The following is a 144,179-nucleotide window of genomic DNA, read 5'->3' as shown; positions in this document are numbered from 1 at the left end:
GAGGACCCTTAGGTGTCGTGCTGTGATTGTGAGTGCTTTTTCTTTCTTTCTTTCTTTCTTTCTTTTTGCTTGTTTTTTTCTTTTTCTTTTTCTTATTTCCTTTTCTTTCCCCCCTTTTTTTTAAAGAATAATATGAGTACAACCATTGCAATACGTTGAGGCTATCGTGAGGCTATCAGCCTTTCAATTGGATTGGGAAATGTCGAGATTCAAAGGCTGCAAAATTGGATATTACAACGATGATTGTGTCCTAGCCTTGTTACTAGAGGAACAGTTGTTGAGATGGGGAGATACACTAGAGATTTTGCAAAACCTCTTTGTAACGTGCCATGTTGGTACAATTGAGGTAACAGTTGCCGTGAGTGCCATGTGTAGAGTTTGACCCAGAAAGAGAGAGTAGCCACTAATCATACTTTGGACCATGCGATGTGGGCAATCGACAAGGGTGATTTTCGCTTTCAATGGTGTGGATTCGTCATGGCTCTTTGTGAGGTTGGTGGTCTTGCGACGACTTGGGCATTAAACACTTTCCTACAAAGACCTGTGTCGTCTTGCATCCACTTGACACTTTGTGAGAGTATATGCAAGTCACATGCATCAATTATAATGAACAGATGCAACACAAAAAGATATTACTTTATCAAAATCCTATGGTGCACTGCGATGCATATCATTGGTGCTTGTTAAAGACGTGACATGTATTAGTAGTAGGTAAGGGAGGTTTGTACAATTGGAGAGCCTGCCCCTTTAACCAATTAAGGACAAAAAATTATGGCAATATGGCCTTTGTTAAGAAGCCTATACAACATAGGGGCTAGTCTATTTGTATGAGGCGGGGTGAGTTCAATTGGTCGGGTGACTAGGGCTGTGCCAGTGAGGGGCTCCCATCAGGCCAGGTAGAGAAGATATCGGCTGGGACCCAAATCGTGTAATCCCTGGCCACAGCTGTTTCAAGAATGCTTTTAAATAATTCATCAAATTCCCTCTTGTTTCTAGCTGCATTTTCCTCTTTCGAGCACTTGGTGCCTGAGCATCTGGTGAGGGCCTACACGGTCGGTGTCACTACACCCTGGGTGCTCCCTTGAGCCTTTGTCCTCTTGGCTTGGGGATTTTTCGGTCTGCGTCCTGGGCGGTGTCGCTTGGGGCCTCTTTTTGGTGCATACCTCCTAAGGGTAGGCACATAGCGCTTTGGCGGAGGAGCTTATGACATATGCTCCCTTCGACGACGAATAGCTTCCTTGCAGGCCAGCTGCACTGGGTGCTCCATGATGGCTACTATGGGGGAACCTACAAAATGTGAACTAGGGGTTAGGCCTTGAGGCAGAATAGAATTATTCACGTGAAAGGGATTAAACAGTGGATTATCAGGCGCGTATGACGAGGGGTGCGATGAGGCATGCAATGTTTGTTGTAGAGGGAAAGCCCCCGCAATAATGTTCGTCTTGCCTAGGTTGCGGGGCGTATTCCAACCAGTAGCAGATCTTTGCTCACGCCAAGTTACACGGGTTGGTTGTGATGGAATGGGGTAGGGCTCATCCCTGGAAGGATAGATTGAAAATGGGAGGGTGTTGGTCAAGGCTTCCCATGGTCGCAATGAGGATTGCATGCCTTCCACATGGAGGCAAAAACAGTCACACAACTTTTAGACATGTGGTGAGAGGAGGACTTGATGAGCTCAGCCTGTCCAACCCCAAACTTTTATCTCTGTGCTTGACTATCACTGCTTGTGTGTGAGCTCCCTTGGATATTATTTATTTACAGTCACAAAACACATTGTTCATTTATGTACATATTTACGAATCCATGTCACTTCGTGAGGATAAAAACCAATTGTAGAACTCATGATTGTACTGGAGTGTGGCACGCGCATCCAGTACTCGTGGCAGCTTACTCAATAACAATAGATATTTTGCAACATCGAGTAGCATGGTACCTTGTCCGAGTCTACTGGCAACATGTAACTCCTCCTCAGTGAGAACCTTATCAGTCAGAGAGTTCTCTTGGCTAGTTCTGGCTAAGTCCATACCTCGAATGGTAGTTAGTGCTCGAAAGGAGGCGCCACATAGGTTGGGTCTCTTTGAGATTGCCATTTGGCCAATCGCTCCTCTGAGACCGTCATAATTTGGGCTCCCAGTTCGGCTATTGTAATGCGGTTTTCAAACCAATATTTTTCAAATTGACTTGGACCCTCTAATTGTTGCTTTAGTTGCTCTATCTCCAAGAGATTTGGTTGGCAGAGCACATCATTGAATGTCACAGTTAAGCATAGTTCGTCAGCTTACTCGTCAGAGATGAGTCGCATGTGTTCATGCAAGAGCCTGCCATAGTGCTCATCAAGATGTTCTTGCTCTTCCCAAGATAGGGGAAATGGCAAGTATTCTTTTAGCTGCCCCCTAGGGAATGCAGCCATGTCTGTAAGGACGTAGACACATGAGAATACTTTGAGTTTAGCATCCAACTTAGTTAAGCATTCTGTGATACTTCTATGTTCAATGAGGGCTTGCTCGGTTGCTATCTCATGCAAGGTTCTAGGAGTTTCCCTAGGCTTTAGCATAGATGGGGGTTGGGCCTAGACAAGCAAGATTGGTCAATGCTAGGATTGCTTATATTCCCCAAGTTTTCTTGTTTTTCCTGAGGTTTTGCTATTATTGTGTCATGCTTCTCCTCGGATATGGCTGGTATAGTCTTGTCACCCTATTGTGACAGTGTTGTATCCACTCTTGATTGGTCAATGCGAGTTCTGTTGTCAATGGATTGAGTGTTGCAAGCAACCGTTGATGGTAATTGTTGCTTTGATTTTTCAGAGCACACGAATGTGTCTGAGGTTTCACCATTGTTAGGAGAGGTGGCAATGGGCTCATTGGTAGATGGACTCGACACTTTATTCCTCAGCTCATCAGCACTCTTGGTCTCAATCTTCTTGGTGTCTACAGCCACTAGCAACTACCGTTGTTTTCTCCTCTTTTTCTTCGACAATTGTTGTGCATCCTTTAAGGACTAAGGATCCTGAACTAGGTTAATCGTTGATGTGTTTGGTTGGGCCTCAGCATTCTCTTTCTCTAGTGTGTCCTCATGGGGCATGGCTGCGGCCTGCTGAATAGCCTTGCTAGGTTGATTGGTCAGATGCGCCATCTCCTTGGCCACATCTTCATCGGGAGGTTTATCCTCAAGCCTAGGCTTTAGGTGCTTCGACAGTGCTGGAGGTATCAAGGATGTTGGTTGCGACACCTCTTCCACCGGTGAATGGCTAAGGACACATTCCACAAGGGGCATCGTCACGGCCAAAGGTTGTGACTGTTGTGATTCCTAATTGGAAGTAGTAACGGCTAGTTCACTAGACTGGCTACTATTAGTAGATTGTGGTGTCAGGTCCTCAGGCTGATTGGAAGTGGTTGTGTCTTTTGTTGCCCTTTGAGCATTCACTTATGCAGATCGATCTAGTCACATTAGATTGCACAAGCATATCCTTGGGCCGAGAGCTATGGGTGGTGTCATGTCCCACCTCTTGGACATCTGGAAGCTTGGATGGAGATAGAGATTGGGATTGAGCAGCTGCACTTGATGACTGTTGTTGTGCTTCTTGTGTCCGTTTAGGGTGTAGGAGACTTGGGACTCCTAAGTGGTTTTAACACTGGCTAGGAGATTTTCTCGTGGCTGTTAGATGATTCTGCCATTTGCTTTGTTGAGCATTTAACCTTGCCATGAGAAATGTTGTGCCTATGATACTTATTATCCACTTGGAAAATCAAAGGCTCCTTGGGCACTAGTGGCTTTTGCATACCCTCAATGATTACATATGATATCTGCTTGTCTAGCATGCTAGGCTGAGGATCTACCCTTCGAATAGTCCCGTTTGGTTTCTTGATTTCGATCATGAGGGGCTTGGTCACTCCAATGTTTTTGACTCGAAACTTGGTTTTTCGTTCAGATTTCCTCCTGCGCTTCCTTTCTTTTGATACGATTTGGCCTTTACTGACAGAGGTGGTTTAGCCAGGGGCTTTGGTACCCAAATCCATTGGTTACCTACATAATACCCTTGAGCACGTAGCAATGCTTTGGATATCCATCGCGGCATTGTGTTGGCTCTCCATCGATGCTTTCATCTGTAAGGCTTGGGCTTCTTTTGTGGTCTTCTATGATATTTGTAAGTCCAAAGCATGTCTTTAGCATTGTCTCCTGACCTTCTTGTTTCAAGCATGGCCTTGCTCACTGGTTTTCTCTGTTCAACATGTACTCGTATCAACTCTTTCAAAAAGTCCTTGCTCTTGTTACTAGGCTTGCCTAGTATGTCAGAACATTCCTTGTCTTTCCCTCAAGGCTTAATGAGGTCACCCTTGCTAAAGGTTGCGATTATCCTCACACCCGATAGTGTCAAGTGTATCCTCTATACTACATAATCGGCCTCACACTTGGTCGCCCTTTTGAAGGGTCTTCCTAGGAGGGTTTCCTTTCCGCAATTAGCACTATTTGGAGGAACATGAAATAGGATAGGTAAGCTTTCAGCTTCAATTGTCGCAAGGATTTTGCACTTTCCTATAAGTGCTTATGGGTGTCCCCTGTAAGGACTAAGAGTTGCATTAGTCTGTGTGAGCTCTAGTTGGCCTAGTAGGGTCTATGCTTCATAGGTCAAGATATTAAAATTTGCTCCTTCATCAATCAGAGCATTGACAGTGTGCTCTCTTTCCGCGGTGAGTTTGACCCTAAGATAAGCACTGGTACTATGTCTTCATCTTCTGGGTCTTGGCTTATAAATTTAAGCCTTCTGAAAAATGCCCTTGAGTCCCCAACTACACGACCAGATGTGGATTCTCCACTGATGTCTTGGATTGTCTGTGCAGTGCTATTCAAGGTGCATCTATTGTCAAGACTGTCATATCTAGTCATCCTCACAATTGTAGCTTGATGTTGTTGCTTTCCGCTTTAACAGATGCAGTCCGGATGCAACACATACATGTTTTTGCAGTGTGGCCTTTTTGCCCTTGTTGGCTAGATTGGCCCATTGAGGTTCAAATTCGGCCCAACAGGTCCTAATTACAAGGATCGAATGCCCGATTCAACCCATCCGAATGGTCGAGGGCCAAATGAGAAAGGGTCGAATGTCAAATTTGGCCGGTCCGAATGTGGTTGTCCGACAGCCGAGTGGCCGCGATTGGCCGAGGGCCGAGTCAAGTGGGCTCATGGCTAAATGTCAACTTATGCGAGTGGGGTTGGGATAAGTTTGCAGGGCCGAGGACTGAATTTTTCATGTGTCCGAATAAAATGGGCCAAATGGTTGATTCGGCCCCGGGTCGAGGGCCGAATATAGGACAGGGCCGAGTGCCGATACTGGGACTCGACCTAGAATCATCATTACTCGAACGGACCGAGCGTGACACATTTTTCACCGGACTCCACAGAATTCGTCACGCCGAGCGATCAAGGCCTTCCTATTGGTCGAACACCTCCTGATCCAAGCTACTCATCCAGGGAAAGGTGTGGAATTACCTATGGTGTGCAAAGAACTCCTCAATGGCAAGATCGAAGTAGGTCCACGCAATGAAGCTCTCTCTTCAGCTCTCTTGAAACTCTGCAATACAAAATGTGGTCTTCCTTGGCACTCTTGGCCCCTTATCACCCTGCCCAGGCCTGTACTCACCTTAGTCTTGCTCCCCTCACCAATATTTAACCCAAAATTTCTTTCTTTGCCCTTCTTTTCCCTATTTCAGCCTATTATACAGCAATAGAAAACCCTACTGCATACTCCCATATTTGGCTCCTATCCTACCTAAATGCAAGAAAAAATCATAAGGGAAATATCTACACTACTGCAACATGCTTTTCCAAGTCCAAAAACCAAAAACCTACTTGCTAAAGAGATCGAATACCTCTTCAAACTCCCTTGCTTTCTACCTATCTACCTCAAGCACCGGTTTGGAGAAAACCCTACTTCAATGCTCGATTTGAAGCGTGCAAGAACTCAAGGCTTGAATCTGTTTGTCCCGGCAATGGAACCAAAATGTGAGAGCAATCAACTGCCGAGACCCATAGACCACTTATTGTTTCAAGCGTTCCAAGCTGAGCACTAATGGCTACCTCTCACATAACCAATGCGCTATCTTTCCATGCGTATAGTGAGCTCACCTCCATGCTGATTGAGTTATCTCCTCTCCCACGCACTCCGGTAGCTCCACGATCCGAGTGCAAGCTTCAAGCAAGCTCCATCCTCAAGCTCCACGCTCCAAGCTCCATTGTCGCGAGCAAGACGAGAGAAGAGAAGAGAAGAGAAGAAGAGAGGAGAAGATGGAGAGCTTCTCCTCCCCGGTCCCTCACCCTCACACACTCACTCCCTCACACTCTCACACTCCCTCTCTCAAGCACAAGCTTAAGCAAGCAAGAACAAGAAGAAGAAGAAAAAGAGGAGAGTCACTTTTGGCCACGCACAAGAATGAGCTTCTCATTCACTTTTCAACTTTATATACAAAACCCTAAATCCATTTTGGTGGTCATCTTCTTATCCCCTTTTTTACATGGCTGCTGGCCCGCCGGCCATGGCCTAAGTCCTTTTTCCCATTGGCCTCTTATCTTCCTAGCTTCCTTTCTACCACCCATCCACCTTTACAAATTGCACGGGTGAGAGCCGGGTGAGAGCCCAACACTCTTAAAATAAATCATGGTGTGCCTTGTGCTTTTTTACAGCAGTATAGACTCACGCTCTTTCTCATGAGCCTTTTGCCTTGATTTAGGACTTTTTTGCACTTCTTGTGTTTCCAAATTATTCTTGGCATGCCTTCGTCTTCTATTTTACTTTTACGCTGGCCTTGTCTTCTGCTTCAGATATTTCACCTTTTCCACCTTGTTCGTTTGAGGGTTAACACTCATCCCAATCAGGGGATTCAACTCTCACAGAAATAGACGTATCAGATGCTTTATACTCTTTCCCAAGTCCATTCAATGTCACTACAATCATATCATCTTCAAACACTAAAGATCCAATGGTGGCAAGTTTATCCACTATGTTCTTGATCTCTGTAGTGTAGGCCCGATACTTCTGCCATTCCTAGACATATTATTGAACAGTTGCTTGAGTTGAATTTTTCTTGTTTGTGTTACATTTCCATAATTCTTCATGAGTATGTCCCATGCATCCTTTGGGGAACTGCATCCAGTAATCTGTATAACCATAGCATCTGATATACATAAGGAAAACTAATGTAACACCTTGCATGCTCTCTCAGTCCATAGCTTATGAGCCCTTTTCTAATCATTTGTCGGATTCTTCATGCATTTCAAGTTCAGCCTCATCACCTGTACATAAGTCCCAATAACCTCTACTAACCAAAAATTTCTTTATACGAACTTTCCATAAAGCAAAATTTTTGTTGTCCAACTTTTCTCCCACAATTTGAGCGATATTGTCAGTGCCTTGACTATTTTCCATAGTTGCAACTTAGGTATTCAATGATGTATATAACATGTAAGTATCTAACTCCTTTTTCTATAGTTCAGGACCAGTTTCTTGCTATTCAAGATAGTTTCTTGCAATTCATGACAATTTTCCTGACAACCTGCTTGCTATAAACTGTATTCCAACAATGAAGAAACGCCATCAATTGAGCATAACCAAGCTCAAATTAGTTCAAAACATTCTATGGTAGTGGCAAAACATCCCAGCAACAAACTATGTCCATACAAGTATCAATGTTTGTATTGTATACAATAGCAGTACCAAATAGAGCCAGCCCACTGCTATAACCAGCGATATTTACTCAAGTGGTATGATCCAAGCAATGAAGAAACGCCATCAATTGAGCATAACCAAGCCCAAATTAGTTCAAAACATTCTATGGTAGTGGCAAAACATCCCAGCAACAAACTATGTCCATACAAGTATCAATGTTTGTACTGTATACAATAGCAATACCAAATAGAGCCAGCCCACTGCTATAACCAGCAATATTTACTCAAGTGGTATGATCCAAGCATTTGTCACTAGCAAATAAGCATCACATATACTTCAACTATAGGTATATTATTTCCAAATTTAGGACAACAACTAGTTCATTTCCAGCCTGCAAATAAGCTCCAAAACTGAGCATTTAACACTCCAATATCATACTCAAATGCATGATAATAAGGACATATACGGTGTTAGGATGAAAGCCACCAATGCCCTGGAATCACCTGTTGTTTACTGCAATAAACAACTAGTCTCACAGATTTTGAGATATTCATCATACTAACTAAAAGAGACTTACACACATAGGTATGACTAACCAGGGTTAAGTCACTAACTACACCAACTTATTGAATGTCACACACATGTACAGTTGTATCCAGCTAATGTCGATCACACACATAAAGATAGACTGACTGAAGAGTAATGGGAGCTTGATATTCTAACACGAAGAAACACTCACTCATAGTCTTCTTCTTCTTCTTCTTCTTCTTCTTCTTCTTCTTCTTCTTCTTCTTCTTCTTCTTCTTCTTCTTCTTCTTCTTCTTCTTCTTCTTCTTCTTTGAAGCCTTTCTCCTCCTTTGCTTCTTCTTCTCCTTTGAAGCCTTTCTCCTCCTTTTCTTCTTCTTCTCCTTTGCAGTCGTCTCCTTCTTCTTCGCAGATCTCTCTCTCTCTCTCTCTCTCTCTCTCTCTCTCTCTCTCTCTCTCTCTCTTTTCAAACTCATTCACAATTATAAAAAAGATGTGCTTTGCATTTGTCACTTTTTTCTCCATATTGAGGTGTCACTATTTTCGTTATTAGTATCAGCATCCTGCATGTCAAAATAAGCATAAAAAATATTGTCTCTATATAGCGATGCATATAGCAATGGTAATGCCGACGGCTATAGCAATGCTTAAAAAAAAGTGTACTATTGTCCATCATTATGGCCTCATTCCCTTATAGTGATTGTTATGCATCTGTGTGCTAATTTCTTACTAACAATGGTTATGCACTTATCATATACATCATGAATTCAAGCATTCCTTTGCATACAATGAAGCATATCAATTGTTTTCACTTTGGTCAAGTGTCGATGAGGAAGTCCAAGCTACCGTCCATCATTATGGCCTCATTCCCTTATATTGATTGTTATGCATCCGTGTGCTAATGTCTTACTAACAATGGTTATGCACTTATCATATACATCATGAATTCAAGCATTCCTTTGCATATAATGAAGCATAGCAATTGTTTTCACTTTGGTCAAGTGTCAGTGAGGAAGTCCAAGTTATTTTAGGCTCATGGGTTTATTGGGATATAAGCAAGGTTGAGTGGAGTGAAACTAATATGTTCTATGATGAAGACGAGAGCCATGGGTCAGATCTCTAACTAATTAATAACTCCTAAAAAGAGACTATGGCATTCGATCAAAGGTGCCTAAGTAACATTTGTGTGGGGCATTAGATGTTGTTATGTGGGAATACCTCCTACTTGGAGTTTAGAGCTAGGCAGTTAAGAAATGTATTATAACACACTATTTTAGTGAGAGGGTTTTCTAGCATTCTTCCAATCATTCATGGCCATAGGGCCATGAGGAGTTGGACTTTGAGGCCTATTAGTGGACTTAGGGTGCAGGCTACAGGTTAATGCTAAGGTTATCCCGCAATTCTCTCTCTAGAAACCTTAGGATTTTTATTAGCTCTAGCTTGTTGTGGCTAGAAATTGGTAGGTCATGTTAGAAGTTTGGGCTTTGTTTGCATTGTGTGCCATCATGCAAATTGGAACTACATGTAGGGCATTATTTGAGGCATCCACTATCATTCCTTACTTCCCTAGACTACTCACTCTATCAACTGCTCATTTATATGCATTCTCATGTCTAAGAAGAAGGACAAATCAATAGTTGCCAGTATATGTATTCAATATTGGTCATCATCTAGATAGGGTATGGTTGATTCGAGTGCAAGAATAAGACTCAAATGTAAGTATTAAATCTAGATACTAGATTTGTGTAGCTGATTTGATTGTCATGTGGATTTGATCATGGGGTTCAAGCAAGGTGTCTCAAATCACCAAGGGACAACTCCTAAAACACCCAATATAAAAAGTGAGGTAAGACAAGGTATGTACTTCTGAAAAGAAATGAGGCTACAATGTCACTATGCAAATCTAGCTACCACTAGTTACTTAACGGATGGTGCTTGCAATCTTGTGGCCTCCTTGCAATTGTCTATACTTTGAGGTAGCTCTACCCACCTTCCCTTTGAACCTCAGATCTCAAAAAGTACAATGTTTTTTTACCCTATGAATTCCAACCTAAGCAATGCCCATATTTGCCATCTCCTAGAAAACCAGAGTGGTAGGTCAAGATCCATTTCTAGATGTATGATAAGAGTGTAGGAGCAATCATCATATGAGATACAATTAAGGTCTATGTCTTTGGATTTGTAGCCTAGTAGCTCATACAATTGTTAGCATGGCTCTTTAAAGAAGCATCACATCTACTATTAAAAAATTAGAACTAGTTTGCTATCTTACTACGCTCAATTGATCCAAACTATGCTTCCCACAATGCCACAAAGAGCTTGAGTTCAATCCAATAGAGTTCGATCCAATAGAGTTCGATTCAAGGGCAAGGCTGTTGGATTCAAAGCAAGTTTGAAGTCAAAATCACCAAGCATTGTCTTTCATGTTTTCAAAATAGATCACCTCTCTCTAGTTCATTCAAACACATCAAAGGCATCAAATTCGTCCAAAAGAGACACTTTCTATTCCTAAAAAGCATTTCTTGAGATCTATTTAAAAGCATAGAAGCTTTACACATCATCTTTTTCAGTCAAGCTTCTTCAAATTCCATTCTTCTAATGCTTCATTTGATTCCAAGGCTAGACATTTAAAGAGAGTTTGATTCTAGCTAGAAGGGGTCATTTGAATAAAAGTAATTGATTCAAAAAAGTGTTTAATGCATATATCTTATTCAAGAAACAATTGACCTTTTTGGTCACTTGACATGAGATTATCAAAATTTATATATGTGGAACATTCAGATATTCTCAATTCCACTTATCATTTTTCTATTCCAGCTCAAGATCATGCTTTTCTTTCATTTGAAGGCCTCATTAGTTAGCCCAAGAACACATCCAACCATTTCCATACTTGGGATTGATACAACAAGCTGCCATTAAGATCTTAATGGAGTTGTAAGCTCATATAGCATTCTTATTAATGAGCTTCACTTGTTGCTTCTTTACCCTTCAAATGGTCTTTTCTCAAAAGTTGTCACAAAGTGGAGATCTCTCTTTCGATCATATCTTTTTGTTGTGGCAATCAGAGAGCTCTTCATCATAAGTGTGCTTTTTGTCTGCATTTTTCTTCCTTGCTATTATACTAACCTTCACCTTTGCTATCTCTCTCTCGTTCCTCCTTCTCAAGTTTGTTTGATTTATTGTCAAATTCTTTCCCCTTTCGAACATTCATCAATGGTCTTAAGTCATATGTAGTACAAGAAGTTGGTATTCTTTATAAAGGTCAACCAAAATGTAGGATCCTTCTTAAAAGCCTTCGAATAAAGTCCCTAATTTTTTCTTTATCATAGAAAACTATCATAATTCATTTGGCATTTTCAATTTAAAAAAGCTACAATAAGGAAGTGAATTAGAAGGTGTTCAAGAAGGGCCTTGCATTTAGATTAATAATTGTAAAAACTACCAACTTATTCAACCATGTATAACTCTCTCCCAATCTCGTTCACCTCTCTCTCTCTCTCTCTCTCTCTCTCTCTCTCTCTCTCTCTCTCTCTCTCTCTCTCTCTCTCTCTCTCTCTCTCTCTCTCTCTCTCTCTCTCTCTCTCTCTCTCGCTCGCTCTCTCTCTCTCTAGCAACATTTAAGATTTCATTCAAATACAAGCTATCTCCACTCAATGGAATCAAAATATTGAGCCAAATCCATGCACAATACTGGGACAAGTGTGGAGCTCCTATAGTTTGAGGAGTTTGATCATCCAAGGTTGACCAACTCTCACCTACTCACTCACCTATCTCCTTGTTTACCATTGGCTACTCTTATAAACACACAATAGTAACCAACAATTTTGAGATTATAGTAGGTATAGCTCCAACTTGCTTGTCATTATAGTTTTGTTGCAAGCCAATTGTGGTCTCATGATCCTTATGTAAGTGCCTTGTTTCACCGTGCTCTTAATCTGAATATTCAACCCACCTCCAAACTCAAGTCATCATTGCCACATTTAAGGGGAAAAGAGCAATGAAAGTATCAAGTGCTTCATGTCTCATCCCTTGCGTTCTCACTATGTATTGGCTTCCTCACTCCCTCTCCTATATGCTCTTGCTCAACAACAAGCAAGAACCATAACCAATGACCTAAAAGTAGAGAAAGAGAAATCCTTTAAAAGTTGGCACACACTAGCATGAACTTCATTCGCTTTTTCCACTTATTTACATAGGTACTCCTATTACTCTTTTGTCTCATGGATTGGCCCTTCTCCATATGGCTATTATAAGTTGACTATCCAAACAATGAGACTCCTCTTTTCAATCAACAAATTAATATAGCTTGCATGAGAGTCAATTTGGCTCTTGACAAAATTAATTACAATTCATTTGTGTATGGAGACTTCATGAATTCATTTTTTGCTAGGGACCTTAACGCATTTTCTCAAAATCACACTTGTTGCTTTGGCTTTTTGTCTATTGCTGCAATCAGTTAGCAAAGAAAGACAATGAAATTTTAATGCATGAAGTTATCCTTGGCTATGACTAGCAAGCCGCTACCAAAACATGTACTTAGCATCATAGATACTTACTTAAATATAAAAACCACTCTATTGAAGAACTGCATTGGATTTAAAAGCCATCATTAACTTCAACTGATGACTATTTAATACCACACACTATCACATTAATGTTTGATAGCCACATATTTACTACATGCCATAATGTTTCAAGAAAATCCATGGCTACCTTTAGGATATGTTTAGATTTTGTTGAATGGTCCTCTTTTATGTAGTGCACGAGGTAGCACTTGCACTTGATTAGCAACCCATGTAAGTCAAGTGCTATGCATGAGGTAGCACTAGCATTTGACTAGTTGCCCATGTAATTTTGTTTATATTATCAACTAAGGACAATTGCAAATTAACTCCTGGTATTGACTCCTAAGAAATGGTATGATAATTTCTATAAAATAAAGAGTATTTTTATTTATTTATTTTTATGGATTTTCATTAGTCTATTTGTTGCATGATAGTGATTTGTTATACAATATCTATGGCAATGGCTACATTATGCTTGGTAGTAGATGACTTGGAATTAATGTGTTTTGTATTATGGTGAGTAGATAATTAGACAAAGTTATACAAATTAATTATTTTTGGGTGCTTCTTTGAGTGCAAAATTATGTTGGATGCTCTCTAGTACGGTAATATTGTATGTATACACATGTAACTTATTTATTTAGTTGTAACCTCTATGCAAGGCCTAAAGGGTTAAACAATATTTTTGTATAAACCTTAGAATAGTTTATTTAGCTACAAGTTGGAAAATAGAAGGCCAAAAGGCATGGTCATCATGCAAAGAAAGCAATAGCCTAAAAAAGATGCATTTTGAGCACAAAAGATAATGCAAATCCATAAATACTTGCATGGGAGAGGTACTCACCCATGCAAGGGGGCAAGAGAGGGGGGGGGGGGATTATACCCAATGCTTGTGGCCTACTCTCTTGTCTCTATTTCTTTCTTATTTAATTTGTGTTTTTTTCATTTTCCATTAATAATCAATTATTATACAATGAAGGGTGGTCTAAAAATATTTGTTTATTTCTAGATTTAAGGCACATTGGTTCTATCTTTTAGTGGTCTCTACATAAGTGGACAAGAATATTGCTTTAGACGAGTGATTATGGAGCTGAGTGGCCTTGGAATCCTTGTGGGGTTGATGTCCTTCCTAGACTACAAGTTTCAACTCATTTGGTGCAATTTGAGCTAGTGGTACATCTCTAGCATATAGTATCTTTGTATGGCTTGATAAAAAATTGTTTTCATAGGGGTGAAAATAAGTATTCTAAGGGCATACCACTACCGTATTGTGACCATATCTTAGACATGCGTAGAAAATTATTTCCTTGGGCTCCTAGCTGTCAAGAATCGCGTGATGGGGGGACTTGCTCGAGATGCTCCACCGAACACACAGAATGCACAAGGAGAAGCTCACTCAAGAGACAAGAAGAGAGATGGAGGCCAAAACATTTTCTTGCTAGTTTCTTCTTCTTCTTCAACACTCTTTACAATGTACACAAAGTATAGATAAGATACAACATAAAGGAATGTGGCCTACTAAGTCAAACAATGCATAACCGACTACACTAGTCGACTGGCGCTATAACTATGCCAGCTGTAAATAGGTGTAACAACCTGAATATAATAAGTAATGAGTCAGTGGCCATGTGTGAGTCATAATGACCACTGATATGCTAAGTGTAGACATGTGGACCCATCTAACCAGGCGGTCCATCATCAATGTCCGCATGTGTTGAGCTTGTCATCTCAACACTCCCCCTCAAGCTCAACTGCATCTCTGCGACTCCACGTAAGCTTCAAAACTTTTGAAGCTTCTATGTACCCAATGTCTTCATGAAGATGTCAGCTATATGATCCTGTGTGCTGACATACACCAAGTCAATCTCACTTGCTAGTACCTTCTCTCTCACAAAGTGATAGCGTACGTCAATATGTTTTGTCCTGGCATGGAACATAGGGTTCCTAGCCAACTGTATACTGCTCATGTTGTCACAATAAATGACAACTGGACCTTCCATCTGCACATCCAAATCAGCCATTAACTTTTGTAGCCATACTACCTCACATGCTACAACAGTAGCACCTCTATACTCAGCCTCTGTACTTGACAAAGCAACTGTAGATTGCTTTTTGCTGCTCCAAGTAATTGCTGCAGTACAAGGAGAGAACATGTATCCGCTGGTAGATCTTCTATTAAACATACTACCAACCCAATCTGCATCTGTGTATCCAAACACCTGTACATCTGTACCTGCCTCATAGAAAAGTCCATAATGTAATGTGGACTTCACATATCTCAATATGCGTCTGACTACATCCAAATGTGGCTTTCTAGGTACTTGCATAAACTGACTCACAAGACCAACAGCGTAGCTCAAGTCTGGCCTTGTAATGGTTATGTAGATCAAACTCCCCACTATCCTCCTGAACATAGTAGGGTCTTCTATCTCATCCCCAACATCAGCACTCAACTTTACATTCTGCTCCAACGGAACTGAAAGTGGTTTGCATGCTGTCATACCATACTTGGACAACATATCCAAGCCATACTGTCTTTGGAACAACCATATACCATCATCACATCTAATCACCTCAATGCCAAGGAAGTACCTTAGCTCACCTAAATCCTTTATCTCAAGCTTCTTCTTCAAAAAGTCCTTGACTTCAGCAATCCCACTATCACTATCACCTGTAATAATCAAGTCATCCACATAGATGACTATGATGACCAAACCTGCATCTCCCTTTCTCACATAAAGTGAGTGATCAGCATCAGAAACATAAAAGCCAATATTGACAAGATACTCTCTGATCTTGTCAGACCATGCTCTAGGTGCTTGCTTGAGCCCATAAAACGCCTTCTTCAACCTGCACATATACGTGGGATGCTCTAAATCTTCATAACCTACTGGCTGATCCATATACACTTCTTCCTGCAAATCACCATGCAAGAAGGCATTCTTCACATCTATTTGCTACAACCTCCAACCTTTGGCTGCTGCCAAAGCAATCACACATCTGACAGTTGCCATCCTAGCAACTGGACTGAAGGTTTCATCATAATCTATGCCATATGTCTGGGCATAGCCTTTTGCAACCAGCCTAGCTTTGTACTTACTAATAGAACCATCTGCATTGTGCTTAATCTTATAAACCCGTTTACATCCAATAGCTTTCTTGCCCTTCAGCAATGACACTAGATCCCAAGTCTTATTGGCCTCTAATGCAGCCATCGCCTCATCCATTGCTACATCCCAATGAGTATGACCAACAGCATCCTCAAAACAAGTGGGCTCAACATCCTCAACTAGTTTCACCATATAAGCATAATGGTGAGCTGCATAACCTTCAAAACCAAATCTTTTAACAGGGTATCTGACTCTGCTAGATCTGCATACCACCGGATCACTCAATGGAGCCTTTACATTATTATGAGCTCTCTGTACATCTGGTGTCCTCACTGAAGGAATGCCAAGCTCATCATCCAAGCTCTCTGAGCCACTGGAGTCTCCATCAATAACTGCATCAATGCCTTCTGACACTTTACTCTTTCCTTTGTCTTTACCTGTAGTACTACTAGATGCACCTGAAGATGTAGAGCTACTCCTTAGTCTCCCAGGCCAAGGACTACTAGATGATGTCTCTAGTCCACTAAGAGTCCGTGATTCTTGCTTTTCAGCCTGTATATGAGTGCCATGATCATCATCATCATCCAATGCATCACCACTAGATGCATATCAACTGCTCATTTAATCAAAGATGACATCCCTGCTCACTCTGAACTTACATATGATAGGGTTATAATAACGATACCCTTTCTGCTCTAAAGAGTATCCAATAAAGACACACTTTTTAGCCTTTGGATCCAGTTTCTTCCGCAACTCATCTGGCACATGAACATACGCAATGCAGCCAAACACTTTCAAGTGTGAGACATCAGGCTTATTACTTGTAAAACATTCTTCGGGGGTCATACCATGAACTGCCGCTATGGGAGTTCTGTTCATAATATAAACAGCAGTATGAACGGCCTCAGACCAAAAATTCTTAGGCATATTCTTTTCAGCCACATCAAGGCGCGTGCAACTTCTGCAATATGCATGTTTTTCCTTTTTGCAACCCCATTTTGTTGTGGGGTATATCTGCATGTGAACTGTCTCTTTATCCCATGAGACCTCAGAAAATCACTGAACTCATTCGAGAGGTACTCTCCCCCTCCTTGACCTCAAGCACTTTACTTTCAAGCATGTTTCTCTTTCAACTGCAGCCTTGAAAGTTCTAAAGTGCTCAAACGCTTCACTCTTTTCCTTCATAAAATATACCCACAGCTTTCTAGAACAATCATAAATAATAGATGGCACATGTAATACATCTGAAAGACTCTTTGTCTTACCATCATGCAAGGACAAGGGAACTTTTCCAATGTGTAAAATTGGGTGGCATGAATCATCACCCATCTACACATAACCTGCATTTTGCAAATCCTGCATGGCTGGTCATATGATTGGATGCGCTTGAATCAACATACCAAACATCATCATGTGTTCCCTTTCCTGTAACAGCATTCAACATATGCTGCATAACAAACAGACGTTCATTTTTGTCTTCATTCTGTCGTGAAGACGATGCATAGTTTCCTTGCTGCAACTTACCACTGCGGATATCATCTATCTTAGCATAAGATTGGGCTGCAATATGACCTGTTTTGCCACAGTAGTGACACACAATACCAGAGTTGTTAGAACCTCTGTTCTGCCATCCACCTCTTCCTCTAAAGCTCCCCTACCTCTAAAGTTACCACGACCTCCTGAAACCTGCATATCGCCAAATTGCTGATTCAATTTGTTTTGCTGGTTATCACTACCACGTCCTGTACCACGGCCTCTTGAAGAGAACCTACCACATCCCCTTCCTGAACTGGAGTAGAAAGCTTAGACCTGTTCACCACTTTTTTCAGATGTCTCACTCTGCATGTTAATCTCTTCAGTGATCATAAGGGAGACCAACTCATCGAAATCTGGAAATGGCTTTCTAACATATACAGAAGTTACAAAAGACTTCCAAGCCTTTTCATTGTTAAGTCCACCCAAGGTAGACGACACCAAATCATCATCATCGGGCATTGCGTCAAGCTGCCAAGGCATCTGCAATGCTCCTTACCTTCAGTGCATACTCATTGATAGACATCTTCCCTTTCTTCAATGTATTCAACTCTTGCTTGAGTTGAATCTTTCGTGCCTTTGTATTTACAAAAAACATACTTTCAAGTATGATCCAAGCTGCATATGAATTCTCTGCATTTCTAATGTGTCCCAGCATATTATTATCAATTACTGCAGACAACCAATACATGACCTTTTTATCTTTTGCATTCCATTCCTTCCGTGCCTTTGTCTCTTCTGACAGTTGGAGGATCACTCACCTCCGGCTCCTTTTCTTCACCTGAAACAAACTCGTAGAGGCCTTTTCCAATAAGGAAGTTCGTGACACGGAACTTCCATGAAGGGTAGTTGTTCTTGTCGAGCTTCTCAATGATGGGGCTTCCACTATTCTCGGCCATTATCACAAAACTAATACCAAACAACAAGCAAATCTTCTCAATAATACATCAAACAACCTTTTTTCATTGTCTGCTCAACAATACGTGCAATCTGCAACCAGTTTGCACATAAACCTTGTATTTACTCACTGGTAAACACCACACCTTTGAACTTACAGATCTAAAATCTGTAACCTATGCACCCACGTTTGGTCAATACAACCAAAGTCACAGTGTACCCTGAAACTACTGTTCGCAACCTTGCAGCTCTAAAACGGGGCCTGAAACGGTCTCAGATGTCCAAAATAACTGTGGACTAACTCCAAAGGGCTTTTCTGCAGAATACACAACGCTCTTCGCGCACACCAAATTTCACTACAATCTGAGATTTTTTCTCAACCCTGCTTCTGGTGCCTCCACAGGCACTATCCAAGAGAGAGAGTGGAAGAATGGGACAGCTTCTTACCCATGGCTTGCTTGCTCGAACCTTGCTTCTTCTCCTTCGCTTCAACCTTCGAAATCGGCCTCTCTCAGGGGTGCGGCTCTGATACCATGTCAAGAATCGCGTGATGGGGGGACTTGCTCAAGATGTTGCACCGAACACACACAGAATGCACAAGGAGAAGCTCACTCAAGAGACAAGAAGAGAGATGGAGGCCAAAACGTTTTCTTACTGGTTTCTTCTTCTTCTTCCACACTCTTTACAATGTACACAAAGTATAGATAAGATACAACATAAAGGAAAGTGGCCTACTAAGTCAAACAATGCATAACCGACTACACTAGTCAATTAGCGCTATAACTATGCCAGCTGTAAATAGGTGTAACAACCTGAATATAATAAGTAATGAGTCAGTGGCCATGTGTGAGTCATAATGACCACCGACGTGCTAAGTGTAGACGTGTGGACCCATCTAACCAGGCGGTCCATCATCAATGTCCGCATGTGTTGAGCTTGTCATCTCAACACTAGCCTTTCGATGGCAAGTGGTTGCTACCACAGTGAATGCAATCGATGTTGTTTATCATGGGCCTAGGTTTGAGGTTTTCAAATATCCTCATCAACTCTTGTTTTAGGCTTGTTACATCTTGCATTAAGCTTGACTCCATCTTTTTATCATCATCCCTTAGAGGTATGATGTTTTTTGTTTGTGTTTATTTCTTTCTTTCTGTTTAGTTCACCCTCTTTCATTGTCTCTTTGAGCATTGTGTACGAGCCATTTTTGTCAGAGCTAAAATTACCAAATAGAGCTTTGTAAAGCTCTATTCCTTGACCTAGGTTGATGAACATGGTTGCAACAACTTTGTGATTTGGTTATTCAATGGAGAGGATTCTCTTACAAAGACTTTGGATGCTAGCTGAATGGTCCCTTATGACCACTTCTTCTTTCACTTACATTCATAAGCTTGACTATTATGGTGCATACATAGCTAGCTTTTGAGAATTGTTTCATGAATATGTCCTTGAGCAAGTCAAAGTTAGCCTTCTTTGCAATGTTGACGCTTGTAAACCATGTTCACCCCTTCTCAACTAAGTACAACTTGAAAGATTGTGCATTTTTATTGGAAACTCAAAGCTAGTTAGCCTCACAAACTTGCTAAAATGACTCCACAAAGCCATAGAGCCTTTTTCTATATTTATCTAGTTATTTTGTTATCAATGGAAAATTTGATCTTACTTAGGGATTCAACATTGCACCCTGACCATCTAGCAATGTTATTCTTATGGCCACACTAGCATGAACAACTATGGAGTTGTCCCTGAAGCTCTTTAAGAAGCAAGTAAAGTAAGTTGTGAGTTAGAAATCCAAAATATTTTATCATTTCCCTTGCATTATTCATCTCCTTATCTCATCATGTTTTAGCCTCATAATATTGGCTAGGAAAATCTATTAGTCTCTCCACCAAGTTTTGTGTGCCTCTAATAGTAGCTATGGAGTCTCATAACTTCATTTGAGGTCTTTCTCCTAGTTCTAATAAGTTTGTCGATTTTATCATGGATAATAGGGATAGGAGTTTGCTTTCAAATTGCATCCTTTCTAAAAGACACCTTCCAAGTCAATACATGGTTTTGTACAAATGTCAATAATGCACAAGTATACTAAAATTTTGCCTTTTAGTCCTTAATGGCTTGATTAGCCTTTTTTACATATGACTTTTCAAGGGTTCATCTATGAGTATGTGGATCCTTTAAGGCTCCTTGCAAATGTATGCTTTCTCTTTCAAAGCGATGGTAGTTCTCAACCTTAAGTTTGCTTTTCTTACTTTTTAGCTTTTCCAATCTCTATTCTTTGTTTTTTTGGCTCCAATTCAATTCTTTTTCTAGCAAGGCCTTGGTGTTCAGTCCTTTGACAATTCCTTCATAATCCATTGACATTATGTTCAGGTGGCTCTCGATGTGTTTTGCAGATCCATATTGGGTCCTAGTGTCTAATTGCAAGGTGCGTGCACCTTGGTTAGTGTCCTAAGGTTTTCCACTCTTCTTTGGAAGCTCTTCAAAGAAAAATTAAAAAATTTGTATTCAAGGCACAATTTTTGTCAAAGACAAATTGCTTTAATACAAGCCATTGAAGAAGGTAGTTACTTGCAATTTCAAGCCATAAGGTAAGATATGCATGCATGAACTACTCAACTAGACGCTATGGTATTTAGCTTCTCCAATTCAATCAAAGGCCTAATTTGTGTTGTTTTGAGTGTCTCAAAAGTAAATGATCCAAACATTGCACCCTGATGTGATCTACGCTATGTAAATTGGTAGTTCAGGTGATGCAAGATTGTAGTTGAGGTAATTAGCCTAATCAAAAGAAATTGAATGACGTGACTAGTGTGGGTCCTACTTTTGTGATAAGATGACTTAGGGTAGTACAAGGCACAATATAATTTGACTAAGATTAGAAAAGACTCAAGATAGAGAAATGACTCAAAAATTGGAAATTGTTATGTGAGATGGGTCAAAGTTTCACTGCTCACTCCAATGGTCTCTATGATCAATCAAGGTGGCCAAAGAATTGTGCATCCATAAGAATGAGCTCTCTATTCATTTTTACACATCTTTTGGGTGGATTGTGGATGGTTCCTATTCAGCCTATGAGGTAATAATATATGAAGGCATATTATACGTTTTAGTTTCACTCACATGTCTACACAAATTGTATGGGAGTGAGCCTAATGCTTTTTTTAACAAAAATGATTCTCCTCATGTTGCAAATGTTTTACAACTCAACTAAAATATAATGGACTAGTCTCAAGGTGGAAAATGAATGGAGATATAGTTTAAAGATATTCCAGTGCTTGAAATCTTTTTGAAAATTACTTTGCTCTTTTTCTAGGCCCCACCTTAGTCTCTTCTTACTATTTCCAACTACCATCTATTACTTATTATTTTAGCAATTACCTTTTTATGGTAGTTGGTATTTGTAATAACTTGTGACAATGATGCATCTAGTAACTGTTGGTGCTTAGGGTAAATTGTTCATACTTTTTTCTCCAACAACATCTATTTTTCATAACTATTATTTTGAGAGCTTCTATTTTTTAATATCTCCAAATTTAGTTTACATCATAATGCTTTTAGCCACTGATTTTTTTCATTGGTAACACATAACAATGTGTATATTTACCTAATAGTAATGTTTTGTAAGCTTCTCATATGAGTTGATAGTGAACAACTATTGTCTTTCTTACAATTATATAGCGACTGAGCAAATTTCATGGTGAAAACCTTTATTTCTAAGTGTCTTAGTATGTGTAGTAGTTGAAATATGTGTGAAAGTGCACGGCAAAAAGAGGAAAGTGAACATGGAGGGAAGGAGACAAAGAGAGAACGTAGGAGAGAGAGAAGGAACAATGTGACTACAATTGCTAAAGGTACAAGGCTGCAACAATCAACCCCAACACGTAGCTCTACACATCAAGGTAGGTGATAGATGGTAGAGCAAGCGGATGAGAGAATGAGGAGGGTTGGCTAATCACAAAGGATCGATGATGGATAATGGATAATGAGAGTGGGAGGGCAATCTACCTACATATAGGCAAAAAAGAGGCAAAACCCTAAATGTAGTCGAACCCCTAAAAAATTAGCCAAAAAGACATGCACTAATGTGCCCTCCATCTAATGTAAGACACTTAAAATGATAGACAAAGACAAAGTTACAGCTCCTAACATCCTCATCAGACTCAACTCATGGGTAGAGGATGACCACGTGAGACAAACATGACTGCTAACAATATGGTCGTTCAAGTAACTATGGTTTCACCATGTGAATGCAACCGTAGTAATTTGCATGCACGCATTGGCCAATTATGGGAAATAAGGTTATTAGTCTTATTCACCATTAGCAGATTAAGGTTATTAAAAAGAGTACAAATAAGCTTTCAAAACATGGTCTATTAGAAGCATACATGGTTGGTTATTCGAATCCCCATCATCTATATATAAAATATTGGATATGTCTTGATCTTCAAAGAAGAGAACCACTTGGGAGCTTTTTCTACTACTCTAGATTATTAAGTTTTCCAATGAAGCAACATGGATGATTGAGTTAGGGTAGGATGGTTTAGGGATGGAACACATCGGATTTGGTATGGGAAAGTCCATTGATCTACCAGGTTTGTTATCTACATCTAATATAGAACAAGCAAGGGAGTGCTAGATCATCTAGGTCAATTGCACTATCCTATCATTTTGCCAATGTGAACATTGACAACCGGTTGACTCCACCATGGGCATTCCATTTCCACATGTAGAGTAATAATTAGCCTTACTCTCAAAGCAATGAGTTGGCTAGGCCATTTGTATTTGCAAGGGATTGGTGCTAAAGATGTGGACAAGGTAGTCCAATTGCCTGCTTAGGCTTCCTACTTTGCAACTACTACTTTTAAGTAGTGGATACCACTTGCAATTGGATAATCTAGTTTTGGGTGGGCATTATCAATGTTTAATTAGATCAAAATTAGACCAACTTCTCAACTTTGTCTTAAAGAGTCGTGTCCAGATTGGAAGTAAAAGTTTATGACAACTATAAATAATGCAAGAGAATGATTCCCACTCGAAGGAAGAGTTGAGGTCGTGGTAGATGTAGTATGTGAATATCATCCCGAATGTTGAGTAGGGGAATTTTTTGAATTGGGTCCATGTAATATGTCAACTTCATCTCATGAGATTGAGAGTGACGTCTTAGAGTTACTGTGGCACTTATGTGAGCAAGATGCTTCCTATATACCTAGAGAACAATATCCACAAATTGGTGATTGCTAATGGTGGGGCTTTTATAAATGGGTCACAGGCATTCATTGAGTATGCTCAAACTTTTAACCTCTACATTAACAAGGGCTTCCTTCTTTATGTTAAAACGAGTCAATGATTCCAAATAAACATGTCAATGTTTGCCTAAGTGTCATTGTACACATTGATGCCAAATGTTTAGAGTGAAGAGGACTTTGGCGCTTCCAAAAAATCTATGTTATTGGAAGTCATTGCAAAGAGGTGATCTTAAAATGTCCTATTGTTTGAAATTAAGGCATGTAAATGACTTTGGTGCTTCTAAATTATCTATGTTGCTAGAAAGCTATCGCAAATTGGTATGGCTAGTATGATGGAATTAGAGGGATCCATTGACCATTGACCATTGACTTCAAAATTCCATGATGCTTTTCATTCATGAATTAGCTTTCTTGCATTTCATGCCTTCATGGAACAAAATGAATACCTTTCATAGCAAGCAAAGTTCATTGCATGCCTTTATGGAACAAAATGAATACCTTTCATAGCAAGCAAAGATCATTGCACATACAAAGTCCTTTCTCGAGATATCATACTTCATTGACTCCGCACAATGTGACCAAGTACCACAATGAATGGCACATAAGTATATATATTGCTTTGGTTGTAAGGGGGGTTACATGAAAATAGTAGTAAAGGCAAGTCATTTCTACAGGTGAGCAAAGCAACATAATAGATCTGTACATATCCCAAGAATTTATGTGAACTCACCTGGCTTCACTTAAATTATAATAGCCCATAGTTGCTTGTTGCTTAGAGAACATTGGCTATTTGATAGTCTTGTCCCTTCTCCATTATCTCTCAACCATAGCAAACTTGTTGGGTACAAAGGAGAGAAGGGTTAGGACTTGAGCATTGTGTAAATTGCCTCCATGACAATGGGCTAGAAATGGAGCTCCTATTTCTAAAAGGAAAAAGATTCTTTTAATTGCATTTTTCTTTTGGACTATGAGTACTTCTTATAGCTAGAATGATTCTAATGAAATTGTCATACCATAGACACTTATCTAATTGTAATTTGTTTGTAAGCTTGTCGCATGAGTCAATAGCAACCAAGCAAGTCCATAGCAAGCACTCTACTTTTCTAACCAAGACCAATCAAGTCAAGAGTAAGAACTCCCCATATCCAAGTTTGTTAGTGGGTGCAAAAGTCGAAATGTCTGCTTTAGTATTGTAGTTAGTAATGGAGCAGGACTACCTCTCTCACAATTATATTGGCACCGAGCAAGAACTCTCCTTTTCCATTCTAGGACCAAGCAAGTATATCTCCTTTAGAAGACTAGGATAGCGGTAAGAACTCTTGATTTCAAAAGTCTCTTTAGTGCATGGAGGAAGGAGTTGAAAAATATGGCTGCTCAAGTACCCAAAGGTTTTACCATGCAACGCAAAAGCATACAAGTTTTTGCATGCAGGCTATTGGCAATTTATGGGATAAAATAAGATTATTAGTATTTAGTATGTAAATTATGTGAAATGACATTAATTGTATTTTCGTCTCTCTCAGGATTGCACTTCACTACAACACGCGCGGGCGCTCTCCCCCTGTCTCGCCACGATCCATCGGTGATCGCAAAGGCAAAATACAACGACGACCGCATTCGACTCACAGGTATTCCTCCTTCTGCTGCTTTTTCTTCTTCGCCGTCATCTCTCGTCTTCCTGTTTTCATATACAATTTTGTCCTGCGAGCAATCCAGAAACCCTCGCAAGAGTTTCCATTTTCCATTTAGGGCAAGCAAAGCCGTGCCCTTCCGTTCACAGGAGTCGGCCCTTTCTTTCTCCTGCGTGAAGCTCGCGTTTTTTTTTTTTTTTTTTTTTGCCAGCTTTGTGAATTCGGTAAATGATTATGCCATAGCCGATCCTGCAGCTTGTTTTCGAGGATTAGGGATTCTGCTTGCTCCATTGAAATTGCAAAGGTGGCAGCTGTATGTACATCAACATCATGTAGTGTCCTTTCATTGCTCAGTCCCTCAAAAAGTGTAAGGGGACCATCCATGTGCGCAGGCCTTTCAGTAGCATTATTGTCACACATGCATACTGCATTCTTTTGTGCATCGTGAACACGTTCTGATATGTTTTCAGATGTTTCCTGTTTCTGTAGACGTTGAAAGGGACCACATTGCCAGTTCGATTCTGCCATTGCATGCAGTTTAGCCTTTTACAAGGAAGGCCTATTTTGAACAGGGGGTCTTGCCAGGTATGGGTTATGGGAAATATGCCCATGACGACGAGGAAGTGAATGAAGAAGAGGAAGAAGAAGAAGAAGAGGAGGAAGAAGAAGAAGAGGAGGAAGAAGAGGATCCAAAGAGCAGAAAGCGAAAGTACAAGCGGTCTCAGTTCATTGATGATGTGGCAGAAGAGGATGATGAAGAAGATGAAGAAGAGGAAGCTCCTAGGAAGCGTCGGCATAGACGAGCATCAGAATTTATTGATGACATAGCTGCTGATGCAAGCGATGAGGAGGAGGAAGAAGAGGAAGGAGAAGAAGGTAACTCTTTGATAAGTTGCCTTGCACTCTGTATGTTTTGTCAGCATAAGGGTTGTTGTTTATGTTGCAAGGTCTTAAAGAGATATGACATAATTGATTGAGGTTGCAACTATGATTCAACCTGGAATACTTGTCCAGTCATACTTGGAATTGCTGGAAGGACTTGAACTGCTGTTTAAGCACTCTGCTATTCATGTTATGGTTGCACAACAAACTCCATTGAAATGTTGTGTTGTGTTTACACCACAGACTTCATTCATGATGAAGGCGCTGATTTACAAGATGAAGAGGATACACAACGTTTGCATCGCCGTCATTTTTTACCGAGAGATGATCAGGAGGAGCAGGATGTTGAGGAAATGGAGAAGCTCATTCAGCAGAGGTATGGAGCAAGGCAAGACTACCAGGAGTATGATGAAGAAATAACAGATGTCGAGCAGCAAGCATTACTTCCATCAGTGAAGGATCCAAAGCTTTGGATGGTAAATTGCCGGGTATGTTGCTTTACAGTTCATTAATAGATGTCCCTTTTGGCCATGCTCATCTAACTTCCTTTTTGAATGCGATGGCTCTTAATATAGTGCTTTGTTGTTTTGTTGTTTTGTTGTTCAGCTTGGGCATGAAAGAGAAGCTGCAGTCTGCTTGATGCAAAAATTTCTGGACTATCAAGCTCAAGGTCAAGACCTTCAGATAAGATCCGCTGTGGCCCTTGATCATCTGAAGGGCTACTTATATGTAGAGGCTGACAAAGAGGCATATGTGAAGCAGGTTGAGTACTTTATTTCAACGTCTGAAATTCTGTAAGCATGTAGAAATGCTGGCTGTAAAACTGAAATATGTTTATTACAGGCTTGCAAGGGTCTACGGATGATCTACTCTAACAAAGTTACCTTAGTACCTATTAAAGAAATGACAGATGTCTTGTCAGTAGAGAGCAAGTCAGTAGAGCTGGCCAAAGATTCGTGGGTTAGAGTAAAAACGGGCATTTATAAAGGTGACCTTGCGAAGGTAGGTGATAGTAAACTTTTTACAATCTTGAGGATGGTGTTCTATTTTTGTGGCTGACTAATGGTGGATTTTGTCTGTCTGTGTCACAGGTTGTTGATGTTGACCATGTCAGACAACGTGTGACTATCAAGTTAGTTCCTCGAATAGATTTACAGGCTCTTGCTGAAAAGCTGGTATGCTTTCTGTTTTATTCTTTCTGGGACAAGTTTTGGCTGATTATAGAAAGCCTTGTTGTACCTGTGTGTTACAAAATGACTGGATTCTGGTTTAGTGCCTCTTGTGGCATTTGTTGTTTCTGCAGATAAGTTTCTGTTCTGCAAGTAGCAGTCTTTTATGTCTTTTGTTGATATTCTGGAGTACCAAACCATGTTGAGCTCACCTGTTGCAGGAGGGAAAAACAGATAAGAAGAAGAAAGCCTTTGTACCTCCACCCCGCTTTGTTAGCATTGCTGAAGTGAAGTATGCATTTTCTTTCCTTCTGCAACTTGCTTTAAAACATTTATGACTTGCACAGGTTTGTTGGCCCTAGTGATACATATAATTTATAGCTATTTTTGGTTTGGGGGTGTATATCAGAGACATGAGGATTCCTGTAGACCGGAAGAGAGATGCCATCACTGGCGAGGTCTATGACACCTTTGACTCCCTCCTATTCAAGGATGGTTACTTGATCAAATCTGTTTCCACCAAAACAATTACTGCTACAAACATTGAGCCATCATTTGATGAGCTACAAAAGTTTCAAAAGCCTGGTGATGATAAGACTGGTGATGCAGTGGGGCTCGCATCTTTACTTGCGAACCGCAAGAAAGGTCATTTTATGAAGGGGGATGCTGTCATTGTCATTGATGGAGATTTGAAAAATTTGATGGGAATTGTGGAGAAAGTTGATGAGGACAGTGTTTTTGTCAAGCCAAAACATGAAGATTTGAAGGTGTTAAATGGCTTCTCTTTGTTACACTGGTTCTCTTGCAATTAACTTTATGGTACCACCTTGTGGGAAAGGCTGGTATTATGTGCTGCAAGAAATGTAATGTTAGTATTAATTTTCACATTGATGTAGGAAACTCTGACATTCAAAGACAAACAACTATGCAAATTCTTCAAAACTGGTGATCATGTGAAGGTGGTTTCTGGTAAACATGAAGGCTCTACAGGCATGGTGGTGAAGGTGGAGACACACATTCTGGTTATTCTTTCAGATACCACAAAAGAAGATGTGAGCTTCATCCTTCACTTCGTCATATCTGCAGTCATGAAAGCACCTGAAGATGTTGGCAGATAGTATACATTTTACATTTCCTCATCCCTAAGCAGCTCCTATCATTTGTATTTGCAACAATTGTTAACATGCTTACATAACACATGCTTACATAACACATGCTTTTGGAAACCTTTGTGACCTGATTTCCGAACTTTCTTGCAGGTGCGTGTATTTGCAGACCATGTTGTTGAGAGCTCGGAAGTAACATCGGGTCTGACTAAGCTTGGAGATTATGAATTGCATGACTTGGTTTTGCTGGAGTAAGTAGTCTTAAGCACTGGCTGATTTCGAACTTGATTCGCTGAAGTACTTGAGTATGGATTTGGTGTGTTACTTGTTTAGTTAACAAAGAAATTCCAGTATTCTCAGAATCTGAAATGTAATGCTCGAGTCTTCTTGATGCTTTTGCAGTCAAACGAATGTAGGGATTATCATACGTGTGGAAACAGATGGCTGTCAGGCATGTCTATTATTTTCAAGACAGCACTTGTGTGAAAAAATGCTGGTAGATTTTAAATGCCCCTCCTAACTTGTGTAGTTCTTCTAACTGCAGGTCTTGAAGGGTGTTCCAGAAAAGCCAGAAGTGGTTACTGTCAGACTTAGGGATATCCGAAAGAAAGTGATGGACAGAAATCATAGTGCTCAGGATTGTAACATGAATACTGTATCTTTGAAGGACATTGTAAGAGTAATGGAAGGTCACTTCAAGGTAATTTAGGCAACCATTTTTTATTTTGTGAAGTACCAGGAAGCATTCATGGTCTTCCTGTACGAGTGGTTTAACTGAGCTATATACATATTGTGTTACGGCCTTGGCTTCTAGGGAAAACAAGGACCAGTTGAACATATTTTTCGAGGTATCTTGTTTATTCATGATCGTCACCATCTTGAGAACGGTGGATTCATATGTGTACGAGCACGCTCTGTTGGTGCCTTGGGTGGTTCCCGAGGCTCCTCGGTGAGTATATTCTGGTGTTTTCCTTCTTGTGTCAGAAAATTTTTCTTGTTAAGAAACTGTTTAAAATGTGCATGCATGGACATTTTCCCCTGAACTGACATTCTACTCGTTTGCATAGAGTAATCTGCCACCTTTGGCTTCGAGTTTCGGTGCTTTAAAGTTTTCCCAGAGTGGGCTTTATTCTCCCAACAGAAGTCCTGGTCATGGGGGCCGCCCTCCAAGAGATGGTGAGTTTTAATGCTTCATCAGGTGCATCCTTTGAAAAAAAATAAGAAATTGATAGAGTTCATTGTTTGTGTTTCTTGTAGTTCTGCATTGTTGTCACCTTCTCTTTGTTTGCAGTGGGAGCCTTTGGAGGAAGGCATAGAGGTCGTAGGAGAGAGGACACTCTTATTGGAAAGACTGTTAAGATTAGATTGGGCCCTTTTAAGGGCTACCGTGGGCGTGTGGTGGATGTTATTGATGCTTCTGTCAGGATTGAATTGGAGTCTCAAATGAAAGTAGTGACAGGTACAGCCTGGACGCAACTTCTATATGAATCTATTCTGCTGCTTCAAAGCCATATTAATTCAAAACATTGCTCCTGTTTTTAAAACAGTGAAAAGGGATATGCTAAGTGATTCAAATAATGTGTCAACTCCAATGAGGTGTGTGTTGGCCCTCACCAACTTCTATTTCTAGCTGTATGGCCAAAACTCATGTTGTGCATCATGGCGGATTGTTGATATATGTGCTTTCCAACTTGATCTCAGAGATTCACCTGCTTATGGTGCTGGAAGCGAAACTCCTATGCATCCATCATCAAGGACACCTATGCATCCGTATATGACTCCTATGAGAGATTTAACTGGTGAGCTCTTTAACAAGTTTTTATGTGGCATGGCTATTATAAGTCGTTCTTTTAACTGACCAGTCTTTGTGTCTAGCTACACCTTTATATGATGGCATGAGAACACCAATGCGGGATAGAGCATGGAATCCTAATTCGCCTATGACTCCCCTAAGGTACATGTTTTATTTTGGTTGATACAGCAGGTGTCCCATCTCCTCTAATGATGGATTTTTCAACGTGGCCTTTTGATTAAAACGATCATATAATTGGTGCTGTCCAATTATGATGTGTGGACTGTTGCCTTTTAAAAGTTATACTAGAGTGGGTTCTATCATACACACATTGAATTCAAGTGCAATAAACACTTATCCATCTGGCTCAGAATCTTTTGATTCCTATGGTTTGGCAAAAACAGGGTTACAAGTGGTTGGGATGATGCCAATCCAGCAACGTGGGAGACAAGCACTCCCAGTTATCAGGTACTATATATTACATTATGATTTACCATCAATCCTCTGAAGATTCATTCTGCTTTCTCTGACATGGTGGTTGTGGTTCAGCCGGGTACACCTGCAGGGAGGCCTTATGAAGCTCCCACCCCTGGATCTGGATGGGCTAGCAGTCCACGAGCAGGCTTCAGTGAAGCAGGCACTCCTAGGGACAGTCCAGCATATGGTATAGTTGACACCAATTGGTTCCAGCATGAACTGTAAAGATGATTTGCAGTAAGCACTCTAAAAAACATTTCAGTAAATCAAGTGCTTATCTGGATTCTGATTGTGGCTTTCAGCCAATGCTCCAAGTCCTTACCTACCTTCGACTCCTGGAGGCCCTCCAATGACACCAGGCGCACCAACATATTTACCTGGAACTCCTGGTGGCCAGCCTATGACACCTGGGAATGAAGGACTTGATGCAATGTCACCAATTGCAGGTTAGTCTCAATGTGTAGATTGTTCAAACATTGCAGAAACTGTGCAGTTAACATCTCCTAAGTCATTTCTGCTTCTGTGCGTAGGTGGTGTAGAAGCTGAGAGCAAATGGGGCCTCCCAGATGTGGTTGTAATGGTTCACAAGCCTGGAGAGGATGATCAAATTGCGGTTATCAAAGAAGTCTCGACGGTAAGCCTGAGCATGACTCGACACCATTGGAGGATATTGCTTATTGACTCTGGACTAGTTGCATAGTTTGCCTTGTGTATACAAGTTTTTCTGGTGCCTTCTGGGCTGTGGATCACCAAGAACCAGAAATTGGTGAATTAAGCTTAAACGGCCTTTGGGCTTTACTGCTGCATTTGATGGAGTTGTAATAAGCAGTGTGTGATTGTATTCCAGGATGGGAGCTGTAAAGTTGCTCTGGGTCAATCTGGTACTGGAGACATGCTAACAGTAAGCCCATCTGACATGGAGCTGGTGTTGCCAAAGAAGTCAGACAGGATTAAAATTATGCAAGGAGAGCTCCGTAATATGACAGGACTGTTGATGGGAATCGACGGTGCAGATTGTATTGTGAAGATGGATGACACTTACGATATTAAGATTCTTGACATTAGTAAATTGGGGCGTATATGCTGAGAGTTTCCTGGCAATGGAGCATACGTTCCTTTTTGGTTCTATCTGGGTAATGAGTATTCACCAAACTTCAGGTTGTTTTTACTTGCATTGTAAATTATGGTGGATGCTCAATGATTAAGTTAGTCTACATTCCATGTGTCATGGAAGCCAGTTTTGACCACCAAATGTCATGAAAATCAGTTTCTGTTGGCTCCCTAAAATCAGCCAGCAAATTGTAACAATAATTTGTTATCCTATACAAAGAATCTGTAAAATTCATTGCACCTGCTATATTGAGGGTATTGTCTTGTCCGTCAAGTGTATGATGGGTGCATTTTGACTCTGAAGCAAGGTGTAACTAAACATTCAAAGTTGGAGAACTTGTCTAGCTTCAGGCTTGTCGCGAATTTGGCCATTGTCACAAAACGTTTCAAATACTACTATGAACATCTTGAGCAGTCTTGTGTGACACGTGTCTGGTTCTCAAGCCTTAAGGCAGGCATTGAGTGAGTAACAAGTGTTCTGATTGGTGCTCATTAGTATCCAACCATTTTCCAGTTCCTGTAGCTGGTTATTGTTTTCACATCCACATCCATTTCCCAAAGTAACTTGGAGCCTCAGTCCCTTCTGAACTGTGTACGACTACCTATGAGATCTGTCAAGTTTCTGGCAGGGGTGCAAATTCGAATGCAGCATATAAGATCATAATTGATAGGATACTTGAAAGTTTGATTGATGTTTAAAGCCTTCAATACACGAAGCCTTTTCACATGGTGCTTTGGGATTTTGAAGGTTCAAATCAGGTTGAGCTGAATAATACGCAACTCCAAAAGAGAGATCACATGACCGTATAAACAGAATGCATACAAAGGACAACGTGTCTCACGTCCTTAGTCTTTAATTGTCTTGAATTTCAAAACATTGAAAAAGTGACAAGGACAATGTTTCTCACGTCCTTAGTCTTGAATTTGAAAACATTCATGATTGCTTCGGGAGCTTAAATGTTCCAGCAGTGCAGTTTGGGCAATATTCTTTTGCTGAAGGTTGGGCCTAATCGGGTGGCGTCAATGAGGATTGGCTGACTGTACGAACAAATTTACAGTACACTGGAGGGTGGATTGCGAATTGATACTTTGCTACATAAATCTATCATATTTTGTGCGAGACTCGATACATGATATCTACTTTTTGGCTTGATCTTAGTGTTAATCAATTGGGAAATGGGGTTTTCCCACTTGTGTATGTTGTTCAAGTTGGTTCAAATATTTGATAACACCCTTTCAGTTGTTGATTTGACAAAATCCCACTCACATTTGTGAAAATAGGCAAATAGCCCAATCATTCTAGAATATGCACTTTAGAAGAATATCTTACGGGCTTTGATGACTTGCTGATTTGAGATGAACCACTGCCACTTGGGGAGTAGGGTTTGTCCTCAATTATCAAACGACCTTACTCAAAAGTATTCTCAAGAAGCTCAAAAGTAGGACCATCATAAACATGAACATTGTCCAAGTATGTATTATAAACATGAACACTTTGTATGCAAAATATTTGTGAATAAGGTGGTCAATGCAAATAGTGCACTTCGAGAGTTCCTTTTTACGGACATCTTGGATCATTGAGCCCCATTTAGGTGTCCTTGCATGAAACAATATGGTGGTTGAGGGAGACACACACACTTCCTCACTAGGAAGTTAAGATGCATTTCCAAGAATGTTTTGTAGAAACAAGTCCATCTTGTGTTGAATACGGTCTTGCCATTGTGTTTTTTGAAATACTATTTGTTATTTACATATTGAAAGTAATAAAAATTTGAAGTTTCTAAAATTTATTTGAGATTTAAGAATATTATTTTGAATTGAAATAACATTTTTGACATGATAAACTTAATATGTATATTGAAGTAGTGTTTTGGTATTTAATCCTAATAATGAAAATGTGTTTATTTTTTAGAATATAAAATGATAATTTGCATTATATGAGCATTTAATTTCATGAACATATTGTTAAATAAAAGATCGGTATCAATACTAAATGTGGTGATCGATTAACATTTGTTCTATAGATGTTGAACGTAATTTTTTTTTTGAAGATTTCAAAATCTTTTAAAATTTCAAATAGATACATTCAACTTTCAATGACATTTTTCAATTTGCAAACCTAACATATATACATATTGATAATAAAATTTTAGATTGTACAAGTCATTGTAAAATTTAGTATATTGAGATTTATTTTGAAATAGATTACATTTATTAAACGATCATTCAAATGAATGTCATTTTGCTAGGAACTTTTGATCTCTTTATCTAACTTGCTAAATTTAGGCTTCATAGTACTGCACAATTGAAGGAATGTAAGTTTGAAGTCTTGAAAATCCATTTGCTTCAACATTTTTCAAATTGCAAACCTAACATGTATACATATTCATAATAAAAATCTAAATCGTATAAGTCATTGTAAACTTTAGTACATTGAGGTTTAGTTTGAAATAGATTACATCTATTGAATGATAATTCAAATGAATGCCATTTTGCTAGGAAACTTTTGATCTCTTTTTTATCGAACTTACTAAATTCAAGCTTCATAGTACTGCACAACAAAAGAAATGTACTTTTGAAGTCTTCAAAATCCATTCGCTTTAAAATTTGGATCATGCTATTATGATAGTAATAATAGGGTTTGGAGATCTCATTGTTGAAAGTTATGAATATGATGCGGTCTATTAGCTTCCAATGAGTTGCCAATTGTTTGAATATAAGATTTTTAGTGCACCAAGCATCCCATGTGTGTTATAAACATAGATATGAATATTTTAAGCATTGCTTTTGATTTCAACTTCTATCGACCCAAAATCCTCTAGCTTGTTTAATATATCCCATTATGTTATTTGGTAATTCTTCAATCAAAGCTAGATAATCCATAATTGATTATCGTGTTTTGTAATCAAGTATTTGCATTTTTTCTAATCGCTTCAACATGTATAATCCATTCTAGTGTATTGAAATAATTTTGATAACATAAAGAGCATCTTAGTGTCATTATATGAGTTGTTTATTTATGATAGAAAATATTAAATTTATTATTATAAATTATTAAACGATCTGACCAATATGTTGAAATTGAACCTATTTCAATTATGTCTTTGTTTATGTTTGTCCAATAAACTATCTATTGCGTTAAAGTATATAGTCATTTTTTAATGCAATTGATTGAATATTTTATGTTTATTTATTATTGAGTTTAGTATTGGATTATTATTATTTTGTTCAAATGTTATATTAAGATCTCATAATGAAATATCAATTTCAAAATCTTTCGAAAGATAATAATGAAGAACTTAACAAAGTATAGATAAGTTTACATTTGGACACACACACACACACACACACAAAGAATATTTTGTTATTCGAACAATTAAATAAATTAAATTTATATAATATTGATTATAAAATATAATATATTTTATAATTATATTTTTATAACAAATGCTATATCAATATAAATTTTTATAATTATTTTAAAAGACCAAGGTCCAATAGCCTTGCGCGTAACTACGAGAAAACAAGTTGAAGGTGTTATCTAGCTTTCAAATGCTTTTACCTATTTCTGAGGCTACATCAACACATAATTCTAAAATGGATGGTTTGTTATAAGAGAGCCTAAGTTGGGAGGCGTATTTGGTTTTGTGTTAGTGGCTTGGTTCATACGACTAACTAGTTGCATTGAGGCCATGAGCTCAGTGGCTATAGGGATGAGTTAGAGTCAAATTGCATGACAAGAGATGGGTGGGCCTCTTGAGGGTAGACAACAATGTTAGGAGGGCCTTACCACATGATCATTGGCTTTCAATTATGCTAACAGGTGAGGTGATCCCTATGTCTATGTGCACTGGTCCTCTCTACAACTCTCTACCTGACTTTGATGTGCAAGAGAAGTTTTGTAATCAAGATTTGTTTAATGCCCTTGTTGATTGTTGGCTTTCATAATCGTTAAAAATGTAGGAGTCAGAAAAATCTATTTTTTCCTATAGACCAGCTAAGATTTCATATGTTGTAATGGAGCATCTGGATTTTGTTTTCTAGGGTGCTTTCATGACTTGGGTGGTAATCGACATTGTGTGTGGAATATTTGGGTATGAAGTAGTTGTGGCCTCATGGGTTTGGGATGTGATGGTTTAGATAATTGCATCTAAAATTTGCCTTCATAGTAGCCTTGTGCTCTCAATAAATTTTTAGGGAACCACCTAGCTTGTTTTTTCCTGCAATATTGAAATCTTTGTCTTCCTTGACAGGTATCAAATTTATATGGTGGTTGTTCAGCACAAGGTTAGACCTTCATGTCTCAGTACTTTATCTTGGGGATCCACTTTGGTTGAGTTGTGTTTGGCAGAGCAACTGTGTTGACTGGCTTTTGTTGTTTCATTTGTGCTAGGAGCAATTGATTGAGTAGAGTGTTATCCCCTCCTTAGAAATTGTGTCTAGTGAATTCTTGAATGCCAGTGGCTCTTCTTTCATTGAAGAAGCATGTATGCCCTTTGGTAAAAGCTGTGATAATTCACACATTGGGTAATTCCAAGTGAATGTGTTGCATTTCAAATCGATCACACACTTGGTCTACCATTTAAATGGGTGGCCCAATAATGTGTCATTTCCAACTCCCTCCATGTTAGGCAACATGGAGACAATGGCTGGGAAACTTTCACCCTCGATAGTTATCGATACTTGGCACTTTCCTAACAATGTGTGAGGCATGTCTCTATATGGACTCATATTGGCTATAGTTAGAAGGAGTAAGGGTTTCCCTATGGTCCAATTGTTATAGGTCATGATGTTACAATCGACTTCTTTGTCAATGAGGGCATTAACAGTATATTTTGTTTTTTTAAATTAGCTTGATTCTAAGATAGGTAGCGGGTATTGGCTCTTCGTCTTTAGGGTTGAGTTTGGTAATTGTGACAATGCAAATGGCCATTGGTCGTTCATGTAGCGGATTGTTGGTGGATAATATTTTTTGATCTAGCTACCATTCAAAAAGTGTATGTCTTCAACTGTCAAGTGTCTCAAGTTTGACATTGCTAGTTCTACTGTGTATGGACACTCTTTTAAGACACAAAAATTCAAGTTGCCTTTCTCAATATCTCTTTATTTGACATGCTTGTTGAATCAAGCCTTCTATCATGCTTTTTCACAGACTAGAGCATATGTTGCCAGTAATCAAGTTTCGCTATCAGTTGGTTCAAGCTTCTCGACCTTCCCACCTCTCTTGCACAAGTACTTGAAAGCTTGGAACAAAGAATTCAACTGGTATAATCGCATCAATGCCATACATCAACTTAAAGGGGATTTGACCAATCACAATCTTGTAGGCTATTTGGTACGTTTGTTGTGCTACCATGAGTCTATTGTCCTAGTCGTTTCGACAAGTTGAGACTATTTTGATTAGCACATTGATCAAGATTTTATTGGTGGCTTCATATTTTGTCCATTTGCTTGCATGTAGTAGGGAGAAGGTTTTATGTATACAATCATGAATGTGGATAGTAGGTATACGATCATTGTTAACGGACTGCAAGAATTAAGAAGCATGCAATGTGCAAGCAAGCAAAAGGAAGGAGCCTATTTTTTAGATTATTCGCCGCAACATAATGTGCATGAAGCACTTGCACATTTGAACTACCAAAATGATGGTAACAACGGTATTAATTTATCATGAAAATCTGCAAACTAGGCATGATGTCATGTGAATTGTAATGATAGCATAGATTCGTGAGGAAAAACCGCAAATGTTCTAGTTCAGTGAGAAAGTGAGGAGGGACTAAGAGGGTGAAGCTCTTCTCATCTTCTCCCCAAGCACTCCTTCTTGCCATACCCATGCTTCTTTTTTGCATGTAGAGATCATAGAGGGTTGAGAGTCGAAGGAGCACTCACTTGGATCGTGGAGTGTGCAAAGTGCATCCTTCATGGGATTGAAGGAAGGCCATGTCACTCACTACAAATGAATATTCGCATGCATGTGTGAGAGACTATGTGAGAGGTAGTTGTTGATTATTGTGTCTCAAAGCGCTTGAAGGAATAAGAGTGTGTCCAACATCCCAATACATTAGCTCATGTAGCACAACATTTTGGTTTCATTGCTAGGACAAAGGATATGTCGACCATGTGATCGCTTGTTGGGCATTGTTGGGAATAAAGGGCCATCACGTCCTGCACCTACACTGGGTGTGAATGTACCCTTCGAGATTGTACCATAGTCATATATCTATCTGAAAAACCTAAGTGGTACACTATCATTGTACCCACATATTGTGTCTACCTCTCTCTTACTCTACTTGCATCTCCATTGACAGTGACATAGCTTGAAGCTTCATCCATGGATTCGTGTACTTCAAATTGGTATCAAAGCTAGACTAGGAGTTCTGTTTCCCTAGCTTTGTGGGTGCTTTGCAGGACTTCCTTGAGCTTGTGTTGAGCTCAAGACACTGAGCTTTTAGCTCAGCCTATAGGTTAGTTTTCCTTTGGTTTGCAATGGGGGACTTGCTCTAGACTTAGTCTAGGCTTGTCTTAGCCTTCTTATAGCCTTGATTGAGGCTTTTAAGCCATTGCTTGCTACTACCTAAACCTCAAGAACAATAGGCGCAAATTCACACCAACTACCCAGATTCTTTCTCTATCAGATCAATCCTCTCGTGCTTGTACTTTAGCTCAATGGTGGCTTATCCTTCTTGGTTATACCCTTGGTTAGTGACAATGAACCCGGAAATCGACCATTGATACTTGACATTGAGATTGACCACCATATCTTCAGTTCTAGACTATGAAGAATATTCTATAGGCTATGTAAAACTAGTCAACCCCTTGTCTTGATGTTTCATGCTCCTTGGTTATGCTCATTTGATGCCCAAATGGCTATGATTGATGCTTGTTATTTTGGGGATGTTATGCCCATGATGTAGATGTCTCTAGGTTGATTCAAGCACTTCATTTTCTTAGTTTTGACAAAGATTTATGGGCTGTAACACACAAGGGTGAATGCCTTTAACAGAGGTTTATGCTATGCCCAATGCAACCGAGCCATCTCTCGGGTGCTATTGATGTATTCATGTTTACTATGAACGCTAAACATCTGGAGATGACTTTGGGGATGTTTTGAGCTTTGTTTGGAGCTTGCCAATATTGTCTTTGGCTGTGAAAAGTTGTAGGTTGTAGGTACCGTACTTGTAAGAGTTTTTTGGTTGAATTGTATGCTTTTGATGAAGCTCTCTAGTATCGATTTGGTACTAACATAATAGTATGCCAATATTGTCTTTGGCTGTGAAAAGTTGTAGGTTGTAGGTACCGTACTTGTAAGAGTTTTTTGGTTGAATTGTATGCTTTTGATGAAGCTCTCTAGTACTGATTTGGTACTAACATAATAGTATACGCTTGAACAGTGATTGCACATCCTTTGCGCCTCATATTTGGGCTGAAATAAGTTAGTTTATGTAGACATTTTGATGCTATACACTATGAACAACATGTACCATCTACATACAGTTTATGCCTAGAGTTGTCATATGCTATTTGATAATGCATTCAAGCATGCATTAGGGGAGTTTTGAGGTCTCGAATATGCCTTTTAGGATGTGGAGAGAGAGTGCTCTAGACCAATAAGAGCAAAGCCTCCGTAACGGAACTTCTAATTTAAAAAAAATAAAAAATCATTTTACAAAAATATATAAATATGATAATATTACGAATTTGTATTTTTATTATGTATTTTTAGTCTCTTATATTCGTGATTATGACATATTTTGCATTAATGGCATAGAGTCTCGGCTACTTTTATTTAATGATGTTTCTAGATTAATGATAATGACTGATGTAATCGAAATTCAAATTGGTGAAAAGTATGGCGCTCAGTTTTTTCCCTCGTTTCTTTTATTCCTCTATTGTTTTTCCCTCCGTTATGATAGCCTAGTCCTCTCTCTCTCTCTCTCTCTCTCTCTATCTCTCTCTCTCTCTCTCTCTCTCTCTCTCTCTCTCTCTGTGTGTGCATGTATCTCTCTCTTCTACCATGGATACAGAAATTCGACCTTCAACAAGGCGTCCAAGCTCCCAAATCACATCCATATCAGTGTTTAACTCATTCCAAACTGATGGAAGATGGATTCCTACTATCATTAGCAAAGGTAGTTGGATCACCATGCAACAAGCAAAACGTGGAAAAAGGCAAAGACATGAGAGCTCGTTTATCTCTGCTTGGAAGGGCAGAATCCGAGATTTTAAGCTTGGAGCAAATAAGAATAGTATCAAAGAGGTACTAGTGCAACATGTGTTCATGCATAGAGAGCTGTGTTTGAAACCTGGATCTTCAAAGCTTCCAATGCATAGACCAAATTGTAAGAATTTGATTCTTAAAGTTTTTCCTTTCTTAAACATGGTTTAGGTTTTTCCATTATAATATTTGTTTGTCTTGTAGATGTCTATCCCTCTAATCTTGAGGAATGGCAACCAGTGGAATCTATTATTGATGTTATTGATGTTATACATGGTTCAATTGGAGAAGAAATGTATAGAGGTAGAAAGAAGACAGAGCTTGCAGAGAATGGAATATTCTTTTATGACCATTCTTATGTTATTCCTATGCGGTGTTGCCAATGGGGATCAATAAAACTCCTTCCTTTGCCAGATTTTTCAAGCTTTGAGTGGCCTTTGCCAAGTCCAGCTACTAGTGAGGGCTATAGATGTAAGATATTTTCTGAGATCCAGAAAGCACTAAAATCTAATATCTCAAGTAGGCTAAGCAAAGTTACTTTATTTATGCCTATTAATATATTTATTGATTTCTTCTCTAATATGGAGATAAGAATAACAAAAACCATGCTTTCAGTGAAGAGACTAACATATGATCATATCATACAATTTGTTGATGAAGGATGGGATACAAGGACAGAAGGAAAAATTATATGTAAGATAGATCAAGACTCTATAGCTTGTAAATATATGATTGCTACTCAAAATTTTATCCTTAGCTTTTACTATAGTCGATGGCATTTTGTTGGTAGTAGTCTAGTTGCTTTAGACCAGAATCTTAATGATTTCAGCAAGGATCCTATTGTGGATCTTGATATTTGGTTCAACGAGTATATTATTGCAATCTTAAAGATCAGAAAATCATGTACGCTACATCAAGTGAGGATGGATTTACAAAATGAAGACATTGAACTACCATGCTCCTTTGTATTCCAACTTGACAAGAAACGAGTAAGTTTTCACATCATATTATATCTACTTAGATGTATATCAAGATCTCACTTTCTAACTAACAAACATTTGTAATTTATTTTTTGCAGATATCGAAAAGGAGAGAAAATAAAATACACTGCAATGACATTCAAGAGAAGATATCTTTACTATCAATATAAAATACATGTACAAATTTTGTAGCAGATGTCTATCTGCCATCTCTATGAGATATACAAGGGCTGAAGGGCAAATTTCTATATATGAAGGCCTACAAGGCGATATGGCAAAGCTATTTCTTTTTTGGAGAACTATCCTTTCTAGGAGTCCTTTTGCCTTTCTTTGATGTCTTGGGTATAGAAGGTGTTGAAGCTGTGGATTTGCCTTCCGTGGTTATAGGCACCACATCTCCTTCATGGTGCAAATCCCCACCAATCTCTGTTGTTGGTTGTATACAATTGATTATCATATACTTCAAGAGCTTTGCTCTGATGTACCAAATATGCTCAGATGTATAGCAATCCTTCGAAAACTGTCACACATTTATAGAAAAAAGAGTTTTAGTTCATTATTGTTCTTACAATAGACTATATTTTTATCATCAATGGACTATTTTCAATTAATATCTATCTTAAAGTTTAGCATCTTTCATATTACCTTTACATGTTTATCATCATTAAGATAAACAAAGTTAACCATTCTTCTAGCATTTGCAATCACCCTCCAGCCACAAGAATGGCTATCATCCTGATGGGGACACTGCAACCACCAACACAAAGTAAAACTATAAAGAGGACGAATGGTAGTTCATAGAACAAACTCATGTTTCAATTATTTTAATGAATAACTTACTGCAACTTGTCTATATTGCATTGTTGCAAGCAAATCAGATGGCATAGGGGGTCTTTTCTCTAGCTCTTCAATTAATCTTTTGGCACCTCTGTATATAAAATATGTTGAAATTTAGAGTACTTACAAAAAAAAGAATTGAAATATCAAGGAGCCCTTGGATAATATAACTTACAATTTAGCATTTCCATGGCTTCCTTTCATATAGTTGATTAAAAAGCATTGCTTATCCACAAGGTCTATTGCAATCAAGCTCCAATGAGAACTAAAAGCAATCATATCTCAACAAATTAGTAGGATAAAATCTCAAAAACTCTAATAGAATATTGAATCACTTACTTTTCATTATATGGAATTATAAGCAGCTCCAAAGTATCGAAGTCAATCAAATTGAGCCAGTGCTCAATAAAACTTGCATCAAGCTCATTCCTCATAAAGAATGAGATAGATGGATCAAAAACCTCAATTTTTTGTTGTATATCCAAAGGAAACTCATGCATTATACACCTAGAAAAGGCATAGAAATAGTGAGTATAAACAAGAAAAATCTTATTGCTAAAAAAATATCAAAAAGTATAAGTAATTATGGATGGACATACCTTAGGCCAGCAAGAATAAGACTGTCATTTACTTCTCTTCTTTTATCCTTAAGAATCTGAACACATGCAGCATCAAAGGAGATAACCTCAGTTCTTTTGCCTAAGTCACCAGGTAAGAAACAAAACACACTGAATCCTTTTGGATTAGTTGCTTCAAGAAGGGTGGCTAGCTCATTTTCAAAGGACTCTAGTTGCTCTATTTCCCTTTCTTCAACCCTTTGCCTCCTATACTCTCTCCATTTATCTGCTTGTTCCTCTTTAGCCTTCTCCTCTTTTTCATGTTGCCTTGTATCCTTCTCATGGGTGACATCCTCAACCCTGACACCAGAATCATCTTTCTTTCTTCTAGCTGGGGGCACATTAAGGATATTAAATGTCTTCATATCAGTGAGGGGAATTGGCTCAAGGACCTTTGAAAATCTATATCTTAGCCTCCTAAGAATTACCATGTCCTTGTCCATGAGTGTGAGCCTATGAGCATGAGCAGCACAAATGTAGGCATCTTGGAAAAACTCAATTAGAAAATCCTCTGTGGCTTCTTGTATACAATTAAGAGCTGTTCTTGTCCATCTGAAACTATCCAAACTATATCTGTCACAAATTTCCCTGACAAGCCTCTGAAAAGACAACTTTGGAATTGCATTGTCAAGAGCATTTACTGCCTTCCTAATCTTCCTTAGACACCTGACATTTTGAGAAAACCTTCTCCTTGGCTTTGACTTTCTAGAGAGCTTCTGAGGCTTTGAAGACTGATGAATCTTTGATGCTAAATCCCTAGGATCAATCTTCTCTTTTCTTGCTGTTGCCTTAGTCCTAGCCATCTGCCAAAAAAACATATGTTACTTATTCTCCAGCATGTAAAGCAAAACGCAAGTCCCAGACAAGAGTTATCTATGCTGCATGGCGTTTTCTCGTATCAGCTGAATTTTTCTCGAGCTGTCTAGTGAAACGCGAGTGTCAAGCAAGGCGCCTCCTTGCAGCTGCTTCTTTTCGCGTTTCACCGGACTTGTTGTCCATTGTGTCCAGTGAAACGCGAATTTAAGCCAGGAAACCTGCTTGAAGTACCTTATTTTCGCGTTTCACCGGACAGCTCATGAATAGCATAAAAATTGACCAAGGAAAGCTTTTAAGATTACTTAAAATATCCATAGAATTAGGGAGGAAAGAAACAATCACCGAGAGCATGGAATTCTCAGATAAGTAATTATTTACAGCAGCATGGATTTCAGATAGCTCATGCAGATCACAGTAAGATTTTCTTAAATATCCACTATATTAAGGAATGCTTTCACTGTGGAAAAAATTCTTTTGTAGTGGTCATGAGCTAATAATAACATAAAGGATTAAGGAAAAATATCAAAACAATGCATTGAATGGAGCTTGTTATTGAAAAGCAAGATGCAGAAACCATACCTTCTTCTTAGCTTGTTCTTCACAATTTTAGCCTAAAGATGACAATATGCTTGAAGGTTTGCTTTGTTGGGGAAGCAGTGAAATGCTTGGAGATTAGAAGGAAATGCGTGGAGACTGGAAGGAACACCAAAAACAAAGATGGAGTAGCGATGAAATGCGATGAAAGCTGAAGGCGGTGAATTTGCATGGACTCAACGTTCTTCGCAAAGTGTTAATAACACACGTGTGACGTACCCTCGCTTATCGGAATTTTTTATTTACTTGGAAAAGGGTTATTTAACACACGTAAAACGTATTTTTGGAAAAAGAGAATGCGCACGTCTTCTGAGGAGTTTATTACGCTGTGTTAAGTCACACACGTGTATTTCCATTATTACACAAACTTTTTCGTTGGAACTATCACCACATGCTTAACGGTCGATATAAAAGCATTTCAAACCCATTTCTCCGACATTGTCTTCTTCTCTGCCAAAATTTCGTCTCGACTTCCCTTCAAGGTCCTTGCATCCTGTGTGGAGAGCAGTTCAACAATCTTTGATAGGTAACAATTTTTTTTATTACAAGCATTTTAACAAAATAAATTTGATTAATATAGAAAGAATGTTTTATAACACTTAAACAATTAAAGATGTTATGTGCTTTCTATCTTTCAAATGCAGCATATCTTTTCCAAAAATGATTATATCATCAATTTGTGTGTTTCCATAGAATTTATTTATTGTTCATGTTTCTTTTCTTCATTTGCAATTTTTGACAAGTAAAACGCGAGACAATGTCTCTGTTGATGATATTTTTCTTAGTATCGCGTTTCACCGGCCACATTTTAGAATAATTTTTGTCTTCAAGCTAGTGTCTGATGAAACGCGATTCCTTCACAGGCATTTGCCTTACACACTTGAATTTTCGCGTTTCACCGGTCAACTAAAAAAATTCTCCTGTTTTGATTTTTTTGTCTTGGAAAATCAATGTTGGGGCCTCTTTCCATGATATCATCTTGTTTTATTGGATATTGGTTCTTTTCTGCTTTTTTTTTTCAGGGATAAATATTTTTCTGGTCAAAATGACAAAGAGGAAGCTATCTCTGGAAGGAATGGATGCGGAGGAGATAATTGAGACATCTGATGATAGGCTCTTTGATTTTTTACACATCACTGGAAATTCTTCCAAGTTTTGCTATATCAGGGAAATTTTCAATGTTCCTTTTGATTTGAAGGAGTTATTAGAGGATCTTGATGATAAACTTAAGGAGTACAGATGTTTTTATGATAGACATGTGCAAGGTTTGGAAGTCAATGGATTTGTTCATTATAGTGATGTCATGGGAGCCACCAATACATCCAGGTCAACTTTGCTCGGCAGGTTCAACCTCATTGATGAGGAATTCAGAAAGAAAGAAACATGTTGCCCTTTCCACAGGTATCAACACCAATGCCTTCTAATCCACAAGGACGTTGGATTTATTGTGTATCTTCAGTACATGGAAAATTCTTCTCCAGATATAGACCAACAGAGAAAGCTAGAGGATATTGCAAGTATGGATAAGAAGGTCGAAGAGAAGGAGGAGATGTTCCAAGAAGATGTTGAGAATCAACTTGTCCAAGGTTTTGATGTAGGTTTATTCAAGAGTGACAATATCACAATGGTGGAAGAAAAGGAGATTGAGCCAAGTGCACAGGTTGATGAAGAAGGTCCTCTTGCCTGTGTTCCAACATTTCCCACTTATCTTATCAACAAGAAGAGATATGTGTTGCTAAATGATATTCAACATCTTTTTGATCTTAGAGAAGATTATTGCTTAGCAATCCTTGCAGGTTGGGGCAAAAATGACATGAATTTTATAGGTTATGAACAAGAACCACTAGCAAGTCTTGATGTTGAGGGAGAGAATTTCCAAGATAGCTCTATAGCCTTACATACATGTATTAATCAGATCATAGAATACGAAAAGGGGGGGCTACCTACAGAAGAAGAGTTCTTGCAAGTCCAGAAGAAACTTCATATTGATGATGTAGGGTATGAAGAGAGATTGAAGTCACCATCAGATGAGAAGCCCAAGAGTTCAATAAATCTTTATGATGATAGTCTTCTTGAAGAAGATGAACACCCTAAGGTATGAAATATAATTCGAAGTTACCCATTGAGTTTATGTTAGACTTTATTATGCATTATAGATAAATATCTTATATCTTGTACTGTTGTGGTTTGTTCTATAGATTGAGATTGAAGATCTGGACAACTTTCTTGGAAGGGCCAAGGGCTCTAGGCCAATGAAGCTTGGAAAAAATCAAAGCCTTGGCCATTATATTGGAAACTTAAACAATCAAACAATTGTAATATATCATAGTAGATTGTCAAGCTCTCCAAGTCTACCAATGATGGCTTTGAGAGCTATCTCAAAGGTTATTGGATCTCAAGTTTTCAGCAGAGGTTTGGACAAGATCATTTTGGTGGAGAAGGAAGAAGCCATAAGAGTTTTTGGCTTTATGCCTGGATACAGTGGTTCTAGAGCTGGATATTTTGGAGTTCTTGGCTCCTATTTGCTCTCTTATGTAGGAGATAGTAAGAATTTGAAGCTTCTTCCGGGCTATCGAAAACAAGAGTTTTTGAAATACAGAGGTCTTATTGAGTGGGATGAAACAAAAGATTCCTCTAGAGGCCCTGTCGAGCTACCTGAAACCAAGGACTCCACTGAAGGCCCTGTTGAGGTGCCTGAAACTAAGGACTCTTCTGCAACACAATCAGACTAGAAGATGCCAAAGATTAAGGGTTTCTTGAAACCCATCTTTTCCCAACTCTTTGTTTGGTTTGTAACCATTCTGCAAATCTTTGCTTTGCGCAAGAATTTAAATATCTATCTTTTCTTCTTTGGGTAACAATTTGTATAGTCCTTGCTAAAGATGATGTATTGCTTGATGTGGTTGTATCTTTAAGCTTGAATTTATGCCAAATTTGTCGATAGAACCATTGAAAGACCTCTAATAAACTGTTGGCTTTGTGTCTTCCACCTCCATGTCTTGTATGTCTGAAATATTTTGTTCTTGCTTGATAATGTGATTTTTCCATACCTTGGGTTGACCAGATAGATAGAGATCCATATTGTTTAATAAAGTATGGAGCATGGTTGTATAGAATATGCTGCATAGTCAACAAATAAGGAAAGTTATTAAAAAACATTATATGAGTTCGACAATGAAGAAACAAACATATACAAACTTCTTACCATATAGTGAGTAAAGTGTTGATCACCCCAAGCTTCTGTCATCGCCTTTTTGAAAAGGTTCAATTGGTTTTTAAAGTCTTTGAGATCATCGTCATTCCATTCAGTCTTATCACAATAAAAAAACACTTTGTCTAGTGTTTCCCAAACTTTAGCTTTTCTATTTCGAGCTTGTCCATTATCAGTGTGATCCTTAACTGCATTATGTAGGGATTTCCACTGATTAAATTTAATAGTTGAGCCACCATTTCTCGAGTTTATCTTGCCAAGTCTCCCATGAAAGCCTAGAAACCTTCTAGCCTTCACTCCACCAATAGATGGTTTTTTTGGGACACAATTACCATCCTTAGACTTTTGAAGATCTGGTTCAATAACAACATTGCCACCATGCAAACCAATTGCAGAGAGAACTTTTTCAACCTTTGTTATAGCATCTGTTCTAGTTGATAATGGCTTCAACTTCCATGCAAATCCTATATAGAGATGAACAAGCTTTTCGATTATCCTGCAAAGTGCATGAAGTGTACAAATATGGGCATTCGCTAAAGGAATGTCCAAGACTGGTTTAAACTGTGGATCCTTATTGTGCCTAGAGGGAGCTCTATTCCAATTGCTTGAGTTTAACTCTACAGCTGGTGACATGCAGTATAAGCAAGGAGATCTCGAGTTAGCTCCCTTTGATACATTATACATACATTTGAGTGTCTTTAGGTCACCAGCTATGTGCCACTCAATCCTGTAGTTCCCTAATCCTTCAACAAATAGCTCTTCTCCTGCTTGTTGCCTTTGAATAACATTAGGTATTGATGTTTGATGAAAAACCCAATATAGTATATCAAAATTCTCAATATCTACCTCAAATGCTCCTAGCCACCAGATGTTATATTCAGATTGAACACTAAATGATGTTGAGTGATTGCAATGACTTGACGAAAGTGCTCTATTCATCAAGGTGATAGAGATTCTCTCCAATTTTTTACATTTCAGAATCTCACTTTCATCAAGTTTAATCACAAATCTAGCCACTCCCTGTGCCTCAACTACTGACAAGTCATAAAATTTGATCATTAAGCATTGTAGGGTGGGCAAGTCAAGGAAAATATTGTTAAATTCATTGAATGTAACCTCCTTTTTCTTGCCCTTGAAGCTAGCCTTGATATGAAAAGGCTCACCTAGAATCTCCATCACTTTGTTATTAACTCTCTGTCTGATAGTCCTAACCACAAATGGTTTCGGAAGTATGCAATTGTGTACCTGTCCTTGCTTCATATTTGATTGTAAAAGTTGGAAAAGTTGCATATAAGCATCTCGACTGATACCAATACTATCCAGTGTCTTCTGTACTAACTCAGAATCCAAAGAATGATCCTTCACAAATGACTCCAAGCATTGTTTCTTTGCCTTTTTAAATTTCTTCTTCTCCAAAATATCCTTTGAAACCACTGAAGGAAGAAGATGATAATAAAACTGAGCTGCTTTTAAAGAATCTCTTTCACTTGCATTTGGTTGTAGAAGAGATCTAAGCAAAATTAACATCACAAATCAATGCAAGTAGTTTAAATAAAGCCATATTTAAGATTTTTCAAGTGAAAAAAAATATACCTTGCTGCTTGGATTCTTTTACCACAGCCTCCTCCTCCTCGTTTGAGATTCTCAATATTTTTAAGAGCTCTTTGTCGATTTCGAAGGCCTAATAAAGTTTGCTTTTGTTGATAAGCTTTGATACGCTTTTCCAATGAATGAATTTTTTGTTGACAATCCTCTAGCTTCTGCAACAACTCTATATTGTGTTTCATCAAAAGATGATTCTCTAGTCCAAGGATATCCTTTTCTGCAACAAGATTAAGTGTATAACCTAAAAATCCATTGTAGCCATCGCCAATAAACCTCATTAATGACGAGCTATTATAGAAAGGAGGAGTGCTATTTCTGCTAGGATCTTTGGGATATAGCTTTCCATCTAACCAAAGATCAATATTCTTCTTTCCTTCAAACCTCAGTATATGTTTCATAGACTCTGTAACCGTGATAGATTTTGTTCTCTTTCTTATCGGTTCATACTCACTGTCCAACTCAATATGAAGATGATAGAGAGGTCTTTTATGAGAGCTACAGAGATCATTAGATGATTGATCCATAGCTGAGTTACAGAGATCATTGGGTGATTGATCCATAGCTAAGGATATGATTAGAAGCAAGAACGAAAACAAAGAAGAGACTAATAAGGAGGAGAAAAAAAGAAGAGAGAAACGATGGAGAAACGATGGAGGGAGGCAATCGAGTATCCACCAAAATTCAAATTGAATATTACTTTTCACTTTAATGAGGAGAGGTAAGATCTTCATTATGACAACCTTGCCAACTTTATGGCGACCTAGATTTCTAGGTTTGATGTGACCACGAGAATATCACGACAATGACTTATTAACGAATTTTGATATTTTAACTTACCAAAATATAAACCTTTTAAAAATTCTATAAAATGATTTTATTTCGTAAATTGTTTTCTCTCTCTAGGATCTCTTACAGGGCATTTTCGAGACCTCAAAACTCCCCTAATGCTACTGATCTGAAATGTCTTGGCCATGCTAGAATATGATTAGTACTTAGTACTAAATAGCAAAATTTGAAAAAAACTTGCTCGTTGGAGTGTGCATATCTTCTTGGTGAGTTGTGTGACAATTTGGTCTTGTCTTCAATGACATTTCCTATCTTTTTTAGGCTATAATCATGCCTGACAGTAGTGATAGAAGCAACATTCTACATATCAAGAAACTTGAGGGTGCACATAACTTTGCTATATGGTAGAAACAATGCTACAATATCTTGGTGTAGAAGAAACATGTGAAGCCTATTAAGACTTAGGGGATACGATCAATAGACATAGAGCTAGAAGGCTGGGATGATTTGGATGAGCTTGCACACTCTACGATTGAGCTTTTAGTCGTGCAGACTCTTTGTTATTCAACATAGAGAAGTTGGATTCTATCTATGCTATATGGATAAGACTTGAGGAGTTGTATGCTCAAAAAAATGATGCTAGCAAGGTTTACTAGCTAAAGAAGTCAACGGATCTTCGATGAGGAGGCTACACCTATCCCATTGCATGTCATGACCCGTGTATAAAGGAAGCAAGCCAACATATCACTACCAGGTCCTAGTAATCTTGACGCAGCCTCGATAGGAAAGAAGAGCCGTAGGCGAAGGAAGAAGAGACTCGAAGCTAAATTCATGCTCAAAACTGAGAGTGCTATAACGCTACCTGCTGGAAAGAAAGTCATCGATGCTGAGGCAGAGATATCAACCCCAAAGATGGATCAAAAGGGGAGTGCTAAGGTCAGAGAGTACCCAACCCAAAGCGCCAACTAGAGGCCATTGAGAAGGTGAAGAAGTGGGCAAAGGAGGCCCAAGAACACCTAAAGGATGTTGACCCCATCTTAGAAGACGAGATCGAGGATCTCTCCAGCATAAGCACGCCAGTCTCACCCCCTCGACCAAAATCAAGAGATGCGAGTGTGCCACAAGCAGTATCGCTTAGGCAAAGGCTTAACACTACGGGCTAGCAAATCAATCACGGCCATTGGCTAGGACAATCCGAAATAGGAGAAAGTCGAGCAGCCAACGACCTCCTCACCACTCTAGTGACCACCCCTATGACGCTAAGCCTGGGAGATTTGCTTAGGCAGCATCTGACCTTATGGCAAGACTTGAAGGAGTGGGTTGAAGGATCATGAGAGCACGCTGCTATTGCAAACCTACAAGAACATGAGGTAGAGACGCAGATACTGAGTTTGACGTTGCACTCCATGCCTAAGTTCTTACACATTAATGCTTTTTGGGAAGGCACCGAGATGCATGCGGTCTTATTGATCTTAGCCCTAGGCGACAACAAGGAAAGGATTGTAGACACAGGGGTGAGAGTTAGTGTATTGATCCATGCAGTGCTCCAGACTTGGGGTAACACACCTATCAAGACTGCTAGGTTCAATGCCACATTAGCTAATGGAATGAAAGTGAAGCAATTTGGGGTGCTAAAAAATTGGCCAATGAAAATCGTAGGAGTCCAATTCTCAGTTGACTTTATAGTCATAAAGAGAGTGGACTACGATATCCTATTGGGCCGACCTTGGATGCGCAATGCCAAAGTGATCGAAGATTGGGGGAATGGTCTCATCTTCCTAGGCAATAGAACAAAAGCTATAAGGATAGAAATGGACTCTTGGAAGACTACACCAGTCGACCTCGATGCCATTTTCATGATGCTTAAGGGTGATGCTCAGATCAAGAAATCCTAAAGGCCCTCGACTAACCCATAGTCATTGTAATGAAGAAAAATGGAAATATTAGAGTGTGCATCAATTACAAGAAGGTGCATGCTGCCACTAAGAGGGACAACTACCCATTGCCGTATACCAAGCACATGCTCGAGAGAGTGGTGGGCAAAGAGGCCTACAGTTTTCTAGACGGCTTCTCTAGATACAATTAGGTGCAAGTGCATCTTGACGATAGGCATAAGACTGAGTGGGATATCTTTGCTTACATAGTCATGCCCTTTGGATTGACTAATGCTCCAGCCACCTTTCAATTCCTTATGTGCACTATATTTAAAGACATGCTTAGGAAAGAGTTAGAAGTCTTTGTAGATGACTTGTGTGTTCACTCGACCTAGAGAGAACACTTAGACAAACTCCAAGCACTCTTTGAACAGTGTCACCTATATCGTCTCTCTCTCAATTCCTTAAAGTGACAGTTTTGGGTAAAGTACGAATGCATCCTAGGGCACGTGGTATCGAAGAACGGCATTGCCACAGACTTTTTGAAAGTTAGGGTCATTGTTGATCTTCCACCCCCAACCAACTATAAGGGATTTCAATGCTTCTTGGGTCATACGAGGTATTATCGACGGTTTGTGTTGAATTATGCATTGATTGCTAGACCTCTGTACAAACTGTTGATTATATTCGAATGGACTAAAGAATGCCAACGCGCATATGCGGAATTGAAAAAGGCTCTAACAACATCACCGATTCTACGAGCCCCATATTGGACCATTACCTTCCACGTGCATATTGATGCTTCAAAATTTGCTGTGGGGGAAGTGTTGTGCCAACATGGCGAACATAATCTTGACTATCCAGTGAGCTTTGCTAGCAGACAACTCACTGAGACCGACATGAACTACTCGATGATAGAAAGAGAAGGTCTTGCCATGGTATTTTTCGTGAAGAAATTTCAGCATTACTTATTAGCCATGCCTTTCACTTTCTTTGTGGACCATCAAGCCTTTCTATATTTAGTAAACAAACCTTATGCTACATGAATCATAGCTCCATGGCTCCTTTTGCTTTTAGAATTTGACTTCTCCATGGTTGTACGAAAAGGAAAGCAGCACTACATGGCCGACCACATGTCATGCATCCCCATAGGAGAGGCCACTAGACAAGGCATTGTCGATGAGTTGCCAGATGTGTACTTGTTTAGCCTATCTAGCGAGAGAGATTTATTTCAAGTCGACTTGATGCCATATTAGGCAAACAACATAGTCCAAGTGCTTGAGCATGGACTACTTGAATGATCAATAGAGAAAGCCCGACTTAGGCGACTTATCCTCAAGATCCAACCCTATCAGTTGATAGCATGCCAGCTATATAGGCTAGGGCAAGATGGATTGTTGCATAGATGCATATGCGAGCATGAGATGCACGATGCACTCTTAGAGACACATAGCGGAATTGCTAGAGGATACTCTAGCGCAGATATGTTAGCCCATTAGTCCTGCGACACATTACTCGCAAGCCAAGTACTTCATTGTAGCCATTGATTATCTAACGAAATGGGCAGAAGCAAGAGCTACGAGAAAGAATGACGCTAGAATGACTGCCAAGTTCCTATGGGAGTAGGTAATCTCACGATTTGGCTGCCTCATCGAACTGGTTAGTGACCAGGGCACACACTTCATTAATGAAGTGATTGTGCATCTTCTATCCACCTTTTTAATTATCAATCGAAAATCCTCGCCATACTACCCTCAGAAAACGGCCAAGCAGAATCCACGAATAAAATTCTAGCAAATGTCTTGACCGAGGTAGTCTCTGCTTTGCACAGTGACTGGGATAACACGTTGATGGCAGCCTTGTGGGCTTACTGCACAGCCTATAAAACGACTGTAGGCAAGATGCCTTTTAGGTTGACCTATGGAACCAAAGCAATTCTACTTGTAGAGTTCTTCGTTCCTAGCCCGAGGATCGCACCACGAATGATGGGAAGGGAAGGAGACATGGACGGAACGTCTAGTTAAACTCGAACGCCTCTCGGAAACTCGACTTCTAACTACCCATACGGTCATATGCGAGAAAGCACGACGCAAAAGCTAGTTTGACAAGCATGTTAAGTAGTGCGACTTTGAATGGGAGACTTAGTGCTCTTGTACTCCATTAAGGGGCATAAACAAAAAATGAAGTTTAAAGGTCTAGGGCCTTTTAAGGTTCGTACCATCAACCGAATTGGTAATGTTGAACTCGAGACTTTGGAAGGCAAGGGTATAGGCTTCTTCAATGGTAGTCAAATCAAGAAGTAATACCCTCCCACGCATCCTCTGCATGAACCACCAATGTTAGAACCCCCTGTCAAGGTACGAGTAGCGACAATCATAGAGATTGACGATGAAAATGAGGAAACCATAGAACCTACTTACCTCTACATCACGATCACTACCAAGCAAACATGCACTTTCACTGCCTTGATTGATGAGGGAGTAGACTTCAATGTCTTAACCCACGATCATTGGACCCACATTGGCAAACCACAATTATAGCCCACTACCGCCAAACTAAGCCCATGTGGGGGACCGACCATACACACTCCTAGTGAAGTGCAGGGCCGTAGTTTCTATCAAGTCTGAGAGCATACTAATGATCTTTTATGTGTTGCCAAACACTAAAGATGCAAACAGGGAGTCGCTACTAGGTCGAATCTTTTAAAAGCAAGCTCACTACAATGTCGATTATGAGTCACAGCGTATCCACCTAGCCATTGGCAATGTCTGCATAGTAACAGCTTTCAGTAAGGGCTGCACGAGTCCTACAAGATTCGCAAAGCCACCGATAGAAACACCTACATCCAAGTCTAAGGAGGGGGGTTGTGACTTGTTACAACCCACCAAGCCTCTATGCCAGCAACCCGCTAAGGCCAAAGGCAATGCCCATGAATCCTAGTTCAAATGTGTACCTAAGTATCATAGCATGTCACCGAGGAGCATTCGGTCACACCTTTGTAAGGCTAAGAACACAACTTGAAAACCTAGGAGGCCAAGACAAAGCTACAGACAATGACGTACGATCAAGTCATGATGGGTTCCTAAGACCCTATTGCAAGCGCAAGGCTATTATGAGGGTAATGCCTGGATATATCTAGCCATACAACATGTCAAGGCCTAAAGCCGCATAAGCCTCAAGACACCAAGCCCATAGACTCGCAACTGATTATGCCCATGAAGACTGACCAAGTTTATTGGAAATCTCAGCCTACTACTTCCAAACCCATACCACGTAACTCTACCAAGACTCAGGAAGCCACATTCGCAAGTAGCAATGCCCCATTAGCAGTCTAGTCCCAGCCTGTTGTGCAAGGGACCCAACCGCAATCTCAAGAACAATCGAAACTGCAACTATCTGTTGCCAAACTCCCTAGTTCTATCAAATCCCAACCACCCACATGCCTTAGACCCTCCTATGAGTGGAAATCATTCTTGACACTGGCTGCAGATCTAGCCCAAGGCACATGGGATGACATGATTACTTACCTTAGATGCTTAGATACCACATTCATGTCATTGGCTTTGAGCTATGACCGCTTGGACTTGGACCTGTTGCAAGAGCCCTTAGCAATCGAAGTTTGTATGATGCCTTGTTCATGGGACACATTCGAATTTGCATTCGTCAAAGCACCCCACTCAGCTCTGCAGAGTTACTCAGCATTGAGATATCTAGAGAGCAAGCCATCAAACAGTGTCTCATTACGTCATATGATAAGCGAGCTACTTCTGCTATCACTGACCAAGAAATCAAGGAGCTGAAATAGCTTGCTGAAATCGAATCCCCGTTCTTACGAAATTGGTACGCTCTTCGCTTGCAACGGAAACTCGAAGGATTCCAAATAATGACCAACACTAAGCAGCAATGCGCAATCAAGACATCGGACTATGACCCAACCTATGTCGCTCCAACCTCATATAGGGTGTTAACAACTATTTGTGGCCGACCCACGAGCACATCAAAGGACAGATCGCCTCCTGACCGAGGAAGTGTTACATATTGCTAGCCTTATCAATTCTAATGACTTCCTAATGGATGTCCTTACTTACATCACACACGTAGGCAACCGACCCTTCGATTTGGACCGCGAGGCTCAGTTGGAGTATAGTCCAGATTTTGGAGTGTCCACAACCTTGAGGAGGTGGTAGCCAAGGAGGAGGTTGCAAGAAGAGTGGTGGAATAGCGTAACCTCTCGAAGTACGTAGAGAAGTTTGCGCAGGAGTCTAACCACAAAAAGTGTGTGGAATTTCTAAGAACGTATAACCTCGATCAAGAATGCGAAACAGTGATTGTGGGAGGAGGGGAGAACCTTGATCAAGAATGCGAAACGGTGATTGTGGAAGAAGGGGAGAATGCTAAATAGGTGTAGGTGCCAAAAAGATGAAGAAAGAGGAGGAAACAAGAAAAGGCGAAATTGCAAAAGGCTCATAGGGAGTCCAAAAAGGTCCAGGAGGAAAGAAGAAGAAAGCATGAAGAGGAGGAGGAGTTGAGAAAAAAGGAGGAGGAAGACATGGCCCTCACCACATGAAGTCCATTGAGCAACAGTCCAGGTTGGACGAGCCGGAACCCGTGAACCCAATCAGAGACAAAGGGCCAAGCTCAAGCGCCCATGTGCTAGAGTTCATGCGACCTGCGGTATAGAACAATAAAGTTGACTCGATGACCTAGGGGCTTTAAGTCCACCCAGGGATGAGGGACATGGCTCAAGTACTCATGTACCCGAAGTCATACCGCATGTGGTCATCGAAGGCAAGGGCAAGGCTCCCATCCATCCCATCCCGCCCCTCTTGGTGCCCACTAGCGAAGCAACCAGTCTCACTCCAAGTATCCTGGCCAACGTCGATGTAAACAGTTTTGTGGCATGGATGCAGTATTTCATTAATAAGGAACTAGACCAAGGAAAAACTGTGGAGACTACGACCACTAGGCAGAATAGACCGGCCACAAATGCCGAGTCTAGGTAGGATCGGAAACACCAAAAGGTGGAAGCTTTGACCACTCCAATCCCTACTACTATAACGCCACCAAAAAACTATGATAAATATATTGTTGAACTACTCTCTTAGCCAAAGAAGGCAAAGGAGGAAATAAAAAAGGCGGTGGCTGAGTTGGAAGCAGAAAAGGAGTCGGTGGCAACCTTCCAGCTTGAAAAGACGATTAAAATAGCTATCCAACAAAAGGAGATCTTTGATCTAAAACAAGAACTAAAGGCCAAAGATGACAAGGAGGAAAGCTGGCGGCAACGGCTTTAATAAGAAAATCAAGAGCTAATGGAAATGCAAAGAGAATATAAACTTTTAATCATGCAACATGAAGATTTGGCAGCAAAAACAAAACGGATCGTATGAGGCATGGAAGAGTTTGCCACAAGGGAAGAAAAAAGGAAGTAAGAAGAGGAGCAACACCACAGAGAGATGGAAACCATGACCGAAAAGTTAAGCCTTGAAAGAAAAGAGCAAAAGAGAATGAGCAGGGAATTGGAAGTCCAGGAGCAGAGACTCATGGCCTTGGTTCAAAGACAAGGAGAAAGCATGGAGGAGATGAAAAAGAGAGCCAAAGAGTGGGTATGCCAAAATGAATAAAGAGTGAAGACCTTGGCGTGTCGCCTAACTCTCGTGGAAAAAGAGGAAGTCCTAGTAGAAAGCAGAGCAAAGACAACCCAAGTGGGCTTCAATACTCAACAACGAGCTTTCTTGAATACTTTGATGGATGCCACTCACACGAAATAAGGGAAGTCCCTTGAGGTGGTAAACAAGAAGCTGAGCATAGCATGTAGAGCTTTGCAAGTAGGGCTACACATGCCACCACAACCCGTTGTAGTTAGGTTGAGCCTTGATGAACAACACAAGTACATGTTGTTGACCGGCATGACCCCCAAAGATTGTTGCACTGGGGTTTGTAGAGGAGGTACATCAAGAAGATCGCCAAAGGGGTGAAGCTGAACTGCAATTTGACATAGGCATATTCGAAGAAGAAGTGATCCCACAACCCCCTTCACCCCACTCTAAAGAATAGCAGCAGTTAACAGACACATTCGTGGAAAGAAAAATTGTCCTGAGGGAAAAGAGAAAGAAAATGGTGGAAGAAGCAAGACAGAGATTGAGGGCCAAACCTATGGCACAGCCGTCCGCACCTCTTCCACCATGCCCACGTGACCTACCGGCCAGCTTCCATACATAACTCGTAGTCTAGGAGAGACAAAAAAAAGAGAAATAGCCTTTTAACTTCAGCTTCCTCCTCCCCAATGGCCTATGTAGAGTCCTTCCCCTTAAAGTAGTGGAAGAGGTGATCGGCGTTGGAAGCCGGCTAGGCAACCAATGGCTGGAAGAAAGAGAGAATAATCCCACCCTCTAGGGCACCAAGGATGCAGAGTTTTGACAAAATAAGGTTTTTGAAGTGCCTCAGTCTGTGCCCAGATATGAGTGCCAACCACTTTGCCGGAGATGCATTTGCGATGACAATGTGTTCTTTTGGATGGCTTATTGTAATACCCTCCCCTCTGAGAGAAACAACCCCAACTTCATGGCATATCCTCATAGGGTAGGAGTAGATTTTGATACAAACATCCATGGTTGGTACAATGTCCCCATCATATATAACCCTTGTACTACTACCTTAGCACAAGCCCTCACTTTTACCTTAGACAGCCTAGCTGCTACCATGACCCACTTCATTGCTGACTTCCCTCCTGTCTCGATCCCGCCTTCATTACCATACGCAACTACCTTAGGCTATTAAAATCTTACTTAAGCAAGATCCCACCTCGACAGAACGTGGTCTCTCCCCACTCTTTTTTGATCCTAACGCCATAGATAGGTGCGTAATGACCCGCTTAATGATGCGAGCCAGGCTTCTATCTTCCTTATGTGTAGCTATTCTTGAGGATATGAGTGACAACCAATTCACCCATTGTAACCACCCATTCCGCTCCACCACCTCTCTCCATGTCCGCTTGAATCTTAAGGGTTACATACAAAGCTGTAAATTTTTGAGTCACTCCATTAAATCCCCTTCCCCACCACATTCTAATGATGATAACTAGCAATTAGCTACTGTCCAAATCATGTAACTCATCATGAAAAAAAAAGAGAGAAGAAAAGAAAAGCAAAGAAAAGAAAAGAGAAGGCCAAACACAAAGATAACAAATAAATAACAATGAAAGGAGCACCCGACACATCCAAATACTATTCGCGACACATAGCTCACAATCATTGCACCTAGGGGTCCTCAAGCTAGGCATGTCCGGTGGCCTTGATCGGTTGGCTCTGTTCCTAACCCCCTAGTCATTTTGGACTCCTCACTTCATGCTTAGGGCACCTCAAGGGTAGGACATACCTAGGGAGGTAACACTCGCCTATGGTTAGACCTGTGACCCTAAGCTACACACACCGCACCTCCCTTCACATAAATGAGTTCCTCAAGTGTGGGACATCACTCAAACTTGCCTTGTGGTTAGTTGCTTGTGGTTAGACCCAGCTTTCCGTCTCACCAGTATGAGCACAAAGCATTGCACAGTGAGGTAAACACTCCCCTTAGGTAGAACATTTTCTCCTTTCAAGTACAACAAGATATTGCAAACCACCAACTTCGGAGGCCCCCATCATCCACTCGACATACCTTGGGTTCTCCATCCAAATCATTACCAAAGCTTCCTAATCAATGGAGTCCACATGTGGCCCTATCATTACCCCACCCTTCCACAACAAAGAGCTCGAAGTGCCATGGGACTAGCACCCATCTTGGAGGGGGGTAATGTTAACCTCAATTCGAGATAGCGGAAATATGAAGCAAAGAGTGGAAAAATGACAAAAAAAGAGCAAAGACGCAGAGGCGACCCTTAAAGCTAAGCTAAGGCAAAAAGCGCAATTTTAAATGGAAGGCACATAAAAAAAACTCTAAAAACTCTTGTAAAAGAGCGTCAAGCTCCCTCCTGTGCCATTTATAAAAGAATAGACGGGTGTGGGCTTAATGCATGAGGCAAGAAGAGGGAAATAGGAAAAATGACCTTGCCAGAACGGCCAGTCATGTAAGAAGGGATGAGTGCCCATCGGATTTTAGGGCTTGTATCTAAAGGTCAAAAAGTGAATGGAAGCTCATTCTTTAGTGTGTGGCTAACAGGAGCCATCTCTTCTTCTCTTCACCTTGCTTGTGTGTGTGCTCTTGAGAGAGGGAGTGTGAGGGAGTGAGTGTGTGGGAGTGAGGGATCAAGAGGGTGAAGCTCTTCACCATCTCCTCTTCTCTTATTCTTTTCTCTTCTCTTCTCTTCTCTTCTCTTCTCTTTTCTCGCGCGCACGCACCTATGGTGGATGGAGCTCGATGGAGGAGGCTTGAGGATGCTTGAGCTAGCATCTAGGATTGTGGAGCTACCGGTGTGTGCGAGGGAGGAGGCAACTCATTTTGGCATTGAGGTAAGCTCACTACATTCATAGGTTCAAAGGCGTGTTGATGAAAAAATCCTTATCCACAAAATAGTGTTGATGAAGCGTTGGCTTGAATTTGTAGGTAGTAGAGAACCATCAAGTGAACTTATCCTCCCCTAAGACCTGACCCATAAAATAGAAGTAGACATCAACAATCAAATAAAGGGAAAACTGTTGCTTAAGCCTTGCTAGGGAGACGACTGCTAATGCCTTAAAAGGTTTTCCACTTGGGCCCCAATGACTCCTCCCTCTTTAGATTATGAACTCGTAGGCTCTCTTAGAGGTCCTTCTCCACTCTTTGCATGCCCAGGAGGTTACCTCAAACCATAGATACAAACTCAAAAACCATGGGATCAACCACCATCTTTTGTGCCTTTCCTCCAATATTGTTTTCCCTTCCACATAGCAAGTTGCACGAAACCATATTTGTTTGCATGTCTTTTAAAGCGATGGCAATTGCATGGCCAAAGGTTAAAATGGTGGATACGATACCCACGGTCCTGGAATCTGTCTCGGAGTGTCCGGCTTGCATGTTGTTTGAGCTTTCCCATGGCGGAGAAACATTTTCCCACCTCTAACACTCCCGCGGGCGAAACAGAAGACAAGGAGCTAAGGAAGTCGGTAAGCTTCACGGTACGTCAAACGAGGACACACGAACAGGAAACCGCACGTAGAGAAGGAGAGGCCCAGGAGACAGAGCCTCAAGAAATAGAGACTCCGAGAGAGACTCCGAGCGTTGTTCTGCTCATCGAAGGCGGTACGGAACCGGCTGGACCCCAGGAGACAAAGGAAGAAGTGGATGGCTACAAGACAGCAGAGAATATAAGCATCACAGAAGATAAGGAAGCGCTTGAGTTGCAGGAGGCAAACGAAGAAGAGGATGTCGACAAGACGGCAAGTAATATAAACATCACAGAAGATAAGGAAGCGCTTGAGTTGCAGGAGGCAAATGAAGAAGAGCATGGCGACAAGAGAGCAAGTAATAGAAGTATCAAAGAAGACAAGGAAGCGCCTGAGTTGCGGGAGACAAATGCAGACAAGGATGACCACAAGGTGGAGCAGAACAGGAAGAGGAAGCATTCAGCAATAGCAGATGGCGATCAGCACAAGAAGGCGGATGAAGACGCTAAACACAGGAAAAAACATCGATTCGTTTATGGAAACTATTATCACTACTACGGCTACCGGGTAAATAAAAGTTGATGGTTATGTCGCAACTTAAGAATGCCCTTGCTTTGGACTGTCATTGTTACCTCCATCAACATGCAGATGCTGAAGGGCTCAACCGAAGATCCACGATTGCACTTCTTCCACAAAGACTGGTTTGAAGGGAAGGACTGCCTCGACATTGGTTGCAATGCAGGAAACCTGACCATTGCCATCGGTAGGCTCATCATGGATTTCAGTTCACTAATTTTCTTACTGAACCACAGCCATGGTTCTGATGCCAACACATGCATTGCGGACAAATTCAAAACTAAACCACGTAGAACCATTGAGTAGATATCTCAGAAGTAACATATTCCTTACCTAGGGCTATTGGGTGCAACTTTCTACATGTTTCTTTGCTCAATTCAAGTACACTTTCATAACCACCAACCCTTTATTGGTAGGGTTAGGTGTGTAGAGTGTTGAGGTTCGGCTTCCGTGCAGTGCATTAGAAGCTTGAATAAGCACGTATTTCCAAAATTTAGTTGTCCTTAGTATGAATGCCTCATGTTTTCTTTCTAAAATTACACCCTCGAGTCCAGAAAATGCTTCACATGTGGCCATATGCCAATTTCACTCATTTGATTGGCTTACATGACTTCTAGAATTGATCACTTGGTATTGAAATGCCACTTGCTTCTTACTTCTAACAAGGACAGTGAGAGAATTGGCCTTTTCCATAGTTGAAGGTCAAATTGTGATGTCCCCTACGTTGTTGACGATAAAATTGTTGGAAATCTTGAGCTTGGGCTAGCTTGAAAGAAAGAATAAGAATGATCTTTTGCCATATAGTTATCATTTGAATTTAGAATATATTGTTGCAATGCCTTCTAATTGAGTGGAGGTTGTGTTAGCATTTGAGTCATCCCCTGGACAGGCTGTATTAGGGTTTCTGCACAGTTAGGGTTTGGTATAGTAGACAGATTACAGAGGACACGTCAGCAGTCGGACAACAGACAGAGTACAGTGCCATGTCAACGGCCAACTACATCAGCAGACTGCGCAGGTGCCACGTGGCAGCCTACAGTGAAGTCGGACAGTTTTCTAGGCATTATTTTATTGCAGCCGGTTGCATTAAATGCAGTCGACTTGTTTATTTTATGCCTTTTATTTCTGCTTTATATAGCAGTCCTCCAACACATTGTTGGTATATTATTCAGTGATTTCAGATTTTGATCTTGAGATCTGTTGGTTGAGACAGACTGTGCTCGGGTTGATGGAGATCGAGGTCATAAAGTCGGAGACCTACGTAGATATTTCCTCTGCTCCCTTGTGTATTTCTGCACTCTTATACATCATACTACACCGCATATTTTGTGCGTTTACACCGTTTCCTTTTCTCTCTCTGTGTTCACTCTCCCTTAGTCTTTGTTCTACGCTTCCGTATTGCTGCACTCTGACATGGTATCAGAGTGGTGAAGATGGATTGACTGAGGGCTGAACCTATCTGAAGAGGAGATTTCAGCGTGACACAAGGTTGTGTTTCCAGGATTTGAGGGCGAGCTGGAGGGCTGCGCACGGGATCAAGGCTGAAGCGAGAGTGGGCGTGTGGGAAAGGAGTCTAATCGGTGAATTTGCTACAGGTTATTGTTTTTTCGAAGAGGAGAAAGGCTGTGTTTGAGGCCTTCCATTGCAAATTTTACCTTTTCATCGCCTCTGGTGGGTGAAGAAGGTTTGGGTAGCAGAGGAACCAGTCCTAGGAGGCTGTGTTTTCATAGTCAGAGGGGGCTGCTTTTGCGTTTGTGCAGGCATTGCAGGTTAACATGTCTACAGAGGCTGATTTGGAGTTTCAGACAATCATGGACAAGAAGGTGCTTATCCTACCGGCTCTTCAATGGATCAAAAGCTTGATGGTGACAATTACGCATCTGGCGGGTGATGATGTTGGCCATTTTAGAGTCTTATGATTTGGCAGAACTGGTGATGGAGGAGATTAACAGGCCCTTGGTGAGGGATGAGTCCAAACTCTCTTCCAATGTTTGTGCGGAGTTGACCAAGGCTCAGTCTCATTGAGACAAACTGAATGCCAGGATTCAATCTTTTCTGTTTCTGTCTTGCACCATAGCCGTGATAGCTCACATCGAGCGCTTGACGGTGGCTCGTGAGATACGGTTGGAGCTCGACCAGATGTTCAACTGGATGACTCTGATGAAGAGGGTTTCTTTGGAGGTGCAGATGCGGACTTTGTTCGTGAATAAGTCTTCCTTGCTTCGGGAACACATCAACAAGCTTCGGCAGCTTTAGATGCAGGTTCAAAATACGGGGAAGCCTATTTTCTCCGAAGACATGGCGATTACTTTACTATCCCAGTTGCCGCCACGATTCGGTACTTTTTATTTCGCTCTTATTGCTTCAGGGCGGGAGTCGACTCTTCGGTGGGAAGAGTTGGCTCTTATGGTCTTGGACCAGGAGGAATAATTGAAGGGACAGAATGCTTCTAAATTGGAGGCATTGGTTGGTCAAGCCTCTCAAAAGAAGGGGAAGGACCAAAAGAAGGAGGAGGAGGACAACAAATCCAAGAAGGACAAGGAGAAGCAATCGATTTGCCATATTTGTGGAAAGACCGGTCACTGGAAGGAGGATTGCTCCGACAAAGACAAGAAGGATACCAAGAAGAAGGACAGAAGGACTTTGGAGCGGTGGCTGCACCCTCATCAGCTGCTTTTCTACACTTACTAGTCATTGAGGACTCTACCAACAACTTTTGATGCTGTGATGACAGCTCCCCAGGCTCGAGAGTGGATTGTGGACATTGGTGTCTCACGGCACATGACTCCTTCTTCCGTTGGTATTGCCCATTTGTGACCTTCGCGTGGGCAGATTTTCATTGGAGATAGCTCTTCTGTGTCTATTGCTGCACGGGGTGAGATGCAACTTATTCTAGATGGACGTGGTGGTACCCACACCTCTGAGGTGTTGCATGTGCCAGGATTGGGATATCATTTACTTTCGGTTCATAAGATTTGTGCTCTTGGTCTCTTGGTGGAATTTGATAGTGATACTATTCGAGTCCTTGATCGTGGATCGAGGAAGGTTTTCTCTGCAGGGTATGAGGAGAATGGAGTCTACAAATTGAAGTCTTCTTCAGCTCTTACTTCTCAAACACAGTCCGAGCTATGGCATGCTCGGTTTGGCTACCTGAACTACGAGTATTTTCGGAAGGCGTCGCGAGGGTCGTTTGTTTGAGGCTTGCCGGCCATAGTGGTGAGCCATCAGCCATGTGTCTCTTGCATTCGTGGGAAACTGCATTGGGATACGATTCCCGATAAAGCTTCTAGGAGATCTACTTTACCCATGGAGCTTGTATCTACGGATCTTTGTGGCCCGATGAGGACTGAGCCTCTGAAAGGGAGCTTGTACTTCATGTTGATCGTAGATGACTATAGCAGGATGACTTGGGCCTATTTCTTGACTTTGAAGTTGGAGGCTTTTTCTCATTTCAAGGATTGACTTCTCTTTGAGGAGAACCGTTCTGGCTGGCGACTGAAGACCTTGCGTTCAGACAAGGGAGGTGAATTTATGTCTAATGTTTTCATATGTCTTACAAGTCCATTCTCTGGCAATGAATTGCGAAATTGCTGATTTCATGCTGCAAGAAAATTTGGGTGTTGAGAACATTCCCCAAGAGAATGGCATTTTGGAGCGGAAGAACCAAAGTGTGATCGAGATGGCATGCACCATGGTGGAGCACTGACAGACACCTCAGTTTCTGTGGGCCGAGGCAGTGGCTACCACAGCTCACATCCTTAATCGATCTCCCACTTCGGCCGTTGACATGATGACACCTTTTGAGGCTTTACTTCGGGACTAAGCTTGATGTCTCTTATTTCAGGATCTTTGGGTGTGACGCTTATGTGCACATTTCGACGACGCAGCGTGATAAGTTCGAGGCAACTTCCCAATGGCAGGGTTTTGTTGGCTATAGCTCCCAATCCCAAGGTTATCGTTTGATTGATCCCGTCAAGCGGGATGTCTACACGAGTCCGGATGTGCGGTTTGTGGAAGTATTGGCCCCATAGAGGGGTGTGAGGAGCTCTCTGTCCTTGGAGATCTAGGGGAGAGTTGGGCTCCCGAGACAGTTTCTTTGGAGCCAGAGCCTCTTGATGGAGATTCTTCTTCGGATTCAGAGTCTTCTCTTCTACCGGCCACCCCTGAGGAGCTTCCGCCAGTGGATGTTCCTGAGTCTTCAGCTGATGGAGAGCGACGGGGAGAGGTTTATCCTCCTCGTTGGGCCCATGACACCCTTCGAGATTCAAGGATCGAGGGGTTCCCTAAGGAGTGGGAACCGCAGGATGAACCGCGGAGGTCATGGAGAAACCAGGCACATTCTTCAAAGCTTGTCTGCTCCAACTATTGTTTACTGACCCGTGTTATGCAGGATTGAGAGCCCACTTCAGTGAAGGAGGCTTTGCAGTTTGATCATTGGCAGAAGGCCATGGAAGCCGAGTTGGAGGCTATTGAGAGGAATGGCACTTGGTCTCTTGTGCCTCGTCCCTCTCACAAGAAGGTGATTGGTGTCAAGTGGGTCTTCAAGGCCAAGTATCTTAGCGATGGTTGTTTGGACCATCACAAGGCTCGTCTTGTTGCTAAAGGTTTTGCTCAGTGTCCCGGTATTGATTTCTGTGTACTTTTGCCCCCATTGCTTGTATGGCGACTATTCGAGCTGTTCTTGCCTTGGCTGGCCATAGGAGATGACCTGTTTATCAGTTGGATGTGAAGTCGGTCTTTCTGAATGGTGATTTGCAGGAGGAGATCTATGTTGAGTAGCCTCTTGGCTTTGGATCCTCGGATGGGAAAGTTTACAGGTTGAAGAAGGCCTTGTATGGTCTCAAGCAGGCTCCACGTGCATGGAACGAGAAAATTGACTCGTTGCTTCAGTCGAAGTTGGGATATCGGCGCTCCAAGGTATCCGCAGCTTTATGTGCACACTTCCGAGGTTGGTCGTGTGTTGTTTGTGTTATATGTTGATGATTTGATTTTGACAGGGTATCATGCACAGAAGGTCCAAGAGACCAAGACAGCTTTACATCAGGCATTTGAGATGACGGATTTGGGGCTTCATTTCTTCTTGGGTCACGAGATTTATCAGTCTCAGAGGGGGATTTTCATCTCTTAGCAGAGGTACATTTAGGAGCTCTTGGTGACTTTTGAGATGGAGACTTGGCGGCCCATTACTACTCCTATGGATCCAAATTGGAAGGCCACTTCACACTCAGATTCTCCCTGATGGATACTTCACGCTACCGTCAGTTGATTGGATCCTTGATTTGGCTTCTCAACACTTGTGTTGATCTTTGTTTTGCTGTGGGTCTTTTGGCAGGTTCATGACAGAACCCAAACAGGTGCATTGGCAGGCTGCCCTAAGGATTCTTCGGTATTTGAGGGGGACCTCTGACTTAGGGATTTCTTATCCCGCAGGTATAGATGCTTTAGATCTGGTTCTTGCAGGTTGGAGTGACTCAGATTGGGTTGGCGATGTGGACCACTGACGGTCTACTACAGGCTACTGTTTTATCTTGGGTATAGGTATTCTCTCTTTGAGTAGCAAGAAGCAGCCCACGGTAGTCCTTTCTTCCACTGAGGCGGAGTATCGGGCTGCATCTTCCACTACATGTGAGGTTGTGTGGCTTTGGAGATTGTTGGAGGAGCTTGGCTACCCCAGACTCGTCCTACTCTTCTGCGGTGCGACAATGAGAGTTGCATTGCCTTGGTACGGAATCCCGTATTCCATGCCCGGACAAAGCACATTGGGAGAAGCTTCTAGATGGGACCATTGATGTGGAGTATTGCAAGACGGAGGATAATCTTGTAGATTTGTTGACAAAGGCGCTTCCCTAGGCTCTTCTTCGGCAGCATTCCAGATCCCTCAGTTTGATGCCTCGTCCAGGATCTGAGAGGGGGTGTTAGCATTTGAGTCATCCCCTGGACAGGCTGTGTTAGGGTTTCTGCACAGTTAGGGTTTGGTACAGTAGACAGATTACAGAGGACACGTCAACAATCGCACAACAGACAGAGTACAGTGCCACATCAGCAGACACGTCAACAGTCGCACAACAGACAGAGTACAGTGCCACGTCAGCAGCCAGCCACAACAGCGGACTGCGCAGGTGCCACATGGCAGCCTGCAGTGCAGTCAGACAGTTTTTTAGGCATTATTTTATTGCAGTCGGCTGCATTTAATGCAGCCGACCTGTTTATTTTATGCCTTTTATTTCTGCTTTTTATAGCAGTCCTCCAGCACATTGTTGGTATATTATTCAGTGATTTCAGATTCTAATCTCGAGATCTATTGTTTGAGACAGGCTGTGCTCGGGTTGACAGAGATCGAGATCATCAAGTTGGAGACATACGCAGATATTTCCTCTGCCCCCTTGTGTATTTCTGCACTCTTATACAGCATACTACATTGCAGATTTTCTGCGTTTACACTGTCTCCTTTTCTCTCTCTCTCTCTCTCTCTCTCTCTCCTCTCTGTGTGTTCACTCTCTCTCGGTCTTTATCCTACGCTTCCGCATCGCTGCACTCTGACAGGTTGTTGGTATATTGATGAAGGTTTTCTTTAATTGGCGGTCTTGCTATCAAGATTGACTTGCCCTTGAAGCGAAAGTTTCCTTGATATCTAATGAACTTTGTAATATACAAGATGCTCTTAAAAGCTTATTTATTGTAGTGTTTTAGAAATCATACTGTTATTTATGAATTTGCTTAGTTCCTTCCTATGCGGTGTTAGGACTTAATTCTCGGATATCCAATATGGCACTTGTAGCATTTAACCTTGGGCCATTTAGTGACTAGGGGTGAACATATGTGCTTAGATTAGGGTGTTTAAGTAGCTCTGTAATGGCTCAATTGTACCTTTATCTTGTGTGATCGGCACACTTGGACTCTAGGCCAATAGGATGTCATGTCCTTACATAGAAATGATGCGGGTTGGTGATGTGGAATGGTGAGCTTTATGATGCAAGCATGGCTAATCATACTAGTTTTAGGCATGGTAGTAAACCTATTTGGCTTTATAGTGGGGAGTTGAGCTTGATATCCATGCCTCTTATGTTTTCTCTCTATGTGAGAATAGTTGCAATGTGTCTTGAGTACAGGTTGAATATAGGTGGGACTTCCATATGTAGGTTTGATCTAGATTGGTGTTTTATAATTCATTGATATCAAAGTAACAATGTGCTTTGTAGCATGTGATTCAATGACATGCAAGGAAACCACTAAAAGCTCTTGGACGCACAAGCATGCCCCATTCTTTAGGGGTCCACCCTTCCTTGAAATGGGGTGATATGGGATGCTTCTAGTGAGAAAGGTGGATGTGGGGACACATGCAAGCAGATGATGGGTACAATGAAGAAATTCTTACTTTTGGAATGGTTGGTATTTGATATTGGTTAATGGCAATGGAGAGGATAATGCAAAATCTCCTCTCTTTGTTTTGTTGGTGAAATGGACCCAACAAAGTTGCAATTAGCAAGCTTGCATCTAAGCACATTAATGGAGAATGCGTGGGATTGGAGTTTCAACTACTGCCAAGTTATCCTTTGTCTTATAACACACCACATGAATAGTCTCATCCAAGAGCTTTTCCCAAATGAAATGGTATTGTATCTCAATGTGCTTTGTCCTAGTATGAAATATAGGATTTTGTGCCAAAGCAATGAAACTCTCATTGTCGCTATGAATTGTAGTAGGACTTGTTTGTGGATAGCCAAGCTCTCCCAGCAACCCTTGAAGCCACATTGTCTCACATGTATTAGAAGACATTGCTCTTTGCTCTATACTGTACCATGTAGATGATAGGGCAATTGTGGGTTGCTTCTTACTACTCCAAGAGATAGAGTAAAGCAATAGCCTTTGTTGACCTCTTGTGGTCAACATCTCCTAGGTCGGGGATCCCCTTGTGAAGATATGCTAGGGTTTGCACTGAGGAAACACAACATGTACACCAAGATTGAAACACAAAGACTCGAACAGAGATAAACAAAACTCAAACCCTAAATGCAAAACACAAAATGCAAAAACTCTCAACTTAAACACAAAGAGGAGAAACTCTGAAGTGAATGAATGCTGTAAATGAATGTGAGAGTGTACAGAATGCCGAAGGGTAGAGCAATGCAGTATTGGAGAGTGACGTCCATTGGAGATGGATCCCAAGTGTTGTGACCACTGGTGGGAGTGTTGGAGTGCTGGAAACACCAAACATTGATCACCAAAGTGTTAGGGAATTGAGGCGACAAGAAGAGAGGTGTTTGCTAATGTAGATGGCCTACTGGACAGCAAAAACGTAGGTACTGTAGTAGTCGCCTGGTGGGGGAGATGGCAATAGCTTGTCGCTTGGCACTAGATATTGTGAAAACACAGGTTGATTAGGTGCTATGATGAGACGGTAGATGGAGACCTTCAAAGGCACATCTAGGCAATCATTTCTATGTGTTGGGCAATGTGAGAGGAGTCTTCTCTACTTCTCTTCTTGGTTGGATATTTGTGTTTACAACAGCCAATCCTCTTCGCCTAGCAATGTGTGTTTCCTTTGTAATCGGATACTCCTTGTTTGTATGGTGGCTTGATGGACCCTGATTATTTGGAGGACACCTCTTATTTTTTGTTTTCCTTCCAGTAGTAGCATCTTCTTTGTTTTTTTGTAGGTATTTCTTGAAGGATATATATGGCTGGCATGTATGCTTTGGGGGATCGCATGATTTGGGATGATTTAGACAAACCACTATCCTATCTCCCTTTCTTGCTATATTCTTCTAAGGTTTCTAGTTCCCGATTTGCATTGATGGCATCTCTTGATTCGGTGCTAGTCCTATCCTCTCTTCTCGCATTCGACAAGCTAGATGGGACGAACTATCCTCTTTGGTTGTGCTGTCCAACCAGCTTGTCCGACTTGCTGCCATGTGTAACCTATTGTTTGACCTGCCACGTGTCATTTGTACTGACTGCTCCTAATGCTTCTGATGCTCCTGCGTGTCTAGGGAATGACCAATTGTCTAGCTCTAACACCCCCTCTTAGATTTTGGACATGGCAGAAGGCTAAGGGATCTAGAGTGTTGTTGGAGTAAAGCTTGAGGAAGCGCCTTTGGTAAACAAATTTGCAAGATTGTCCTCTGTCTTGCAGCAGACTAGGGAAATTGTGAGAGTGCGCAACGGAAGAACACGAACACAGAGGAGGAGAGAGAGAGAGCAGAAAATGAAGGAAGAAAATCTGCACTGACTGAAATGAATGCTGAATACACTGAAATGGATGATCAGTCCCTGCACGCAGCCCAAAGCGTCAGTGAGGGCACCAGATCAGGCTGATGATGACAGCAGCACTGAAGACGGAGGAAGATGACGGAGTCGGAGTGTGCACCTGCCAAAGGAGGAGGGAAGATGATAATACAATTGACTGCCAAGTGGGAAATGGCTATAAATAGCCAAAAAACCCAAAAACTGGCCGACCTGAAATTTGAGGCCATAAATATGTCGGACCAGCATTTAATGCTGGTAAAAATGCCAGGAATGCTCAGAAAAATCCCGGAAAGGGTGGACAATGTCCGGCAGGTGAGGCAAGCTAAAGAATGCAGAAACTGCCCCGGGAAATGCACATAAAATCCCGATTGGAGGAGAAAATGCACTAAAATGCAATAAACTGTGTGCTCTAGAATGAGCTATCTCCTCCGTCAAAACAAGTGATAGACAAGTCAGAGCTCCTAAAGTCCTCATCTGACTCAGACTGAGGCTCACAGGCAGGAGATGACAAGGCATGACAAACATGACTGCTAACACCCCCTCTCAGATCCTGGATGTGGCAGAAGGCCAAGGGAGAAACGGATCCTGGGGTGGCAAGAGGAATGCCAAGGTCGATGAAGTCCGTCGATGTAGACTGCTGCTGAAGGAGCTCCTCACGATCCTGGGAATCCCCCTCTAAAACACTAGGGGCCAGGGAATCCACAGCTGCATCACCGAGATCGTCCCCCTCTGAAAGGGATGGGGGGTACGAGGGAACCACCGGAGGAGAGGGTGGGGGATGGGAAGGAACCTGTGGAATAGAAGGTGCACAAGCGGGAACGGGTGTAGCAATATACTGCCTCGGAGGACCCTGCATCAAAGAAGGGGAATGGAGCCTGTAAAGCCCGCTCTCCTGCCAACCTGTAGATAAGACAGCTCCTGCAAGAGAATCCTCAATAACAACGGCATGCTCGGTGAAGATCACTCGTATGCCAAGCCTCGTAAGACCATAAACTGAGAGGAGGGGAAGGCCCAAATCCGGAACATGTAGGGCCTGTGAAAAGGAGCTCGAAGGTCATCCCGCACTAATAGGCACCGATAAAATGTCACCAACAGTGACTGAACCCTGTGATGGACGGAGATCTTGTAACAAATCACCTCGGGGAGTCATATGACTCGAAGCACCACTGTCCACTAACCAAGGCTGCGCAGAAGACACTGCAGCCACGGAAGAAGGATCCTCCTCCAAAGCATGGATATGAAGGAACATTGACTCATGGGTAACAACTGGTGTAGAGGTAGAAGAAGGCTCCGATGTAGATCCATCCTTCGCTCCCGGACGAAGGTGAGGGTACTTCTTCCAGCATTTCTCCTCGGGATGTGTCCCTTTCCCACAGTGTGGGCACTTCGGTCTCTCTGAATCTGAGTCAGAGCCTGAAGCACTGTCCTTCTTCTTAGCCTTTGACTTCTTCTTCTTCTTCTGTCCTCCTGAACCTGCAACAAAGGCTCTGGTGGAGTCGGATCCACTAGCACTGACCTCTCTGAGTCGCTCGTCATGCTCCAAGACAAGCGGGGATAGCTCCTTCCATAGAAGCTTCTCACGGGTCCTCGATGTAAGAAGGCTGGTGTAGAAGACATCAAACCGAGGCGATGGCAGCTGAGTCAAAAGAATCATAGCCATGTCTTCAGAAGATATCGTCCGACCGAGGGATGCAAGCTCATCCCTCATATCCTGTAATCTCTTGATGTGGTCCTTCATGAAAGGACTATCATCAATAGCGAGCATCCGCAACTTCTTTTCAAGAGATATCCAGTGGGCAAACGTCTTCTGTTGATAGAGAGACGCGAGCTTTCTCCACACGTCTGCTGGAGTCTTCAACCTGTGAACATGAACAAGGACAGAATCTTGCAAACTCAGAAAGAGGAAAGATCTGGCTCTTGAACTGAGCCGATCCCATAATGCTGCACGATCCATAGATGTCCCATCTGTGGGATCCACCTTAGGCCGGGGAATAGGAACAGAAACAAGCTCCCAAAGATCGAAGGAGTCCAAGATACACTCCACCTTGCAGGACCATAGGGAAAAGTTGGAGCCATCCAACCAGTCCTCTTTGGGCAGCTAAGGAAGTACGGGTACCTGTATAGGGGGTACCAAAGGCTGCATCTTCGGCCCACTGGAAGGGGCTCGCCAAGATACATGAATAGAAGGGGGACGGGAAAGAGGAATAGACTCCGGACGATGGTCCTCGTGATAGAAATCACGCCTCCGTTCAGATGAGTGTCGAGACAAAAGCTCGTCATCTGAGTCATCAAAGCCTGTAAACTGATGAGACATCTTCCAATCTGCAAAACACCAAAAAAAGTTGTGCCGATGTCGAAATATGACCAGCAATGTGGTCACCAACCACCAAGACGCAGGCTGAGAATGACTACAAACACCTGTATCTGCAAAACGCAAAGATAACTGATGACGATCACCAGAAAAGAGACCACCAGCACCAGGAAACAGCCAGGAAAGGAGTCGCCAGCAGGAAATGTGCCGCCTGGAGTGGAAGCGACCAGCAGAACAGCAAAACGCAGCCTGTAGATGAGTCGCCCAGCAGAAGGAGGGACAGCCTGGTGGAAAACGCAGGGTTGTTGCGTCGCTGGATGACGTGGCAGCCTCTGTAGACAGCGTGGACAGAAAACGCAGGCTGAAAAGCCTCCAGAAGAAGTTGCCTGGCAGTTGTTGATCAGATGGCAGCAGCAGTAAGGTATCTCACTCCTGAGGGTATGTCCTCCGTGCTCTCAATCAGGCTCTGATACCATGTGAGAGTGCGCAACGGAAGAAGAACACGAACATAGAGGAGGAGGAGAGAGAGAGCAGAAAATGAAGGAAGAAAATCTGCACTGACTGAAATGAATGCTGAATACACTGAAATGGACTGATCAGTCCCTGCACGCAGCCCAAAGCGTCAGTGAGGGCACCAGATCAGGCTGATGATGACAGCAGCACCGAAGACGGAGGAAGATGACGGAGTTGGAGTGTGCACCTGCCAAAGGAGGAGGGAAGATGATAATACAACTGACTGCCAAGTGGGAAATGGCTATAAATAGCCAAAAAACCCAAAAACTGGCCGACCTGAAATTTGAGGCCATAAATATGTCCGACCAGCATTTAATGCTGATCCGACCAGCATTTAATGCTGGTAAAAATGCCGGGAATGCTCAGAAAAATCTCGGAAACGGTGGACAATGTCCGGCAGGTGAGGTAGGGTAGAGAATGCAGAAACTGCCCCGGGAAATGCACATAAAATCCCGACTGGAGGAGAAAATGCACTAAAATGCAATAAATTGTGTGCTCTAGAATGAGCTACCTCCTCCGTCAAAACAAGTGATAGACAAGTCAGAGCTCCTAAAGTCCTCATCTGACTCAGACTGAGGCTCACAGGCAGGAGATGACAAGGCATGACAAACATGACTGCTAACAGAAATAGTCTCATCCAAAATCTTCTTTCGAATGAAATGGTATTGAATCTCAATATGCTTTGTTCGAGCATGAAACATAGTATTCTTGACCAATGTAATGCAACTCGTTGTCGCATTGAAGAACAGTAGGACCTGTCAGTGGGCAACCAAGCTTCTCTAGGAGCCTGTGAAGTCACATTGTATCACATATAGTAGAAGATGCCGCTCGATACTCTACCTCAGTCAAAGATAGAACAACCATGGAGATTGCTTCTTGCTGCTTAATGAAACATCACCAACACCCAAGGTAAAGCAATAACTTGTCGTGGACCTCCGATGATCCACATCACCAACCCAATCTGAATCACTCCATCCTATAAGTACCAAGTCCGTAGTACCTGTGTCAGCGGGATAATAGATCCCAAGATTAGTAGTTCCCCATAGGAACCACAAAATCCTTTGAGCAGCCTACCAATGCACCATCTTGGGTTCACTCATGAACTCTGCCAGCACACCTACAACATAACATAAGTCAACACGAGTATTAAGAAGCTAGATCAAGGAACCAACCAACTGCCTATAACGGGTAGCATCCGCCAAAGGAGAATTTGAATGAGCTGTAGCTTTTCAATTCGGGTCCATAGGAGGTGTAAGAGACTTGCATCTCTTCGTCTCACATGTAGTCAAGAGCTTCTATACATACCGTCGTTGGGAAATAAAGATCCTCTCTAGTCTAATAGACCTAGAAAGAAGTGTCCCATATCCATCATCTCAAACTTTTCATGATTGGTGCCTTCGTTTGCTCGACCATCTAAGTATGGTTACATGTCACAATTAACTCATCCACATAAAGGACAAACAACACACGACCTCCACCTGAGGTGTGTACATACAACTGGGGGTCGGCTTTGGAACATCGATACTTCAATTTCTCTTGGAGGAACGAGTCAATCTTCTCATTCCAAGCACGGGGAGCTTACTTAAGGCCACAGAGAGCCTTCCGCAACCTGTACACCTTACCATCAGAATGCTCAACATAGATCTCCTCCTTCAACTCCCCATTTAAGAAGGAAGACTTAACATCCAGTTAATAGACGAGCCATCGCCTATGGCTAGCCAAAGTATGATGGAAATCAATAGACCGGCCATCGTCTATGGCTAGCCAAAGTAGCCATCCGAGCTGTAGGAGCAAAAGTATCATGGAAATCAATGCGTGGGTGCTGTGCAAAACCTTTAGTAACAAGGCGAGCCTTGTGCTTGTTCAATGTGCCATCATTGCGGTACTTGGTTTTGAAGACCCATTTGACTCCAATAATCTTCTTATGAGGAGGCTTCAGCACAAGATACCAAGTGCCATTTCTCTCAATCGACTCCAGCTCCTACTCCATTGCTTTCCACCAATGATCATGCTGTAAAGTCTTCTTCACAGAGGTGGGCTCCGATCTTGCATGATACGAGTCATCAAATAGTAATTAGTGTAAACAAGCTTGGTGGTGTGTGCTTGGTTCCTCTAAGAACGCCGCAGGCCATCTTGCAGCTGCCACTCCTTAGGTATCCCTCAATCCTTGCATCACGAAGAGTGTCACGAGCCCAACAAGGAGGAGGTCAGGTCTCACCTTGTCGCTCTCCATTTGCTGAAGTTTTTGGAAGGGCCATTGATGGCAGGGGAGCAATCGGTGAATTTGGTGGCTAAGAACTAAGATCGTCATTGGAAGCAGAGTCCTCAAGAGGCACAGGTGTGAGAGGAACAATTGCTAGCGCGTAGCTATCACTAGGATCTCCAAGAATAGGGTGTTTCTCACCCCCCTCTAAGGTTGGAACTTCCACGAACCTAACATCACAGCTCGTGGAGACATCCTTGAAGGGAGGTGAGCCTTGAAGTGGAAGCATGAGCGGGAGCAAGAGCTATGGTGAAAGGAGAGAGAGAGAGAGAGAGAGAGAGAGAGAGAGAGAGTCTGATCAAAGATCAACAATGGTTAGTTAACAAAGCCAATGCTTTATGGGGTTTGCGAAAGCCCCGGTCTTGGTGGAGGGCAACTGTGATGGAAGGCTGGTTGAACAAGACCCCCTTCAAATGTAAAGTCTTTCTTTGGAGAGTGATGATTGGTGGTCTTCCGCTTGCGTCAGCTCTTTCCAAGCGACGAATCTCCAATGGCAACTGCTTCTTTTGCACCACTGCTGTGGAATCAGCCCGCCACAGATTTATTTCTTGTTCCGTCGCAAAAAAAGTCTGGTCCTTTTTGTCGGCTATTTGGCAAGGAGCGGTTGGATTCACCCTGCGCCCATTTGATTGGGTTTTCGGACAGCCCAAATACCCCACTCCTGCACAGCCACATATGAAACTCATGTATCATTTTCTCCGATATTGGGGCTGTTGGCATAACTGGACCATTAGGAATGCTTTTCTCTTTGACTCCGCCTATAATGTTCAGCGACATATTGCAAGGCTTAAGGGCCTTTTGTATTGGCAGTTCGATCTTCTCCGACATTCTGATTTGCTCTCTAGGGAGGACTTCCGTACCTGGCTTATGGCAATTTCATCTGCCCCCTTGCCATAACTTTGTAACTCGTAGCAATTAGCCCCTTTTCACATGATGGCCTGGAATTGGCGTCATGTTTCTTGTAATCAAGTTATCTTGTACTTTTTTTCGTAATTAATACAATTACCTTTTACGAAAAAAAAAAGAGAGAGAGAGAGAGAGAGAGAGAGACTCTCTAGATGTGGGAACTCCAACAGCCACAATGTGTGACCGGTCTTCCCTTTATTCAAATGTCACTGAAAGAATAAAGAATGAAGTGATAGTGATGGGCGCTCACCGCCTGCAATGTGCAAGCACGTGCAAGTACTGTCATAGTGTAGGTAGAGAACCTTCCGCGTAAAGGCGAATTTGTCTTAGTGAGGAGTGAAAAGAAAAAAGGAAAAGAAGATAATACAACATATACATAGATACAACATGATGAGTCTTGAGGAAAGATGTCGTCTCATCCAATGCCCATCAACCTCCTTAGGAAGGCAAAGCTCTTTGTAGAGAGGCTTTTTGTAGGTGCCTGCTTCAAGCCATAAAGACTCTTCCTCAATTTGCATACTAGGTGATTCTTGCCATGCTTTGCAAAGCCCTTAGGCTGCTTCATGTATATCTCATCATGCAAGTCCCCATGTAAGAAAGCCGTCTTTACATCCAACTGATACAAGGTATTCCTTGCCATGCTTTGCAAAGCTCTTAGGTTGCTCCATGTATATCTCATTATGCAAGTCCCCATGTAAGAAAGCCATCTTGACATCCAACTAATATAAGTCCAAGTCAAGTTGTGTAGCCAAAGCTAAGACTAAGTGTAGCGTGGTCATTTTAACCGCAGGAGAGACCTCATCAAAGTCAACACCATGCTCTTGCTTAAAACCCTTTGCTACCAATCTGGCCTTGTATGCCAGCCTAGGGTGTCCAAGAGTTTCATTTTGTACACCCACTTGCAAGGCAAAGCCCTATTGCCACTTGGCAAGGAAACCAAATGCCATGTATGATTCTTATGCAATGAGTCAATCTTAGATTGCATAGCCCTCTCCTAGGAGTGACTGTCATCCTTGCGCATAGCCTCATCATAGGTGAGAGGCTCTCTTGCATTTGTAACCAATACATAATTTATGGAGGGCTCATAATGGTCAGGAGGTCGTCTATCTCTAGTAGAATGCCTCAATGCAGGCTGTGTTGCTTGTCCAAGATCCTATTTAACATTGTGGCCATGAGCATCAACTATTATTACAGGTTGTCCAGCTGGCTATACAGGAGTAGGTGGCTCCTTTTGAAAAATAACCTTGCGGATCTGAACAACTTTCTTAGACTGCTTGTGCATTTTGTCCTCATGAAACACAACATCATGGCTGCGGATCCCAAATATGATATCCCATCTCACCTGCATCTTCATAGCCAAGGAAAATGCATTTCACACTTCTAGGATCCAACTTATTGCATTTGTTCTTCGGCACATGACAGAATGCCTCACATCCAAAGATATGCAAATGAACATAAGAGGGAGGCTTTCCTGTTCATACCTCCTCTGCAACTTGGAAGTCAATACCACTGCAAGGCGACCGATTAATGATATGTATAGCAGTAGTAACTGCCTTAGTCCAAAAATATTATGGTAAGCTAATCTAGCGAAGCGTGCTACGGATCCTCTCTTGGATAGTCCTATTCATGTGCTCAACCATGCCATTCTGGGGAGCGGTATAAGGGGCGGTCAATTGATGCTTAATACCCTGCTCATCACAAAAATGCTCAAAGGCACGTGAGATGTACTCACCCCCATTATTGGTCTTTAGGCATTTCAGCCTATGGCCAGATTGATTCTTTGCGAGAGTACGCCAATGCTGAAAGACGGCCAAGACATCAGATTTCTGCTTTATGGGATAAGCCCAAACCTTGACAAAGTACTTCGCACCCCTTAATGACAGACAAGGCATGAGTTCACACATCTGAATGCACAAGAGCCAAAGGCTCACCCATGCGTGGAATACCAGACTTTTTATGCGAATTCCTAGTCAGCTTGCCATATAAACAGTGATGACACGACTCAAAATGCAAGTAGCCAAAAGGTGGGAGATATTGCAAAGCACTGAGCATTTTCATTACCTTAAGCGACATGTGCCTAAGATGAGCATATTTGAGAGATACATGTGGGACAGAACCCACTGATGCAACATGGTCAATAGTACCAGATACAACCAAGGGGTAGAGGTTGCCAGTCTTGGCACCTCTTGCAAGAACAAGCCTGCCATGAGTTATCTTCCATGCAGAATCACCAAAGCATATATGATAACCTGCATTATCAAGCTACCCAGCAGACACAAGGCTTTTAGTTATTGCAGGTACATGATGTACATTATGCAAAACAAAAGTGCTACCAGAGGGAAATTGTAGAGTGACATCACCAATGCCAACAATAGCAAGAGATTGATCATCGCCTAAGCGCACATAACCAGATACACTAGGATAGGTATGAAACCACTCACAGTAGGGGGTCACATGAAAAGACTCACCCAAATCCAAGAGCCAACACTGTGCATGCATAGACAGAGCCTTGGTCAACTGAGAGGCATCACATGAAGAGGCTGCTAATATGTAGTCACCATCATACTTCTTAGGCTACATGACATTTATCTTCTCAATCTTTACACTAGACTTTGCAGGTATAATACTGCGATCATTGGATTTCTCTTGCACGTTCTCTTTTCCCTTTTCTTTGCCCTTGTCATCGTGCAACTTATGGCATTGCAGCCGTACGTGTCTTGCTTTCCCACAATAATGACGTGTAAGATTAGACTTACGTCCATGGGACTTGCTGCATCCACGTGACTTAGACCGGGACTTTTGAGAGTCCTTTCCATGATGATCATTATTTTTCTTGCCACTTCTGCCACCTCTAACGGATAAAGCATGTGAACTGGTGGAAGCATAATTGCTTTTCTTGTTAATTTTCTCAGTCAAAAGAGCACTCTCTACATCTTTCAATTTTAGGCCATCAAGTTTGTTGGTACAGATCGTAGTACGAAATACATCCCAAGACTTAGATAAAGTACTAAGCAGAAACAAAGGATGCAGATAATCTTGAAACTCAATGCCCATGCCCTATTGAAGTAGATTCTTCATGATAGAATGAAATTAGGTAAAGTGAGTAGACAATGGGATCCCCTCCTTCATGCAGAGATCCATCAAGTGTTTAAGCCAATACATCTGCGAAGTAGGGCTCTGCTTTGCATAAAGTTCCTGAATCTTTTCCCATGGTTTCCATGCATGTTGATCTTCATCTTCATTATTGTGGAGCTCTTTAGATAATGATAAAATGATAGTGGACTTGCATAGTGTATTTAAATCAGCCCAGTCATCATCATCCATGTTCTCGGGTTTAATACCATTGTTTCTTAATGGCTTAATTTGCAATTTCCGCACCAAAACCTACCATATTTGAAACTTCCGGTAGCCATAGTTGGTGCCATCCAACTTGTCAATGTTAAACAAAGCCGTATCTTTGAGATGACCAGCCATAATGAGTCGAACAGAGGCAGACTATGCAGAAAATAGCCTGCTGTAATTAGCACTAAACAGGCCAAAACCATTGCCAAAACAAGCTGAAAATTAGAGAAACTGCTAAAATGACTAGCTGTCCACTAAATAGTACCAAAAGTACATCAAAATGACACGATTAAGCTCAATAAATACATCACAGTCCTCATAAAACAGCTTGTTGTAATAAATCACAATAGTGAGAAAAAAAGAGCAAACAATGAGCTAATAGTGATCGAAAGTCAAGTATGACTGCCAGCTCAGATCTTGCATCAAGCGGGAATGTAACAAACATTGTAGCAGCCAAGAACCATGAGCCAAACATCCAAATGTGTCAGAGCAATCGATGTTGGTAGAAGGATACAACCCTTGTAAAGAACTCTTGAGATTAAGCCAAGCTGGGTGTATGCCTAACTGACAGGACTTGACAAAGGTTGTGTATGCTCAAAGAGAAGACGGATCAAATCAGTCCAAAAGCATCCAATTGCAAACAAGTATCTATCAAGAGCATAGACATGTAAGGGATCCCAGTCTCATGTACTCAAGAAGCTCAACTGCATAACCCACAAGCTCTGCAATATCTAGAGATAGCATGAAGCTCCCACTGGCAGAAAGATCGATGTCAATCGAGTAACCAAGCTCAAAGATAGCATGTGAATACATAAGACATCATGGAGCCAAGACCGTGTCTTAACGAAGCATCCAGAGCAGGGGATCGATCAAGCATCACCTATAGTATCTAGTACATCATGTAACAATCAATGTCAAATCTCTAACAACCCAAATAAGTATCCAAGAGCTCCAAAGTATGCAAATGAAAGCCCAATTGAAGCTCCAAGTGGCAATCGAACACAGACAATGTAAGGAGCATGCTTTTTTGACATATGGTTCAAAGCATGTACCAAAGGGTCAAGCATAGACCATAGGTATAATAATTGTCACAAAGCATGCCATTGTATACCAATGTCAATCAAATGCCAACCAAGACGGAGCTTGATCGAAGCTCAAAAGGCATTTCGGAGCAATACAAGACATGTGCCGACCTCCGTATACATCTGTGTAGTCATATGAAGCACTTGGGAAGCACCCGTAACCAATAGGCAAAGCCTGAAGTGACCAAATTAGCTTCAGCCCTGGCGTATTACAGCAGTAAAATCACTACTAAACTGAGATAAAATAGGGCCAAAATCAGCTCCAAATCATTTCCATAACATATGCATAGCATTCCTTGACATATGGGCATCAATTTGGTACCAAATGGCATCAACAACTAGTGCCAACCAAGCATAAATATCAAATGCTAATGTAACACTGCCTGTGGACTGTTATAACTGATCGAAGCCTTCAATGCCAAGCTCTAGGCATGTTTCCAAATCATTTCCATAACACATGCATAGCATTCCTTGACATGTGGGCATCAATCGGGTACCAAATGGCATCAACAACTAGTGCCAACCAAGCATAAACATCAAATGCTAATGTAACACTGCCTATGGGCTGCTATAACAATCCTGGAATTGATGTATATCAGTCCAAACCCAATGCCAATGATTGAAGCCTTCAATGCCAAGCTCTAGGCATGTTTCCAAATCATTTCCATAACATATGCATAGCATTCCTTGACATGTGGACATCAATCGGGTACCAAATGGCATCAACAACTAGTGCCAACCAAGCATAAACATCAAATTCTAATGTAACACTTCATGTGGACTGTTATAACAATCTTGGAACTGATGTATATCAGTCCAAACCCAATGCCAATGATTGAAGCCTTCAATGCCAAGCTCTAGGCATGTTTGTATGCATTAGATGAACCCTTTTCAAGTGCCCAAGGCTTGGGAGAGCTGCTCTAGACCAAGGTGAAGCTGAAACGTGACTTGTGAGCAGCCATGCTGATGATGCCTTCAGTCCTGGAGGGGCTGGCGAGCTGCAACAAAGCTTTGGGTAGGTGTGGGGGGTTGCCAAGGACCCAGGGAAGCTCCCTCTCGAAGGGTAAATGCAATGGGAAGGTGTATGCTTCACAAGAAGCAAAGAGGCATGGCTGCCCTGTTGTTCGTACCCTGTGAATTGAATTACTCAACAAAGAAGAGCTCCAATACCTTCAAATGAATGCCTTGAGGGTGCCCAAGATGCCCCAATGTGAGCCCAAGAAAGATGAGACCAATCGGAAGCTCGAAGGTGTGGCTATGGCTGCCAAGAGTGAAGATCAAGCTGTAGGTATTTGAATGAATGTTGAATGTGTGCCCAACCAAGCTCAAGAGCACGATGAAGAAGGCTTTGATACCAATTGAAGGGAGGTGAGCCTTGAAGTGGAAGGATGAGCAAGAACAAGAGCTATGGTGGAAGGAGCAAGAGCAAGAGAGAGAGAGACTTCAAATGTGGGAACTCCAACAATCACAATGTGTGACCATCATTTTCTTTATTCAAATGTCACTGAAAGAAAAAAGAATGAAGTGACAGTGATGGGTGCCCATTGCGTAAAATGTGCAGACGCGGGTATTGTCAGTGTAGTAATACATGGGCGGCTAGGCAAAGGCTCCTTTACCCCCAACAATTCCGCTTAACAAGATCATACAATTGATAGCCTTGACACTATGAGCTATAGTCCACAAATACTTGTCTTTTGGAAGTCACTTTAAATTTATCATGCCGTATCTTCGGGATGTGAACATAGGCATCACACCCAAAAACCCTAAAATAAGAAACATTTGGCTTAGACCCAAAGTACGCCTCATATGGATTCATATCAACAACAACGGAAGTAGGGGAACGATTAAGGATGTGAATTGTAGTAGCCACAACCTCAGCCCATAGACATTGAGGTGTCTGATGATGCTTCATCATGGTACGGGCCATCTCGATCACACTATGATTCTTCCGCTCCAAGATGCCATTCTCTTGAGGGGTGTTTGTATTGGCATGCTCTAGTGAATACCACGATCTGCACAAAAACAAGCAAGCTCATTGGAAACAAATTCTTTGTCCTTAGTCAATTGTAAGGTCTTTAGTTTTTGGCTCGATCGGTTCTCCTCAAAGAGCAACCAATCCTTAAAGTTGGAGAAAGCCTCTGACTTCAGCTTCAGGAAATAAGACCATGTCATCTTGCTATAATCATCCACAATGAGCATGAAATACAAGCTCCCTCTAAGGGACTCTGTCCTCATCGGTCCATAAAGATTGGGAGAAACAAGCTCCAAGGGTGCTAAAGACCGCCTTGAAGCCTTGCTAGAAACAGCATCACGAGTCTACTTCCCATGGATACAGTATACACAAGGTTGTTGGCTCACCACAATATCCGGCAAATCTCGAACAAGTTGTCCCTTGGACGCCTTTCGAAGGTAATTATAATTGAGGTGGCCAAATCAAGCATGCCAAAGCTTAGATTGAGTTTGTGAGGTAAGAAGAAGAGAAGCTAAGGCAAAAGAAGATCGCAACTTGTAGACTCCATTCTCCTCATAACCTAAAGAAAGAACTTGTCTCGATCCGCGATCAAGAATTCAAAAAGAATCCTCATTAAATTCCACCAAAAGACTGAGGGCACAAATCTTGTGCACAGAAAGGAGATGGTGCCCAAAGGCCGACACATAAAGCACCTCGGATGTATGAGCACCACCTTGTCCATCTGGAATAAGATGTATGTCTCCCCGTCCTTGTATAGGAATAGATGAAGTGTCACCAGTGAAAATTTGGCCATGCGAAGGCTGCAAATGAGCAATACTTGCCGAAAAAGGTGTCATGTGCAATGAGGCACCATTGTTAACAATCCACTTCCGAGTATATGGGGCCATCATTGAGCATTAGAAGCTGTCAGAGGCGAATCCTCAATCACATCCAAGTGGAGGAAAGTAGCTGTTGAGGGAGCAGCCACCACTCCAGAATTCGTCGAAGATTTCTCCTTCTTCTCCTTTTTCTTCTCCTTGTTGAGGCAATCCTTCTTCCAGTGACTTGTTTTTCCACAGATGTGACAAGTAGACTCCTTGTCTTTGTCCTTAGATTTGTCCTCCTTTTGGTCCTCGCCTTCTTTTGAGAGGACTGTCCAACCAAGGCCTTAGATTTAGAAGCATTGGTCCCTTTCAATTGCTTCTCTTGGTCCAAGACCATAGGAATCAACTCTTCCCATCAAAGAGTATCAGACCGTCTTGAAGCAATCAAGGTGGAATAAAAACCATTGAAATGGGGCGGTAACCGTGACATAAAAAAACGATTAAGTACTTTATTGGTGTACTTTTCTTGTGAGAAAAACAAGAGCTGCTGCTCTATTTCTCGTTACACGCATGCCCAAAATGTGTTCAGGATGCTTGTGCCAGAACTCCATGTGTGACTGCACTTTAGCAATTGCAACAAACTTTCCAAGGAGTACCTTGCAGTAGAGATAATATAGGGTTTTTCTTTTTCCACCTCTAGTGCCTAGCATAGACCCTTTCCGTATCTTCCACATTCCACCACCAAAGGTAGTGAAGTAACCTCTACTGTCTAGTTGCCCAACAGAAAGCAAGCTCTTCTTAATGCCAGGTACATACCTAATATCATGAAGAATCAATTCTTGACCATTTTCAAGAGCCAGGTGTATGGTGCCCATTCGTGCAATATCACATGCATGTTTGTTGCCTAGATAGACTTTCCCAAGATTACCTTTTGCAAAGAAGAAAAACACTCCATCTTAAGAAAAACACTCCAAAGATGGAGTTACATGAAATGAAGCACCGCTGTCAACAATCCACGATTGTGACAAACCATCATGAGTTGACAACAAGGTATCTATCACATCCCTTTTAGTGATATACATGTCTTCCATTGCCATAGTATGTGGATCTGAAGATGCAATCAGCAAATCAACATCTTTATCTTCTTCTATCTCTTCAATAACAACATTAGATACCACATTTTCCTTTTTTGTTTCTTTAGGGGTAGAGTTGCCACCATTTTCATTCTTTTTGCCTTTTGCATTGGCCCACTTATTGCGTTCTTGCTCCTTTTTATAGTACCTGCAATCAGGCTTTTTATGCCCTTCGCGTCCACATTGATAACAAGTGATATCTTGTTGTTTTTCTTTGCTTTTGTTGCGATTTTTGTTCTTATTTGCAGCATTTGCCATTTTTTCAGTTCTTCCTCTTACATTGTAGGTTGATCCACTGCTTTCCCTACTTGTCTTGCGTCCAATCTATTCATTGAGAATAGAACAACACACACCATCAAATGTCAAGTTGGGGTTGTTGCTCAATGACACAACCAGTGCTTCCCATGAATTGGGCAAAGTTACGAGCAAACAAGATAGCCCTCAATTTAGGATCAAAGCTGGCAAGCCTGCATTCTATAACTGACTTAAAATACTAGTGAAAGCATTAAATGCTTTGAGGTAGGCTTAGACTCATCAAGCTTCAAGTTGACTAACTTTCGCATGAGATGTACTTGATTAATAGGAGTTGTATTCGCATATGTAGCCTTGAGTTTCTCCCAAACTGCACAAGTAGTAGTAAGTCCCTTGATATCAACTAAGATATCATCTATGACAGCTATTTTAATGTAAGTAATGACCTTTTTTATTCATTTTAGCCTAATCCTCATGTGACAAAGCAACATGCTTATGTTCTACCAAAGCATCATCACAATCCTTCAGAAAATGTATACCTTGCATACGATCTTTCAAAGATCAAAGCCATTGCCATCAAATTTATGAATCTCAAAGAGATTCTTTGTGTCAGATGTAGATACATTGCCAGCAATCTTCAGCAATAAAAGGCTGCAATAAAATGCTGAATACTTTCAGTCAACACAAGGTTGCTGAATATAACAGCAAATACACACACTTATACTTCCAAAGGTGTCCAAGAAGCAGATGTTTTGCTGCAATTTCAGTCTCAAGTATTGATTACAGCATGTACATAAATCAAGTTTGATACATTTGCATAAATGACAATTCCCACTTTAGTAATACATCACCATAATGCCCAAGTGCAATAACCCAAGTGCTGTATATACTAGTGTTTCACTGCATAATGAGCATTCAGCAATACATGTTCAAGGAGAAGCTACCCTTTTATAACATTTGAAATATCCCAAGTCCAAATATCTCTCACTCAATAGTGAATCTGCTGCAATTTCGCTGTCTAAGCTCAAATCGGCTCAAAATGCATCATTGATGTGAAAAGCCCCAAAATTTTTGTAGTAAATCTTCCACAATTGCATCAATACATCATCCGGAGTGTCAAATATGGGCAAATGTTGCACAAATTTCACAAATTCTGCAAAATCCCCGAAATTCAGGGTCCAAATGTGCACAAGTTATAATAAAATTGTCTCAATTGAGCAAAATTTCACTTGTACATGAAAAACCCCAAAATTTCTGGGGCAAATGTGCACAATGTTTGCAATTTTCAGGTTAGATTGTCTCGTTTAGCATCACGGTTTCCAACTTCGAGAAAAGCCCAAAATTTTTAGGCCAAGTTGGCACATCGCGCGTCGTCGTCTGTTGGACATGCCCACTAGCTGTGGCCACCAGTTGCACCTGATGTTGGCAGCTTAGTCGCGTTTGTTGCAAATGTTGTCACAATTGCCGCATGTCTTGCCCGACAATTGACTTGTGCACAAAGCCTGCTGCACTTGGTTACGATTGCCAATGACCGCGTGTTCACGATTGTTGGTCAGACATACAATGATTGCTTGTTCCATTCCTTGAGCACACAAACACGTTTTCCAATGCTTTGATAAGAGAGTGCGAGAAGAAGCACTCAGGAAATGCGCATGTGAATCTAGGCGTGTGCAACCATTGAGTGAGTAGTGAGTGAGAGTGAAGAGTCGAGAGATAGGTGTGTATCAGTGTGGTACACACAAAGAATAAAAGAATGTATTTATACTTAGGATATGATACACTTATACCCGCAAGGGTGTGTCCACATGTGTAAAGTAATATATACACGGGAGTAGCGTAAGGGCCTTTACACCCAACACTCGTTTCATAACGGTCATTCGATTGTACATCTGATCAAGCTTCAACCATATCTCCTGGGCTATCGTTAAATGCTCAATATGAGAGATAACAACTGTAGTACATGAGAGAAATAAAAATGGGCGAATGCGAGTATTGAGTTTATCCCAATGTGCCTGAGCCTTTGTCAACTCCACCTTATCATTGGAAGAGAGTCTGGACTTGGTCTCGCGAAGAAGGATGATGAAAAGCCTTCGTAACAAGCTCCGCCAAATCATAGGACTCCAAAATGGCAAGCATCATGACCCGCCAAATGCGGTAATTCTTGCCATCAAGCTTTTGATATGATGGAAGAGCTATAAAGACGGCGGGCACCTTCCGGTCTATGATCGCTTGAAACTCTGTCTCAATCTCAGAAGAATTCTTCATCTACAATGCTTGCACAAAACACAAAAAGCAGCCCCCTCTAATTGTGAGAATACAGCTTGCTAGGGCTCTTGTCCGCTTGTCCCACTCCGTCACTCACCGGAGGTGATGAAAAGGTAAAAATGTGCAATTGAAGGCCCAAAACACTGCCTTCTTCCTTCTCTAACAGTAAAAGCCAGCAGTAGCTTCAGAAAATCTTATCCTTTCTTGCACTCCCACGCTCGCCTCAGCCTTGTTCTGGTATACAGCCCTCCTGCTCACTCTCAAATGCTAAAGATGCAGCCTTGTGTTGCGTTGAAATCTCCTCTTTAGATGGGTCCTTCAATGCTCTGATACCGTATCAGAGTGAAGCAATGCGGAAGTGAATGACCAAGACAAAGAGTGAACAGAGAGAGAAGAGAGAGAGAGAGAAAGAGAGTGAAACATAGAAAATCTGCAGTGAATAATGCTACATAAGAACACAGAAATATACATGGGTGTAGAGAGAATGTTTGCCTATGTCTCCACCTTGAAGATCTCAGTCTCCGTCAGCCTCGAGGGCAATCTCCACGGTCTACAGTCTGAAATCTATGACAACAACTGTGAAAGATTAGTGAGATCAAGGCCAATAAATAAGGAGTAGGAAATCATAAAAAAGACTAGGTCGATTGCATTAAATGTGTTGGGATAAAGGCTTGTTTGATCTTCGTATATAGTACATGCACATCATTTAGCTGTACATGTGAATGTACCCTTACGTGTCCTAAGTATAAATGCATTTTATTATTTGTGTACCAAGAGATTGTTGGTATACTCATATTGCATCATACTTTCACTTTGCTCACTCTCTCTCTCCAGCCGTCACACTCTCACTCTCACTCCTTCTCGAACTACTATTACATCCAATTGAGCTTCAACAATTGGTATCGGAGCATAAAGTGCACGCTTCTTGAGATCAAAGGCAGCTCGCAAATAGCTCGAGGCAGAAGGTCAGTCGAGCACTAGTTGGGGCGCTTAGCAGGCAACTAATCGGCAGCTGTTGAGTGTGTGACTGTTGGGCAACATGTGCTGAGTGTGTTGGGTACAGTTAGGAGCAATTAGTCCAAGCACTGAGCGTGTTAGGCGACAAGCAGACGCAGCAATGTGGACCAATTGGGTGTTCAGTGGCGGGCAACATGTGTGGCATGTAGGCGATTGGTTGCGTGGTGATGGGCAGTAGCAGACGCAACGACCAATCATGGCGGACTTGTGACCAGTGGGGATCAGCAGGCCGGCAGTGACAGGTGTCGCCAGTCTCGCGATGTGACGCCTGACAAGTCAACCGACCCTCTTCCTCCCCTCGAAAAAAAAAGAAGAAATTTGTTTAATTTTCGAATTTCCCCTTGTTTTAAGGGGAGTTTGCGCATTGGAAGCACAATCAGCAATTCTATTCAAATTTGAGTCCGAAAATTTGGGGCTTTTTCCAGATTTGACATCATTTATGCTTGGCAGTGATATTGAAGTTAGAAATTGGGTGTGGTGACCTCAATTAAATTGGGGATTTGGCCAAATTTGTCAGAAGTTTACTCTTTTGAGTAAAATTTCTTGACATTAAAACCCAGAAAATTGGAGCCAATACATATATTGATAAAATTTTGCTCAGCTGGGTCAGATTGGTTGACACTTATTCAATTTTAGACATGAAATTTTGGTGGTTTGTGCAGAATTTTGTGAATTTCTGCATTTTTGTCCGTGTGGTGGCTGGTTCATATACAAATAGTAGAGATTTATTTCTGGTTGAGGAAGAACAACAGTGTGTTTGTTGATTCGGCTTGTGCTTTTGTAGTCTGGGGGCATTGACTCTTGTGTTAATGATAAAATGACTGCAACATCTTCCAGTCCAGACATCAGGAGTTTGATGGAAATCAAATGGTTTGATGGTCATGACTTTGACCTTTGAAAAGACCGTATGCAGGGCATTTTTAAAAAAAAAGGATTGTAAGGATGCTTTGCAGGAAGATAAACCCGCACTAATATCTGATGCAGATTGGGCCAGAGTTAACAAAAAGATTGTGGCTTACAATAAGATGGGTGTCACTGATGACATCTTGACAGACATTCAGGGTTTAGATACAGGTTATGTGATATGGGATAAGTTGAAAACTACCTATGAGATCACCACACATGTTAATTAGGTGCATTTAATGTGCAAGTTGGTGAATATGCGATTGGATGAGTCAAAGCTTGTAGCTGAGCACTTAAGTGTATTTATAGGTATTTTAAATCAGCTCAAGGATGCAAATTTAGACTTTGATGATAAGTTGAGAGAGATCTTTTTGATCTTGATACTACCTGACTCTTGGCGGACCTTGATAGTTTCTCTCAGCAATAACCCCAATCTCTCATATGATGGGGTGAGGGGTTCAATCTTGAATGAAGAAATTAGACGTATGTCTAGTGGAGAAGGCAACAACTGAGCTTATAATGTAAGAGGCAGGGCTGAAAAGAAAAATACAAATATAGAACAGAGAAACAAGAGCAAGAGCAAAGGAAATGAAAAGAGTAACATTACTCACTATCAGTGTGGTCGAAAGGGCCATAAGAAACCTATTGTAGGTATTATAAGAAGAAACAAGAGAAAAAGAATAATGTGAAAGATAAAAAGGAGGAGAATAAGATGGATGCATCTGAGGCAGCCAAAGACAAGGAAAAGACCAATGTTGATGCCAGGAGACATATTCCACGGTGGATTTCGTAAGGTTTTTCGATGGATTCCGTAAAACTATTTATTTGCCGGGGCTTGTACACAAGGTGGATTTCTTGTCTTGTCCTTTTCGGGCTTCGGATTAATTTAATATGCACGTGGGTGATTCCATAGCGAGTGATTCCGTAAAATACATATTAAATTAATGGATGTTTACAAATTTAGAGTGTATTCGAATTAAATTAAGCTTAGGATAGAGTTCTAACCTATTTAATTATTTTATAGCTGAAGACTGCTAGGTATTTACTTTTGTTAAGTGGTCATAAAGTTAGTGTCTAGAATAGTTTCAGGTTCAAGGATTTCAGTTTTTTCTTCTAACAGAGGAGGGTTTTCATAGACAAGGTGGACATGTAATTGACTAAATAATAAATTGTCAATGCGTATCCAAACATAATTACCAACATTGAAACTCACGGCTTGTTTTTTCTCATTAGCTTATTTAGTGTATAATTGTTGGACGTTTGCAATCATATCTTTAACTCGAGTAAAAATAGTAGCATATATATTGGCAATATTATCAGTAGCTTTAACTTTATTCGACAATGATGTAATAGGTATAGGCAATCTGCGTCCATAAATTATTTCAAAAGGTGCTTTATGAGTAGTTGTGTGTGGTGTATTATTGTATTCAAATTGAAATAGATGTAAATGTGTGTCCTATGTTTGTGATTTTGAAATTGTGTATGCACGCAAAAGATTTAGAATTATACTATTAGTAGCTTTTATTTGCCTATTGGTTTCGGGATGGAATGTAGATGATAAATCAATCTTAATACCCAAATTGACAAACAAAGTAGTTTAAAAATTATTACAAAATCTAGAATCATGATTAGAAATAATAACTTTTGGCAAACTATGATTAGTGAAAACAATCTCAAAAAACAATTGTATAGCTTAAGATGCAATTAATGTTTTCTTACATGGTAGAAAATATGTTTATTTATTGAATTGATCTACTATAGTTCAAATCATATCATGATTAGCTTGTGTATTAGACAAACCGGTTATAAAATCCATTGAAATATGTTTCCATGGACGGTCAGGAATGGGTAAAGGCATTAACAAACTATATTGCTTACTATGGCGTCGCTTGACTCTTTGGCAAAATAAATATTCAGAAACAAAGTTAGAAATATTAGATTTCATTTGCGGCTAGTAAAAATATTCAACCAATGTTCTTGAAGTGCAAATAATACCTCTATGACCTTGATATGGAGGACAATGAATTTCGTGCAACAACACAAATGATCTAAATAGAACAGTGACACACAATCTTTTCTCATAAAACATAAATCCATCAGAATAAGACAAAGAATCAATTGGAATCCACTTATTAGCAACTAATTTGTTTCAATCAACTTGAAAATTGGATTCATGGTCGTAGGTATCATTCATAAGAGTAAGGGAATGAAAGGATAGAACGTAAATATTATGGATACTTGGTCTTCTACTCAATGCATTGACAATAACATTTTTTCTTCCTGGTTGAAATGAATAAGTGGATGAAAACTTTGAATAAAAGCAGTCCATTTAATATGGCGGTTAGAAATTTGTGGCTGACTAAAGAAATGTTTGATACTTTGCCGATTAGTTTTAATCATAAATTTGGATTCCATGAGATAGTGTTTCCATTGACGTAAAGCTTAAACTATAGCTAACAATTCTTTATTATAGGTGGAATACATCAACTCAGAAGGTTTAAGTTTGCAACTAGAATAGGCTATGGGATGTGAGTCTTGTATTCATAAAAGTAAGGGTATCACAAGACTGTGACAACTATTACATTTTTGTTGATTTCTTTATTACATATTTTATTTGGTTTTTCTTTTTGGAAGGATCCCTCTTGAAATCTAAACGCCTGAGTTGCATGGCCAGTATGTGAAACAGACAGGAATGTCTAGTGAGTCAAGACTGGACAGTTAAGGTCAAGTATAAGTCTGGAAGAGACTGATGGCACTGTAGATTGACAAGCCTGAAAGAGACTTGTGAAAGTGTATATGGACAAGTGTGTTGAAGAACTAGCCTGGAAGAGACTAGTTCAAAGTGAAGATGGACAAATTTTTAAGAGATTAGTCCATGTGGGGTCAGTGGAAATTTACTTTGAGTTGAGCTACATTACAAATTTGGACGAAGCCATAGTCTACAAAGATGGTCAGAAGACTAGTGGGGATGCAATGGAAGCGACTCCTAAAATTTAGGGAGTTACTATTTTTGGACCCTAGAATCTGTTCGCGTCATTATCTTCGTTTTTGTACGAGGATTAATCCTCTGGTCTGTGTCGAGGTCAAATTTTGAACCAAGGATGGAGAATTTTAGACCGAAAGGTTTAAACAGGAACATTGTTACATGTATGCCATGTGTCACAATTTGGACAAATTCCCAAAAGAGAGAGAGAGGGCAGCATAAAAACGAGTTTCAATGCATGGGAGGCTCATTTTTGTGAAAGGGAGATAGATTGCTACAGATGGAGAGCTCTTGAGAGCTGGTCTTCCTTGTCAATGATGCACAGAGGGCTGAGCTTGCTTCCTACTCTCTCTCTTTCTCCCTGACAGTACGATTATGCTGCAGAATCAAGGGCCTTTCTTCTGATTCAGGTACAGCTGTGTGGAATATGTTGTTTTTGCATGAGGCAAGAGCCTCTTTTCTTCAGGAACAGGAGCAGTTGTTTGCAGTTCCCAGAGGGACAGGTGAGGGTGTTAACCTTACCAAGCAAATGTCTGAAGCAACACTAAACCAGAACTGATTCTGGACTATTCAGAGGCTATTTTAGAGCCCAATTGATGCAAGACAGTGCAGGGAATAGTATGAGCTGAAAACAGGTTTCAGAACAGGTCTGAACCAGTAATTATTGTGGGCTGAACAGTACAGGGAATAGTATGAGTTGTAAACAGGTCTCAGAACAGGTCTGAACCAGTAATTAGAGTAGACTGAAATGGTCAATTCGGCACTCCAACCAGAAGATTCAGACTTGGACAGAGTTTCCCCTCTTGGTCAACTTGATTTGGGTTAGTAATTGTACTGTTATGTTGTCAAATTTCACCCAGAATAGGTGAAAGACAGCCCATTGTACTTTCTCTCTTTAAAAATAAAGAAATACCGCAAGGGGCGCCTGACTTAGGGGCCAACAGGATGTGTGTTGCAACAGGAGCATTCTAGCTTCCTGTATTTCTTCTTGATTCTGTGTCTTTAACTTCAGATAAAGTGGACGACTGTAAATTGGGTGAAAGCATTTATATATTTTAGTTGTACACTACCGCCCTTTCTAGTGAACAGGCCGGTTACAAAGGGAATCAAAGGATAAAATGAAAATATTATGGATACTTGGTCTTCTACTCAGTGCATCGACAACAACATTTTTTCTTCCTGGTTGATAATGAATTAGTGGATGAAAACTTTGAATGAAAGGAGCCCATTTAATATGGCGGTTAAAAATTTGTGGCTGACTAAAGAAATGTTTGATACTTGCCGATCAGTTTTAATCATAAATTCGGATTTCATCAGATAGTGTTTTCATTGACGTAAGGCTTAAACTATAGCTAACAATTCTTTATCATAGGTGGAATACATCAACTCAGAAGGTTTGAGTTTGTAACTAGAATAGGCTATGGGATGTGAGTCTTGCATGAGGACAGCTCCTATTTATGATTTGCTACCATCAGTGACTACTAGAAAAAATGATAAATTAAAATCAGGTAAGTGCAAGGCAACTACATGTGTTAAAGCATATGTTTCAACAAATTAAAAGACCTTTGTTAGTTGTCAGACTAACAATACACAATACCTTTCTTTAACAATTTTGTTAAAGGCAATGCAAGCAATGAAAATTTTCTTACAAATTTTCTATAAAAGTTGGCAAGGCCTAAAGAAAAACGTAACTTATGTACATTTTTAGGGATTGACCAATTTAAAATTACCTCTTATCTTTTAGGATCAACACAAATATCATTAGAAAAAACAATGTGACTTAAGTATTCACTTTGGGTTTGGAAAAATTCACTCTTGTAGAGTTAGCATAGAATTGATTTTTTTTAAACAATTTAAAAACTAAAGATAGATGTTTAGAATGCTCATTCTCATCCTTATTGAAAATCAATATATCATTAAAGAAAACAATTACACAATTTTGATATTTCAAAAATATACGATTCATCATACGACTGAATGTAGTTGGTGCATTGGTCAAACCGAAAGGTATAACAAGAAATTTATAATGATCAAACTGAGTTCTAAATGCAGTCTTATAAATGTTAGGTGTATCCAAATGTACTTGATGATACCTAGATTTGAGATCTATCTTGCTAAAAACAGTGGCTCCTTGTAGTTCATCCATGAGGTCGTCTATCCTAGGGATCGGATATCCATTTTTAACAATGATTTTGTTTAGGGTACAATAGTTAATGCATATCCTATAGGTAATATTTTTCTTATTAACTAATAGGACATGTGTACCAAAATGAGAATTACTAGGTTTAACGAGTGCTTGGTTCAACAGTTTCTCAACTTGTGCTTGGATTTCTTTTTGTTCAATTTGATTGTGTCTATAAGGTGCTTTACATGGTGGTTAAGAACGTGGGATTAAATCTATCTTATGGTCTTTAGGACGTGTAGGTGGTAAACCAGGTGGTAAACTAGGTGGGATTAAATCTATCTTATGGTCTTTAGGATGTGTAAGTGGTAAACCAGGTGGTAAATCAGCAGCAAAAGAATATTTAAATTGTAAAAGAAATTGTGTATGCCTAAGATGCAACTGATTTTCCTTAGCTTCAATTTCATTTACCTATACTAAATATGATTTACTACTTTTTCTCAATGCACGTTTAGCCTGTGTGTGACTAAGCTGTGAAAAATTATCAAAGGTGTATAATCGAGGTAATATGATTTGGTTTCCGTTAAAACGATTTTTCATGGAATGTGTAGAATAATCTATGTCAGGGTTATATTTGTGATGCCAAGGCATTACTAAAATAATATCACTAGCTTGCAAAGGCATAACCAAGAAATTTTTACACTCAATATAATCATCGATCTTAATATCTAAATCATGTATTTATTATGTATCATTGTATCTAGTACCTAAGAATATAGACTTTATGCCATAATGAGTTTGAATAGTAGATAAATTCAATTCTTTTATCAACTTTACGGAAATAAAATCATGTGTGTTTTCATCATTTTGGAAAACAATCTTTTCTTGACCATGTACAAAATATTTTATTATTAATAATGAATGAGGATGAGAATTTGACATACTTGATAAAGTATGTGACGCATCGTTAATATCATTATCATTTTGAGTGAAGTCTGACATATCTTCATGGTCCTCGTCATCAATTGCTTCCAAGTGATTGATTTGAACAGCTTGCTTCTTGGATTGACAGTTCGCTACTAAGTGTTCAGGCTGTTGACACTTGTAGCAAACCATAGGCTTTGCTTTGAAGACATTATTGATAAGGATTGGAAGTTTGGGTATATTGGGATTTGGTTAAAGGGAAGGCTTAGGGTTTGAATTTATATTTGATGGTACGGCAATAGGTCGAGTCCGGGGTTACGGAAAGAAGAAGGAGCAAAGCGATTTTGATTGAATTTCGGAAGTTAGAATTGAATTGCTTTGTACCAAAGTTACCATCAATTGAAAGTTGCTGTAGATGCTTTTCTCGTCTACGAATTTTATTCTCAACATCATGTGCTAAAGAAATCACATCCTCCAAAGCCTTTAGCTTGAACATATTCACTTTTGCATAGAAGTAACCGAGTAAGTGGGTCGCCTCAAGAACATCTTCAAGCATTCGAAGTTGAAGTAAAGCACTTAAAAAATGCTCAATGTATTGCGGGATTGATTTACGATCTTTTTGTTGCAGGAGATTTCACTGTTTAATAGCTTTCTCATGGAATTGAGGCAGAAAGAAATTGGGGAAAAATTTATTTTGAAAGGCTTCACAAAGTAGAGGGACAATCAAGACTCTCGCGGACAACAGTCCATCATAATGATGCTCTGTCTGCTAGATGATTAGTGATGCATTTAAGTATATCTTTTTCAGCATATTGCTCTTCATAAAATAGTTATCAAATTGACTAATGAAAGCAAGAGCAATTTTGCCATCACATTGCTCATTAAAAGTACAGAAGTTAAAATTTCTTTTACTTATATCGGTCTTTTTCCTAAGAGCATGTGTATCGAGCGTTGCATCAATAGTACGTCAAATGACATCTTCTGGTTACGCTCTGTCTTGCTCGATGGATTGTTGAAGTGTAGCCAATTATACTTGCAAGTTTTAACGTTCCCTAAGCTCTTATTGAAGTTGTATCATGATAAGATCTAATTTTTGTTTCATAGTCGGCTCTGACAAATCACTTTCGTCAATAAAATCATTCATGTTATGATCCGACATCCTGGTTTTGATTGAAGATCCGCTGCTCGTCCTCTAGTCACATGTGAATAAGATCACTACGAAATTGCTTTTCTGGCATACGGTAATTAAAAATAGTATTCTTTCAAGTAAAATAGTCTTCCACATAGACTGCGCGTAACAGTCTACTTGCTGAATATCCGTTCAGCTAAGTTGCAGGTGGGAACATGGGCTTAGTGAAGCTTCAAAACCGGCTCGGATATAGCATAGTATGAACATTTGCTATATAAAAGATTGATAATTAAACTTTAAGCTTTAGATTAAGCTTAATAGCTGAAAGCTTTTAAAGAGCTTAAGTAAATTGACAAATTTGACGCAGGATAAGAGTATAGGTTTGAGAGAATCGCCGCCAACGAGTACATGTACTTGTTTGAGGAATTAGAGCTTAAGCTCTTTCTAAGGTTAAACATTAAACTTAGCAATTCTCATTAATATCAATTACTTTCTCTGTGATAAAACAACTTGTAGAGGAGACGATTTGCCAAAGTCGACTATGGAACAGAAATTAGATCCAATCATGATGCAACTTCAAGAAGAGCGAAGGGAATATTAAAACTTGTAAGCACAATTGGCTATACTTCAGTAATTAACTATCAAGTAAGACAGAGCGCAACTTGAACATGTCATTCGATGTACTATTGATGCGACGCTCGATGCACATGCTCTTAGGAAAGAGGCCAAGATAAGAAAAAAAAATAAATTATGTATTTTTAATAGGCAATGTGATGGCAAAATTGATCTTGTTTTCATTAGTAAGTCTGATGACTATTTTATAAAGAGCAATATGTTGAAAAAGATAAACTTAAATGCGTCACTAATCATCTAGCAGACATAGCATCATTATTGTGGACTGTTGTCCGGAAGAGTCTTGATTATCTCTCTACTTTGGGCCTTCCAAAAGAAAATTTTCCTGAATTTTCTTCTGTCTCAATTCTATGAGAAAGCTATCAAACAGTGGGATCTCTTGCAACAAAAAGATCGTAAATCAATCCCGCAATACACCGAGTATTTTTGAAGTGCTTTACTTCAACTTGGAATGCTTGAAGATGTTCTTGAGGGGATCCACAAGCGCAAGTACATGTCCGGTTTGCTTGGTCACTTCTATGCGGAAGTGAATATGTTCAAGTCAAAGACTTTGGAGGATGCGATACCTCGATGTACCGTGGATCCTCATGATAGTGTGACCCCGGATTTGGTAGCTTCATGAGATCGGTTGAATGTCAGAGCCTACTCTTTTTTCTTTTGGAGTTGTATAAATTTTATGCTTGTGCATACTCAACGTATCTGCACCGTTGCAGAGATTTGGAGGAGATTGGCATCTCTCTTTCGGATATAGACATTTGGGCATTGATTATCTCTTGAGTTGAAGCTGTGATAGCTTTTTGTTGCAGATTTCCCTACGATGAGGGATCACATCCAGAGAATGGAGGAGATTTGGGATGAGCTTTTATCCCTTGGTTTGGACATTTCTTCAGAGGACCTTGCTATGATACTTCTGTTATATCTTCGGTTGCCGACATATGATGTGTTTCACACCAGTCTTTCCACTTTTCCTAGCTAGGAGACTCTAACTTGGGAGGAGTTAGTCCCATTGGTGCTTGAGTAGGATGCACATCACAGTGAGTCAGATTCTTTTTCCCACTTCTGCTAGCTAGGAGACTCTAACTTGGGAGGAGTTAGTCCCATTGGTGCTTGAGTAGGAGGCGCATCACAATGAGTTAGATTCTTGTGGAGCTTGTGTACATTGCGGCGCTTATGTTGCCTTATGTCTAGGTACGGGATAAGCCAAGGAGAAGAAAGCATAGAAACAGGGAATGGCCGTTTCAGCCTATAGGAATGGTTTAACGCGTTCCAAATCCTTGGAGGAGGTGAAACAACCAGGAAATGTTCTCTGCCGTTCCCCGCCGTTCCCTACCGTTCCCTGTTTGAAACGGCCGTTGCAAGTCTATTGACAAAAAATTTACATTTTTTCACGCTTTTTCTTTTTGCTTGTATTGCACTCCTTCTATCACATGTTTACCCATCTCCATTGCCTAATGTGCACATACTAATCTGTCTCTTTCTCTCTCATTGAATATTCAAAGTGTCAAGACAACCCACAAGCCAATCAGGAGTCGATGCAAAGTTCAAATTCGATGCATTATGAACTCTTGCAAATCACAATCAAATTTCAGACTATTCTCAATTCCAAGGTAATCATTCATTTATATTGTCTAATTTCAAGGAAAACTAGAATAATTGGGGCAATTTAGAGCAATTGGAGCTATGGGGGTAATCGAGTCAATTTTGGGACATTCGGGTCAATTTGGAGCATTGAAGGGTATTGGGGCAATTAGAGGGACATTCTTTGGGGCAACTTGGTCATGCAGGGCATATTTGGGGCACTTAAGACAAGTGTCGTCCCCCCCGTTCTCGTTCCCCTACCTTGGACGTTCCCCCCGTTCCAGGGGTCCCGTTCTCGTTTTCGTTCCCCGTTCCAGGTAACTATGAAAGAAAGGGAAGAGAAAGAAGTTGGAGTCATCTTTCGACTTTGATACGTCTTCATTGTGGGAAGGCCTCACACCCTGAGAAGTATTAGAGGAAATACCCTCACCTTTGTTTGGGAGCAAAGGGTGGATCTACATCAGAGCCTCTGTCTACTGCTATTTTATCACCCGCTGTTACCATTGAGTTAGTGTTTCTACACATTTATCAAGTGGAGGAGCCTTGTACGACTGTCTAATATTTTGAGCAGCCTTGTTCATTGATAGTGATGCATCGAGTCATGTGACTCCCTGAGGTGATTTGTTATAAGATCTTCATTCATTAGAGGGTATCATTACTAGTAGTGACTTCTCTTTGGTGCCTATTAGTGGTGTTGGCACCTTGTCTCTATTGTTTGACCGTCCATCCAACCCCGTTTGTGAGCCCCTACATGTTCTGGACCTGGGTTTCCCTCTTCTCTGAGTTTATGGCCTTCTTGGACTTTGGATTCGTGTTGTCTTCACTGAGTCCGTTGTCTTTGTTGAGGATTCTTCTACATGAGTCACTTTTGTGATTGGTCGGTAGGAGAGGGAGCTATCCATGCTCCATTCCCCTTTCTTTTTGCAAGGCCCTCCAAGGTAGCTTTCTCTAGCCGTTGCACCCGTTACCAATTGTGTACCATTTATTCCACAGGTTTCATCCTGTCCCCCACCATCTCCTCTAGTGGTTCCCTCGTACCTCCCATTCATTTCAGAGGGGGATGATATCGGTGATGTGGTTGTGAATTTCTTGGCCCTATGTGTTATAGAGGTGGCTTCCCAAGATTGTGAGGAGTTTCTTTAGGGTTTCTAGCCTACTTTGGGCCTTCCCTTTTTGTAGCAACCTCTTTTCTTCGTCATCCTCTTGCCGCTTGGCCCTTGGTCCTTGTTGATTCTATGTAGCTTATGGTGCTTTCAATAGTTCCTTGCTATCATCTCATAGTTGGGCATTTTTCATTGACGGACTTCATTGGCATTAGCACTCTTCGGGCGACCCTCAAATCCATATCTCCTTTGGCCTTTCGCCACATCTAGGATTTGAGAGGGGGTGTTAGTAGTCATGTCTATCTTGTGTGGTCATGTCCTGCTTGTGAGCCTCAGTTTGACTCAAATGAGGACATTAGGAGCTTTAACATTATCTTTGTCTGTCATTTTATGTGTTTTAGACACTTTAGATGGAGGGCACATTAGTGCATTTTTGTTTGGGTACTTTTGACCATTTTTAGGGTTTTGACCCTATTTAGTGTTTTGCTACTTTTGCCTATATATAGGCGGCCAATCCTCCCATTCTCATTATCCATCATTGATCCTTTGTGATCTGCCGACCCTCCTCATTCTCTCATCCCCTTGCTATCGTTTGGTGCCCACTGTCACGAGGACGTGAAAATTTGATGCTTTGCTTATGTTTAATTGACATCTGATTAAAGGATTAATCAAATGTGCAATTAAAAGATGCACATGTGTTGCACATGTGAGGTGCAAGCTACTTTTTCATAGTTGAAGGCCGAAGGACCCTATGAAAAAGATGGGTGTCAAAGGCGAAAGTTGTAACAAGTTACACTTGTTAGATTCTAGGTGAATTTTGGTGTTAGTTTGCCCCTAGGATTATTAATTGGCCATTAAGTGTCAGGGGTGACACTAGGGACTAGGCATTAATTAATAGATTAATGCTTGTCAAGGGTCAATTAATGCATGGGACCACTTTGGATTGCAAATGGCCTAGCCAGTTAATTTTTGGATGGGCAAGGTTAATTTTCTGGACATGGATTAAGGGCTGAATTAATTTTGAAAATTAATTAAATGACTGGAAATTGCTGAAAATGGATTAAGAAAGTTGCCACTTGGCAAAACTTTCCCATGCAAGTAGGGGAAAGGCTAAATAGGGCTGAAGGGAGAGGGAAATCTCGTTTTTTCATTTTGGAGCTGTTGGAAAGAGGTGTTGGACTGTTGCTGCCAGCTTTTGGGGCCATTTCCCAGCCATTGGAGACCATTTTGATGATGGAGATTGCATATTCTTGACCTTGGGAAGCTGGCAATTACTGCTGATGCACTTTCTCCTGAAGATCACAGTCTCTGATGCTCCTATTGTTGTTGGTGCATCCATTTGGGGCTGGTACAGCAGGGCAGCAGCTGATTTTGATTAGTTCTTCACGACAAATCTCAAAAATTTCTCTCTTTACAGCATTCTCTTATCTCCTTCAGCCTATGCCCAGCCATTCTCAGCAATTCTCCTCCATTCGGAGGAGATTTCAGCCATTTTTGGTGGGCTGATCTGTGATTTCTGCAGTAAACCCTAATTTACAGCAGAAATTAGGGTTTAGCAGCCACCTTGGGATCCCTGTCAGAGATTGAAAGCTCAAGGGACTGAAATCAACAGCTGATAATTGAAGATTATCAAGGGATTTCAGGAGCCAGCCCATCCCAAATTGATTTGGGGTAGCATTTGGCCAGCCAAGGGTCAAATTGGAGTAGTAGTCTTGGGTGAATCAAGGGGCAAATGACCCAAAAGGCTTGCTGGTCATTTATGACAGCAAGAGCAATTGGTTAGTAGGAGGAGATTGAAGAATCTCAAGTTGTAACTCCTTCCAATTGAATGAAAGCTAAAGAAATACCTCAAGGGGCGCCAGTTTTGGGGCCAACAGGGAGTCTATTGTCCAAGAATGTTATGGTAAAGTGTGTATTAATTTTATATGCACTTATTTATTGCTGTAATTAACTCTTAAATCAGGTTATCACCACCCATTCCAAGAAGGAAGGCTGGTTTCACCCACACTGATGCGTACAATTGCATGTTGGGGCTGACTCTTGCACCCTTCTACTTGCGGTCATTGCGGTCACATTGTTTCTTCTCTCTCTTGTGGTCTCTCTTTGTGTTCACTTTCCTCTTTCCATTGTGCATTCTCACAGTTCTTCCCATTGAGTTTTTGATCTTGTGGAAGAGCTAGTAACATGGGGACCTTATGGTCCATAACAGCTTGGAACTTTAGATCGGCCTTGGAAGACATTGTCACTTGAATAACTTGCACCAAAACAAAGGCAGCCCCCTTTGACTTCGAAAACATGGCCTGCTTGGGCTTGCTCCACTCATTTTAGACATTTTTTAACCACCGGACGCGATGAAAAATCAAAAACTGCACCAAAAGGCCCAAAAAGCAGCCTTTTTTCCTTCATGAACAACAAGAACCTGCAAAAAATCAGCAACTTTACTCCTTTCCCATGCTTCTCTACTTGCTTTAGCCTTGTGTTGATGTGCAGCACTCCTGCTCACTCTCACCCTCAAATGCTGAAAAGACAGCCTTGGTGTCGTGCTGAAATTTCCTCTTCAGGTCTGGTCACGATCAATCAACCCTTCAAGGCTGCTTTGATACCATGTTATAGTGCAGCGAATGCAAAAGTGTATGACTAGACTGAAAGAAAGAATGAACATGGAGAGAAGAGAGACAGAGAAAGAGAGAAAAACACAGAGAACTGCAGTGAATGAAGGCTGAATGTAAGGGGGAAATATGTACAAGGGGCTGTGAGAATATGTCAGCCAGTCTCAACTTGTGCTGTTACCCTGGGCTGGGCAGAATATATAGGCAGTAAGAAAAAGAATAAAATAATCAGGTCTGTCAGCTTGAAACTGGTCAACAGACTGCAGGCTGGTCTGTGTGACCAAAAGATAATAAAATTGCTGCGATTGCTGCCTCCATGCCACGTGGCATGTGTCCAATTGCCCAGATTGCTCTGGCACTGCCTGACCTGCCCAGAAATGTTGTGAAAATATGGGTGACTGCCTGTATGTTGTCTGACCTGCTTAGAAATGCATGGATCTGCCCTAAAACTATTGTACAGTGCCTATGCCTGTCCAAGGGATGACCAAAGGTACTTGAGCATCTTTTTAATGTACCACCTTTCATTCTTCTATATATGATGGTTTAACATTTTATTGGTGGATTACTGGACTGGTATGCAAGATGGTGGTGGTTCCTAGGGGCTTGTGTGTTCATCATTATCTATTTTATTGCAGTGATCACCCATGATTCGAAAGAGGGTGTTAGTGGTGTACATTTTATTGGTGTTAGGCACATTGATTTGGCTTTATTTGGGTGACTGTATGGGCAGATCTCAGTTAGGGTTGATCCATTGTCTCAGGCTCATCCTATAGTGTATTTACTCCATTCTTCCTCCATTCGTATTGTATCTAATCACATCCATCTGGAGAGGAGACTGGAGGTACTTCTGGTCATGTCTTGTCTTATAGATTCCATTGCCTGTTGTTCATTCTATGAGTTTTTGTGTTCTCCTCAGTGTTCGGTACTTGCTTTTCTCAGTGTACAATACTTGTTCTTCTGTCTTTTCTGCTCATTCTCACTCTATAGTTGTGGTGGGAGACTTGGTTCCTCCAAATATTTAGTGCTTGCACTGGGGAGATTTTGTACATTGATGGGCTCAGGGGGTTTGGGATTGTGTACAAAGTTGGATATTCTCTACCCCCTTGAATGCAAGTGCAATTTTTTCATATTGTTTAAGAAGCTATGAACCTGATTTTCATAAATCTACCTATGGGTGACATAGGTCATATGTTATGTTTTGTATTCAATGAAGATCCTCTGTATCATGACCTTCAGGCTGTTAGGCTAGGAAGCTAATTATTTTGGGACTACCTATGGGTGAGAGAGGTTGCACGGTAGGCTTTGTATTCAACGAAGATGCTCATTGAGATTTTTACTTTGAGAAATGTAATTTTATAGCGTTGCTATTGCTCATCCTTTTTGCTCCATCTTCAGTTAATGGATGGGCAAGAAGATACGTATGCTGCAACCCACACCTGTGTTTTTCCCACTCCACCATTTTTGGCCTAAAACAAAACATTGCTCCACACTTAAACTCAGATCTCCATGTTAATGCTCAAATAAGATTGATCTCCATGTCCCTTTTGGGTATAGATGTAGTATAAATCAAATATTTTAAATAAAGTCAATCCAAATATTGGCAGCAATTTTACACAGCTTTTAATATTCCTAGTTTGCTGTTACACATGATTCTATCATCTTTTTCCTCACACAGTCTCCCAAGTTATTCAAGTGTATAGAGGTTCCAACTCTAAAGTCACTACTTTTTTAATTGCAATTATGCATTTCTTTTTGGAGTTTTCTGCGTATGTATTTTCAAGTTCTTTTAGAGTTTTCTGTAGAGTTCTCTCCACTTCGTTAAGTGAGAGTGTACTCTCCATCACATTGGGACTTAATGAGTTTTTTGATCATCTGCAGCAAGAAAGTTTGGATGCAAAACAGTGCAAGGCATAGATATTGATCAAGGTAATTTCTGAAGCTGAAAAAGCAACTTGTAATACAACTTAATTTGAGTGCTGTTTCAAAGAGCTGAATATTTATGGACAGGGTTATGTGGATTATAGTCTATGCTTCCTACACTCACTCAGGTTGCATTAATAAAGCAACAAATTTAAAGACCTGTGCTGAGCCAACATAGATTCTCCTTACTGACTTAACTGAGCTTAGCTCCTTTAGCTAGCATCTGATGGACTCTTATTCCTAGTTGAATCTTTCAAAAAATGACTTCTTTGCTAGCGGGTGAGGGTACTTCTTCCAGCTCTTTTTCTTTGGATGAGTGGTCTTCCCCGAGTGTGGGCACTTGGGATGGCACTCCAGACTTCTCGTCCTTGTCTTTATTGGTCTGCTCCTTTGCTTTCTTCCCTTGTTTTGACTTTTGTCCATTCCTTGGCGTGCTAGCCGGAAAGACACAGCTAATTGATATTTCTCTTGCTGATCCTGCCTCCGTATGTCCCACATCTTGCTCAAGAACCATAGGGACTAACTTCTCCTAGGTGATAGTGTCCCAAATATGAGAGGGTGTGAGGAGATTGGTGTAGAAGACATCCTATTTGGAGTATTGTAATTTGTAACTATAACAACAATGTCATAACCATGTCATTTGGAGCCACCTTCTTGCCAATGGGTGTAAGCTCATCCCAAATGTCCTTCATCTTGGTGATGTGGCCTTTCATGGTTGGGGAGTCTGTGACAGAGATGTTGTAGCTTCATCTTGAGGCTTATCTTGCATGCAAAGGTCTTAACGTGATAGCGAGAAGACAATTCAGCCTAGACCTTAGCGGCATTGCAAACAGGGTGTAAATGGACAAGAACTGAATAATGGCAGCTCATGCAGAGGAAGGAATGAGCCTCAGAGTTGAGCTGGTCCCATAGGCTGTTGAATCTGCTATAGAGTCAATCTATGGATCCACAATGGGACGAGAAGCAGGAGTGGTGACAAAGTCCCAGAGATGGAATGTATGAAGGATGCGCTTGATCCTGCAAAACCAAATGGCCCAACTTGAGCTTTCCAGCTTGTCTTCTCTGGGAGTTGGGGAGGATGGACACCTATACAGGGGCTGCCATGATGGCCATATGTGGAATAGAGGATGTAGAAGGTGAAGGGGGAAAGGAAAGGTGAGAGGATGGAGGATGAGAGGGTGGCAGTCACAACCTGCACTCTATTTGTTGCACAATTTCCTTGGTCTTTGTGTTCATCCTCATGATCCACACGATCAGGATCATCTTCGCACAAATGTGTGATGCAGGACATGGCGAGTATAAGGTTCTAAGATATGTGATGCATTCAAACTGAGGAGCAGAGTGCTTTTTGCCTAACTCCTCTGCCATCATGAGTTGGTTTGAGCACATGCACCCTGATTTCCTTATCCCTCTCACTAGTGCTAGGAGGAGATTGAGTTTACTCGTGTTGCTTATTTCCTTATTCCCTCATGCACCCTGATCCCCTTATTTCCTCATGGTCATGGTGGTCAGAATGCTAGTCTTCCTGGTCTTTTTCATTTTTTTGTCTACGATCCTCACTGTCTCAGTTATATTCCCTATCCACCTGATCTTCCTATTTGTACCAGCCTGCCATGTGTACCCTTCAAAAACCTGCAAAAAATCAAAGACAGCTGCAATGCATCGTCTGCTGCCTTCTTCTAGTGAAAAGTTCTCCATCCAACCAAACAGGATGAGGACAGGGCTGAAGAGGGAGAAAATGCGGCAAAAAAGAGAAAACACATCTGCTGGTATGGTGCTCCATGTGTAGTGTTTGGTGACGATACCATGTGGGAGTTGCAAAAGCAAAAGAACGTGGAGACAAGAGAAGAAGGTATGAGAGAAGATGAAACACAGAAGAAGTCTGAAGGCATACCACTCTGAGCTGAATGCAAATGCAGGCTAAAAACAGTCAGTCCCTGCACGTGTGTATGCTGCATTGGTGAGGATGCTGGATTGATTGCAAATGATGAGGATAATGATGTGATAGCTGTGATGAAAGGCTGCTGGATATGGAGGACTGCTAGTGGCTGCCTTATATCAGCAGGAGCTCAAGAAACAGACTGATCTGCTGCCATAAGTGCCAGCCGGGTTGCTGCAGCCATAAATTCTGGCTGACCTGATGATAATGAAGCTGGCAAAGGTAGAAAGCTGGCTGCCTGTTGTGATCTCATGAGAGAGAGTACTATATCATATATGATGATGTAGTCCCCCTCCCTTTGAGGCATCTCTGCATCATTTGTCTATGGCATAACTGGAGGTATCAGGTTCACACAACAGTTTACATGACCTTCATTTTTGTCACTTGTAGTGGACCTTATATCAGCAAGAGTTCAAGAAACAGACTGATCTGCTCCCATAAGTGCCAGCCGGCTTGCTGCAGCTATAAATTCTGGCTGACCTGATGATAATGAAGCTGGCAAAGGTAGAAAGCTGGCTGCCTGTTGTGATCTCATGAGAGAGAGTACTATATCATATATGATGATGTAGTCCCCTCCCTTTGAGGCATCTCTGCATCATTTGTCTATGGCATAACTGGAGGTATCAGATTCACACAACAGTTTACATGACCTTGGTCTTTGTCACTTGTAGTGGACCTTTGGGTCTCTACTCACGATGTTGATCCTCTGTTGGAGCTCTCTTTTGAAATGGAACAGTGCCTGATCCTCTGGCCACACATACTCTCCATATTGACCCATGGTACCGTAGCAACACATGTAAACTCAATCTCCTCCTAGTCTTAGTGAGAGGGAATAAGGAAATCAAGGTGCATGAGCTCAAACCAACTCTTCATGATGATGGAGAAGTGGGCCAACAAGTGCTTACCTCCTCAATTTGAATGCATCACATATCTTAGAATCTATATCTCCTCAGTTTGTGCCCATGTTGGGTGCACACAAGTTCCTATTTAAGAAGCAAGAAACTAGCCCATGGTTTTTTGTAAGTAGGCCATTTAAGGGGCCATTGACTCAACAAGCAATGTGACTGTCAAGCCATACATCAAATACGTGCGATCGGGTTTACGCCAATTATGGCAGGTCGAGTGTTTGCATAGTTTATGATAGACTGAAACAAGGATTGGAGGTGAATATGCAACTATACACACATTGCTCTTGTGATCTCACCTTGTAAGGCACTAGTCTCTCAAATGCACAACTCATAAAAAGATAAGAGGATTCAAAGCAAACATAATTCTCTTATCCAATCTTGCAATCTCACATGCTCTAAATTCTTGAAACCCAATCTATGATAGTGTTAGGAGTCATGTTTGTCATGCAGGGTCATCTCTTGTGTGTGAGCCTCAATTTGAGCTGGATGAGGGCATTAGGAGCTCTGACATTTAGTTTGTTGTGTTTTGATGGAGGAGGCTGTTAGTAGTTTTGTCAATTCATGAGTGAGTCTAGCTATGTAGTTTAGTGGGCCAAGCATTGTTGTGATTTTTAAAAAAACGTGTCATTATTATGGTGATTTTGGCATTTATAATTGGTCAATGAGCTTTTAATGCTGTTTGACTTGATCATATTTATGGCAACATTTTTGAGCTATATATCTAGGTGTCATGAGGACATGTATTTTTGAAACCTCACTTAACATGTAGATTAATTTTTAATCACATGGTTAAGTAAATGTTACACACGTGAGGTGTAACTGGGATTAAAGTAAATTTACGAGCCTGAGACCCAAGGAAATTACGGAATGTCAAAGACAAAAGTTGCTATAAGTTATGCCACACAGGTACTTAGCGGCATTTGATGCCAGTTGTTGGCCTAGATCATTCATTTGGCCATAAGTGTCAGTTGGTGAATTTACAGAAGTGGCGCTTAATGGTACCTAACGCTAATCTGATGGTCAAAGATGACGCAGAGACACTTGGAAATGGAAGTTGTGTAGCCAATTTAAACAAAATTAATATTTAATTATGGATAATGTTGAAAAAATCATTTGGAAAGGCTGTCACTTGTCAAAAATGTCCAAGCAAGATTGAAAAACGTCTTTAGAGCTTAGAGAGAGACAGTTTTAGTATATTCAGCCTGTAAGAGAGAGGGAGGAGATGTTGCTGGTCTGATTTGCAGTCATTGGAGGACTTTCCGAGGTAGTCAAGGCAGGAGAAGACCAATCGGCAGTAAGTGACAACATCTACAAGTTGTTGAGACAGGGCAGTAGTAGTAAATGATTAATTTTCTTTAGTTCTTTGCATCGACAAGCTGTTGAGACAGAGCAACAGCAGTAAATGACATATTTTCTTTAGTTCTTCACAAAGAAAGTCTGAATTTTCTCTCTCCTCAGCATTCTCTTTGATATCCCAGCCTTTCTACACCCTTGCTCCAAAGATTGCAGCATTGAGATTATCAAAGGCTGAGAAATTTCGGATTTCTCTGCTGTAAATCCTAATCTGCAGCAGAAATTAGGGTTTAGCAGTAGCCTCGGGAAGCGTGCCAGAAATTGGAAGCTCCAAGACTTGGGTTCAACAGGGCTGAATGTGTTTTTAGCCTATTCAAGTGGAGGGACCAGCAAATAATTGAATTTGGGGCATTTTCCATTTTCATCAAAGTGGGTCTCCTCAGCACACTCTCTCATATCCTAGCCTTTCTACACCCTTGCTCCAAAGATTGTAGCATTGAGATCACCAAAGGCCGAGAAATTTCGGATTTCTTTGTTGTAAATCCTAATCTGCAACAGAAATTAGGGTTTAGTAGTAGCCTCGGGAAGCGTGCAAGAAATTGGAAGCTCCAAGACTTGGGTTCAACAGGGTTGAAGCTGTTTTTAGCCTATTCAAGTGGAGAGACCAACAAATAATTGAATTTGGGGCATTTTCCATTTTCATCAAAGTGGGTGAAGTTTAATTGATTGCCCGAATCAAGGGGCAAATTAGATTAAAGACTTGCTGGAGTTAAATAAAATACGAAAGGGGTCTTAGTTTTGGGGTCAACAGGGTGTCCAATGTCCAAGATTATATGATAAAGTGTGCATTTCAGTTTTGTGAATTTGTTAATTGCTGTAAATAGTGCTTAATCATGTTATTTACCAACCTCTATTTGAGGAGGAGAGGAGGAAGGCTGGTTACATGGTTCCGTTGCCGAGACTTGAACTCGGGTCGCTCGGGTGAGAGCCAAGTATCCTCTCTGAATAGGTTGCATCAAACTGCTGAATGATAGTCAAAGCTTTCAGTCCATCTTGTACACCACTAAAGGACTCAAACTTCATTGCTTTTCCACCCTTATCATAGTCTTTTACTGTCCCTTTGGGTGTCAAGTTGTCATACACTGGCTGTTGCAATGCTAAATTTACATAAAAACCAACGCCAAACGGAGCATTTGCATAACCAACATTCGTTCCTTGAGGCCCGTAAGCATTTAGGGGTGCAAATGTAGTACCAAACATGCTACTTTGTGCCCTAGGCATCAAGCCAATGTTGCTATACATATTGTTTTGTATATTTCTAGCTATACTTGAATACATTGGACCTTGCACACCATGCATTGGTTGCTGCATATCATAGGGATTTGTGCCATATATTCGCGTGTGCGGTCTTTGTCCAACCATAGCATAAAAAATAGTGCCTCCACCAAAATATCCTGGTTGCCCCATCATAGCATGCATGCTCGGTTGTCCAAAATCCGTTGGATTAGCACTTCTGTGATGGCCTTGCATTTGCATTTCTTGCCCCGTAGGTACCAACTGTTTTTTTTTTTTTTTCATTAGCATCTTTGGGAACTTCAAATGAAAGGTTAGGCATTATCTTTGGTGCATCTTGCTGTCTCGAAGGTGTAGAAGATGTCTTCTTATTCTTGCCTTTGTTCTTCTTCTTTGGAGCATTCGAAAATCGGGTAAATTGAGGATCCTTTGCCAATTCAGCAAAGAGGTTTGCTGCTGTCCTTATCCGATTCTTGAATTGGTCATCAAATTCCTCTTCACTTTGCTGGTCATCAGCCTCCTTATGCCTTGAAGGCCGTGCATCTTGCCCACAACAACATTTTCAGCTTGCTATCCATGGTTAGAGCCTTGTCCAAGGTCAGACATTGCATTTTCTTCAAACCCTTGTGAACATTCATACTGAGAGGCATCATCATTGCTTGAGGCCATCTCACTGTATGAAGACATATTGCTGTAATTTCTCAGCTGAGAGTAAAAATCAGCAATAGCACAAAGCTTTGACTTGCAATCAGGTGCCTCGGGCCCACCAAATCAAGGGATTGAGTGGTATCCCGGCAATGGAACCATGAGACCAAGAACCATGTAACTAGCCTTTCTCCTCGGATAAGGTGGTAAATAACTTGATTAAGCACTACTAACAGCAATTAACAAATTCACAAAACTGAAAAGTTCACTTTACCATATAACTACTCTTGGACATTGTGTTCAATGAATTGCGTGAACATAGGCTCGTTATCAGTGACAGAAAAGTGAATTCTTCTTGCATGAAATCCACTTTTTGGGGCATATTGTATTGGCTGATGGTATTCGCATGGGCCTTGCAAAGGTTGAGGCAATACGATCATGGCCACCTTTGAAGAATGTGTACGAGATCCGTATCTTCTTGGATTTATGTTCTTGCTATAGGAAGTATGTACGCGGGTTTGTTGAAATTGCATTTCCATTGCATACTTTGCAAAAGAAGGATGTGCCATTTAGATGGACAGCAGTGGAAATTTCAGCATTTGAAAAGTTGAAGGAAAAGATGACTTCAGATCTTGTGCTTGTGTTGTCCAATCTAAGAAAGTCATTTATAGTTCAATTTGATGCATGTGGTAACAACATTGGGATTCTTCTTATGCAGGATGACCGAGTTGTGGCTTATGAGAGCGGAATTCTCCATGATACAGAAAAGAATTTGCAAGTCTATGAGAAAGAGCTCTTGGTTGTAATTCATGCAGTCTACGTGGGAACATTATTTGTTGAGGGTTGATTTTACAGTGCAGACGGACTTTTTGACGCAAACAAAGTTGTCAGAGAAGCATATGAGATGGGAAAATTTTCTCTCTATGTTTCATTTTTAGATTGTACATATTGATGGTAAAAAGAATGTTGTGGCTTATGCACTGTTACATAAGCCATAAATTTCAGCCGTCAGCATGGTTTATCACACTGAGTTGGATATCATGAAAGAGCAATATGTTGCTGATTTGGACTTTGCTAATGTTTATGATCAGCTTTGCAATGGGCAAAGGCATGGACACTTTGTGCTAAGAGATGGATTTCTGATGATGCATGGACGATTGTGTCACAAAGCAGTTAAGGCCTAGAGTTATCACTGAAAGTCATGCTCTTTCGTATACAGGACACAGAGGTATTGATGCCATGCTTAAGGCAGTGGAGCATTTTTTTAATTGGCTAGCTTTGAGGCATGATGTAGAACAGTTTGTTAAGATATGCATCGTATGCTAGAAGGTAAAGCATGATAGGCAAAAGATGTAGGGTTTGTTGTAGCCCTTGTCTATTCTAGATAGACCTTGGCAAAGCATTGGAATGGACTTTATTTTTGAGCTTTCTAAGACACCTACATGGAATGATGGGATATGGACTATCATTTGCAGGTTTAGCAAACAAGCCATTTCATTCCGGTGAGGAAGAAAATAAAGGCTGATTATATGGTATGATTGTTTTTGCAGCACATATTTAAGTATCATGGTATGCCAGAGTCAATCATTAGTGATCGAGACCCTCGGATGACCAATTTATTTTGGAAGGGGTTGTTTGAGAATATGGGTACCACACTGAAATTCTCATCATCCTTTCATCCGTAGACAGATGGTTAGTTTGAGAAAGCAAATTCGAGTGTTAGATCTTGAGGTGCTATGTTTCAGACCACAAGACATAGTGGGAGCAATATTAGCCCTTGGTTGAGTTTGCTTACAACAACACAATGCATAGTTCTATGGGCAAAGCTCCATTTGAGGTGTTTGAGGGTGGCAAGAAGGTACCACCTATTCTACAAACTAAAGATAAGATCTTTGAGGTTGATTGTTATGTGGAAAACTTGGATGTAGCCTATGCAAAGATAAAATATGCACTTCAGAGATCGCAAGAAAAGCAAAAGAGGGAAGCTGATCGCCACAGACGTGCTTTGCAGTTTGCAGAGGGTGATTTTTTATTGTTGCGTTTTGAAAAGGCAAGGTTGAAAAAGATAAAAGGAAGAGAAAGATTGTATCCAAAGTTGAGTATGAGATACTATGGGCCCTTCCAGGTGTTGGAGAAGATCAGCGATGTGGCATATCGACTGAAATTACCTCCACATTGACAGATACACAATTCCTTTCATGTCAATTTGTTGAGGCCTTTTCATGTTGATATGCTAGAGGATATGTCTGCTGAAATTCAGCCTGAGGTTGAGAAGTTGGATGAGATTTGGGTATCTGAGCAAATTTTTGCACATAAGGAAAGAAAGGTCAAATGTAAAGTTTCCAAGAGATACTTGGTGAAATTTTAGAATTATTTACCGATGGATGCCAAATGGATGGAAGAGGATGACTTAGCAGTCCATTCTCAGTTGTTGCAGCTTTACCTAGATACCTTTCTGTTAGAGCCGGACTTCGTTAGGTTTAGCAAAGCAAAGGTCTGGAGTATTTCGTGATACTCAAGGGGGAGGTAGCACTTTCACTTCTCCAGTTATGGATAACTCTCGTACGTAGTGGATCTCGGATGGATTCAGTATGCATCCAAGGTACTTCGCTGATAGTATGTTTGCCATGAGGTCACTACTTAGTGTACTAGTCACTGTAAGATGTATGTAGATGAGTATGAGCTTCACCCGGGCACTAGAATTATACTTTCACATAAGCTTATAATCAATTTGGCATGAATTTTGCCTCAATTTTGAAACAAAAATTATGATCAGTTTCAGCTTAGATTTTGATCAGCTTGAGAACTTGTATAGTCACTTTTTGGATCAATTTTTGCATTGATTGTTGGTCAGTTTTTGCAATGAGTTTGTGATCAGTTTTTACATCTAGTTCCATGGACAACAGCATATGTAATGATGCCATTGATGTTTTAGCCATGGTTTATGCTTGGTTATGCTATACTATGGTTTGGTTTTGCCAGATGAGTTGAGCTAATGAGAAATAGACATATCACATGATAATCTAGTAATGTTTTTTAATAAGATTATTTGTAAGTCTTATGGTATGTTATGATTGGCTAGTAATTTTGAGCATGTGTTGGGCATATGGAATGGTTAAGCAACAGTGCACAATGTTGTGCTAACTATGACGCCTTGTGGAAATTCCAATCTACTATTTTGCTTTTGATGCATTTGACAGTGCAATTGTGGATGATTGCAAGGATTTTAAGGGGGAGGGATGTCATGAGGACATGTATTTTTGAAACCTCACTTAACATGTGGATTAATTTTTAATCACATGGTTAAGTAAATGTTGCACATGTGAGGTGTAACTGGGATTAGAGTAAATTTACGAGCTCGGGACCCAAGAAAATCACTGGATGTCAAAGGCAAAAGTTGCTATAAGTTGTGCCGCGCAAGTACGTGGTAGTATTTGGTGCAAGTTGTTGGCGTAGGTCATTCATTTGGCCATAAGTGTCAATCGGTGACACTAGAGAAGCGACGTTTAATGGTACCTAATACCAATCTGATAGTCAAAGATGACGTAGAGACACTCAATAATTGAAGTTTCCTAGCCAATTTAATTATTGGTTAGTCAGATTATTTTTGAGGGCATTGAAATAATTATTAGATTAATTTTCAGTATTTAAAGATTAAAAATTAATATTTAATTATGGACAATGCTGGAAAAACCATTTGGGAAGGTTGTCGCTTATCAAAAATGCCCATGCAAGACTGAAAAACGTCTTTAGAGGCTGGAGAGGCATTTTTAGTGTATTTAGCCTACAAGAGAGAGGGAGGAGATGCTGCTGGTTTGATTTGGAGCTAATTGGAGGACCTTTTGAGGTAGTCAAGGGCAAGAGAAGATCAGACAACAGTAGGTGGCAATATCTACAAGATGTTGAGACAATGATTGATTTTCTTCGGTTCTTTGCATCTAGAAGCTATTGAGATAGGGCATTAGTAGTAAATGACAGATTTACACAGACAAGTTCCACTTTGTTGCACGTGGATAACCAAAGTGCCTTAGCTCTGGCAAAGAACCCCGTGTTTCATGCTCGCATGAAGTACATTGAGGTTCAATACCATTATGTAAGGAAGTGGATCATGGATTCCAAGTTAGTAGTGGTCTATTGTCCTATGGCGGACAATGTGGCAGATCTCTTCACGAAGCCTTTGCCCAAGGCTTCTATGCTTCATCACATGCAATTGTTCGGTCTTTAGACTCTCCTAGGATATGAGAGGGGATGTTAGCTTGCCTTATTTTGTTAGTTTGTCATCTCTTGGTAGTGAGGCCTAGTTAGAGTCTGACATGGATATCTAGAGCTCCGATTGTGTTTTCTTTCCAGCTTTGTGTGTTTGTCTAGCACTTGTGCTGCCCCAAATAGCTGTTTTGTCCCCAAATAGCTGTAATCTGCCATGTCAACATTTTCAGTGCAGTCGCCAGCATTTTTTGCTGCCATGTCAGCATTCTATGCAGGTTGGCCAGCATTTATGGCCTCATTTATTGTTTGTCGTCAAGTTTTCTGCATATTTGGCTATATATAGCCATACCTAGCTAGTTGGTCGTTCATTCTCTATCTTCAGCAGGTGGTCCATTAGGCGGTTGCAGTCTTTTCTGTCTCCATTGCAGACAACAGGTTGCACACTGTTTGTCTTAGTCACTATCATCGTTTCCATCACGGTCACAGTTGTCGTCGTCATTATTCAGCTTGATCCGGTGCCCTCACTGATGCCTTGGGATGCATGCAGGGACTGATCAGTCCTCATTGTATTTACCTTTCCTTCATCGTTGAGTGTAGATTTTTTCTCTTTTTGGGCTCTCTCTTCTCCTTTCCTTTTCTCTCCGTATTCGTGATTCTCTTTCATTGTGCTCTCTCAGAGGCTCTACCTTCAGGCTAATACTTGTAGGTTCCTTACGATATGTTAGGCCAGTACATTCTTAGGCTAGTCTAGCACCATTTCTTAGTTCCTTAGGACTATTTTAAGTCGGGCCCGTAGGCTAATGTGTCCTTTAGGCTACATATCTTTGGGACTCTATTAACTCTTGTTGCATTTAGTCACCCATTCTGTTGTTCCATTGCATTTTACTTGGGCTTTAACTTTGCTTTGCTTTGCATAGCACCAAAGCATCTCACTTTGAAGCATTGTTATGCAAGTTTTGGTCTCTTCTAGTACTTACATGTTTCTCTCGGTTGAGCCCTTGTTTCTTCGATTGGCATGGAGGCTTCCCCTCTTGAGGCTGAGCTTTAGGCATCTCTTTGATGCTACTATGGTGGTTGCTTTTGCAACACAAATCCTCAAGGTGAGACGTTTTCTACATCCGTGTCTTCATTAGGTTCTTAGCACCACCAGTCGACATTAGCTCTTGCTCTAGCAGCTGATATCCATGGTCTGAGAGGGGGTTGCCTTCCCCATGCAGTACAAATAGGTTTTGGCATCGTCCTTTGACATGATTATCCCTTTCCTGTTGTATCTGCCTTTTGTATAGTATCTTGCATTTTATTATATTATTCACTCTTGTAAACGGGCCTTGGCCAAGTGAACAATTTCCCTAGTATGGCGCTATTAAAGTGGCACCTTGTTGCATGAGCATGCCCTGTATACATGACTCCTTTGCATTTAGGATTGTGTGTATGTTGGGCCCTTGGAGGGGATGAAGACTTAAGAGAGTAAGCATCCTTCCAAGCTCAAAACCCATGCATTGTGTAGCATGATTTCCTTTTACCTCATGGAGTGAAGCATACATTAGCACATTTCTCACCCAAGATGTTGAGCAGCTACCACACACATCTATAGCTAACAAAACCCTTGATTGTGGTTGCGCATTATTGCATCTTACTTTTATGTGAACTAGGAAGCCTTTTTTAAAAAGGAACACAAAAAGAAGAAGAAAAAAACACTTGGGTGACTCCAAAGAAGATATCCATTGCTTGTGTGAAGTTGGTGAGTCCTTTGTTAGTCCAGAGTGACGCTCTTGGCCTGATGCCTTGGTCTCTTTGGGGTTGGGACCAATTGGGTCAGAACTGACATGTCTTATCACTCTCCTTGGTCTCTTTTTTTGGGCATGAGGAGTTGCTGAGCTACCAAACCTGCCTCTTAATTATCATACTTTTTTTTTTCTAGCAAATTTCTGCTCACTAAACAGCCCTGAAAAGCCATTTTTGCCATTTTGCATGGGTCAGATTTCTGGCTCCAAAGTCCTGCATTGTTTTTCTTTGCCAGGTAAGTCCGTAGCAGCGTTATTTTTCTTAGCTGTTCGTTCTGTCCTCATATGCCATATTTTGCACAACCCTGTAATGTATACTCCTTTAGCTTTTGGTGGCCATCTTGTTTCCACCAATGAAGGTCTTATCTAATTTGTTGAGATGGATAATCCATGTTATTGACATCCCTTTGTCTGTTTGATGCGATCACTAAATCTAACAGAGCTTCACTGCTGTGAAGCCTCAAGCATGGCAGACTTCTTATAAATCACCCAGTTTTGAGTATCATTTTGTCTTGCTGTTTCCTGATTGTTGTAAACACTGTTGATGTAAGACTATCAGAGCATGTGTTAGTATCGACTTTAGATCTGCATACAATTTTGTCTTGTACTCCTTAAATGTACTTTTTAGTGTTGGAATCATTTATTGTGAGTTGCCTGTTTTGTTTTCTTATTTGGAATGGGAAATAAGACTTCTATAAAGCTTGATAGTTGTAAAATTGAAGTGAATCCATGTGTCTGCCAGAGCTGGTGCGCCGTGCATATCAACTACTGCATAAAACTGCAACAAAGAGTCAGAATGTGGCAGAAGTCGCAGAAAATACAAGTGATAAACTCAGAAGATGCAGGGACAAAGAGGCAACCATGGAAGGCCTTTCATCAAACAGACTTTCGGCTGAATTGAGCAATGAGGAGCTCTTGAGAAGAGTAACATTCAAGACAGAAAACTTCATCGAACATATGGAAACGTGTGCAAGATACGACACCGTGTTATGGTTATATTCTCATTAAAGCGTTAGCATCTGCTATGCATAGACCCATTGCTGGAAATTATAATTTTTAAATTCTCATTAAAGCTTTAGCATCTGCTATGCATAGACCCATTACTGGAAATTATAATTTTTAACTTCTTTGTAACGTCAATGCATAAATGTTTTGAGCATAACAGAATCGATCTTTGATTTTGACAGTTTGAGTCTAACCAAATGGATTCATCTGAATTGGGGAGATGTTGGTCTTATTCGTCTGTTTGCAAAGATCAGAAATTTGCTGCGGCCTGTAAGGGACTTGTTGTTTTATATCCTAAGACAAAATGTAGGTTTTGAAGGTTACACTCAGCATACTTGTGACCTAACTGATAGCCCTTAATCAAAATGAAGGGTGGCATTTTGGTGCTTGAACCTCAGCCGTGGGAGTCATATAAGAGCAAGCGTCTTGTCTCCGAAGTAAGTTCCTTTCTTAGATCCACTAGTTAAAAAATCAATGCCTGTGGCTCGCTGATTGAGCCACAGGCATTGATTTTGCGGTTCCGTGTACTTGAATATTAGAGAGTCGATTTTTCTTCATGACTGTATGCGTGGCTGTGTTTGAGGAAGGTTACTCGAAATAATTTCAAGGAGATCAAACTGCAACCGGAGGATTTCCGAGAGCTGCTTCTGGACAAGGTAGATGATATTTGTCGTACATCCAAATAAAGCCACTAAGCTGAATTGATTGCTGTATAACGAGCAGTACGATTTTGTTTTTCTGCTTATGAGCATTGCAGATCGGCTTTCACTCGATGGAACAACTTACGCCAACAGTCAGTGGCGCTGAAGGTTTCAGCCGGCCCATGTATCTTGTAAGGACATGATAAAACGAGATCACTTGGCTGTTGTCGAATGCCCTGTGGCAAGGACATCCTGGTTGGGAACATTAGCACACCTGATGTCATGGGGAGGGTGGCCATCCAGGTTAACACAGTCAGTATGTGTGTATCGCTAGCATTGTATGTGGATGAAGGTGTTGTACTTAACAAAGCTAACACCCCCAATGCAAACCTGCAGCTGCTGAACCTTATCAGGTGCTCATGGAACGCCCAACCTTCTTGCGCTGCTGCTGCAGGCTTCAATGTAAATGGGGTATATAGCTGGGGGATCTCATTATTCAAAACAGATTAGCTAATAACCTCATTGCACTTTTTTTGGTCTATCTGGGGATTGCAACGCTCAATGGTGGCCGTGTGTTACATGCATTGAATATATATTTGACGGTGAAATGCAAGCCACCGATCTCAATATCATTAGTTTTGACAACATTATACTATATACCTATTTAAGCCAGCAAAGCTACACAAATTGGACACTCTTGGTTGTTGGTCCCGTTGTGACAATCAGATTAGTTTCTATAGGATATCTATATTGTGGAACTCGCATGCATGCTGCAACAACTTTATCTCGAGTGGCTGTAATTCAACCCTTCAGGAGTACGATGATTGATAAAGTGAAATATGGAACGATCGATAAAGCAAGATGGAAAGCATCGTTGGACCAAAAGATGCAAATGGTTCAAGTGCTAAGCTAGATGAGAATCTAAACTAACATTACAAGGTCATGAACCATCACTTAAAATGTGCATACTTATAAGCCATAATAGATTCGTAGAAAGAAGTGGAACAATTTGTGGTGAGAAGTGTATCTCAAGGAGATGGGGGATTAATGTTTTACACCCATATTTGGTGAAAAGGCCAACCTCTAGCCATTTAGGTGGTACTACTTTTTGTTGAGCGAGTTAGGGCATACGCTTTTACTTTGATATGATGGCATACCAAGTTTTGTGAATAATTACTCCTAGAGAGAATGCAGCCCTTGCTTTTGCAATAGGGAGAAAAAGGGGCCATTTCTTTTGGGAATAGAGAGAAAAAGTAGCCATTGCTTTGGGAAATGAAAGTTTTGGCAAAACAAATGGGCATTGACAGGTGTGGAGTAAAAGATGGTATGGTAAGTTTGATTGCCTAGCATTGACAAGCATGATATTAGCTCAGCCTCTTTTTTAAATCCGTATTTCTCTAAGTCTAATGAAATCTTGTATTACATTTAGAGCATGGTTATTATAATAAAAATAAATGGATGGATGTGAAAGATTTGCAACAATAGAAGCCAAAGATAAAACTAATCCTTTTGCATGAGAAGGTTTACTATATGGCTCCAAGTTTATTTAAACCTTGTAATTACATTTAGGCATATGGTTATTTTAGCAAAATATGACAGATGGTTTACAATATTGGCAATCACTTCATGGACTATAGGTTCCATAATTCATAGCATGTCTATTTGGAGGATGGTAGGTTTTGAAGTAAAGATCTATGACCGTAGAACTATAGAAATGCAAGACAAGTAATTAGTCTCTTGTTATGGCTTAAACTCACATTTAGACACTTATTATCTTTCAAGGATAACATTTGTGCAAATGCGTCTTTTAACAAATGATCTCATAAACACTATGTTACTTATCAAGCATCTCGCAATAAGTGGAAAGACCATATTGCCCATTCAATGAATTAAAACGACTTATGGTGTACAAATTGTGAAGAACTCGAAGGGGTTAAATAGGCCCTTATTCATGTTATATGGGTAATATTAAAATAAGAACATGTGCTATGTTAATGACTCTATTGATCTCTCCCTTAGTGATCGAAACATTGGTAAGTGAACAAATTTCAAATGGTTAGCAACAAAACATGATTTAGACAAGCTAAGTTTTTCGATATCTAAATAGTACATTGTATTCACATTTATGTCTATGCTTTTTTTTTTTTTTGGAATGTACTAAACTTGGCAAAAGAGAAACTTTAGTCTACATGGTAATGGACACATCATGAATCTTTTTCAATTCTCTTTTCTTTACTTTTCACTACCTTTATTATAGATTTTTTTTCTCTCGATTCTCTTTTTTCCATCTTGTATGTGCGCCACATCCAATTGAGTGCAAGTTAATTTTATGCAGGTGTTTCTCTTCATTATGGGATAGTTCAATTGGTGTAACTATGGCCATTGCTCTTAAACTATTGTGTAATCAATCAAATAAGTTACCCAAACGAGTATGTGGGGGCAAAAAGCAAATTGAGAGAGAGAGAGAGAGAGAGAGAGAGAGAGAGAGAGAGAGAGAGAGAGAGAGAAATGAAATGATATATTAACGTCTACAAAAGGTCAAAATGACCCATGAGACCATGAGTTACAATCATGTGTATGATGGTATAACTGTTCGGGCAAAATATGTATGTAGCACAAAGCAAAATAAGAAAGGAAACTAACTATGGCTATGTGTAAAACATAGAGCTCTATCTAGTAGCAATGAGCTCCAAATAGTACAATCTCATGTGGGTATGGAGGACCTAGCTCTAGTCCGAGCAATAATCCCTTGTATCCGCCTATGAAGGTGTTTTTGGTGTTTGTGTCGATGTTTAGGACGTCTGGATCGGCAAAGTTGAATGGCTCGACCAATTAGTACTCCTTGTGTGTCGGTGTTTGTGTCGAGGTCTAGGACGTCTGGATCGGCTAAGTCAAATGGCTTGACCAATTAGTACTCGTTTGCATGTGGATAGTGGCGGTGAGAGAGGCTCTTGTGTGGATTGTGGTTGTAACTGTATTAAAGTCTTCTAAGTCTCCTTTGCAAAGAAATTTGTGAGTTGCCTCTATGAAGGGTCTCGATGTCTTGGAGCAACTGTACTCTTGAGGCGCATGTCACGAAGTCGTCATATCTTAAGAAGAAAGAGGCCAAGGCATTGTTGATCGGTAAAATCCATGACTTTGGATAGTGGTCCAAATCCGTCTCTAAAGAGATGGTGGAAATGACCACGGATCTCATAATATGTTGGGCAACGGTAGATATAATGCTCCTCTGTCTCTGGCTCTTATTGATATATTTGTCATATGCACTTCTCTGGTGGGATGGATCTATATCTGCCAGTCTCAATCTCTAGCTGATGTGAGGAGGTGTGCAACTAGCCCATAATATATTTGATCCCCGTGGGAAAGGTGGGTGTCCATGTATCTCGGGCGAACAATAAATTCATCATCTGTAGTATGAAGAAAATGCTCACAGTAGAAAGCCATCTTTGTCTCTAGCTCTTGCCTTGGCATCAACCATATCCGCATGATATCCAACTGGGTAAGATCCATCCCGATGATCTTGTGGATCTCTAACTTGCTCAGATCAAGAGATGGTGCATCAAGGGAGTATTGGAAGGGTAAGATCCATCCCGATGATCTTGTGGATCTCTAACTTGCTCATGATATCCAACTGGGTAAGATCCATCCCGATGATCTTGTGGATCTCTAACTTGTCCATGCTAAAGCTATGCAACTCAAACCAGGCCGACATCTGTGCATACCAACATGAAGTATCACCCTCTCCGGCAAGTTGCTTGGAGGACTCAAGGGCCAATCGTGCATATCTGTGTCTGGGTAAGTCCCATAGGCTATGTACGCATGCGACTGATCGGGTGAGAGTCTCTACCACAATCAGTGTAGCTGCTAGCTCGACTTTGATGATCTCATGTGACACTGAGGCCTTACATCTGATCATCCTGGATATCATGGACACTAGGGGTTTCTCCATTGACCTCCATCCGTCATAAGTGTGCCCTAATTTGCTAAGGTGGCCAAGACCGGGCCCCCATACATGTACTCCATAAAGTAGTGTGGATGTGACCAGTGTATCGAAGAGCCATAGCTTGGTGTGGGGTTCTTGGAATTGCACTTGTGAGCACATCCTCTCCAAACCACCTAGTGCTTTGTATTCGTCAGTCAGTCTAGTGCCTGCTATCTCTCGCATAGAAAATGTGGGCCTTGTGAATAAGACTCCTAGATATGTATAAGAATCCACATACTCCAGCTCCTCAGATCCATATGTGAATTTAGGTGTTGATCTCTTGACCCATTATGGTGTAGTATTAAATACCATCACCTTGGTTTTACCAAGGTTCATTGAAAGCGCAATGTCCAAAGCATAGGAGTGTAAGGCATCCAAGAGTCTTTGTAGACCCTCTAGAGAGTCAGCTATCAATACAATGTTATCTGCATATAATAGGAGAGGTATCCAAGTGCCAACTAGTGGAGCTCCTCTATCTCCTTCCTATGAAATGTAATCAGCAATCCCATCAATGTACAGGCCAAATAATGTCAGAGAGAGGGGGCATCCCTGCTTCACCCCAATGGTGGAGTAAATAGGTGTCGATAGGCCCTTGGGTGTCCGGACTCTACCTAGAACTCTCTCATACAATGCCAAAATACCCCAACTGAGCTCTTTCGGTACTCCCATGGCATGCAATCTATTTATTAGCCTGTCTATCGATACTGTGTCCAAGGCTTTGCGGAAGTCCACAAAGCAACAATAGGTCTGTCGGCCATGGGCCCTTCCCTCCTCAATGATTGCTCTGAGTGTGAGGATGTGATCTAACGTGGAGAAGCCTCTTCTAAAGCCAGCCTGTCCCTGTGCTCTAAGACTCCAAATCTCTGCCCACCTGCTTAACTCATGCTCAAGGATGGAAGCATATAACTTAGCCAATGTATGCCCAACCATGATAGTCCGATAGTTATTGGGTAGAGTAGGGTCCTTGACTTGAGGATAGACACAATAGAGAGAGGATTTAAACAACTTTATTTTACATGCGCTCTATTGATCCATCCTTGTGTGGGTCCTAAGTGCAAAGCATGCACTAGGCTATATTTAGTTAAGCTCCACAAGTACAAGTAGTGGATAGAAGGTATACAAGAGTCTCATTAAAAACTATGTGATTATGGAAAAAATATATGGTCTTAAGGCATTGGTGAAAATATTTGCAACATATATAAAATCAATGTTATTTACCAACACTTGCTCTTCGATGAAATGGTAATGAATCTCAATGTGTTTCGTGCATGCATGAGAAATCGGGTTTCTTACTAGTTGTATATTGCTCATGTTGTCACAATAAATAATAACTCTTATGTCTATTTGTATCCCAAAATCATCAAGTAGCTTCTGCATCCAAGCTACCTCATATGCTATATAACAACAACCTTGTACTTTACCTTTATACTCGATACTGTAATAGTGGGCTATTTCTTATTGCTCCAAGTCATAGCTTCACGTTCAAATGAAAATACATAGCCATTAGTGAGCTTTCTATCGTTAGACATTGCATGCCCAATTTGTATCAGTATAACCAAAGAATTGTATCATCAAGTCATCCTAATAAAAGATATCATAATCCAATGTGGCTTTAAGATACTACGAGATACAACTTATACTATCCAAATAAGGCTTATGAAGCACTTTCATAAAGTGACTCTTCAAGCAAATTGTATAGGTGCAATTTGGTCTAGTGGTAGTGGTGAAGAGCAAAATTTCCATCTTCTTATACATTGTGGGATCCTCTAGTATCTCACTCACATTAGTATTTAGCTTCACATTTTGATCCAATGGTACTGAGATTGGCTTACAGTTAGTGATATCATGCTTTGTCAACATATATAAGATGTACTCCCTTAGTGAGAACCATATCCCCTTAGATGTTATTATCACCTCAGTGCCAAGAAAGTACTTCAGCTCTTTGAAATCTTTCATGTCAAATTTTTGCTTAAGAAGACTCTTCACATGCTTCACCTCTTGTACATTACTTCCAACTATTAAATTATCTGCATACAAGGTAAACAATGCCCTTATTACTTTGATGCTTATAAAGTGAGTTATTTACATTTTCAACATGAAAAATCAATAGAGACAAGATATTGTACCATCTTATCCTGTCATGCTCTTGGTCCTTGTTTCAGCATGTACATAGCTTTACCTAGCCTACACACATAATTAGGGTGAAGCCTGCTCTCATAATCCTATGGTTGCTCCATGTATACTTCTTGCAACTCATCATGCAAAAATTCATTTTTTACATCCATTTAATGCAAGACCCAACCTTTTGATGTAGCTATTGCAAATGATAGCTCTTACAATTGCCATTTTTGCAACTAGTCTTGCTTTATATTGGCTCACACTTCCATTTGCATGATTTTTACTTTGCAAATCCACTTGCAAACTATAGCTTTTTTTTCCCTCAAGTAGTGGCACAAAATCCCAAGTTTAATTTACATCTAATGCAACCATTTTTTCATCAATGGATTTTTTCTAGTGCACATGATCAATAACTTTCTTAAAACAAGTGGCCTCAACTGATTTTATAACTTTACCATGTATACATAATGGTAAGCAATATAACCATCATATGTCAATTTGTTTACAGGATACCTTACTCTTGTTGATTTGTATACTTGTAGAGCACTTTGTGATCCCTTTGTATCAGCCTTGTTTTTTAAAAAAGCTTGGTGTATGAATAACTGGAATGTTGAACCCCTCATCCATAGTTTGATCTAAACCATTAAACTCATCGTCTACATGTGAAAAGCATATAAAAACATTTGGCACACTAAGTGACTCAACCACTTTTTCTTCTCCCTTTTGTGATGCATTTCTTGCACTTTGTAAGGGTTCTATTCGCATAGTCTACCATGCTATGGTCTCTCAGTAGACCTACTAGAAGAGGACTCTTTTGGCCCACTTAATATATTTGATTATGGACCAATATTTCTTTCAATAACTATTTCTTTTACATAATTTGCAACAATTAATTTTTTAACAATATAATAAATCACTCCCATAAGTGGTAGGCCATGGATAGGAGTCATCATACAATAGGGAGACATGCACAGATCATAGTTGTTGTTCAAGCCAAGTAGCATTGTTAGTCAAAGAGGAGCTCTAATAGATAATCCAAGTAGTTTGCAAGGATGAACATGCCAAGTATATGAGGGTGAGAGTGCAAGGTGAAGAGCGTACCCTCTCCATTGCCATATGCTGCTTAACCCTATGACATCTCGATACACCCACCCAAGGGGCAACGACCATAGATAGCCATGGATAAGGATTTATGAGAGTTCTTAAGGAAGAGAGATATTCTTCTACGAGGGGACTTTAATGCTAGGATAGCCTTCGATCGAGTTTCTTTCTTTGATGCATTTGAGGAGATGTTACAAGAGCAAGATGTGTCAAACCTATAGATGGAAAGGACCTCCTTGGAGAATTCATAGAGTATGGGAGGTGTCTTGTTGAGGTGGGCACAACAAATGGACTAGCCATACTCAATGGCTTAGTTAGATATCACCTATTAAGTGCCTTCACATGTCAATGAGATGGTGCTAGCATGGAAGATTATGTACTTGCAAGGCCTTCCAATGCTTTATATCTCATATTCGGGATTTCTTAGTCTTGCCATGCCTCATCGAAGTTACAATGGATCATGCTTATTTTTCACTCATTACAGACCTCTACTTTACCCATGGGCACCATCATGCAATCAACTTTTAACCAAGATACTACTTAGAGAGACATAGGATATTTACGTGGCATCTTCAAACTATCATACGATGCAAATCCTCCCAGTCAATCAGGTTATTACTGACATGGTGCATGAGAGGCCCTTCAGGGGACCTAGAAGAATGCAATCAAGATGCCTCCTTGAGAAAATGTTTATCCACAACAGCAAGCTATCCAAATGGGAGCATGCCATTATTGTGGAGGTTAGGGACATTTTGTTAGACCAAATTGTGAACTTTGGGCAAGGTATAGGACTAAGAGAGGAATGCTAGTAGTAGGCAAGGACCTGCAATCACGAAAGACCTGGAGGAGCACCTTATCTACATCATCCACTTGCCCTAGTTGCAACAGTCCTTATAGAATTGCTTGACCAATATGATCAAAGGCAATTTCATGGTGGTACAGGTGATGTTGGCTATGAACAAATTTAGCAAGATTAGGTTCAAGAAGATAGTGAGGAGGTGTCAAGTAATTTGAATATTGCAAGTATGTATGTTGAATGTGATTATTCTAATTGTATTAAAGTTGAGGATTGTCTGGATGAACCTATGGTATTACTATTACCAGAAGTCAAGTAGGTACGAAGCTTGATTGGTAGGAACAAGAGAAGACAAGAAAAAAGGCAACAAAGCAAGTTAGGAAGTATCAAAAACTTGCTGACAAACCACAATTTGATCAACTTGATGATGTAGGGGATTCATGTATTTAGAAGCTTGAATTGCACGAGCATCTTCATGAGCAATAGGGGCAATTTCTTGAACAGCAGAATCCGTTCTTTGATCAATAGAAACAATTCCTTAATAGTGCAGTTTGTGAAAAGTTATAGCAAGGAGGTTCAAAAGAGCTATCTCAAGATCTAGCAAAGTACTCTCTACAGTTAACCTTGGAGCATATCTTGGATTTAATACCAAGATTTGAGGAAAAGTTGCTCCTGAAAATGATGCAAAAGCAACATGAAGTCCTTGAATGTATAGCATTTCAGGATCAAGCAGTTCTTCATGACTACTAGGTAGTTATATTGACCCAACAAGAAGTTGTGGATTATCAAATGCCTACCATTCAAGTTGAGTATGCATGAAGAAAGCATGATGATGTCTTACTGGATGGGGGTTCACGAGTTAACATACTTCTTGAACACACATTTTTGGCAATCAAGCAAGAGGAGCTACTACTAGTCCCATTTTTGGTCACGATGGCAGATCAGAGGAGGTTACAGCCCTTGGGTAACCACCGCCACCACCACCAGCGTCGCCGCCATCGTCGCCTCCATTGCCGCTATCACTACCACCTCCTACCATCGCCTCCATCATCACTATCACTACCACCTCCATTGCTTCCACCACCACTGTCCCCACCCATGTTTCTCTCCCCCATGGTAATTAGGTCTCTCTCTCTCTCTCTCTCTCCCCCTCCCCCTCTCTCTATCTCTATCTCTAGCTATCTATCTATCTCTCCCAGTCCCATGTAGCAATCTCTCTCTCCTTGTCACTCACAAAGACAAACACACATACATACACACACTCTCCCTCTCTCCTTTCTTCCTCTCTCTCTCTCTCTCACAAATAGAACTCCTCTCTTTCTCCCCCTTTCCTTTTCTCCTCCTCACACACACACACACACACACACACACTCTCTCTCTCTCTCTCTCTCTCTCTCTCTCTCTCTCAAAAATAGCAACTTTTCACTTTCTCCCTCTCTTACACTCACCCTCTCTCTCGCTTGCTCTCTCTCTCTCTCTCTCTCTCTCTCTCTCTCTCTCTCTCTCTCTCTCTCTCTCTCTCTCTCTCTCTCTCTCTCTCTCTCTCTCTCTCTCTCTCTCTCTCTCTCTCTCTCTCTCTCTCTCTCTCTCTCTCCCCCTTGTGTCGCTCACAAAGACACACACATACACATATACTCTCAATTAGCAACTTCTCTCTCTCTCCCCCTTTTAATTTTGCAAGGATTATCCATCCGTTTTTCACAACCCTCTTAATTTTGCAAGGGTCAAGGGTTTGCATGAGGTCCATTATCTTAGACACTTTTAGTTGTTGATATTAGAATGAAAAGAATATCGCATTGTTACTCCCACATGCATATATACATTCACATACCTCTCAATTTTATGTGCGTGATTTGCTATTACATTGTGATATATCACTTCCCTTGCGCACACATAAGTGAAACTACATCACACATGTTTTCGCTACTTTCAATTGAGCTTTATTGTGCGAACTTACTACAAGAGGATACGATATCAAACAATTTGTTGTACTTGTTGCAATAACGTCCTACTATTTTTCACATTGTTCAAATAGTTAATATTGAGACAACAATATTACCTCATTGTTACTCAATCCACTATGCACGTATACATTCATATGCATACATGTATCTACCCTTCACCCTTCCTTAGATATTTCACATGTGCTTTATTTACACATTTTATAGTACTATAGTTGAGCGAATGTCTATACACAATCTCCTTCACTTGCATATTCCTCTCTCTTTCTCCTCTTTTCTCTCATCCTCATTTCATTGCGCTTGTTAATGAACACAATTAAATAATTTTGAAATTACATATTCATCATGCACATCAAATATCAATCGAGTTCCATTATTGGAGGGTGGAATGGGCAATCCCTAACAAAGTCTAGGGCTGGACCATGGAAGCACGCTAGCTCGGTTAAGTAGGGAAGTCTGTGCTCTAGGAGGACTATGTCCATGGGGTTTCCCTCAAATGGAGGTGGGCATATAAAGGCGTTGGATGGGTTCCTCTATATCTTCTCCATGCTATTATCCACAAATAGTGTCATTGTTGGCGACCAATTCTAACCAATTGGAGTAGCTCACTTAAGTTGTCTTCCTTCATAGAGCTCCAAATGGCAATGCCAAACAATGTGGATATTTCCTTCAAAAACCTTGTAAGCCCTAGCCACAAAATCACCCACTACCTGTCCACTTTCGGGAGCTTCACTGGTAATGATCCCTTTTGCTTTGGTCGCCTATGTAGAAGCACCCCATTCACCGAAGGAGATGCAATGGTTGTGGAGAAGGAGAAGAGGAAGATGCGGGAGAGAAAAGCACACACAATGTAGGTGTTGTCAAGAATGATATGACATCCTTATTGCACTATCTCATGTATATGAATAAAGAATAAGAACAGTCATTGTACACGGGCAGGCCCAAGGGCCTTTTACCCTAACAACCTCCCATTGAAAGGCCAATGGGCCAGGGAGTGAAAAAAAAGAAAAAAAAAGAGACAACGTGAGGAATCATGACATCTCACCCAATTCCCAATTGGAAAGCGAGCTGTGCAATAAGTGGGAACCTTTGCTAAAGAAGAGTCAAGCATCCTTGAGTCCATGACATCCAGGAGACAAGTGATCATGTAGCTCCATACAACAGAGCAATCCAAGAATGCTTCTCATGAAGCAAGCACAACTCATGAGTGCAAGGTTGTAATGCATAAGCATCAGAGTAGCGCATAGCATCAGCGTGGCGCATAGGAGACAACTGAGAGCAAATAGACTCTTCAAAGTCAATCATAGAAGAAGGGCTAACATATCAGACACATGTTAGATGGGGTCTCAAGAGAGTATGTGGCCTTAGTGAAGCGAAAGACTGACATACGGCTATAGCATCAACCATAAAGCGCACTGAACGTGCATCAAGAGGCTTGAGAGATATTTGCATCTCATAAAGGATAGCACGACAACTGTGTATAACCTGCTGGGCATCTGAATCCCATAACTTGTAAGCCTGAAAGTCACCATCTCCATAACCAAGAATAATACATCTGCGTGACATAGGCATATTTGGCATACATACAAATGCATGGCATCCAAACATTATGAAGTAATCATAGGATGGTCTCATGCCATTCCATGCCTCGTGTGGTGTAATACTATCCAGACACGATGTCCTATTAAGTAAGTAGACCGCCGTCATAAGGGCCTCAATCCAAAATCCATAAGATAACCTGGCTGTGGTAAGCATAGAAGCAACCTTTGCCTGTAGAGTCAAGCACATGCCATGAGCAATCCCGTAATACCGTGGGCATAGGAAATCAATGCCAGACTGTTGACAATAGGATTGAAAGCTGGGAGAGATAGCATGACTCTCATAATCCATTTGCAAGCACCTAGGCCTGCAACTAGCAGAATCCATAAACCTGTCAAGCATAACTGGCATCCTCAATCTGTACCAAGGGAAAAGCCCAAACACGGTGGGTAGCATGATCCACGAAGGTCATAAAGTACGATGCTCCACCAAGTGATTGGGAAGGTATAGGTCCATATACTGCACAATGAACAAGATATAGAGGATCATGCCTCTCACGATTGCCATGAGCCAAAGGGGTTTTGCAAGGACCATAAGTACAATTAGGGCAAGCATCAAGATCTGCATGTGACATAGGAGGTAGCAAGGATCCCATACAAGATAATAGCTCCATCTCTCTATGGTGCATATGGCCTAGGTGATAATGCCATAACAATGCATGTGGTATTTGGATAACTGCAACCATAGAATCTCCCACATGAGAGACATGCACTGGGTAATGAGAACCATCTCTAGAACCTTTGGCCAAAACCAAGCAACCGTGACAGATCTTCCATGACCTATCTTCGTGAAGAGAAACAATATATCCTGCATTATGCAACTGGTTGACAGAAATCAAGCTCTTATTGAGTATGAAAATATGTAAAACATCCCTAAGAATAAGAGAAGTCCCATTAGGCAAAGCTAGGTGTATATCCCTTGTACCAACAATAGCATAAGACTGCTCAAGGCCCAAATCAATACATATGTCAACCTTCGTGTAAGAAGAGAACCATGCTCTATGAGGGGTAACATGACAAGATGCCATAGAGTCCAAAAGCCAATCAAATGCATAGGCATGATCACTGAACAAGTAAGCTGTAGGAAAACACGATGACATGAGTACATGCTCAATTGCATCATCATGGGTAACTGCATGTACCTCACCACTAGTAAGAGTGGTAACACCTACTGCATCTACTGTATCTCTAACTCTGCTCATCTAATCTGTCTAAAGAAATTTCTTTGAACATGCCCAAGCTTCCCACAATGGAAGCAGACAACATCTGAAGTAGAAGAACCTATAGAAGACGACAAGGAATCCAAGTCATCATGAATAGGGCTATCCACATCCAAGGAACTCAAAGAGTATAAGGCTGTCACAACATAGGAAACCTACTCATCAAGACAACTGTCAGTAGAAGCACAAGTAGTAGAAGCATGCTGTTGCAAGTACTCTTCCATCCTCACTATTGGAGAGCAAAGCACAGAAGCATCAACCAGGGATGCAGAAGCTCCCACATGAAAAAAACTTGTAGCTAAGTGCATGACATAACCAATCACAATAGTATAAAAGCTAAGACATGTGTCAAAAGAGCATACGGTATTCAACCATGAAATCTGCCCATAACCATAATGGAAAATATGACTTTGCAGTACATCAGACCACATAGTAGGATCCAAGTCAATGCAAGACTAGTAAGTGGCATAAGATCCTACAATGGTCAGCTCCAGGAGAAGCCCAAGTATCTGTGCAACAATGTCCAAATAAGTGGCTATGTAAAGTACATGACAATAGACAAAGTGCATAGCCGGGTAAGCATCTAGAGCAACTGCTCTATGACCTGTATGGGCAAAAGCAACCCAACTAGCATAGAAGCTAGGCAACACAGAAGCAATAAAGCCATAATTGCTAAACCCAAGCACTGTCAAGAAGTCCATTGATCAGGGAGTAACCCGCAAAGAACCAAGCATCAATGAGCAATGAAAGCTCAATAACCAACTGCTAAGACAATGGAGCAAGTACTACTCAAACATATATTTGCATCCAAGTAAATCTAAGATTCATAATCTGAGCATTAAGGGCCAAATAGCATCCAAGCTGCATAAGTGATAAGCCGACCAAATGCAAACTACTCCACAAAATTCTCAAATGCAAGAAGATTCAAGTCCAAACATCTATCATACTGCAACTGAACGAACCCAAAAGTATCCACATTAGACATAATTCCCATAATGGGTAGCATGGTGCATAAACCTTGTTAAGTGAAATGCCAGTTGCAAAGAAAATGACAGTGAAACAAAAATTCGAGCTCTATCCTTTACTCAAGAAGCATCCAGGAGCATAAACATCAAGGTGGCATCATCCAAATACATTAGCATATCATCTCGAGTAGTCGAGAGCATCCGTAGACCATAGGCATAACTAAACTAGAGGTAAAATAGCATGACAACCAAGGTAGTATAAATCGTAACCAACAATGAAACAAACACCCGAATGTCAATAACGAGCATTATGCATAAGCCGTCCCTGATAAAACCTTGATGCCCAAACAATGTAGAGCAGTAAATCCCTACATAAATCAAGCCATGGAAGCTCAAACCAAGTCCTAAAGCATCTCAAAACGTTGGGCAAACATCCCCAACGAATTAGGGTATCAAATACCAACCCTCGGGAGTATCACATAAGCTAAGAGCATGACATTTTCTTGTTGTAAATCAACTTAGATCTGTTGTAGAATTTTTTTTTTTTGATTAGAATTTGGTAGATCTGACATTGCCAATGCATGCGGTGAGTGTCAAAACCCCAATATAGACTCTTACCTTGCCTAAATTGGGTTTCGGATGCCCGAGATATGAGAAAAAATGGGAATTTTGAGTTAGATTTTGAAACAAACACAAAAAAACGTGAGTTGCTATAGTGGGGTTTGCTAGTTATCATGAGGATAACAGGGCAAATGGGGGCATACAAGGTGCCCAATGAAGCCAAGGAACACCTGCAAAGAGCCTATGAGGGCCCGGGAGAGGCGGGAGATGAAATCTTACCTCGAGGGGAAGAAGCCATTGCTGGCATTGAAGCTCCAAGATCTAGGTCTTCAATCTAGGCTGAAGTAATGCCGGGCCAAGCTTCACGATCAAGCTCTGATCCAAATCTCTGAGACCAATTGAAGGGGATGCAATGGCAGTGGAGAAGGAGAAGAGAAAGATGCGAGAGAGAAGAGCACACACAATGTAGGTGCTGTCAAGAATGATATGATAGCCTTATTGCACTATCTCATATATATGAATAAAGAAAATGGGCGGTCACTATACACGGGCAGGCCCAAGGGCCTTTTACCCCAATATTTACATCGAGCACAATTAATTTTTGGGCTATGGGAGGTAGCTGTGCATGTACGTGGAAAGGTGACCACCCATGTATTGGTATAATGAAAAAGAGTATTGCATTACTGTTGGAGGTAAAGACACCTGTGCCTAGCCACCCGTGTATTACTACATTGATAGTACATGCACCTGCACAATGCATGCAACGAGTGCCCCCATCAATGTCACTTTAATTTTTATTCTTTTAGTGACATTTGAATAAAGGGAAGGCCAGTCACACATTGTGATTGTTGGAGTTTCCATATCTTCACACACACACACACACACACACACACACTCTCTCTCTCTCTCTCTCTCTCTCTCTCTCTCTCTCTCTCTCTTGCTTCATTCTCCATAGCTCACATGTCTCTTGCTTTCACTTGCTCATGCTTTCACTTGGGCTTCTTCCTTTTCTTTGTGAGCTTGAGCTCAATCCGACATTGCTTCAGCTCTCATTCGAGTTACCTACAACAAGGTTTCACCATTGGGTGGCAACCATAGCTCCATCTCTTGAGGTTCATATTGAGCTCTCATTGCTCTAGGACTTCTTAGGACCTATTGGGGCTATCTTAGGGAAATCTTGAGCCTACATTGAGCTTATTTCAGGGATTATTTAGCTTAATATTTAGGGATGGAAATACAAACACGTTTTTTCAGCAGTGGCCACTTTCAAGCACTTGTGCTTGCTTAACCACTCCTCGACATTAGACAAAGTCTTTGGCATTGTTTACCACTCCTCTCGGCATTGACCATTAATATTAAGAATTGGCTTGGAGTCATTGAGCTTTAGCTATTAACTGTGCAAACAGGGCAATATGCTATCATAAAACAAGGACATCCATACCTTCAAAGCTTGGAGCCCATATATGCTTCTCGGGATGCTCATATATCTATGTTTTGTTGATGGATGCTTGGGGGATCATATGTCATTGGTTTGAGATGCTATTGGACTAATTTGAGCATTGTTTTACCTCAAATTTCTCATAGATATCTGTGCTATCATAACATGACTGAATGTTATTTATTTAGGAAATGTCATGCTCTTGGCTTATGTGATGCTCTCGGGATGCTCATTTGACGTTGGACATGGAAAATGCTTGGCCAATGTATTGTTGGAATGCTTTTGTACTAATTTAAGCCCATATTTGGCTCAATTTTATTATAATTATTAATGATGTAATAAGCAGAGATGAAGATTATTTTATCAATGAAAGCATATGCCTATTACTTGTTGATGCTTCCCAGTTGCTTGGGATGATACATTGATGTCTATGGTTGATGCCACATGCTTGGCCGTCTCTCGGAATGCTTTTGGGCTTCGATTGAGCTCACTTTTACTCAATCTTGACTATTATTTTACTATTGTACATATAGTGGACAACAAGCTTTTAATACGGATAATCCATAACTAATGCTCTTTCATACTATTTAGGCATCCTATCGGATGTATTGATGCATGAAATTGAAGCTCTATGCTTGGTTATGCTATTGAATGCATTTGAGCTTTGATTTGAGCTTAGGACATTTGACATTGGTTATCAGTTACTTCATTGGATGCTTTAGAGGTCCATTACCTTATGGGCTCGAAGCTTTTATTGGGTCTTATGCTTTCGGCTATGTACTTGATGTATTTTGGATGCTTGGATGCCACTCACATGAGGATTTGAGCTTTGTTTGCTCATTCGGTATCCGACTTTTGTTCTAGTGGAAGCCGCTTACTTGACACTTGGATGTTACATTGAGCCTTGGATTTTATTTGCAATGAGCTTGAGTATGTTGTACCTCATTTTCAGCATGTTCTAAATGTAGATTGTTGTATTAGTTATGAGAGCAGTCTCCTCCATTTGATGTTTTTTTGGTCATAGTTTGTGGACAACTCATTATTTGGTATGTCCCTCTTGTTCTCAGCTTGTTGTGACAGTGGTTTTGGGGATATTTTGTTGTAGGTATTACATCAACCTGTTTGGTTTGTAATGTGCCTCTTTTTCTTGCATTATGGCTGGTCATTCAAATGACAGTGCCATCTTCAACATTGAAAAGTTGGATGGTAGTAATTATAGCTATTGAAAGACCTAAATTTGACACGTTTTGGTGTAGAAATCTCAGATTAGGCCAATTAAATGTAAAAGCATTAAGCCTAAAGCTTAAGATCAAGATGTATGGGATGACTTAGATGAGCTTTGCAGGTCCACAATTATCCTATCCCTCAACAAGTAGATTTATTATAATGTTGTTACATATGGGTAGTTTGCATGGGATCTTTGGGAGAAAATCCGTAATCTCTATGATAAGTAGGGCCTTGCTTTTGAGATTTATTGGCTAAAGTGGCTTATGGACCTTCGTATGAAGGAAGGGACTAGTGTTTCTCAACATTTGAGTAAGTTTCATGCTATCATTGGCTAGTTGTCATTGCAAGGTATTGACTTTAAGGACAATCTTTCAACTTTGTTCTTCTTGGCCACATTGCGTGAGTCTTGGGACACATTTTCGTATTGGTATGTGTGAAAATATGCCCGAGAATGGGCTGAAACTGTCTGATATAGAGGGTGCACTCCTGACAGAGGAGATCAATAGGAAGAATGTGGATGCTTCTGATACTTCTCATGCTTTGACTTTTCGGGGTCGCCATGATGGCAAGAATGGGAATGACTGCCATGGTAGAGACTCACAAAAGTCTTATTCTAAGTCCCATGGATAGTCTTGCAGTAAGTCCTGTGGCTGATTATTTGACATGCCATTATTGTGGGAAAGCAGGGCATATCAAGCCATAGTGCCATAAAATGCGCAATGACAAGCACAAGGAAAATGACAAAGGGAAAGTGTAGGACATGTCTGATGATTGTAACATTGTCCTTGCTAAGTCTAGTGTTAAGATTGAAGAGATCAATGTAGTGCAACAACTGACTTTGATGACGATTACATACTTGTAGCTTCTTCTTTGGATAAGTCACAATTGTGTCTAATGCCTTGCCTGGTTTTACTTAGTGCTGGTTGATGGATTCAGGGGCTTCCTTTCATGTGACACCTCATAGAGAGTGGTTCCACTCCTATCGCAGTAGTATGATTGGATCTGTCTGTTTAGGGAATGTCTTGGCATTACAGATAGTTGGTATTGGTGATATTCTTGGTTCAGGTAGTATGTTTACTTTACATAATGCTTGACATGTACTGGCTCTCATGAAGAGTCTTATCTCTATTGGCACATTGGATGATAAGGGTTACTTTGTTTCCTTTGGGGATTCGTCTTGGAAGATCACTCGGTGGGAACCTTGTTTTGGCATGTGGTGCTAAGTCTGGCACTTTATATCCCTTGGTTGTATCTGTATCCATATATCATGTTTTGCCAGTGGCTATAGTTCCACATATATCTCTTTGGCATCGTTGCCTTGGGCACATGTCCTTAAAGGGAATGAAAATGCTTACTCGTTTGTAGTATCTTTTGCCCCTTGACTATAAGTGTTTTGAGTCATGTGATCATTGTTTGTATGGCAAGCAGGCACATAGTATGCATAAGAAGTCTAGCACTCTACACATGGATGAGCCTTTGGCTATTGTTCATTTTGATATTTGTGGACCTATGCCCTGTCAGTCATTAGGAGATATAAAGTACTTTGTCACATTCATTGATGATTACTCACATAAGGTCCGGGCATATCCCATAAAGTTGAAATATGATGTTTTGGCTATCTTTTAGCGTTGTCTTGCATTGGTTGAGAACTAGTCTTTGTATAGATTGAAATGCTTACAGTCAGATAATGAGGGTGAGTATGTCTCTAAAGCCTTTGAGAAGTTTTGCAATGAGAGGTATTAAGCATTAGCACAGTTGATTGCCCCGTACACCCCACCCTAGAACGATATGGCTGAGCACATGAATAGGACAATACAAGAAAGGGTCCATAGTATGCTTAGCCTGTTGGGGATAATGGTGCATCCACCTAGCTGCCCATGTATTACTACACTGATAGTACTCGTGCTTGCAAACTGCAGGCAACGGGTGCTTGTCATCGTCACTTTATTCTTTATTCTTTTAGTGATAGATGAATGAAGGGAAGGCTGGTCACACATTGTGAGTGTTGGAGTTTCCACATTCTGGGTCTCTCTCTCTTTTGCTCTTGCTCTCTTGCCATAGCTCTCTTGTGCAAGCTTCGATCCTTTTCACCTTTCAACTGGTATCAGAGCATGGTTGTTTGAGCATTCAAGCTTGGTCCGTGACTCCTTTAGCATTCATTTTGAATCCCTACACCATTGGTTCTCACTCTTGGCAGCCATATCCGACTCCTTCGAGCTTCCCGAGCACCTATCCGGCCCATTTGGACACCCTCAAGGCATTCCTTCGGAGGTATTGGAGCCCTCTTTTATTATTTCACTTCAGTGTTTTGTGAAGTAGGGCAGCCATGTCCTCTTTCTTCTTGTGATATATACACTCTACCTATGACTTTGCTCTTTAAGAGGGAGCTCCTAGGGATCCTTGACTACCCCTCCCAACCTTGCCTTGACATTGCCTAGCCCTTTCACAGGCCTTGCTTCAGTTTGTGCCATCACGTGACCTGCAGGAGTATCTTCCTCAGCTTGACATTGATCTTCTCCAACTACTCCAGCCATTGGGCAATTGGATAGGTCTCATTTGATGCCTATAAGCATACTTGGAGCCTAACATTGAAGCATTGAGCATTGATATTGATTTGGGTTTGATTTAATACTATTTTGAATCTGTCATAATAGTCCATAGGCTGTTATAAATAGTGTTATATTGACGTTTGATGCTATAGCTTGGTTGGAATTGACATTTGATGCCTGGTTGGGTCCCGAATGGTCCCCGAATGTTAGGGGAATGTATGCCTATTGATTGGCCATCATTTGGAGCTGATTTGGTGGACTAAAATACTCAGTTTTATAGAGTAAATCACTCTTGTACACTCTAGGGCTGAAGATTATTCAGTCACTTTATGATTTTCCTATTGGTCACACCACGGGTGCTTCCCGAGTGTTTCATATGACTATTGGTATGTAAATGAAGGTTGGCAAATTCTTTGGATGGTTTCGGAAAGTATTTTGAGCCTTGTTTGAGCTTCATATTGGTTGGCATTTACTTGACATTAATCTATATTGGCATGCTTTGTGACATAGGTTATACCTATGGTCTATCTATGCCCCATTGGTACATGCTTGATGCTTATGTTACCTACACATGCTAGTTACATTGTTTGGACTTGACTGCTACTAGAGCTTCATTTGGGCTAGACTTTGGACATTCTGGAGCTTATTTTGGTATTGCTTTGGCTTGTTAGAGATTGATTGGGATTGTCTTCATGACATTGGATGCTATCATTGGATGCTTGACCACTCATATGCTCTGGATGTCTTACTGATGTATGATCTTGGATACTCCATCACTGGTGCTCTTACATGCTTTGTTTGAGCTTATCTGCTTGACACTTATGGCTTTTGTGTGCCAGTGGGAGTGTCTTTATACACTTATCAGACATTGAATAGTGTGGGTTATGCATATTGAGCTTTTGGATATTTGAGATTGGGATCTCCTCATGGACGATGTATGGTTGATATACCTTGGTCCGTGAAGATGTACTTGGGCTGATTTGGCTTTGTATTCACTGAGTAGACACCAACTTGTGTCAGGACTTGGCAGTGGTATGTACATTTTTCCTTGTTGATTCGGTGGTGTATCGACTTTATTGACGAACTTTGTCTGACATGCTTGGGTGTTGGCTCATATTAGGTTAACTATTACATGCTTGTTTATGACCGCTTGATGCTGGTTTTGCATTGACAATCAGTGGTTGACTTTGAATATTGGGCTTTGCCTATTGTTAGCTCTCATCATATACTGCTGTCATAAATTACAAGAACCATATATCTTTGGATTGCCATGTATTTTTCATGCTAAATTATCCTAGTTTGATGTACTTTTGATGGTACTTGGTAGGCAGTATTATTAAATACTCATTTCTCGCCATTTTGCCTTGGTATTGGTGGTTTTTTGGTCATTTTCTATAGTTTACAGCAAGTAGTTTTGAAATGTCTCTGCATTATTTCAACTTGCAGTATGGCAACTTCTTCCACAAACAGTGCTATCTTCAACATTCACTAAGCTTGATGGTACGAATTATGCCTATTACAAGAGCCAAGTTTGGCATATATTGGTGCAAAAATCATAGATAAAGCCACTAAGGTTGAGTGGGCAACAACCTAAAACTATGATTAATGACGAATGGATGGAGCTTGATGAGTTATGCAAGTCCACCCTCATCTTGTCTCTCACTAAACAGGTGCATTACAATGTGGTTGAGGAAGCACAAAGTGCTTGGAAGCTTTGGGATAAAATCAAGAACCTCTATGACAAGCAAAGTCCTACAAGTCAAATGTATTAGCTAAAACAACTTATGAATCTTCGCATGAAAGAGAGTGTGACCATGTTAGCTCATTTGAGCCAGTTTCATGCTATTCTTAAGAACTTGGTTTTGCAAGGCATTGATTTCAAAGAGGATGTCACTCCGTTGTTATTTCTTGGAACTCTTAATGTATTAGGATGTATTTTGCATTTCCTTATGTGCTTCTGCCACTATTCTGAAGCTATTTGATGTTGAGAGCTCTCTTTTGCAAGAAGAGATAAACTGTAAGAATTTGGATGCCTCTCGTGTGTCTCATGTTTTGACAGTTAAAGGCCGACATGATGGAAATGCAAAGAATGACCGAGGTAATGGCCGTGGATGCGGGATTCACAAAAATCTTGGTTCAAGTTGCATGGCAAGTTACGAAGTAGTCTCATGGGAGAAATGCCAATCTGACTTGTCATGATTGTGGGAAGAAGGGCCACATAAGGCCACAATGTCATGAATTGCGTAATGAGAGGTGCAAAGACAAGGGGAAAGAGAAAGTGCATGAAAAGTCTTCTGATCGTCGCAGGATAGTACTTGCTAAGTTAAGTGTTAAAATTGAAGAGATCAATGTTATGCAGCCCGAGGATAGTGATGGGGATTATATCCTTGCAACTGCTTCATCTAGTGCTTCAGAGATAACAAAGATACACTCTATGTATGCATAGTGTTGGCTCTTAGGTGTGTCCTTTCATGTGACACCATGCCGAGAGTGGTTCCATTCATAGCATTCTATTTCAGGTTTTGTGCGCTTGGGTGATGACATGTCTCTTGAGATTGTCGGCATTGGTGATGTTAGGCTGCAATTTCCTTTCGGCAGCAGTTTTGTTATGCATGATGTACGCCATGTACCTACATTGACACATAGTCTCATGTTTGCTGGACAACTTGATGATGTAGAATATCATGTATCTTTTGGAGACACTGTAGGGAAGATGCCACATGGCAGACTTGTACTTGCGAGAGGTGCCTAGGTTGGCAACCTCTACCCCTTAGTTGTTTTTGGATCTATAGTTGATCATGCTTTGTTTGTGGGGTCTTTACCTCATGTATCTATTTGGCATGGCCATTTGGGGCACATGTTCGTTAAGGGAATGTAAATGATTTTTGGTTTGCAGTACTTACCACCGCTTGACTATTCTCATTTTGATTCTTATGATCATTGTCTTTATGCAGGTAGACTAGGTCTACGCATAAGAAGTTTGGTATGTCACGCATGAGTGAGCCCTTGGCTTTGGTTCATTCTGATGTCTGTGGGCCCATGCCTTGTCAGTCTATAGGTGGTGTGAAGTATTTTGTTACTTTCATAGATGATTTTTCACGTAAAGTATGGGCTTATCCCATAAAGAAGAAGTCCTCGATGTATTGGCAGTTTTTTAGAGATGACTTGCTTTGGCAAAAAACCAGTTTGGACATAGGTTGAAATGCCTAAGGACAGATAATGAGGGTGAGTATGTCTCACGTTCCTTTGAGTAGTTATGTGATGAGAGGGGTATCAAGCATCAGTTGACCGCCCCCTACACCCCTCCCCATAATGGCAGGGCTGAGCAGATGTATAGAAGCAGCTAGGAGAGGGTTCACAGTATGCTTAGCCATGCAGGCCTACTCAGCACTTCTGGGCTGAGACAGTTATGACTACCATGCATATCATTAATAGATTGCCTTGTAGTGCCATTGATTTCTAGGATGCAGAGAGGGGATATGGACATGAAAGCCTTCCTCTTATGCATATTTATGTGTCTTTGGATGTGAGGCATTTTTCAATGTGTCCAAGATAAGCATAACAAGCTGGATCCTAAGAGTGTTAAATGTATATTTCGTGGCTATGGAGACGTAGGAGAGATGTGTTATCATCTATGGGATCCGCATGCATGGAAAGTCATCCGCAGCCATGATGTAGTCTTCCATGAAGACAAGATGCATAGACAGCCTGAGAAGATAGTGGAGATATGCACGGTTTTATTTCAGGAGGAGTCACGAGCTTCTGTACAGCCTGCTGGTGGATAGCCTACAACAGCAATAGGTACTCATGGCCATGGTGTTGGGAATGTTGGGTAGGCAGTAGAGCCTGCAGTGTGCCGTTCTACTAGAGATGGACACCCCCTGATAGATTTCACCCTCAATGCATTTTGTCTTGGTTACAAATGCAAGAGAGCCTTTCACTTATGATGAGGCTATATGTAGGGGTGATAGTCACTCCTGGGAGAGGGCTATGTAGTCTGAGACTCCTTACATAAGAATGAGAGTTGGGATTTGGTTTCCTTGCCGAGTGGCAAGAAGGCTCTGCCATGCAAATGGGTGTACAAGTTGAAGAGTACCCCTGGACACCCCAAGCAAGCTTATGAGGCAATACTTGTTGCTAAGGGTTTTAAACAGGAGTATGGAGTTGACTTTGATGAAGTCTTTTCTCCTGTGGTTAAGATGACCACCCTCAGCTTGGTTTTGGCCTTAGTCGCACAGCTTGACTAGGATTTGTATCAGATGGATGTCAAGACGACATTTTTACATAGGGATTTATATGATGAGATTTACATGGAGCAACCTAAGGGCTTTGTAGAGCTTGGCAATGAGCACCTAGTGTGCAAGTTGAAGAAAAGTCTTTATGGGTTGAAGCAGGCACCTAGGGAATAGTAATATAAGTTCGATGCTTTTATGCAATCACAGGGCTATAGTCGTAGTGCTATGGATCTGTGCTTGTACACGAAGAAAGCCCGTGATGGATCTTTGCTTATTTTGGTACTCTATGTGGATGACATGCTATTAGTAGGGAAAGCTCATGATGAGCTAGATGCTCTTAAGGCTCAACTCAAGAAGAGCTTTGAGATGAAGGATCTGGGATAGGCCTCTCATATACTTGGTATGTGCATTAGACACGACAGGCATCAGGGACTCCTCTACTTGTCACACAGTGTCACACAGGGAGTACATTCATAAAGTCCTTGAGCGCTTCCGCATGCAAGACGTGAAGCCTATTGGCTATCCATTGCCTTCTTATGTAAAGGTATCACAAGACGATTGTTCGCAAACAAATGAGCAGAGGGCCAAGATGACCAAGATTCCCTATGCATCCCCAGTGGGCAGTCTTATGTATGCCATAATAGCCACTTGTCTAAATATTACCTTTGCAATCGGGGTTGTGGCACGCTATACGGCTACACCCAGCAAGAAGCATTGGGATGCCGTGAAGGGTATCATGAGGTACCTGAAGGGCACTGCAGATATGTGCATATGCTATGACAGCCAGGATACATGAGTCCTGGGGTACACTGACTCTGATTTGCAGGACATGTATATAGTAGGAAGTCCACTTTTGACTATGTATTCACCTATGTTGGAGATGTTGTCTCTTGGATGTCCAGGGTGTAGAACTGTACAGATCTTTCCACCACTGAGGCCGAATATGTTGTAGCCACTGAGGCTTGCAACACAAGGAGGCCATATGGTTAGGCCGTTTGGTTCATGACCTTGGTATTGATACTATCCCTACATTGCATTCGAATTCTATGAGTGCTAATCACTTAGCCAAGAATCCAGTCTTCCATGCAAAGACGAAACACATTGAGGTGAGGTATCACTTCATATGTGGGGTTATTGAGGATAAGTTTGTTGACCTTGTCAAGATCTCGATTGACTAGAATCCTATAGAGCTCACCAAAAGTCTCTCTACGAAGCACTTTTCCTTCCTCAGGATATTGATGGGTGTGGGATGAGATGCCGTCTTTTCTCATCTTGTTGTACATGTGTACATGTTGTAATGTATTTTCTTTTTCTTTTTCACTCCTCATTGGGGCATATTTACCTTTAAGTGGGAGATTGTTGGGGGTAAAGGCGCCTCTGCCTAGCTGCATGTGTGTTACTACACTGATAATACCCGTGCCTGCAAACTGTAGGCAGCAGGCACTCGTCATCGTCACTTTATTCTTTATTCTTTTAGTAACAGATGAATAAAGGGAAGGTTGGTCACACAATGTGACTGTTGGAGTTCCCACATTGTGAGTCTCTCTCTCTTTTGCTCTTGCTCTCCTGCCATAGCTCTCTTGGGCAAGCTTCGATTCTTCTCACCTTTTGATTCTTCTCATCTTTTATAGCCATGAAAGCTTACCATAACAGTTTTGGGGGAGGCAATGACTACTGTCGTACACTTGATCAATCGATCTCCTTGTAGTTCTATTAACTTTCAGGTTGCAGAGGAGGTGTGGTTTGAAAATCCTCCCTCGTATGATCATTTGCATGTCTTTAATTGTGAGGCCTTTTGCCATGTACCTTTTGACAAGTGCACAAAGCTGGATCCTAAGTCCATGAAATGCATATTTCTTGGTTATGGGTTTGTAGGTGAGATGGGCTACCACATATGGGATCCACAGGCTCAGAAAGTCATCTACCATAGCCATGATGGAGTTCTCTATGAGCAAAAGATGCACAAGTAGCCTAAGCAGATAGTCGAGATACGTAGAGTTATATAGGGAGAAGCCTCCTGCTCCCATACAACCTTCTAGATAGCCTACAGTAGCAAGTGATACTCCAATGACCCATGACCATGATATTAGACAAATGCATAGGCTCCTTAGCCTACCTTGACACTCTAGTAGAGCTAGACATCCTTGTGAGCAATTTGAGCCCTCCATTGATTATGTGATGGTGATAGATACAAGTGAGTTTCTCACTTATGATGAGGCTATGTCTTGTGGTGATAGTCACTCTTGGGAGAGAGCCATGTAGTCAGAGTTTGAATCTTTACAAAAAAATTATACATGGGAGTTGATTCCTTTGCTTGGTGGAAAGTGTGCATTGCCATGCAAGTGGGTGTATAAGTTGAAGAGTACCCCTCGATGCCCCAAGCCTGGCTATAAGGCTAGATTGGTTTGCTAAGGGTTTCAAACAAGAGCATGGTGTTGACTTCAAGAAAGTCTTTTCTACTGTAGTCAAGATGACTCCCCTACGCCTGGTACTAGCATTGACAATCCACGTCACCTGTCACCTCAAATTTAAGACCTTTAGTTCTTTCACCCTCTGCACAGTTAAAAAACATTCTTGTTGTTACTTTGATGATGAACAAGATTTACGTGCTTTCATATCATGAGTTTTGTGTATGAGCAAGCTTACCATCTTGGTGCTCTATAATACATGTGCCAATTCAATGCGATGCCATATCCTCGATTATTGCATCGCTGCTTCTCATTATTGTAGTATGTCTCTCTATAGTGGTATGTAATATAAGACTCTCCACTGCAAGATTTGGAAGAACTTGCTCTATCCTTCTATCCATGCCAATGA

The 144,179-nt window shown here is 40.9% G+C and overlaps 2 protein-coding genes across 7 annotated transcripts; both read left to right on the top strand.

Moving 5' to 3' along the window:
- The first annotated feature begins 25,022 nt into the window (after nucleotides 1–25,022).
- On the top strand, nucleotides 25,023–31,965 carry GTA2 (global transcription factor group A2). 3 transcript variants are annotated; one of them, XM_087675076.1, is made up of 23 exons: nucleotides 25,023–25,158; nucleotides 25,651–26,037; nucleotides 26,287–26,531; nucleotides 26,650–26,805; nucleotides 26,887–27,045; nucleotides 27,135–27,218; nucleotides 27,434–27,504; nucleotides 27,622–27,979; nucleotides 28,109–28,264; nucleotides 28,472–28,569; nucleotides 28,721–28,769; nucleotides 28,863–29,018; nucleotides 29,133–29,267; nucleotides 29,386–29,494; nucleotides 29,610–29,777; nucleotides 29,866–29,914; nucleotides 30,020–30,117; nucleotides 30,194–30,272; nucleotides 30,515–30,578; nucleotides 30,660–30,774; nucleotides 30,890–31,033; nucleotides 31,118–31,221; nucleotides 31,435–31,965. In XM_087675076.1, exons 2-23 carry the CDS (start codon nucleotides 25,749–25,751, stop codon nucleotides 31,672–31,674), a joined length of 3,126 nt encoding a protein of 1,041 aa, XP_087531202.1. In that variant the 5' UTR covers nucleotides 25,023–25,158; nucleotides 25,651–25,748; the 3' UTR covers nucleotides 31,675–31,965. The 3 variants fall into 3 exon arrangements, with proteins under 3 accessions (XP_087531202.1, XP_087531203.1, XP_087531204.1); XM_087675077.1 differs by having other exon boundaries at nucleotides 25,063–25,158; nucleotides 25,632–26,037; XM_087675078.1 differs by lacking the exon at nucleotides 25,023–25,158 and adding an exon at nucleotides 25,417–25,528.
- A 28,161-nt stretch (nucleotides 31,966–60,126) lies between these two features.
- LOC148039179 (S-adenosyl-L-methionine-dependent methyltransferases superfamily protein) lies at nucleotides 60,127–118,636 on the top strand. 4 transcript variants are annotated; one of them, XR_015690368.1, is made up of 9 exons: nucleotides 60,129–60,879; nucleotides 60,961–61,075; nucleotides 103,856–103,903; nucleotides 116,708–116,957; nucleotides 117,153–117,240; nucleotides 117,342–117,407; nucleotides 117,558–117,626; nucleotides 117,728–117,923; nucleotides 118,008–118,635. XR_015690368.1 is itself a non-coding variant. In XM_087675074.1 (8 exons), exons 1-8 carry the CDS (start codon nucleotides 60,241–60,243, stop codon nucleotides 117,812–117,814), a joined length of 1,362 nt encoding a protein of 453 aa, XP_087531200.1. In that variant the 5' UTR covers nucleotides 60,129–60,240; the 3' UTR covers nucleotides 117,815–118,636. The 4 variants fall into 4 exon arrangements, 1 of the variants encoding a protein (XP_087531200.1); XR_015690367.1 differs by having other exon boundaries at nucleotides 117,728–117,914; nucleotides 118,008–118,630; XR_015690369.1 differs by lacking the exon at nucleotides 103,856–103,903 and having other exon boundaries at nucleotides 60,127–60,879; nucleotides 117,728–117,914; nucleotides 118,008–118,634.
- Nucleotides 118,637–144,179: the final 25,543 nt, after the last annotated feature.

Source organism: Lygodium microphyllum, chromosome 3, assembly GCF_053477565.2.
Source record: "Lygodium microphyllum isolate KBCC chromosome 3, Lygodium_microphyllum_v1.1.10, whole genome shotgun sequence".
Classification (NCBI taxonomy): domain Eukaryota; kingdom Viridiplantae; phylum Streptophyta; class Polypodiopsida; order Schizaeales; family Lygodiaceae; genus Lygodium; species Lygodium microphyllum.
The sequence above is the reverse complement of the archived record's forward strand: the minus strand, read 5'-3'. Positions and strand labels throughout refer to the sequence as shown.

Coding starts and splice junctions, on each gene's coding strand:
- GTA2 (XM_087675076.1), top strand. CDS start 25,749: ATGGGTTATGGGAAATATGCCCATGACGACGAGGAAGTGAATGAAGAA. Junction 29,268..29,385: donor GTGGTTCCCGAGGCTCCTCG/GTGAGTATATTC, acceptor TCGTTTGCATAG/AGTAATCTGCCACCTTTGGC. Junction 29,915..30,019: donor AATGTGTCAACTCCAATGAG/GTGTGTGTTGGC, acceptor ACTTGATCTCAG/AGATTCACCTGCTTATGGTG.
- LOC148039179 (XM_087675074.1), top strand. CDS start 60,241: ATGGCGGAGAAACATTTTCCCACCTCTAACACTCCCGCGGGCGAAACA. Junction 60,880..60,960: donor ATCACTACTACGGCTACCGG/GTAAATAAAAGT, acceptor ATCAACATGCAG/ATGCTGAAGGGCTCAACCGA. Junction 61,076..103,855: donor AAACCTGACCATTGCCATCG/GTAGGCTCATCA, acceptor GATCATCTGCAG/CAAGAAAGTTTGGATGCAAA.